We start from the raw sequence: 144,179 nt of genomic DNA, 5'->3' as shown, positions 1-144,179 counted from the left end.
TACAAAGACGGATGACAAAGATGGTTTCAGGACTGTACAAGGATAGTTATGAGGATCAGCTGAGAGAATGTGGACTGCAGAGTTTGGTGGATAGAAGAAGGAGAGGTGATATGATTGAGACTTTTAAACTGTTGAGAGGTGGTTACAGGGTTGACACTGGGGAGTTCTTTCGCTTGGTTGATCAGCGGGAAGGATTGATGACAAGAGGCCATCCCTGGAAGTTATGAAAGGAAACTGTGAGCAAGAGGGTAAGGAGTGGTTTCTTTGTGTGGAGGGTGGTTGATCCTTGGAATGCATTGCCTGATGGAGTGGTGGGAGCGAGAACGGTCAGTGACTTTAAAGAGTGGTATGATAAACTTTGTGTTTCTCAGGGGGGGACCTCCCCTCGATGAGTCTTGACAGACTTTATGTCTTAGGAAGGACCTCCCTCGATGAGTCTTTTGACTCCTTGGAGGCCTGAATAATAATAATAATAACATTTAGCTTGTAATTTTCGTTTTCTTTGCTTTCCTGATTGTACCCTGATGAAATTGACAACATAAGCCGGCGAAACTAGTTGGTGATTAAAATAGTTATTCACCTACACTTGACCAATATCTAAATAATAGTTTATTCTCATTAATCTTTGTGGTCAAAAATCAACAATTTTGAACTGGAAAATCTTCTATGTAGATTATGTATTTTGCCAAAATCATGACTTGTTTAGCTTTCTTTACATTAGTTTTACTGTCACATTTTTCTATTATTATTCTTACATGACACCTCCAGGTAGTCAGAAATAATCACAGGTAGGCACTTTATACTACTTAATCCAATGTATTCTCTAAAGTTATCTGCTGAAAACTTTCTAATGTATTTTTCTTTTCGGTTTCTTTTATAATAAATTTACAAGAGCAGTAGATGAGGGAAAGGCATATACTGCCATTTTCTTGGCTTTAGCAAAGGCATTTGACAGGGTGCCACATGATAAGCTGATATTTAAATTGCAGCACATGGGTTGGATGTCAGGTTGGTCAACTGGATTCAGGATTGGCTGTCCGATAGGTATCAGAGAGTTGGTTATGGTGGGGCAGTTTCAAGGAGGCAGAGGGTTACAAGAGGGTTATTTCCATGGGAAATGTTTATCTGAAATAGCATCAATAATTCTCCCACTTACTACTACTAAGCTCGTTGGAAGACGTGCAGCTGCTGCTCAACATCCCTTCACACTGCACCTTGAAACCCACAGAACAAGTTTCTTTTCCTCCTCCTTCATCCCTGCTGCTGCTGCTGTATTGTGGAACATTCTCCCCCCCCCCCCGACGTGTTTCCCAAGGAATACAATATACAGGCTTTTAAATCGAATGTAAACAAGTTCCTCCTTTCGCAACCCACTACCCATACAATACTAGTATACTATAGGTTGATCAACCACCCTCTTGTGTATGGGCTTAACATAAAAAATAGTAAAAAAAGTCATATGAGTGACTCAGTTAGTAAAGATAACAAAAGTGCAGTATGAGTAGAAATTATTAAATCATGCTAAGAAAAATTCTAGAGAGTTTTTTTTTATATATGTGGCAAGTAGAAGAAAAAATGATTATGCTAATGTGATGTAAATGGATAAAAATGGTAACTGCTACAGAAGACATTTTTCAGATATTCAGTGATCAATTTATAAGTGTGTTTCATGTTTATCATGGTGAAATCAAGAGAAACTGAAGTGTAGAGGACATATGAGAGATGGCTTAATTGTGAGTGAGCAGGAGTATTTGGGTAAATAAATTGATGTTATTTAGGCAGTAGGTTTGATGATATGTTACCATGCATCTTAAAGGAATGTTTCAGGACATTGGGATTAGCATTGGCATGCCTGTTTAATAAGAATCTTACAATATCACAGGTTCCAAGGGAGTGGAAGGAGGGTAAAATTGTTCCAGTGGTATATCTGATAAGCACTGATAACAATAGTATTGTCTGTGATTATATGCGATGGTTTGTTAAAGGGAGATCATGTTTTACTAACTTACGTATATAATATAACAAGGTGGCAAATGTATTTGACAAGAGAGATGTATATACAGTGTTATACTTGGATTTCAAAAGCCTTTGATAGACTACCACACGACAAGCTTGTTAACTAAATTGAAAAGGATTGGATTGGATAACAGACTTCTTAGTTGAATCAGTGACTGGCTGTCAAATAGGTATCAGTAAGTTGTATATGGGGATGCAGTTTCCTGAAAGAGAAAGGTCACTAGTAGTGTATGTACCACAGGTATCAGTTTTGGGACTATTGTTGTTCAGTTTGTATGTGAATGATATTGGGATGGGTTTAACTGGTGATATGCAGAATTAGGAAAAGCAGTGCAGTCAAGCAGGTATCATGGCCTTACAGGAGGACTTGCATATATTGCATGAATGGAGAGGTAAGTGGAACTGCCAGTTCAGTGTAAGATTTTGAAATTTGGTAAGCAACTATGGGATGCAAAGTATACTTTTGGTGGGGAAACTTTAAAGGAGGTAGAAGAGTTGAGACATCTGGAGACATCATTCCCATTAACATAAGAACCTGTTAATGGGAATGATGTGGAGGACCCAGATATACAGAAATAAAGAGGTTATGATGGTATTGTATAAGGCCTTGATCAGGCCTCATATGAATTATTTTGCACAGATTTGGTCACCAATTTATCATTGTGATGAGGATATGTCAGAAAGGGTCCAGAGAAGATTTAGAAATGTGGTTCAGTAGTATTTGGAATGTTGAGTATGAGGACAGATTGAGAGAATGTAAATTGCCAACTCTCGTGAATAGGAGGAGGAGGGGAGGGATATGATGACATATAACTTAGAGATTGTTATCAGGTAGATGTAGAAGAGATTTTTCATAGAATGGAGCAGAGAAATGAAAGGCAGATTCTTTCTGTGGAGAGTGGTTGGGTCGGTGGAATGCATTCAATGTGTTTACATTCAATGTGTTATGAATGTAAACACATTGAATCAGTTTAAGTTATATGGCTAGATGAGCTTCGTGTGTGTTAGTGTGTACCTCCCATAGCGAGTTTCTGACTCCTTGGAGGCCAGATGTTAATAGTAATAATTATAATAAACATAATAATGAATCTGTTACCACTGCATGTAAGAAGAAAGAAGAACAGAAACTTTGTTTCAGGAACCAACCATTGTAACAGCCACTTGAAACCTAAAATATGCAAGGTAGTGTTTCATTGGAGTGATGAAAGTTATCTATGACCTGGAGGAAAGGGGTGGGGCTCTAGTTGGCATTTCAGGATTTCCAATTTCCAGAAGAGACCATGTTGCATCATGAGCCAGAGTGTGTGTCCTAAAAGGTGTATGGTAATGCACAACTTTTCATTATTTATAAGATTGTATCATTATTTCATTTTATCGTTATTGAAATATTTAACTTTACTTTAACATTTACCATTATTTTTTCGTTATAACTAGAGAAGTGAGAGAGAGAGTGTGAGGGCCTGTAGAAAGTATGATATGTTAATAGATTGTGGTGATTTGAATGAAAGTTGGGAACCTGAAGTGAAGAATACCAGACTAAAGTCAAAAGACAATGATGGATATATTAAGTGAGTATGAGAATATGAGTGTGGATAATTTGATTGTGAATATGGAAATTATTAAAAAAGGAAAACTGGGCTTAATTATGGAAGAGGAAGTGTGTCTGACTGATGAAGCAATAGCAGGAGTGATTGCTGGAATGCAAGAGTTGAAACATGAAAGGATTAAGATGAGAAATGAAATAAGGCATGTACAGAATGAAATTAAATGTATGATGGATATGATGTAGATGCATATGTAGATGGTCAACATAGAAATGGAATGGTCAGGAATACATGTGGAAAAAGTGGGCTATGTGGGGCAAAAGATGAGCAGATAGAAGCAGTTGAAGAGAAGTTACAGACTGGGGACAGCCAAAATTTAAAATTGACTATACTCTCACTCACAAATATTGCAATAAGAGAGAGCTCTGATTATGAGCAATACATGCACAGTAATGAAATCCTGAAATCCTTCACACAGCTATTGCAGATGTTATTCATATTCCAGTATTTTAATAATCAAATATCATGTTCAGATGACTACAAATCTTTAACCTAGAGAACCAATAGAAAGAGGGAAGGGCATTGATTTGTATCTTTTTTTTTTTAATTTTTAATTTTTTATTTTTAATGCGTAGTGTTTCCACTGATGAAAGATTATTATAAACCCATGGTACATTTTGTACCATGGGTGGGCAAAGAATTTTTTTTTGCCAATTTTTATGAATTTTATATATATATTTTTGTAATATTTTTTATTTATTTTTATAGTCCAGAAACCCTGTTCTAGAGACCAAACATGGAACTTTTTCAAGCCACTTCAGGCCTCCAATTATTTGGAGGCGATCTTACACTGGGGAATGAAATTCATCTCCCACCTAAAGACAATTACAAAGATCCATGCCCACAGTGGGATTCGAACCTGCGACCTGTTGGTTGGAGAGCAGGTATGCTAATCACTTGGCAAACCAGGTTGGCAAGAAGAGGCATAGAAGAAGACATGGTTTAGCTCATACTTATTAAACTGAGCTTCCTGGAATTGCAACAATATGCTTACTGGAAGATGTCAATGCTGCTAATAGTTTCATATTGCACTATATGCACAGTTTTTCTGAACTGATATATAGCACTTGTTTTGGAAGAAGAGAAATCTGATGTAAGGGAACACATGGATGGTGTCAGAAATGTTCAGAATGGAGAATTGATTTTTAAAACTTACTTTTGCATCCTTTCCCCTTTATGGCACCTTTTGCGGTGCACAACTTGCACATCTGCTTGCGGTGGCCCTGGGGAACAGCATGAGTACAACTGGTTATAGACCAAGAAATGAATTATGTTTATTTATGAATGCCAGTATCAGAAATAAGGGAGAATCATCTTGAATGAGAATAGAAATGTACAGATATATATATGATGGTTTTGTGAAGATGGAAATGGGTATGTATGTGGGGGGGGGGGGGAGTGCTGATGATGATAGCAAGAGAATTATGTCCGGTCAAGGATGAGATACAAGGAGAAAAAGTTGCAGTAGTTTTGAAGTAGTATGTAGTATGGTATGAAGGTTGATAGAATGAGATATTTAGTGGGATGTTGCTACAGACCAGGGAATGTAGAAGGTGGAAAGAAAGAAATGTACAGGCAACTTGGCTTAGTGATCAAGCAGAGAGGGATCATTATGGGTGATTTCAACAATAGCAGTATTGATTGGAATGAAGAGATAGCATCAGGGAATAAGTGGAATGAATTTCTTGAGTTCTTAAGGAGAACAGTCTTAGGCAGTATATAACAGAGAACATATGAGAGTTAAGAGTCTTAGATCTGGTTATTATATCATCTGATGTTAATGTAAATGGAGTGTCTAATCTTCCCCTGGTTGATAAGAGTGACCGTGAAGTGATCATCTGGATTGCAGCCAGTCAGATGAGATCTTTGTTTTTTTAAAAAAAGGATACATATGCAAAATTACAAGGGTGGTGATTATGGAAGACTCAGGAGACAGGAGACAACTGGGAGCTACATCATGGAAAGAGCAGTTGAGTGGGAAGAATAGAGATGCTATGTTGGCATTCATCAAGAGCTATTTAATAGCAGCAATATGTGAGAGTATCTCAAAGGTGAAAATACTAAACAAGGTGGGAGTAAAATGGATAAATGAAGATATTAAGTGTGAAATTTGGAAGAAGGCACTGTGGAGGCAACACAAGTTGAATGTTATAACGATCAGTTGCATGAAGAGTACAAAGAGCAGGCCAGAAAGGTGACTTGGTTGTTAAAGGCAGCCTCCGTTAGAAGCCTCCGTAGCGCAATTGGAAGAACGACGGTACATTGCGCCCTTCGATTGGAATAGGCCTAAGTTCGATTCTCGTCGCCACGAGAGGAATCTTTATCTGGTCGATTTCAATCGAAGGTGAGTTAGCCGATCTCATACGGAGGTAGCAGGGTTTTTTCTCCCGCATACATACAAATCGGCCCTTCAGAACACACGCAATTTACAGACAAAAATTACTAGTTGTGGTGGTGTTGGAGGTGGGCGGTAGATGGCATTGATGGAGATGATTCGTAGTAGAGGTTAGGTGTAGAGACAGTTGTAGGTGTCCTCCCGTGATGAGTCTTCGGACTCCTTGGAGGTATCAGGAATAATAATAATAATAATAATAATAATAATAATAATAATAAAAAGTGCAGTATGAGAAGAAGTTACCAATCAAGCCTCAGAAAAATCCTAGTGAGTTCTTTTGATATGTGGCAAGTAGAAGGGAAAATGACTATGCGTAATCTACTTGATGACAATTGCAGATTGGTAGCCTTTACATTACCAATGTATATCCTTTACATTGGTAATGTAAAGGATATAGTTGAATTATTCAACAATCAGTTTATCAGGGTATTTCATCCTAGTGATGGAACCATCAAGAAAAACTGGAGTGTAGAAGGTATGGCAAAGGAGGGACTAATGGTGAATGATCAGGAAGTATATGAGGAGTTAAGTAAACTTGATATAAATAATGCAGCAATGGGATTTGACACTATATCGCTATGTGTCTTAAGGGAATGCTCTTATGTATTTAATGGCACCTTTGGCACAACTATTTAACATGAATCTTGCAAGAGGGAAAGTCCCAAAGGGATGGAAGGTGGGAAAAATTGTTCCACTTCTCAAAGGTTGGGGGGGGGAGGCAGGGTAAGACTAAGGCTACAAATTATTCTTAGTCTTAGGCTAATCTGTGTGTCTGGGTTGTTAAGGTATTAGAGAAGCTGTTGAGGACTAGCATTCAGAAGTGGGTTGATAATAGCAGTAACTGGTAATTAGTTTATGGAATTAACGCATATAAAGTATATTAATTTAAGATAACTTTAATAAATAACTTCTATATTTCGGCAACGTCACATTGCCATCTTCAGGAACATAAAGATATGGTATGTGCACGCAGGCACTAACAAAAGCAAATGAGGAAGAGCAATTACCAGTTATGTATGACCAACGTATAAGCCTTGCTACTAGATAATAGCAGTATTCTTTATGATGGTCCATGGGAAGGTCTTTTTTCAGCAATCTGCTTATGTATTACAACAAGGTGACAAATTCACTTGATAAAGGAGATACACATACAGTAGTGCATTTGGATTTTTCAAAGGCCTTCGGTAGGCTGTCATATAACAAGCTAGTAGCTAAGCTGAAACAGATGCCATTAGATAGCTGATTGGCTGTTCAGGTTGTTGTACAGGTATTATCAGGTTGTATGTGAAGAAGTGATATACCCAAATAAGAAAGTCACTGGTAAAGTGCCACAGGGATCGGTTTTCGGAGTGGCCTAATTGAAGATATGCAGCTATTTGCTGATGCTTCAAAGTTGGGAAGAGCTATGTGTAGTAGTGCAGCTGTTGTGGCCTTGCAAGGGGGGGGGGATCTGAATAGACTATGTGAGTAGAGTGGAGCTGTCAAATTAATGTTGCGAAGTGCAAGGTATTGAAATTTGGTAGGCAAGGTTGGGATGCAGAGAATTATTTGTGCAAGAGAATGACTGATGGCAAATGATCAGCTTGCCTTCTAGCTTGATTTATGAAGTTAAAGAAGAGAGCCAGTATACAAACAAAATATTTTGGGGGAGGCGGAGGAGATGAGAAATCTGAGATTAATGGTGGACAGAGCTTGAAGTTTAAGAGTCACATTGCTAAAATTGTAAGAGCATCTCAATGGATTATGGCAACAATGAGGAGGACATGCAAAAGCAAAGAGGCTATGGTTCCTATTTATAAGGCTTTGATCAGGCCACATATAGACTACTGTGCACAAATTTGTTACCATAAACCTGACACTAAGTTAGTGTCATTTTTATGTCAGGTTAATAAATAAAAAAAAATGATGAGTACTTTATGTGAGAGTTCTGTTATTTAAATAGTTGCAAATCAGAATCTCATAAAACTTATTTGGATATTCTAGGTTCCTATGGATCTAAAAGGAAAAGTAAAGTACATTGACTTCCTTAAACAAATTACAGGACTTGAAAGTATGTCAGTTGATGATACTGCTATTGTGGAAAGGTAAGGAAATATTTTTTATGTAGATAAGCTAAGGTGTTGGAAGTTATTCATTTGAGGTTTTCAGTGTAATTCATTCCACCAAATGGGATAGAGAGAGAAAAAAAAAAGACATATTTTTTTTTTTTTTTGGCTGCTGATCATTCACTGCTTTTCTAACCAAATCCACATTGCATGAGTGCCATTATTGTAACACAATACAAAGATACTCATAAGATATGCTAAAAATGTACTTTAAACAACAAAACCTCAAAATGTAAAGTATCCAAGCCAGTTATGATCTAATAGGCAAACCTCCTTGTAAATTTAAAACAAATATTCAAATAATTTATATCACAACTTATCTTTTTTTCTCCAACACCTCATTAATGTTTCCAACTCACTCAGCACCCTCTTGTGGACCATAAAAAAAAAAAAAAACTCTTTCTTTCAAGGCAGATAAATTTTCCCAAAACATTTCTATGTCTGGTAATCATTTCCTACTCTGCTGTTTTAATCTCCAGTAAGCACCAATTTTTCCTTTTTTCTTCATGTCAGCTGCCTTCTCTGATCTCTCAAAAAATTCTTCCAATTCTTTTTTAATAGAACTTTATGTGGGACTATTGGCACTGATAAATCTCACTGCCCAGTTTCCCATTCTGATATTTGCTCACATTACTCTGCTTGATATTGTCATTCAAGAAGATTATTATCATGTTTGGTGTTGATAATAATCTTCAATCTATTTTAGTTGCAATCTAATTTAGTGCTCATACTATCCAATCACTCAAGTTGAGAGAGTATTATCCTAGAAGACTTTAATGTACATTATGCCAAATGGCTCTCTTCTTTAACTTCATAGATCAAGCTAGAAGGCAAGCTGATCATTTGCCATCAGTCATTCTCTTGCACAAATAATTAACCTACTAAGTAGAATAATAGAAAATTCTCATCATTCTTCCAACACTCTGGTATCTTAACCAGCAATATACTGTAGATGTCTACTTTCCTCTCACTATAATCATATCCATGTCTGCTTTTATAGAGATCAATCTACTGCAAGACAATCTCAGCCTCATATCCTGTGGCACTACAACAGTACTAACCGGAATGACCTCTGGGATTTTATGCCTCTTTTGCATGGCGAGAGTATTGTTTTCACTCCCCAGATCCAAACATGACCTACTGTGAACTAATAAAGGAAATCCTTACTGAGGGCCTCCATTCTATACTCTACTGCTGATCACTGACCTCTATCCAAACCCTGATTCTCTAAAAATTGTCTCTGCAGTTCATGATAAAATACAGCATATGTTCAGTGTAAGGTGGAGACGAGAGAGCAAGATATTTAGTAGGTTATTGCTATAGGCAGGGAATACAGAGTTTCTTTGTTTGCACTTGGATAAAGGGTGAAACCAAGAATATAATTTCTTGGCATCTTTAATTTATAGGATATGTTTAGACCATAAAGTTTGGCAAGTGCAAGTGCAAAATGAATGATCATTAATTATTAATTTAAGGAATTCACAACATACAATAGAATATAATTAAATTAAATTTTAATATTGTTCATATTTGGTCTAAATATATTACAACTAATAACTTTATTTTAATGAGACCATAAGTTTTATGGCATAAGACCATAAAGATCATACAAATAGCCAACTAGTTTTGCTAGCTTCTGACTAGCTTTCTCAAGGCTGTAACTGTGCTAATACAAATGCAAAAAATTAAATGAATATAGAAATGTTAGTAACTGTCAAGCAGCTCCATTTGATATTTCATGTGGTGTAGCGTGCATGCGTTTGGATGCTTCAGTCAGTATCAAGTACATGACTACTTGTCACATGGTTATTTGCTAATTGTATTTCTGTTGAGCTGAAAGAAGAGATGAGGTTTTTCCATATATCTTTAAGGGTAATACCTTGATTTCTATTTAAATTATTGCCTGTGCATAGTACTACTGCTGCTTCTTTGAAAGTTCAGTGTCTATAGTCATGATCAGACAAATCTTAAGTTCACCTAAAGATAAGGTCCCATTTTTTAAATATCCAGGAGTGTATGAAATTCCATGCACGTGTGGCCTTTCTTATATTGGACAGACTTCTAGAAGTCTTGAAATAAGACAGAAAGAACACATGGGGGGATGTCAATCACAACAGAATCATTACATCAGGTTTAGTTCATCATTTTTCAACTTCCAACCACGTTATAGACTGGAAAAACAGCTCTATGCCTTACAATGAAGATGACTATAGACACCGAACTTTCAAAGAAGCAGCAGTAGTACTACGCACAGGCAATAATTTAAATAGAAATCAGGGTATTATCCTTAAAGATATATGGAAAAACCTCATCGCTTCTCTCAGCTCAACAGAACTACAATTAGCGAATAACCATGTGACACGTAGTCATGTACTTGATACCGACTGAAGCATCCGAATGCATGCACGCTACACCACATGAAATATCAAATGGAGCTGCTTGACAGTTACTAACGTTTCTGTATTCATTTAATTTTTTTACTTTTGTATTAGCACATTTACAGCCTTGAGAAAGCTAGTCAGAAGCTAGCAAAACTAGTTGGCTATTTGTATGATCTTTATTAAAAAACTTATGGTCTCATTAAAATAAAGTTATTAGTTGTAAACTTTAATATATATTTCCAATATTTTTGTAATAGATTTCCTGGTTTGATATGAACACAGATGATTAAAAAAATAACTATTTATTAACTTAGAAGCTAATATTTCGCTGGTATTATATCCAGCATCTTCAGAGCACACAACAAAGTTTGTTGCAAATGCAAAACAACCACAATCCGGTGTAACAATGGGGCTAGTAAAAGTAATTGCAGCGTGCAACACAAGACTAAAGTCCTAATATGGCGCCATCTAGGTTTAAAAAAAAAAAAAAATTCAAAGTTTTGAAATAGTAGTCCAAATGATAGTCTTAGAAAGTTTGAAAAAATGAAATAAAATAAAAGTAATAAATATTAATTTGGTTTTAAGATGACTGTCTCTCAAATCTTTGATAGATTTATACAGCCATACTTGTTAAGGTTTGGAGTATGTTTTAAGGCTTCTGTTGATTCCAGGAACAACCTCTCTGACTTGTAGAAGCTTCTGTGCATTACTTTTGTTTCTTTCCAATTGATCCTGTGTGCAGGGGTATCCAAAGCATGGTCTGCCAGACCTGACTTGCCATAGTGAAAGTGTCGGATATATTTTTTGTGTTCACTGAGGCGGATGTCCATAGTTCTTCCTGTCTGTCCGTATAAAGGAGTGCATTTATCCTTAGGTGAATATAATACCAATTTCACTGGATATAATACCAGCAAAATATTAGCTTTTAAGTTAATAAATAGTTATTTTCTTAATCATCTGTGTTCATATCAAACCATGAAATCTATTACAAAAATGTCTGACGAACACATAAGCCTATCCACGCGTATATTTACAATATTTCAGCAATGTCACGTTGCCATTTTCAAAGGAACTTACAATAAAGACACGTGCATGCAGGCACTACATATAGTAAACGAGGACGAAGCAGGAAGCTATTGTTTCTCCTAAAAGTCCTGATGGTGTCCCCTAGCAGGCGATGTAGGTATTCTTGGCCGTTGGACTGAAGGTCTCATGATGTATGTCTCCCAAATTTGGGGCAGTCTCATGCAACCAAATTTGTTGAGGTTTGGCATGTTTCTTAGGGCTGAGGCTGATTCCATGAAAAGTATTTCAAACTTGAACTTGCTACGGTGTATTATTGTGGCTTTCTTCCACCGTATTCTGTGGTGTGTATCTAGAGCATGGTCTGCAAGACCAGAGTGGCTATACTGGTGAAACCAGATGTAGTCCTTGTGTTCTGAAATTCTGATATTCGCTGTCCTGCCTGTTTGGCCATCCATTCATAAAAAGATATGAATGGATGGACTGTTATGGGACTTTGTGAAATTCGATAGCCCAAAACTGGAGAGCTAACAACAGATGAAGGACATTTGCTTCTTTACTCTGGATGTGACTGCAGCAGTAAAGGTTGGGTTTTTGATACATAAATCATCATGAAATTCTCTCATGGAATTCAATCCTAACAATAGCAGAATTGCTCTAGTCTGAATAAGAGGAAAACCACTCAATATCACCATCATACAGTCTATGTCCCAACCATAGGCCACGAGGACTCCGAAGTAGAAGAGTTTTATGGTCAACTTAATGCAACGATCACTGGAGCGAATAGAAAAGACCTTTTGATTGTAGAGGGCGATTGGAATGTCAAAATTGGAACAGACATTGGCAAGGATTATCTCCCATTTGTCGAACCATATGGCTATGGGGAGACAAATGAAAGAGGTTTTGAATTGATCAATTTTGCCTCACAAAATGAACTCACCATTACTCTATTTCCCCATAAACCTTCCATAGGATAGAAGACAACCAAATTGACTTTAATCTTGTAAGCACAAGATTTAAAAACTCCATCAACCTCACAAGAACCAGATCGTTTCCCGGAGCCGACATTGGCAGCGACGACAACACGGTCATCACAACTGTGAATATGAAAATGAGAGAAATATTACCTACAAAATCAACTCATAAAAGATGTAATATAGAAAAATTAAAATATCCCCAAATAAATATACTATATAAATACAAATTAAAACAAATTTTTGAGACAAGCTTCAAGAAATATAATAATATCGACTCTAAAACTTGGTTGCAAAATGTTACATAACCAAACTTTTTCTAAAGGACCCTCAACTGACTGACGATATTTTAGATGGAATTTTGCCAGGAAGTTCGGAGGAAGGAGATTACCTGATATTAAAAAAAGTCATTGCAGCAGTTATTCTCCTCAAAAATAGGAAAATCATTGGGAATTGATGGTGTTACAATGGAAGTGATACGCAAAGGAGGTGACATCATCATACATCATAGACACCTTGCTAAATTTATTCCAGGATGTATGGAACATAGAGTCTTGGCCTTTTGATTGGCAGACTTCTGTCCTTGTAACTATTCCTAAAAAGGGAAACAGCAATAATGTAGCAACTACAGAACAATAAGCCCTATTAGTCATTGAAAAGAAAATAGAAAGCAGACTATCAGATGAACAAGCGGTTTCCAGAAGTCCAGAAGTATAATCGACCATATTTTTACAATACACATACTTGGCGAAAAATACATAGAACATAACAAAATAATCTGTCACAACTTTTTAGACCTTCAAAAAGCTTTTGACTCAATATGGCATGAGGCATTATGGAAAATTTTAGAGCATTATGGTATTGACAACAAAATCATTAGGATTATTAAATCTCTTTATTCCTCATTTGATATCATCATCCTCATCATCATCATCAAATTCCTGCCGTGTACCTTCAAGGGGTGTACAGGATATGACAGTACTACATGAAAAAATTACATCATTACTAACTTCCTATCTACAATTTTCCTCCAAATCAGTCTGTTACTTGTGAAGACTCCAACATTATCAGATCTTATATTTCTGTCGTCTAAGGCACTTTGTACCGTATCAATCCACCTATATCTTGGTCTTCCTTTGGTTCGTTTTCCTGCCAACCTGGCAGAGAACACTTGTTTTGCTAATCTTTCCACTCCCATTCTATTTAAGTGACCATACCACCTGAGATTAGCTCTGCTAATGCATTCCTGGATGCTGACAATGTCAAGTTCTTTCCTAATATCCTCATTTTTAATATGATATTGCCATTGATATCTGTTCATGCCTATAATCTTTCTCAGGACTCTCATATTTGCGGCCTCTACTCTTTGGTCAAGTGTTTTACTTCTGACCCAGCTCTCAGATCCATAAGTTAAAACTGGTTTGAACATTGTCTTGTATACAGCTAATTTAGTGTTCTGACTAATTTCTCTCTTATTCCATATGAATTTATTTAATTGACTTCCCACCATACCAGCTTTGCTGATTCTGTTGTCTATTTCTATATTTAATTTACCATCTTCAGTAAAAATCGTGCCTAAGTAGCTGAAATGTTTTACTTATTCCACAGGTTCTCCATTCACAACACAGTTGACATTTTCAATGATTCTGCCTATTTTCATTGTCTATGTCTTTTTATTGCTGACCTTCATACCATATCTATTACAACAGCTATTCAATTTAGTCAGAGAATCTTGCAGACTTGTAGCAGATTTATTTAGAAGTATAACGTCATCCGCATAAAGCAAAGAGCTGACATTAACATCTCCAATTTTGATATCAGGTTTCATACCACTTTCCTTCATAATGTGATTTATATAGATAATGAATAACAGAGGGGATAATGTACATCCTTGTCTCACACCAGATTTAACATTAAACCATCTTCCTGTACTTCCTTCAATTCTATCTGCTGACTTACAACTCAAATAAAGACTAAGTATTGTTTGATATAATGCCCCATTGACACCATATAACTGCAGCGTATTGAATAGCTTCTCCTCTTGGCACCTTGTCATATGCCTTTTCCAAATTGACAAAACTTAAATACAGATCATTGTTATATTCCCATGCTTTCTCGACTATTTGTCGTAAAGTGAAGATCTGATCCTGACAGCCTCTATTTGGGCTGAATCCAGCTTGTTCTTCACCAAGCTTTTCTTCCATAATTCTTCTCAACCATTTCTCAAGTATACTTGCATAGATCTTGCCAGGAACACTCAGTAGGGAAATACCTCTGTAATTCTCACATTCAGTTTTATTTACCTTTTTATATATGGGTACTATGAAAGCTCTACTCCAATCATCAGGAATTAATCTCTATGTTTAGGCTTTCTGAACTATGCAGTGCAGCCACTGTAAGACTTTTATACCACCATACTTCAGCATTTCTGGTCGAATATCATCTATTCCTGCTGCCTTTCCACATTTCAAGCCTTTGATGGCTTTTTCTACTTCAAGTATGGATATGTATTCCTGACTGCATGCCTGGTAAAGTGTTTTTTATCACTGTGCTGTCATCACTGCTCGTTTCATTTAGCAGTTTTTCGAAGTAATTACTCCATACTTCAAGGATATCTTTTTATCCTGTTTTCATGTCACCTTTATCATCTCTAACTCCTTTTACAGCACTCTTTCCTCCATTCCTAAGCTTCTTCAACAACCTCCAGAATATTTTGCCTGCTTCTTGATATTTATTTTCTATATTCTTGCCAAAGTCCTCCCATGACTTTTGTTTAGCTTGTTTTACACACTGTTTAGCTTTCTTACATTTGTCTCTGTATTCTGTAAGAGTAAAAGCTGACTTATTTGCCAGGAACTTTTGTTATGCTTTCTTCTTTTCCTTCACTGCCTCTTTAACTTCCTGTGTCCACAAGGGAGTTCTGATTTTTTTATCCTTGCACACAACCTCACCACATGCCTCTCTGGCAGAATCAATCAATGTTTTCTTCAGAGTTTGCCACTGAATCTCCAAGGTTTGATTCCTGTTCTCAAACTCTTTCATTTTCTTTTCAATAATCTTTCTGTATTTTAATCTACAGTTAACATCTGACAGCAGCTCAACTTTTATTTGCTTTAAAACTTTCTTACATGTTATTCTTTTCAATATGAAATTCAATTTTATCCTGCTCAAGACTAAATAGTGATCACTTCCAATTTCAAATCCTCTGTACACTCTGGTGTCCTACACCAGGGAGAAAACATCATTATCAACAATAACATAGTCAATGAGACTTTTCTTATTCCTAGCCTCTTCTCTCCATGTGAATTTGTGCACATTTTTATGTTGGAACATGGTGTTAGTAATAACCAGTCCATGTCCTGAGCAGAAATCCAACAGATATTTGCCATTATTATTAGCTTTGCTCTTTTCTCCAAATTTTCCCAAAATATTTTTTTATGTCTCACAGTCATTTCCTACTCTGCTATTTAGATCTCCAACAAGGACCAACTTTTCCTTTTTCATTGTGTCAGTTGCTTTTTCTAGAGTGTCAAAAAATTCCTCCACTTCTACCTTAGTAGAAACTTCTGTGGGACCATAGGCACAAATAAGTCTCATTGTTCAGTTCCCCATTCTCATATTTGCCCACATTACTCTACTTGATACTGGCTGCCATTCAAGAAGTTAGCCTCGTATTTTGTGTTGAATACTATGGCTACTCCTTCTTTTCCTTGATTGTCATTGCCTGAATATATCATTTTGTATTTATTGCTCAGAAAGATCTCACCAGTTTTGGTCTTTTTTTGTTTCAGTCACCCCTGTTATGTCGATCTGGTACTTATCTAATTCCTCAGCTAGCTCCATTTCTTTGCCATTCAGGCTTCTTACGTTGATAGTACCGATCTTTAACTCTGGTGATGTTGAGTTGGGGTTTGTTTTCAGATTTGTTCCAGTAGCTGACTTTTTGCTGTTCGCCCTGGTTCCCTGGCGAAAACAACGTACGTTGGCCTTGTGTAACCGGGCGACGTCCCAGCCGGAATGAAATTTTGTCATGTTGTACCATCATTTTTTATTTTGGTTTAACCAATAAGAATACAATTTGGTCGGCTAAATCCCAAATTGCCAGCCCATCCTCGTTCGTTCAGCATCAAAGTAGATACCCAACAGGGTGCACCACGAAAAGGTGAGGATTGGACATTAGGTCAGAAGCCCTGGTTGATTCTTCGCATTCCTTTAAAGGCTATGTGGAGGTCTTTTCTTGGTTATACAGCTTTGACCTTTAAGCACCCCCTCATCTGATATGTGAATTGAAATTAAAAATTACAGCATTGAACCGTTCTGGGCAGAACGGGGGGGTAAGACAGAGATGCATCTTGTTGCCTCTTCTTTTTAATTGTTTTCTGGAATATGTCATTCCAGTGTCATGAATATGACACTGGAATAGTAGTTGATGGACTAAGACTAAATAACTTATGTTTTGCAGATGATATCGATCTTCTGCCGGAAAGTGAAGAAGAATTACAAGAGATAACCAGCTGTGTTTTCGGAACATTAAAAATATATGGATTATACAAAACCTACAAAAAACCAAAACAATGATGTTCACCTCAAAATCAGACATTGAATTCTTAAAGATATAAATGACACCTTGGTGAATTCTATCCTCTTGTATGGTTGTGAGGCCTGGACTTTATTGAGGGAAGATGAGAGGAGACTTCTGTCTTTTGAAATGAAAACTTACAGAAGACTTTTGAGAATTCCTTATACTGCTCACGAAACCAATGAAAATGTCCAAAAACTGATTGATTCAATAGACGGGAGAAGAAGGGAAAATATTCTGACAGTCATCAGAAGAAGACAGATGAAATGGTTCTGACATGTGACGGAGAAGGATAATGGCATTCCAAAGCAAACACTAGAAGGAATTGTTCCAGGACCAAGGGTTAGGGACCGACCTCGATTAAAATGGACTGATAACATCAAAAAATGGACAAATTCCTCCCTTTCTCAACTGACATCAAGAACAAGAGACCGTGATGATTGGAGGAGGCTAACAAAGAATATCACCTACCAGCCATGAATGACCCAACGGTCCATTTAGGATTATAGGAGAGAAGAGAGCTGTTTGGCCAAAGTAGGACAGCTTACAGCTGCAAAACGTTGGAGTTTTGCAGCTTACTTTGGTCAGACAGAGACAGGACAGCAAATATCAGAATTTCATGCCAAACCTCAGCAAATTTGGTTGAATGAGACTGCCCCAAATTTGGGAGGCATACATCATGAGACCTTCAGCCCAACGTCCAAGAATACCTACATAGCCCACTAGGGGGCACCATCAGGACTTTTAGGAGAAACGATAGCTTTGTCCTCATTTACTATATGTAGTGCCTGTGTGCATGTGTCTTTATTGTAAGTTCCTTTGAAAATGGCGTGACGTTGCCGAAATATTGGAAATATACATTAAAGTTTAATTTAATTATATTCTATTGTACATTGTGAATTCCTTAAATTAATAATTATGTATAACCAGCGTATAAGTCTTTCTACGAGAATGATCATTATGGGAGATTTTAACTATAGCAGTATAAATTGGGAAGAGTAAACAGCTTATAGTAGTAAAGGAATGGAATTTCTGGAATTCTTAGGGACAAATGCTTCAGGAAACATGTAGTAGAAAAAACAAGAGTCAAGAGTATTGGATTTGGTCCTGGCATTATAGGATCTAATTATAACCAAAATGTCGTCCTTGGCACTGGTGGGAATGCTTATACATCAGCTTAGGACAGTTCCATAAATGGAAGAATTAATTGGAAAGGAGAGATCATCAGTGTATGGTAACTAGTGAACAAATGTTTTTTAGCAGCAGGTTCCTTACCATTAGTATGGTTAAGGAAGGCAAAACTTGAATATGAGAAGAGATTAGCATCGGAGATCCAAGGAAAATCCAAAGAATTCTTTTGTTATATGGCCAGTAGGAAGAGAAATGATTCTGGAAGAATGATATTGTTAGATGAAACTGGGAGTAGACTGACTGATGCATAAGACATAATTGAGTTGTTTAATGATTACTTTATTTGGATATTTCATCCTGGAACAGTAGGTTTTAACACTAGAATGGGGAGCATTTGATAGTAGTACAAGATGAGAGTATGTTTCAAATACTGAGTACTCTGGATGTTAATAAGGCAGTAGAGATAAACGGGATCTCATATGTTTTAAGAAAATGCCATAAAAAACTGACAGCACCATTGACTTGGCTTTACAGCAAGAGTCTGGCTATGGGAAAGATGCACAAGGAGTGGAAGGAGGGCAAGATAATCCCATTGCATAAGGGTGGTAGTAGAATGGAAGTGTCAAATTAAAGGCTGGTTTGAATTTCTTCTGTAGTTGTTAAGAATTTGGAGAAATTAATGAAAGATTGCATACAACATAGGACACACAAGAGTTGCATTATCTGTGAGGGTCAGCACAGATTTGTTTAAGAACACTCTTGTTTTAGTAATGAGGGAAAGGAATATACTGCTTTTTTGGATTTACAAGGGTGTTTGATGGGATGTCACATGATAAGCTGTTAATTAAGTTGCAGCATATGGGTTTGAATATCAGTTAGGTGAATTGGATTGGAGATTGGCTGTCTGATAGATATCAGAGAGTTGTATATGAAGGAGCAGTATCAAGAGTCAGATGGTTACATTTGTAGTCCTTCACTTCTCAGTATTTGGACTTGTATTGCTTAACCTTTATATCAATGACATTGTGAGTGGATTTCAGAGAGATGTTCCATTGTTGCAGATAATCTGAAGCTGTGAAGGGTTATTAGTAACAGTGCTGATTTTGTAGTCCTTCAGGAGGATTTGAATAAGCTCAGCAGATATACAAATGAATGGGGGGGGGGGGTATTAGTTTAATTCAACTAAATGTTAGTTGAAGTTTATGGTCCATCAACAGGAATCTGCATATTCTTGAGAAACTGTACTACAGGAAGTGGAGGAGGCAAGGGACCTTAGGTGTTGATTGATAGAAACTGGAAGTTTATGGGAATATTGCAAAGATGGTGAAGATAATCCTGATGATTGCTGAATGCTAAAGAGGACAACACTGACAAACAGAGATAGAAGAGTTGTGGTTCCATTGTGGAAAGCCCTAATCAGGCCACACATAGATTATTGCACTCAGATTTGGTCATCAGGATTTGAAGGGGTTAAATTAACCTTGGTTGCAAAGGCAGATAACAAAAATGATATCAGGAATATACAATTTTAGCTGAGAGGATAAACTGTGGACATGTGGATTGCAGCGTTTGGTCTATAGAAGAAGTGATATGATTGAGAAATATAAACTGTTTAGGGATAGTTACAGGATTAACACTGGGGAGTTCTTTCATATGGTAGATCAACAGGAAGGAGTCTCAATAGCTCATTCAGTATAGACAATGCCCTTTGCTCAGAAAGACCTGGGTTCGATTCCCATCTACGATGTGAGAAACCTTTATCTGGTCTCTTTTGACTAAAGGTGAGTTAGCAAGTCTCATACAGAGGTAGAGGATATTTCGTCCCTCAGAACAGGCAAACCAGCCCTGTGTTCGAATACACACGATCTGCAGTCAAAAATACATACTTAGGAGTCCTTCATTGGAGGACACAACCTCAACCGATCCTAAGGGACGGATGAGAAAAATTGGGAGAGGGGGAACCCCATACTTCAACAACAACATCACCAGGAAGGAGTAAGGACAAGGGACCATTCCTGGAATTTATAAATGGAAATTGAGTAGGGGTGAGGAGTAGTGTTTTTGCTTAGGGGGGTGGTTGGACTGTGGAATGCCTTGCCTTCTAAGGATAGTGAGAGCATAAACAGTGAATGAGTTTAGGGAATAGTACGATAGACTTTTTGTTGTCTGAGATGGGCCTCCCACAATGAGTCTAATGACTCCTTGGAGGTATCCCTAATAATAATAATGGTAAGTACTTACTGGATTTCTGTTGAGGACATGGAATAGTCATTTACTGTTATCATATTCCAATATAAAGATGTGCACAAATTCACTTGGAGAAAAGATGTCCCTTTTTATCCCACTTTTGTACTAACTCTCACCAATGTTTTGAACACCTTAACTATGGTTCAAATATACAAATCATCCTGTAATTTGTAGAATTTGTATACTGGCGTTCTTGCCACCTTTGTGAAATGAAAGATTTTTAACTTCCTTCCACTCCTTTGTGATTTGTGCAGTTGCAGGACTTTTGTTAAACAGGTAGGGCAAGTTCGATGCTGACTCCCTGAAACATTCTCTTCAAACACGTGGTGATATATCATCAAGTTCTGTTGCCTTATTGACATCAAGCTTACTTAATTCCTCATATAATTCTTTCTTGCTCACCATTAAGTCTTCTCTCATTTCATTCTCCACACTTGAGCTTCTCTTGATTTCACACAGAGGATGAAACACCCTGATGATTGCTTGCTGAATACCTCGTCTGTGTCTTCTGCAGTAGTTACTGATTTATCACTTTCATCCATTATTATCATCTAGCCATAATCATTCTTTTTTCTACTTTCCATATACTGAAAAAATCCAAGTGGTTTTTTTGTCTCCTGATTTGCTTATTTCTGTTCGTACTGCAGTTTTGCTGGCCTTCCTTACCATTCAAGTCAGTTTTCTGGCCTGCCATTTATACTCATGCATTTTTATTATTCATCTTATGCTGCCTGCACAGTACCCTCTTCTTCCTCATTTCCTTAATCCCTTCATTCATCCATTTAATACCTACCTTTTTTCAGCATTTTGACCCTCGAGATATGTTCACACATTGATGCTGTTAAGTATCTCTTTATTATAAAATCTTTATCAAGTAGCTTTATTTTTATCCTCCTACATGTTTCGCCAATCTGTTTCTATTGGCATCCTCAGGGAATACAAATCAGTAAGCACAAAATGAAGGTTACAGACTAGGTTATAACCGATGGTTCTAAATCATACAAAAAATTGGTATTGTGCGTGACAATGTGCGTGTCTCGTTAACGTGATTTATTCGTGATGACTCATGACATAATTGTTATGAAAGTTCATTTCTTTGATATTTAATGATCTGATAAAAGTTTTCCAAATTTCTGGTAAAATTAGACCTTGATTCTTGTTTAGGTTTTCAGTTTTACGGACGACTGTAGCTGCTTCTTTAAAGGTTCTTGAATGGTAGTTATCTTCTATGTATGGCATAAGGCTCTTATCCCACTCAATGTGATGGTTAGTAGAGGCAAAGTGGCATAAAAGGCCTGAAATGTCTTGTCTGTTATTTCTGACATATCCTATGTGTTCTTTCTTTCTTGTTTCGAAGCTTCTAGATGTCTGACCTACGTAACTAATACCACACGAGCAAGGAATATTATATACTCCAGAGTATTTGTAGAATGGGTGAGGATCTTTTGGTGATCTTAAAAATTTCCGAATAGTATTGATTGGTTTGAATGCCACTCTGATCTTGTATGGTTTTAAAAAATTAGCTAATTTTTTGGAAGGGTTGTTGACAAAAGGAATTGTAATTGTACTGATGTATTGGACGTCATCACATTGTCGATGTGGTATATCAGTATATCCATGAATAAGTCAACACAAGGAGGTGAGAGGGGGGCTACCCATAGCTAATCCACTGAGTTGTTTGTAGATCGTTTCTTGCCAAATGAAATAGTTAGAAGTTAAACAGTGATTGAACAAAGTAGTGATGTTTCTTGGGAACAATTTGTCTAAGATGTTGATGACTTCAACCACTGGAATGTTGGTAAACAGAGATGTGATGTCCAGGCTTGCTAGTATATCCTCTTCAAAAATAGGGATGTTTTTTATTTTATCTATAAAATTCCATCAACTATTGGACGTAATGGTATACCTTCTTTGTGAATTAGAGCACCTGCAAAACTCTTTCCAGAGTGATTCGGCTAACGTAAATAAACAGCGTGGGAGAGTTTCCGAGATGAAGGAAAGAGTGTTGTATGGTGACTCATTATTAAGAGGAGTAATAGATGGGAGTGTAACTAAATCGTACTTACCGGGTGCGAAATTTAAGGATGTAAGTGAGAGTATTAGAGTGCAAAAACAGAGGGTGAAAGAATTAACAATTGTGGCGGGTACGAATGAATTGAAAGGTGATAAATTTTTTATGAGAGAGTACTTGAAAGTATTCTTAAAGGTAGTGAAAGAAAAGAGTGACAGAATTAGAATGGTGAGTCTGTTACCGCGGTATGACAGAGAGGAGTTTAGAAGGAGGGCCATAATCGCAAATGACATTATGAGCAGGTTATGCGGACGGTGTGGTGTGGAATTCGTGGACGTGTGGAATGAGTTTGATGGGCGAAAGGACTTATACAAGATGGATGGCCTGCATTTGAATGGACTTGGTGTGCGGAGACTGGAAAAAGTGTTGCTGAATGAAGTGAAAATGGATGTGCAGAACCAGGGAAACTAGAACTACCAAGGACGGGGGGAAGTGGATATCCAGACATCAGTGAGACAGTTGAGTGTAAAAATGTATATAATGTACCTGAGCCAGCAATAAGGACAAAAAATGGGAATGGGATATTTAGAATAACGCATCAAGATAGGGGTGGGACAAAGGGATCACTGCAATTCATGTATACTAATGCCAGGAGTATTAGGAACAGGAAGGAAGAATTTTTGGCCTTGATTGGCTCTTCCTGGCCACAGGTTATTGGCATTAGTGAAACATGGCTGACGGAAGATGATATAGTTAGTTGGATAGAATGTGTAGGTTATAGTATGTTTAGGAGGGACAGAGAGAATAAAATTGGGGGAGGGGGTGTTATTGATGATAGCTGATGAACTGCAGCCAAGGAGAATTGAAGTATTGCAGGATAGCGAAAGGAGCTCATTTGAGGCTATTTGGTGTGAGATTGACACTGGCAGAATAAAATATACAGTTGGGTGCTGCTATAGACCAAGTAATAGAATAGATGGTGGAGATGGTATGCATAAACAAATTGATGAAATGAGTGAAAGGAGGGTAATTATTATGGGGGATTTCAACTATGGTAACATTGATTGGAAGGAGGAGAGGACACATGTGAGGAAGGAAATGGATTTTATTCAATTATTAAGGAATAACTATCTGAAACAGCATGTAATTGAAAATACTAGGGGTGTGAGAGTGCTTGACCTGGTAATAGTATCTGAGAATTTGACTGTAATGAATATGACCATGTTGCCACCTATTGGTGAGAGTGATCATAAGGTCTTGACCTGGGAGGTGGCTAAAGGTGTGCAGTTTGTGATTAAGACAGAGTATATGTGGAATTACCGTGCTGGCAAGTATGACAAGCTTAGGAGATTGCTTGGATCAGTGTCATGGCATGTACAACTGCAAGGGCTGGACGTCGATAGAGCATGGGAAGTGGTCAAAGAGCATTTACAGGAGGTTATGGCTGATTGTATACCTAAGGTTCGAATAGTGAAACAAGGAGGGGTTAAATGGATGAATAACACCATTAAGCTTGAGCTGCAAAAAAAGAAACAACTATGGAGGGAATTTAAAGAAAGGGGTGACCTGCAGGCACACGCTGTTTGCTGTTTTTACGAGTGTGGTAAAAACAGCAAAAGCCGATTATGAAAGGAAACTAGCTACGCAAGCAAAAGAGAATCCCAAACAGTTCTTTCAATATGCTGCAAGCAAGGAAAAAAACTGTACATGGCAAAATGATTTTAAGGAATGACAATGGTAAAGAGTTCATTGAACCAGTCGATATAGTGTAGTTACTGAGCGCGCACTTTGCAAAAGTATATCATCCAGGTGGTGATATACTTCATCGTTGAAAAAATGAAGGAACTATTAGTTTATACGGGAATTGTGATGAATGAAGTGGATGTGACTAGTCTATTACAGAACATTAATGTGAATACATCTGTGGGATTGGATGGTATACCGGCACGGGTCTTGCATGAAGTGGCTAATGAATTATCAGTGCCCTTGACCATGTTGTTTAATCTGAGTCTCGGGTCTGGCTTAATCCCGAAGGTGTGGAAAGAGGGGAAAATAGTTTCACTGTATAAAGGAGGATCCAAGACTATGGTTGCAAATTACCGACCAATCAGCATATCAGGAGTCGTTGTCAAGGTCTTGGAGAAAGTAGTCAAGGGAAAAATACAGGAATGGATTGATGAAAATGAGATACTGTACAGAGGACAGCATGGCTTTGTGAAGGGTAGATCATGCCTCAGTAACTTGCTCAAGTTTTATAACAAGGTGACTGCTGAACTGGATAAGAGAAATGGGTTTACAGTGATACTGCTGGACCTGGCAAAGGCGTTTGACAGGATACCACATGGAATTCTAATCCGTAAACTACAACATATGGGAATGGATATAGGGTTGGTGAGATGGATAGCTGGGTGGTTGATGGAGAGATATCAAAGAGTAGTTTATTCAGGAGTAGAGTCCAAAAGACGGCCTGTGACTAGTGGTGTGGCACAGGGTTCTGTTCTTGGACCACTGCTGTTTAATCTGTTCATTAACGATATAGGGAAGGGTCTAAGTGGGACAGTTCATTTGTTCGCTGATGATGCAAAGTTGGGTAGGGCGATAGTGAACGCAGAAGATGTCAAAGTCTTGCAAGATGACTTAGATAGATTGGAGTTCTGGACTAAGGAGAATGGATGTCAATTTAATGTGACAAAATGTAAGGTTATGCATTTTGGAGTGAAAAGATTAGCAGCAGTATACCACATTGGTGGAACTGTACTCCAAGAGATTGATGAGGCCATGGACTTGGGAGTGTTGGTGGATAGGGAGATGAAGTTTAGGGGGCACATTGCAAAAGTAGCTAAATTTCCCTTTTTCATATCTACCTTATATGGACATAATTCCCCTGCTTTCTTCAGTAGTGCTCTCCCGACCTTCTTTTCCTTTCTATCTTTGCGAAAACCATTGCACCTTATTTCTATTCCCATTAGGATATCACCCTCATTCAATCATGTTTTACTTATTCCAATGATTTTTGGGGAAACAAACTGAATTAGTGACACAGTTTCATCTCCCTTATATTTTTTATTCTGGCATTTGTAAATAAACGTAGCACTTCACCTTTAGATCTACAGCGAGTCATAACCAAGCCACTTGTTAGTTATGATTTCCTCACCAAAGAAATTAATTTATTGAAATTGCTAATATTTCACCGGATTTTCATCCGACATCATCACATAATTATTAATGTGATAGACATAGCTCTTAGACACACTAGTTACACAACTACTAAATGGTTTTCATTATTCATTTCTGTTCATAGGAAACCCACATATTGAAAGGTACTTACAAAAGCAGTCACACCATCATCTATCCCAAATTAGATGGATCTCAAATATGTCATCACTTCCAGGACAGCTTCTTTAACTTCTTGTGTCCACCATGGGCTTCTTATTTTTCTATCATTGTAGACAACTTCACCACATACCTCCCTAACTGAATAAACCAATGTTGTCTTCAAGTTTGCCACTGAGACTCAAGGTTTGGTTCTTGTTTTCAAAATGCTTCTAATATTCTTCAATAGTATTTGTATAGTCGAGCCTACAGTTTACCTCTAAAAACTGCTCAACTTTAATTCTTTTTAAAATTTTACATACCAATTTTTTCAATGTGCTATTCATTTTTTATCTGCTTAGCACTGAGTAATGGTTACTTCCAATTTCTCTGTACACGGTGGTTGGTCTTGAACCAGCATGAAGATATCACTATCAACAATGATGTTGTCAGTGAGCTTTTCTTATTTCTTGTGTTTTCTCTCCACGTGAACTTGTGCACACCTTCATGTTTGAACATGGTGTTAGTAATGACTAGTCCATCTCCCGAGTAGAAATCCAGCAAATACTTATCATTATTGTTAGTTTTGCCCTCTTCTTCAGAATTTGCAAAAACATTCATATATGGCAAGATTCATTTTCTTTTCTTTTATTATTATTATTATTATTACATTTAGGGAGTCCAAAGACCCATTGAGGGAAGGCACCTACTCTATAATTCTCTGTCTCCACTACTCATTCCACCAACTACTACAAACAGCAACTACCATCATCATCTACACCAACACCATCTACCACACACTACCGCCATTAGTATTTTCTCAAGCAATCACAAACATCCATGCCCGTGGTGGGATTCAAACCCATAGCCTTTTGGCTGGAGAGCAGATACGCTAACCACTCAGCCAACCAGGCCTGCTTTTCTGCTGTTTAGATCTCCAATAAGGACACCTTTTTCCATTTTCTTTATGTTATTTGCCTGTTCTAATGACTCAAAAAAAGTCTTCCATTTCTTCCTATATATAACTTGAATACATTACAAAGCATTATATTCATATAAGAGTGTGTGCTTAATTTGACTATCTTCTAAAGGAAACAAAAGAAACAGTTTCTGATTTTTTTATGCAAATAAATATTATACAATTAAATGTTACGTTACTTATGGAATTGTCTGAAAATTTGCATCCTCTTAAGACCTGTTGTATTTTCATTTAGTGTTAAATTTTGGAAGAAATCACTTTTATAACAAAAAATAATAATCATTATTGTGATATAGAAATTGTATGAATATTTTCACTTATTATAAAGTATACTATAATTGACAAGAAATTCTTCTTTGATCATTTACCAGATTTAAGCTAACAAAGTTTGCATATGAAATATCTTCATGACTAGTCTCCTTTTATACCAGGACTGTTGGACTTCACATCATTTGCCTTAGGATCCATTAATGCAAAGCACTTCTAGTGATACACCATTTTACTACTTTGCTATATGAAAAATATATGACCTCTGCATTAATTCAGCCTTGGTATGTGGGCCTCTCTCCCACTTATGATACCTTGGTAAAAGTTACAACCAATTTTGGTAGTGACCCTTCCCATAATACATGGTATTATACATGTCTGAAAAGAAGCATGTTTTGTTATGAAATACTAAGGCAATTAATGTGAAGTCAACAGCTTCTATATACAAATAGAGTAGTTATGAAGATAATTCACATGCAAACCTCTACACCTCTCTGTCTCCACCACTCAATCCACCACCTACAATGAACTGCAACTACACCAGCACCATCTACCACCCTCCACCACCAAGTATTTTCACAGACAATCACAAACATCCATGCCTGGTGGGATTCGAACTGTAGCCTTTTGGTCGGAAAGCGGATATGCTAACCATTCAGCCAACCAGGCCGGCATTTATTTGGGAGTAATCTCAATTTTAGCTTAATTTATCTCTTAGTGATTTCTAACAAATAACAGGACTCTGGCTCTGATGTAGTAAGTTTTTTTTAACCACCAGAGGTCAGGCCATTGACATTAACTGTTGGCCAAATTAGTATGACTTTAGCATAATATATAGATTGGAATGTAGTTTGTTTCTTTGTATAGATGTGTATACTTCAGATGAAGACCTTGATATGAAGGTAGAAATGTCAGGTGATTATTTTGGTTTATATTAAACTGAAGTTTTACTATAACACAGTACTTGTTTCCATAATTTTAAAAAAATGAAATCTCATGATATAGAGATCACTGCAGACATAATTAAAGTAAATCTCTTTGCACGTATTACTGATTAAGGTGTTCCAGAGTTTTCATGGAACCTTAATACAAACAATTTATTTTTTTAAAAAATTTTTTTTTGCTAAACAATCCATTTGTGCTGAATTAAGAGTTCAGTGCGAGGTACAAACTATTCCAGGCAGTAATTTAGTATATAAGCGTTTACTTAATCCTTAATTAGTCACGCCTTTTTTTTTTTTTTTTTTACATAATTAGTCGCATGGGGCCTATTTGATCCCAAGATTAAAGTTACTATATTTCTTTAATTTCTCAATATTTCTCATGAAACGCTTTTATTTATTATAAGGTTAATTATGGTGAGTAAAATGAAATAAACAAATCATTAATATTGCTTTATTTTTATATTATTCTTATTATTAGTCACACCCAGGGAGTCCAAAGACTCATTGAGGGAGGACATCTACTCTACAACTCTGTCTCCACCACTGACAATCCCCTAACTGACCTCAACTACACCAAGGCCATCTATCGCCTACAATCACCACTAGTATTTCCACAGACAATCACAAACATCCATGCCCATGGCAGGATTCGAACCCACAACCTTTTGGCTGTAATTATTAATTTTTTTTTCAGTCTTAATTTTTCCACACAATAATTGCATTTTATTACTGAAGAATGCTCATTGCAACAAAAGCCCAGACATTTTTCACACTTTGATCTTATTTTATGATCCTTTGATCTTGGACAGATTACATAGTGGCCCTGGGAATATCCAGAACTGCTTGTTTCTGGTTGTGGAGCTTCTGGAATAACCAAGTTTTCTTGTAGCTTTTACCAGACATCCCTTGGTACTTGTGGAATATCTAAATGTTTGTCTTGATATGACTTAGTCAATTCTATAAATAATTTCTATAGAAAGCCCCATCTGCTGATTTTAGAACTCTTAGGAAGTCCAAAATTATACAGACCATATTCATTTAGTGCAGATGCATTCAAGAAATGATGGTACAACATGACAAAATTTCATGCTAGCTGGAGCAGCGCCACGGTTAAACAAGGTGCTTGTTGTTTTCTCCAAGGAACCAGGGTGAACAGCGAAAAGTCAGCTACTGGAACAAATCTGAAAACACACTTCAACTCAACGTCACTAGAGTTAAAGATAGGTACTATCAACATAAGAAACCTGAATGGCAAAGAAATGGAGCTAGCTGAGGAATTAGATAAGTACCAGATCGACATAATAGGGTGACTGAAACAAAAAAGACAAAAACTGGTGAGATCTTTCTGAGCAATAAATACAAAATGTTATATTCAGACAATGACAATCAAGGAAAAGGAGTAGCCATAGTATTCAACAATAAATACGAGGCTGATCTTCTTGAATGGCAGGCAGTCTCAAATAGAGTGATATGGGCAGATATTAGAATGGGGAACTGAACAATGTGACTCATTTGTGCCTATGGTCCCACAGAAAGTTCTACTAAGGTAGAAGTGGAGGAATTTTTTGAGGCTTTAGAGAAAGCAGCTGACACGATGAAAAAGGAAATGTTGTTCCTTGTTGGGGATCTAAATCACAGAGTAGGAAATGATTGTCAGACATACAAAAATATTTTGGGAAAATTTGGAGAAAAGAGCAAAGCTAATAATAATGGCAAATACCTGTTGGATTTCTGCTCAGGACATGGGCTAGTTATTACTAATACGATGTTCCAACATAAAAATGTCACAAATTCACATGGAGAGAAGAGGCAAGGAAGAAGAAAAGTCTCATACTATGTTATTATTGATAGTGATGTTTTCTCCTTGGTGCAGGACACCAGCTTGTACAGAGGATTTGAAATTGGAAGTGATCACTATTTAGTCTTGAGCAGGATAAAATTGAATTTCATATTGAAAAGAATGACATGTAAGAAAGTTTTAAAGCGAATGAAGTTGAGCAACTCTCAGATGTGAACTGTAGACTAAAATACACAAATATTATTGAAGAAAAAATGAAAGAGTTTGAGAACAGGAACCAAACCTTGGAGATTCAGTGGCAGGCCTTGAAGAAAACCCTGATTGATTCAGCCAGAGAGGCATGTGGTGAGGTTGTCTGCAAGGATAGAAAAATTAGAACTCCATAGTGGACACAGGAAGTTAAGGAGGCAGTGAAGGAAAAGAAGAAAGCATATCAAAAGTTCCTGGCATATAAATCAGATTATGCTCTTAGAGAATATAGAGATAAATGTAAGAAAGCCAAACACTTTGTAAGACTAGCTAAACAAAAGTCATGGGATGACTTTGGCAAGAACATAGAAAATAAATATCAAGAAGGTGGCAAAATATTCTGGAGGTTGTTGAAAAAGCTTAGGAATGGAGGAAAGAGTGCTGTAAAAGGAGTTAAAGATTATAAAGGTGACATGAAAACTGGAGAAAAAGATGTCCTTGAAGTATGGAGTAATTAATTCGAAAAATTGCTAAATGTAACAAGCAGTGATAGTACAGTGGTAAAAAACACTGACCAGGCATGCAGGCAGGAATACATATCCATACTTGAAGTAGAAAAAGCCATTAAAAGCTTGAAATGTGGTAAGGCAGCAGGAGTAGATGATATTCGACCAGAAATGCTGAAGTATGGTGGTATAAAAGTCTTACAGTGGCTGCACTGCATAGTTCAGAAGGCCTGGACAGAGGGGCAAATTCTTGATGATTGGAGTAGAGCTCTCATAGTACCCATATATAAAAAGGGAAATAAAACTGCATGTGAGAATTACAGAGGTATTTCCCTACTGAATGTTCCTGGTAAGATTTATGCTTGGGTATACCTGAGAAACGGTTGAGAAGAATTGTGGAAGAAAAGCTTGGTGAAGAACAAGCTGGATTCAGGCCAAATAGAGGCTGTCAGGATATTAAAGGGGACTGAAATGGGGAGAAGAGAGGAATCTAGGCTGGCTTTTAGTTCCCTTTTTGGCTGAACAGGAGGAAAAGAGACGATGATTCTGGGCACATGGCTGGAGGTTTGGTAGTTTGTACCTCATGATCCTGATGGTCTATCATCAAAGTTTTGTCGATGGTTTTCGACTTATCCAGAAGTTTCCCTGGTCTTCTGGATAGTCTCCGAGGCAAGTCTGCCATGGTATCCTATGGATAAACATCGAAAGCAAAATCAGAGGTTCTCTATATGCCTACTAGCATAGTCAACAGGCAGCCACCAGCTGAGGAAGAAAGAAGGATGGATGTTGTTTGCTACTCAGTCCAAAAGCAACTGCTATGGTATCCAGAGTACAGAAATGTCCAAGTTATGAAAGTATCCAGAGTCAAGGTAAAAATTTTGAGATGTCCCAATAGAAACTTTTTCTTGGAAAAGGATTGTTCATATAGAGAAAGAACTGTGAGTAAGCACATCATATTGATGTTTCCTGGATTGTAGATATGTAAGTATTGTATTAATTACTATAGGAAAGTGTCTATGTTAAAATATTGTGAAATTCTGAGTATGTTAAATGTGTATGTTATATTTGTGTAAGGTATAATTCTGAAATTAGCTCTGCTGGGAGAAGCAGTTGTTCCCCACTATTTATTTAGAATGTATTGTTGTAGTACTAAATAGTGTGTTAAGTTTGCGTGAATGCAGAATGTTCTTGTTTTAATTGCGTAATGATGTTGCTGGAGTTAGCTATGCTGGGAGTTATTCCCCATTATATGTCTAGTTTGTAACCTCAATTTTTTTAGTTAGAATAAAATGCTTTATTTGAACAACAGTTTAATCTGATCATTGCCAATAACAGATCTTATAACAGATAATAATAACAGATCTTATTCTAAACCTTCTTAGTTAAGAAGGTTTTGGATAAGATCTTGCTTATGTTCCATTTCTTTAATTTCTTAGTCTCTAATGATCTGCCTGGCTGGTGCAGTAATAAATTACATAAATTTGTCAGGCAGAAGAGCTTGAGAAATTGAATATACCACAATGGTATAGCAGGCAATAGCTAGAATCAGAGTCTGCTTTACATGTAGTAGGAACAAAAGACAAGGGCAGGAATAAAAGGGGGAACAAAATTTAAGATAGAGGAACAAAATTTAAGAGAGAAGCTTAGACAACAAAACAATTAGAGAACATATAAATGGCACAGTTCAATGAGTGACTTATATTTTTACTAATGGTGCAGTCAATAGAACTTTAATAATTTTAATAAAACACACTTATTTAAAATATTTACAGTAGAACAAGAGGCCACCTTTGGAAGTAGTGAAATAGGAGGGTTAGAAGTGGCTCTTTTTTTTTTTTTTTTTTACATGGAGGATGGTTGGACCATGGAATTCATGTTGGAGGTTTAATGAAATATTATCAGCACTGAGAAAGGATTAAAACAAATTTTAATGCTTCCGATATTTTGTCTCAGTCACAGAGACATCTTCAGGGATTACAAAAAACATTTTTGTAACAACACGCACAAATACAATACAACAGTGAGTGAAACTAAAGTCCTGTCTAGGTGGTGCGCCCTCTATGGGCATTTGCAGGTGGCCTAAGATGTAAAGAAGTGTTGTTAATAATCACTGCTTATCAAACAATCCTACAACACATGAAGTTAATGTGGTTGCTTCTAAGTAATTTCTGATATCTCTTTTAATTTTAGTGTACCAGAACATATTCCTCTTGATGAACTCGAACTTCGTATAAGATGTAAGGTAAGCAAATTCATTTCATTTCCTTAGAGAGATAAATGACATGCAAAGATATGCATTTCCTGGATATATCACCATGGTTTTGTATGTTAAATATTGTTTATTTTTTATGATTTTTTAATGGTAATTTTCAGATTACCCAGCATTTCTATTTCGTTTTGATTTTGTTCATCATCATCATCATCATCATCATCAAATTCCTGCCATGTACCCTCAAGGGGTGTACAGGATATGACAGTACTACATGAAAAAATTACATCATTACTAACTTCCTATCTACAATTTTCCTCCAAATCAGTCTGTTGCTTGTCAAGACTCCAACATTATCAGATCTTATATTTCTATTGTCTAAGGCACTTTGTACCGTATCAATCCACCTATATCTTGGTCTTCCTCTGGGTCGTTTTCCTGCCAACCTGGCAGAGAACACTTGTTTTGCTAATCTTTCCTCTCCCATTCTATTTAAGTGACCATACCATCTGAGATTAGCTCTGCTAACGCATTCCTGGATGCTGACAATGTCAAGTTCTTTCCTAATATCCTCATTTTTAATATGATATTGCCATTGATGCCATCTGTTCACGCCTCTAATCTTTCTCAGGACTCTCATATCTGCGGTCTCTAGTCTTTGGTCAAGTGTTTTACTTCTGATCCAGCTCTCAGATCCATAAGTTAAAATTGGTTTGAACACAGTCTTGTATACAGCTAATTTAGTGTTCCGACTAATTTCTTTCTTATTCCATATGAATTTATTCAATTGACTTCCCACGATACCAGCTTTGCTGATTCTGTTGTCTATTTCTATATTTAGTTTACCATCTTCAGTAAAAATTGTGCCTAAGTAGCTGAAATGTTTTACTTGTTCCACAGGTTCTCCATTCACAACACAGTTGACATTTTCAATGATTCTGCCTATTTTCATTGTCTTTGTCTTTTTATTGCTGACCTTCATACCATATCTATTACAACAGCTATTCAATTTAGTCAGAGAATCTTGCAGACTTGTAGCGGATTTATTTAGAAGTATAACATCATCCGCATAAAGCAAAGAGCTGACATTAACATCTCCAATTTTGATATCATTGATTTTGTTTAATTTTTGAATTTGCTTAAATATTTACTGCTGTGGCATGTTCAGGGCATGCTCTCTTTAGTATAAGACATGTTGGTATCATTATGTTAAACAGAGTGCCATTTTATTTTTGTAGAGTTTGTTTACAAAATCTCATTTGGTTTGATCAGAATTTGTTAGTTAAGGACTAAAGATAGCTCCGTAACAGGCCATTATGCCTAATACCTGAAGGGAAGAAGAAGAAAATCTATCCAATATTAAATTACAGCCCAAACTTGGTCATCATCTCTGCAGTTATGTCAGCAAATGCAGCTATTTGTTGGTTAGCATTTCCATATCATTCATCTAACCAGTTTCTATATATATAGTGTCTTGATGTACTTCTTTCCCACCCACAAAAATGTCACTGGAGTCAAATTGATCTAGGAAACAAAAGTATTCTACATACTCTTCTTGTCACAGCTGCAAAATCTTTGGAAGAAACTATATGTATTTGCATGTAAGTATGGTTGCCATTCATCAGATAGTGCTCCAATGTTGATGTAAACTCTTAGGGGTGCTACTTTCCTTTTTTTTATTGTTTCAAATATTTCCTTTTATATATATGGGTATATATATATATATATAAAAGGAAATATTTACTAAAATATTTAGTAAATATTTAGATATTATCTAAATATTTACTAAATATTTAAAAAATATGTTACAGTTTCCCTTAGACACCACTCTTCAGCACTCTGCTAGAGGAAACTCCATCAATGGGCCCACTACCTGTCTGGGGAGGTGTTTAGGAGCAGCGCAAAGAAATGGTTCTGCAAAAGGAGGGAAATGGCAACGACAACGGCACCAGACAATGACTTTAGGCAACTGGAACATCTTCTCTGTGACAGGAAAGGAGAAGGAACTGGTCAAGGAAACCAAGTGCTACCAACTAGATTTAGTCGGGCTTTCTTCGACCAAGAGGACAGGCTCTGGAACTGTCGACCTGGATGATGGGTGGAAGCTCTACTACTCTGGTGTGAGCCCAGCAATGCTTGCTCAGGCAGGTGTGGGAATACTCACAAGCCCCCGGCTGTCAGACTGTGTTGCTGAGTGGATCCCATTGGGGGGGAGTATGTGTGTGTTAAGGCTCCAGATGAAAAACCACGACTTGGTTTTTCATCTGGTGAAAAGCTTTTCACTGTGGTGCAAACCTATGCATCTAATCTGGAGTCAGAATACTCTGCCTTCCTAGAGGAAGTGGATGCTGCTTTTGACAGGATGGCAGACATGGAATCAGTCCTGCTAATGGGCGACTTCAATGCACATGTTGGAACAGATGACCAGACGTGGAGGGATGTGGTTGGGAGGAATGGAGACCCTGACCTTAATGCTAATGGGTTGAAATTATTGGGCTTCAGCTGTACTAACATCTTGTCCATAATAAATACCTTGTTTCAGCACCAAGAAGTCCATAAGTATACCTGATACAGGGATACACTTCGACAAAGGTCTCTGATTGACTTCTTTAGTCTCAGCAGACCCATTTTCCTCAGTGCTGGATGTTCGTGTGAGGAGAGGGGCAGAACTGTCAACTGACCACTACCTTGTTGTCTGCACTCTATGGCTTCAGAAACCAGATGCTACCTGCTAGGCCTAAGCAGCTAATCTGCGTGAAATGGGAGGCACTGGAAAATGAGGCCGTGAGGAAGAATTTTGCAGATGACATTTCCTCCAGGTTCAAAGAGATTCCCAAGCATACTGCAGATGTTGAGGAGGACTGGGAGCTATTCAGAACTGCTGTCACTGCGTCTGCATTCTCAAGCTGTGGCAGAAAGTGGCTCGGCATGGCAATGGGCAGTGAGAAAAGGACACCTTGGTGGAACCAAGTGGTCCAAAAAGCTGTCCGGGCAAAAAAGGAGTCCTACCTATCATGGCTTAGGATCAGGTCACCTGAGATGCGTTTCCGGTATGCTGAGGCACGAAAAGATGCTGCTGAGGCAGTAAAGACAGCAAAGCAGAAGGCTTGGGAATCCTTTGGAGAAAGATTAGACTCATCCTATGCAAATGCAAACAAAGTATTCTGGCAGACCATTCGCTGTCTTTGAGGGAGGAAATCGTGCACAGCAAGGGCAATTAAGGCTTCTGATGGTGCACTTTTAGCAACTGAGAAGGATATCCTCCACAGATGGAGGGAAAACTTTGAGAACCTTCTTAACCCAGGTGGCCCAGCAGTTGTGGACATCCAAGAGGTGTAGATCATGGTGAAGACTAGTCCCACAGCAGAAGAGGTCCATTTAGCAATAAAATTGCTAAAATCGGTCAAGGCTGCTGGTGATGATGAAATTCGACCCGAAATACTAAAAGCCTTAAATCGAGATGGTGTTCTCTGGCTGACTCTAGTGTGACAGGCTGCTTGGATATCTGGGCGAGCACCAAAGCAATGGCAGACAGGCATAATAATACCAATCTTCAAGAAGGGAGACCAGAGAGATTGCAGCAACTATCGTGGCATCCCTCTGCTCAGCCTGCCTGGGAAAGTATATGCTAGGTGATTGGAAAGAAGGTGCAGGAGCATAGTTGAGTCAAAGTTGCAGGAAAAACAATGTGGTTTTTGTCCTGGTAAAAGCACAACTGACCAAATCTTCACTTTAAGGCAAGTATTTGAGAAATCTTGGGAATATGCTACGACTGTCTACAAATGTTTTGTGTACTTGGAGAAGGCATATGACTGGGTTCCTCGGGATAAGCTTTGGCAAGTAGTACAGGAGTATGGAGTGGATGGCCAACTATTAGCTGCCATCAAGTCCCAGTATGAATGCCCTGAGTTTTGTTTCAGGATAAACAGCACAAAGTCTGAACCTTTCACAGTTTCTGTTGGTCTCTGCCAAGGGTGTGTTCTGTCACCCCTCCTTTTCATAATATTTATGGACTGGATTGATAGGCACAGCCGAGGCAGTGAGTGTGTCAGAATTGGAAGATGTAGCATTGGACATCTGCTTTTTGCAGATAACCTAGTTCTGTTTAGCTCTTCCACAGATGACCTCCAGCTGACCCTGGATAGGTTTGTAGTTGTTTGTGCAGAAGCTGGAATGAAGATCAGTGTGGCCAAAACTGAAACATTTCTGGTCTCAAGACAACCATCCCAGTGCACTCTCCACGTGAGTGGAGTCCCACTGAGGCAGGTGGAGAAGTTTAAATATCTTGGATCCATATTCACAAGTGATGCAAAGTGGGACGCAGAGCTAGATACTCGGATTGGCTCAGCAAGTGCAATATTGCAGGAGCTTGGCCGTTCAGTAGTATTGAAGCGGGAGTTAAGCTAAAAGGCAAAGCTGGCTGTCTTCAATACAGTCTATGTCCCCACCCTCACCTATGGTCACGAGAGTTGGGTAATGACTGAAAAAATGTGAACATGAATCCAAGCGGCTGAAATGAAGTTCCTTTGCATGGTTGTGGAGCTGACAAGACTGGACAGAGTCAGAACCTCTGCAATTCGGGAAACTCTCAATACTCAACTGTTTCTTCTCTGTATTGAGAGATTACAGTTACGTTGATACGGGCACCTGGTCAGAATGCCACAAGAGAGGCTCCCCCAGCAGGTCCTCTTTGCCAAGCCAGAAGGTGGGAGACCACGTGGAAGGCCAAGGACTCTCCGTATAGATTATATCCAAAACCTTGGGTGGACACGTTTGGGAGTCCCACCAGAACACCTGAGCTTGGTGGTGGAGGATCGTGACCATTGGAAGTTCCTCTTGCAGCTGCTGCCCCCACAACCCAGTTAGGAAAGGTGGGCCTTGAAGATGAATGAATGAATTTCCCTTAAGACTAACACATTTATTCCAGCGATGCTCTAGCACCATTATCCTGTTCATGTAGTGGTTCTCAGTAAGATCTGCAAAATACCGCTCTACAGCCTGCAATAACTCTTGATTCAAAGAAAAATGCTGACCAGCAAGGAAGAGTTTTAGTTTTGGGAAAAGATAGAAGTCAGAGGGAGCCAAATCAGTTGAATAGGGTGGATGTTGTAACAATTCATAGTGCAGATCCCTTAATTTTCCCGTTGCCAAAACAACTTTGTGGGCAGATGCATTGTCCTGATGAAAGATAATTTTTTTTCCTTCTGGAAACCGATTCTTTTCTCATGAATTTTATTGTTTAGTCTAGTTAAAAAATCAGAATAATATTCCCCTGTTATTGCTTTACCCTTTTCAAGATAATTAATAAAAAAAAATTCCTTTAGCATCTCAAAACACCGATGCCATGACCTTTCCTGCTGATGAAACTGACTTTGTCTTATTTGGTGCTGAACAACTGGCTTCTGTTCACTGGTTTGACTGCTGTTTGGATTCTGGTGTGTAATGGTGAATCCAGGTCTCATCCATACTAATAAATTGACACACACAAAATCAGTTTTATTTTTGTTAAAACGCCCCAAGCACTGTTCAGAGATTTTCATTTGAGTGCGTCTTTGATCTGCTGTGAGCAAGAGTGGCATCATCTTGCACAAAGCTTTTTCATTTGTAATTCTTCATGCAAAATATATCTCCTACACGTTATTTTGAAATGCCTATAGGGTCAGCACTTTGACTTGCTGGACATCTAATACCATATTGTGCACTTGATCAATAATTTCTGTTGTTGTTATTACACTTTTTGACATCCTTCACATGGATCACCTTCAAGGCTGCAGTGGCCACATTTAAACTTGGCAGCCCATTTCTTAATTGTCAAAAACGAAGGAGAAGACTGCCCATAAACTTTTATGAACTTTGAATGAATTTCTTTTGGTGTTAAACCTTCTTTTACAAAGAATTTTATAACCACATGATACTCAATTTTATCCATTTCAAGGGATAGAGACCACATTTTTGCTTCAGACAGCTGTATAAAACAAACTACTTGATAGAATGACTTGCAATTTCCCCACAGATGCTTATGACAGATGTACCAACTTAGAAAAAAAATCTTGCCGATATTGTGACCTTCTATGGTCAAGGCCGAGAACTTGCAGACCACCCTCTTATAATATGTAGCTATAAAGATATTGAAAGTTTATTTTTCACTTGGTTAGACTATAATAAATTTAGTTTAATCCTTTATCCAAGTGTGAGCAAACAAAGTTTGCACCTGAAAGTATCTTCAGGTCTGGGGTAAGGTGGTACAACACCGGACAACTCGTTGCAAAGGTGGAGCAAGCTAACATCACTCCTATCTCATAATCTCCTATAATGCAAAACGCACCTCCTTGTGGATATGTATAATATTATGCATTAAGGGAAGGGCCACTACCCAGACTAGTTTCGACCTTTATTGAGGTCTCTTCAGTGGGAGCCAGGCCCAAGTGGAGATACCAGGCAGAAGCATTAGCAAGGTCATCTTTACCTATAGGAGTTGCCAAATGATGTGCCAACTTTTTATTAAATTATTCTGGATTTAGAGAAAGATGTTGAAAGTTTATTTTTCACTTGGTTAGACTATAATAAATTTAGTTTAATCCTTTATCCAAGTTGCTCCACCTTTGCAACGAGTTTCCTGGTGTTGTACCACCTTACCGCAGTCCTGAAGATACTTTCAGGTGCAAACTTTGTTTGCTCACACTTATATAAAGGAGTAAACTAAATTTATTATTGCTATAAAGATATTGTCTGTAATTGCAAAATATTAAGAATGGCAAACAAATCTTAAGTAGTTGAATATGCAAACAAATCAGTAATCACTTGAGCTCTAATTATTCTATTTTGTATTCGTATCAAAGGAAGCAGTAACTAATCTCCACCCTAACAGATGATGCCATATCGCACCTAAGAATAGGATAATTATCTTAAAAATGTTGCATTTACAAATTTTTTAATATAATATATTCTGTTAATTATGAACCTCAATTTATTTATTAAAAACGAGATGTCGGAGCATCTATGGGCGAGGCCAAGAACTTTTCAGACCACCCTCGTATTTCATGAGAGGAATATTCTTCTGTATTCAAAGCTTGAATCACACTTTTTCTGCGAGGTGTTAACTACATGTAACTAGCCATAGCTATTTCACCATGAAAATGAGAAAACTGACTTTTGCTATTTATAGCATAAAAAATTGTGATGCAATTAGCAACTATCACGTTATACAGAAACTGGTGGAAATGATGGATGATGCAATACAATGAAATATCTAATGATAAACCTGTGATAATGATAATTTAACTATTAAAAACTATATTTATGTAAGGTGATGCAGTTTCTATGCACATGAATGTGAAGAGTAGGTAGTCATAGTAAAAATAAATGATTTGGTTGGGAACAAGGAGAATATGAGAATGGATATTATTATTTATTATTATTGTGCACTTCATGGAGTTGGCAGACTTATCATAGGAACTTCATTCAACTGACAACATCTTTATCAACCAAATCTTAAAATCCTTAACACTCCTTGCATTAACAACATATTCCAGTAATGCATTCCATTTACTGACAATTCTCATTTCTGTTTTTTACTTTCTTGTCTTCTACTATTTTTATAATCTCACCTGGATTAATCTGATAAAATCCTCCACTAACTTAAATGTCTTTATCATATCACCTCTTTTCCTCATAACTACTAAACTCTACATTCACAGTTTTTCAACCTCTCTCCATAACCAGCAGTCCAAAGTCCTGATATTGTCTTAGTCACTCATCTCTGAACCCTCTCCAATGTTGCCACTTCATACTGAAAAGTAGGTGACTAAATTTTGAGCAAAGTAGTCCAAGTGTGGTGTGACCAGTGCTTTCTACAGTGGCACAAATACTTCCTTATCCCTACAAGTTAGAGTACATCTTATCATAGCAACACTACGATGTGCAGCCTTTGCAACACTAGCAATATACCCTCTAAACTTCAGTCTACTGTCAACCATCACTCCCAAATCTTGAATCTCATCAACTTCCTGCAGTATGATACCATCGATATAGCACACAGCTTTATATTTCTGCACTCCAAAATGCAACACCTTGCACTTATTGATTATAAAACTACAAGCCTACTCTTCTGTCCAAGTAAAAAGTCTATTCATATCTTCCTGAAGGGAATTAACATTAAGTTAAGGGTATAATAAATTGCTCATTATTTTAAAGCCAGATACAAAATTCGGAGATCGAAATCTAAGAGTTTCATGCCGAAGAACTGTCAGCGAGTCCAAGCGTAAGTCAACACCTGGGTAGAATGACACTAGGGCAATTCGGAGCAAAGGTGGAGCAAGATCCATCGCTATCCTTAATATTTTTTCATAATGTAAAACGCACCTCCTAGGAGATGTATTACTGTTTTAAATTATGAGGAGAGGTCACTACCCAGACCAGTTTCGACTTTTATTGAGGTCTCATCAGTGAGTAGATAGACCTGGATAATACCAAGGTTTAAGTGAACTGAACTTACATACCCTTACTATATGAATTGCCAGACCGGTGTACCCATATATTATTACTATGATAAAGAGCCAAGAGGCTATTTTTTCCGGCGGCATAAATTATGTTAAGGGGATAATAAATCCCTCTTTTTAAAATAACGAGGGATTTATTATCCTCTTAACTTAATTTATGGTATAATGTATGGCGACTCAATGATCTGGTGTTCAAGATAGGATGCGTGAGGAGTGTTTGCCAGAAAGAACAATAGAAAGGATGGCTATGGCAATTAAGGGAGGTGAAAGGGTGGATGAGATGATTGTGATGATAGGAACGAATGACTTGCGTGGTAATGTAAGTCGGGCAGCGAGAGATATGAGATTTTTGCTTGAGACTGTACAGAAGAAGACAGAGAGAGGAAAAATAGTGTGCGTGTTGCCTAGGTATGATAATGATGAGCTGAGCAGAAGAGCGGTGATATTGAATGGCATAATAGCGAGAATGTGTGACAAGAGAGGACTGGTATATGTGGATGCTTGGAGTGCATTTGAGGAAAGAGAGGAATTGTATGTGAGAGACCGTTTGCATTCGAATGAGGAAGGACATAGGCATCTGGAGAGATTGCTGTTCTGAACGAGTCAGTGTGTCCCTGGGAGGATGATAGCAGGGGTGGCCTCTTGTTGGAATGGATACTTGGGAGAAGGGAGACAATGTCAGGTAACACTGAGCCCAGTGGAGTCTAGAAGGGATAATGCTGGGTATAGAAACAATGGCATTTATATGCTTTATACTAATGCCAGGAGTATCCGGAATAAGGGAGAGGAATTGATGGCGCAGATAGCATCAGCCTGGCCAAAAATTATTGCGATCACTGAGACGTGGTTGACAGAAGGGGATATAACAACAGGAATAGAAGTCGCTGGGGTATAGCATTTTTCGTCAGGATAGGAGGGGAAAGCGTGGTGGTGGTGGGGTACTGCTTATGATAAGTGATGACCTATGTCCTCTAAGAGTGGAGAATTTGGAAGAAAGTGAGACAAATGATTTTCAGAGCGTATGGTGTGAGGTAGAGGTAGGCAAGACAGGATATTTAGTGGGGTGTTGCTACAGACCCAGGAGCACAGAGGATGGCGACCACGAGATGTTTAGACAGCTAAGTTTGGCAAGTGCAAGAAGAATGATTGTTATGCGAGATTTTAACTTCAGTAGTAATAAATTGGAGAGAGGAAGATGCATGTAGCAATAGGGGAATGGAATTTCTAGAATTCTTGAGGGACAAATGTCTTAGGCAACATGTAACAGAGGGAACAAGAGGTTCAAAAGTTTTGGATTTGGTTATAGCATCAGAAGAGTTGATAATAACTGAGTTGACGTCTCTCCCACCAGTTGGAGAGAGTGACCATATGGTGTTGACTTGGAAAATGAATAGACATGCAGGAGTATCAAAGAGACAGGAACTTATATGGAATTATAAGGCAGGTGATTATAATAGTCTTAGACATCAACTTCGGGAAGTTTCATGGAGGAAGGAATTGGAAGGCCGAGATATCACTAGGGAAATTGTGAAAGAATATTTGTTATCAGCAATGGTAAGTTGTATACCACGAGTGAAGAAGAGGATGCAATTTGGAGTAAAGTGGATGACAAACAATATTAAACAGGAATTGCATGCGAAAAAGAGGCTGTGGAAGAGATATAAGGAGACATGTGAAGAGATGCATGAGGAATATAAGATAGGCCAAAAGAGTGACTAGTGTTGTGGTAAGGAAAGCGAAACTGGAATATGAGAGGAGATTTGCCCTAAGATCCAAAGAAAATCCTAGGGAATTTTTTAGCTATGTGGCCAGTAGGAGGAGAAATGACTGTGGAAGAATGATATTGTGGGATAAAAATGGGAATAGAGTTACTGATGCAAGGGACATAGTGGAATTGTTCAATGAACACTTTATTGGAGTATTTCAACCTAGAGGAGTCAGTTTTAATGCTAGAGGGATAGGACTGGTTCGAGGTCTGTAGGTACAGGAGGAGAGTGTGTTTCAGATACTGAGTACTCTGGATGTCAGTAAAGCTGTGGGGCTGGATGGTATTTCACCACGAGTTTTGAGAGAATGTTCTAGGGAATTGGCAATGCCTTTAACCTGGCTTTTCAATGAAAGTCTGGCTTCGGCAAAGGTGCTCAGGGAATGGAAGGAAGGTAAGATAGTGCCATTGCATAAGGGTGGTAACAGGCTGGAAGTGTCTAATTATAGGCCAGTCTGTGTGTCATCAGTAGTTGTTAAGATCTTGGAGAAAGTAGTGAGGGACCGTGTACAGCATTGGGCAGATGAGGGTAATGTTATCTGTGAGAATCAACATGGATTTGTGAAAGGACGCTCTTGTTTTAGCAATATGCTAACCTTTTATAATAAAGTTACAAGAACATTAGATGAGGGAAAGGCATATACTGCAATTTTCTTAGACTTGGCGAAGGCATTTGACAGGGTGCCACATGATAAGTTGATATTTAAGTTTCAGCATATGGGTCTGGATGTCAGATAGGTCAACTGGATTCAGGATTGGCTGTCTGATAGGTATCAGAGAGTTGTGTATGGTGGAGCAGTTTCCAGGAGGTAGAGGGTTACAAGTGGGGTCCCACAGGGCTCAGTACTAGGACCTATATTGTTTAACCTTTATATCAATGACATAGCCAGTGGATTGCAGGAGGATATTCAGTTGTTTGCGGATGATGCGAAGCTGGGTAGGATTATTAGTAATAGTGCAGATGTGGTAGCCCTGCAAGAGGATTTAAATAAGCTAGATAGATGGGCAAATGAATGGGGGCATCAGTTTAATGCAGCAAAATGTAAGGTCTTCAGGTTTGGGAAACATCAATGGGATGCATCATACTCTATGGGAGGAGTTATACTGGAGGAAGTAGGGGAAACAAGAGATCTGAGGTTGATCATTGATAGAAACCTGAAATTTAGGGGACATATCGCAAAGGTGGTGAAGGTAACACAGAGGATTGCTGCTATTATGAGAAGGACACTGACCTGAAGAGATAAGAATGTTATCATTCCGTTGTATAAGTCTCTGATCAGACCACACTTGGACTATTGTTCTCAGATTTGGTCTCCAGGATTTGAAGGGAATAAATTAACTGTGGAAAGGATACAAAGATGGTTTCAGGACTGTACAAGGATAGTTATGAGGATCGGCTGAGAGAATGTGGACTGCAGAGTTTGGTGGATAGAAGAAGGAGAGGTGATAAGATTGAGACTTTTAAACTGTTGAGAGGTGGTTACAGGGTTGACACTGGGGAGTTCTTTTGCTTGGTTGAACAGCGAGAAGGAGTGATGACAAGAGGCCATCCCTGGAAGTTATGAAAGGAAACTGTGAGCAAGAGGGTAAGGAGTGGTTTCTTTGTGTGGAGGGTGGTTGAGCCGTGGAATGCATTGCCTGATGGAGTGGTGGGAGTGAGAACGGTCAGTGAGTTTAAAGAGTGGTATGATAGACTTTGTGTTTCTCAGGGGGGAACTCCCCTCGATGAGTCTTGACAGACTTTATGTCTTAGGAAGGACCTCCCTCGATGAGTGTTTTGACTCCTTGGATGCCTGAATAATAATAATAATTTATACCACCGGAAAAAAATAGCCTCTTGGCTCTTTATCTTGGGAATTAACATTATCAGTGCTACTTATAATTCTTCCCAACTTTCCATCATCATCAGCAAACAACTGAAGATTCACAGTCGGTCCACATGATATCATTTAAAAAACAAGTTAAACAGCAAGGTCCAAGAACAGACCCCTTGGGCATGCTACTGGTTACCCTCCTTTTTTGAGACACTTTGTTGTGTAATACTATCTACAAACCAATCAACCAGATCTACAAGGAAAAGACCTTCTCCTAAAGTCAAACTATCACCTCCGATTGTGTCTGGCATGTATGAGATCCCATGTTTCTGTAAATTGTCATACTATGGACAGACAGGAAGATCCATTAACAAATGCATTTCGGAACATCAATACCAAATCCACCTTATAAAACCACAGAAACCTGGCCTCACACAACATGGAATTGAAAACCCAAACCATAGGATCCATTGGAAAAAAACCAAACTACTACATAGATCTTTATATAAACATGACTGTTTATATAAATAAAGTTCTGTAGCCCTATGTCACAGACCCAGTTTGAACTGTAATGATGTTCTTACTATCCCTAAAGTCTGGGAAATTGTCGTCCTAAATTGTGTAAAATAATTTATATATGTTATCTCATTTTAATGTAATCGTTTTTTTTCTCCAGATGTATTTTAACTTAATTCTATAACATGCTACTGCAAGCATAGAGGGATTCCATTGTAACCATGTGCCCTAACTGTATGTGATTCCTGGTATTGTTTGAATTGACTGTTCTGCGTTACTTAGGATGAAATATTTACTTATTAAAAATCTTATTACTGTGGTTACATGTGTACGTTTAGTCTTTTTAGAGACACTGCTCCATCATACACAGCCTGCTGGTATCCATTTCACCAATATACTATCTATTACCATCCTCTGCACCTTGTACACCAACTTATCATGTGGTAATCTGTTAAACACTTTTGCAAAGTCCAAGAATATCACTGTATATGATTCTCCCTTATCTAACACGCTTGTCACCTTATCATAAAATGCAAGTAAATTACTAAAACAGGACCTACCTTTTACAGATCCATGCTAACCTTCATAAAGAATGCTATGTCCATCAACCCAATCCTGTCTTCTATTCCTAACCAATCTCTCAAACACCTTGACCACAACCACAGTTGTACAGACCGGTCTATAATTGGAAACTTCTCTCCTATAACTATGCTTGTGGAGTGATACTATTTTGCCCTCTTTTCACTCCTTAGGAATTCTACCTACTGCAAGACTTTAGTTAAATAACCAAGTCAAGGGCATATCCAACTGTGGTGCACATTTCTTAAGCGTATGTGGTGTTATATCATCCATTCCCACAGCCTTATTAACATCTAACTCAATCAACATCTCTAATTCTTTCACGTCCAATTCTCCTAATACTTGCCACCCTTCTGTATATTGCACTTCATCATTTATGCCACTATGATATACACTGATAAAGTGCTCATTCAATAATTCCACTATAACCTTGCAACTGTTATTCTGCTGCCATGACTATCCACCAGTGTCAACCTGCCATAATTATTCTTTCTCTGCCTTTCTTTTAGTGTTACATGGTGATCAGCATTCATTTTTAAAATTATGGATTCTACAACCGTGTTAAAATAACTCTTTTTATTATCCCAGCGTTTCGATCTTCATATCAAGATCATCATCTGGAGCATACATAAATATACAAGACAAGCTGCGTTACATTTCAAACCGTAAGCTAGAGAAACAATGATTTGATCACATGCTGCTCACTGGCATGACCTCTAGTGAGAAAAAAAGAAAAAAATTACATCAAGCTAGATTTAATTTATGATTACATGAATAAACATTCTTGCTTACAGGTGGTTTTCCTTCCAGTAACAGTGATGTCCTATTTCTATTATTACAATTGTTATTTTTGATTTAAAAAAAAAAAATAATAATAATAAAAAATAAAAAAAAAATATTTATATATATATATATAAAATAAAATAAAAAGTCCTGTTTATAGTTGTTCTTAGAGAGGAAGGATTCGTGGGACGAATATATGCCTTCCATATGTATGGGATTTTTAGACCATCATTATTGTTTAGATTGGGGTGGTTGATAACAATCCTGCAAAATTAAAAAGCTTACTCAACTCATCCAAAGACCCACTCCCTCTGCTGGCCCACCCTGGAGTATACTGTATTTACTGCACCTGGAACATACTATACATAGGAGAAAGATGATGCACAATTCCGATCAGACAAAAAGAACATAAACGACACACGAAATATATTAATTATGGTGAAGCTGGCCTTTCTGATCATGCCCTGTTAGTTACACCTAACCTAACCTTACATAGAATTGACTGGAAAAGCACTAGTTGTCTACATCACACCAAAACATGGTATGAACGCAAATTTAAGGAAGCTTGTGAGATCGTTATCAACCACCCCAATCTAAACAATAATGATGGTCTAAAAATCCCATACATATGGAAGGCATATATTCATCCCACGAATGCTTTCTCTCTTAGAACAACTATAAACAGGACTGTAGAAAATCCAGAATCCTAAATCTGAAATAACAACTTTAATAATAAAAAATAGGACATCTGTTAAAGAAAAAATCTATAAGAAAGAATGTTTATTCATGTTGTAATTTATAAATAATTTATTTATTTTATTTTATTTTATATATAATATTTTTACTTTATTTTATTTTATTTATTTATTTTTAAATCAAAAATAACAATTGTAATAATAGTAATAGGACATCACTGTTACTGGAAGGAAAACCATTTTTTTTTTCACTAGAGGTCATGCTAGTGAGTAGCATGTGATCAAATCATTGTTTCTCTAGCTTACGGTTTGAAATGTAACGCAGCTTGTCTTGTATATTTATGTATACTCCAGATGGTGATCTTGATATGAATATTAAAAGATTGGGATAATAAAAAGAGTTATTTTAACACGATTGTAGAATCCATAATTTCCAAAATGTATTCTTTCTCTTGCTTGCCATATAGCAGAAAAATTCCCTTGAGTTAACCTTGGCATGACCAGTCAATCTCCTCTCATACTGTACCCTTTCTTTCTTTACCATGCTTATTACCTTTCTAGCCTGCACTTTATATATTCTTCATGGATCTAATCACCACTAAGTGTCTGGTATTTCCTCCATTGCATTTTCTTTCCCAGAACAGCATGTTTGATTTCACTGTTCATCCATTTCACGTCTAGTCTATTTACTCACTAGAACGTATGCAATTAATGTATGTAGTTACACAACTTATGCAGTTATACATTGCTTTTGTCAGATATTGCCTTGTGAGTTACCATTCAATGTCAGTATCTTTTCCACTCGACTCGTCTAACCAACATACTGATGCTAACTTACTACAGAGCTTCCTCTAATCATCTGCTTTATACTTCCTCATATATCCACTTTTGGCAGTAACCTTTTCTTTTTCATCACTTCCCAAAGAAGTACTAAGTGCCTCTGCAGGGCAATTGGAAGAACGACAGTAGTTGCGCCCTTCAATTGGAAAAGGCCCAAATTCAATTCCCGTCATGACTGGAGGAATCTTTATATGGACTTTTTCAATTGAAGGTGAGTTAGCCGATCTCCTACAGAGGTAGCGGGGTTTTTTCTCCCAGAAACTCGGGGTTTTCATCCCACATACAGACAAATCGGCTCTTTAGAACACGTGCAATTTACAGACAAAAAATACTAGTTGTGTGGTGGTAGTGGGTGGTGGATGACACTGATGTAGTTGATTGGTAATAGAGGTTTGGTAGTGGTGGAGATGGAGAGTTGTACATTGGGTGTCCTCCCGCGATGAGTCTTCGGACTCCTTGGAGGTGTCACGAATAATAATAATAATAATAATAATAATAATAAAGTACTTCATGATCACTCTCTCTCCAACCAACAGTAGTGTCAACAACCTCATTAACAACTACATTTTGTGAGGTTATTATTATTATTATTATCATTAAAAAGACCTCCAGGGAGTCAGAGGGTCATCGAGAGAGGGCACACCAGCTATCATACTTATTCTTGAATTCATTCACACTGCTTGCACTCACAACATCCAATGGCAATCCATTTCATCATGCACCACCTGACGTCTGCTAAGAAGAGGGCTAGACAAATCTAGCCTTCTTCTTAGCAGACGTCATTCTCAGCTTCCAAGGATGCCCTCTTGTCCTTTCCTCACCCTCCATAAATTGAAAAATTCATCAATTGAAATCCTGTATGACCCTTTCAGATAGGTTTCAATCATATCACCCCTTTTTCTCGTCTTTGCTAGTGTTTGCAGCAACAAATTCTCAGTCTATCTTCATAATCAGTATTCCACAAACCTGATATCATTTTTAACACTATCCTTTGTACTCTCTCCAATATATCAGAATCACAATGGAGACCAAGCCTGTGCACAATAGTTCAAGTGAGGTCTTATCAAGGCATTGTAAAGAGACAAAATGACATCCTTATCTTTACATATGAATGTTCTTTTCAGCATTGTAATTATCTGTTAAGTTGTATTTGCAATCTTTGCCACATGACGCCTGAACTTCAACTTACTATCTACCAACACTCCAAGATCCTTAGCCTGATCAGTTTCTTCTAGCATGATCCCACCAATATAATACGCTATTGGATATTTAGTCATGCCAAAGTGAATGATTTTACATTTACTGGCATTGAACTGATAACCATTTTCCCCTGCTCATAATTCCAGCCTATTCAAACCATTCTACAAGTACTGCATATCAGTAGCATTCCTGAGTGTCCTACCTCCCTTTGCATCATCAATAAATAGCTGTATGTCACTTGTCAAATCCTTCCCAATATCATTAATGTACAGAATGAATAACAGTGGACCAAGCACTGGTTCTTGTGGTGCACCACTTGTTTCCTTAAATCTTGCAGACTCACATCCCCCATTTACCACTTTTTGAATTCTGTATTCTGTCAAATGCTTTAACAAAATCCAAAAGTATCGTGGTGTATTCATTCCCCCTGTCTGGTTCAGTGGTAACATTGTTATAGAATGTGAGCAAGTTGCTAGAACATGACCTTCTCTTGGTAAACCCATGTTGTTCATTGCAAAGTAGAGATTCATTATTATTATTATTATTACGGGTACCTCCATGGAGTAAGTAGACTCATCGCGGGAGACCCAAACTAGCAAAACATCGTCTATCATATCTCTTCTTGAATTCATATACAGACGAAGAACTCACAACTGAGGCAGGCAATGAATTCCACTCATTCACCACCCTTCAGGCAAAAAACCTTGTTCTCACACCCTTGTTAACCACACTTTTGCTTAATTTTCAGGAATCACTTCTTGTTCTTCCATCACTATCACACAGCTGAAACATTTTCCCCTACATCAATCATATAAAAACCTTTTAGTAATTTAAACGTTTCTATCATATCCCCTCTTCTTGGCCTATCAACCAACCTCTGCAATTCACAAGCTCTCAACTATCAATGTAGGGAGCATTTTTTACAGCACTCACCAACCCTAGTCACTTTCCTCTGAACCCTCTCCACAACCTCCTCATCTCCAAGGAATCCAGGTGACCAGACTTGAGCACAGTAATCCAAATGTGAAAGTATCAATGCTTTATAAAGGGGGATAATAACCTCTTTATCTCTGGCTGTTAGTGTGTTCTTCAATAACCATATAATCCTATGTATAATCTTGGACACCTTAGCAATGTGTCCTCTGAACTTCATCTCCCTATCCACCAACACCCCTAAGTTTTCCTAGCCTCATCAATTTCTTGGAGTACTGTTCCATCAATGTAGTACACAGCCAGTAATCTTTTAATCCAAAATGCATAACCTTACACTTTTCCACGTTGAACTGACATCCATTACCCTTTGCCAATTTTGCTAGCTTATTTAAATCATCCTGCAAACTCTCAACATCAGTTTGATTTTTTATTGCACTACCCAACTTTGCATCATCAGCAAACAACTGAATATGTCCCCTCAAGCCATTTCCTATATCATTTATGTACAAATTAAACAACAATCGCCCAAGCACAGAGCCTGAGGCACACCACTGGTCACCTGCCTCATTCTGGACTCTGCTCCTTCATACACTACCTTCTGTTATCTCTCCCTGAGCCATTCTCCTATCCATGTCACCAGTTTAGTATCCATTCCCATCTGCTCCAGTTTGCATAACAGTGGTCCATGAGGTATCCTGTCAAAAGTCTTAGCAAAATCCAGAAATACCACTGTTGTAGCCATTTCCTTTGTCCAACTCAGATGTCATTCTATTATAAAAAGTTAATAGATTGCTAAGGCAGGATCTACCTTTAACAAAACCATGTTGACCCCTATAGAGTATCATATCCTGATCCACCTATTCTTGAATTTTGTCTTTAACCAACTTTTCCAATACTTTTACCACCACTCCCGAGATGGTGATTGGTCTGTAATTAACTACCACAGTTTTAGAGCCACCTTTATGCAAAGGAACTACATTGTCAAACCATTTCTGAATGATAGCCTTAACCAATTTTCCTAAAATCCTCACCTAAAACCATTAAGAAACCATTTCCTAAAACCACCACTCTTGAGATACTAATTGGTCGATAGTTGGATACATCAGTCTTTGCACCACCCTTGTGCAATACAATTACCATATATTCCTTCCATTCCCGTGGAATCTTTCCTGTGCTGAGACTTATATTAAACAGCCTGGTCAAAGGAATTTTCATTTCAGCTGAACACTCTTTTAGCACATGTGCTGATATCCCAACAGTCGCTATTGCTGAATTCTTATTCAATTTGTGCAACAGCTCTAATATCTCATCCTCATACACCTGCATTTCTTCATCCAGTGAAGAGGTAACAGTACACTCAATGTTGCGTACACCAGGTTGATAGCTTTTAACAAAATGGGCATTCATTAGCTGAACAACCTCTTCGGCATCTGTAACCCTCATGCCATCTGGATTTATAAGAGTTATTCTTTCATTCATTCTTTCTTTTACTTGCAGCATATCAATAGAATTCTTGTGGGTTATCTTTAGCATGCAGAGCCAGTTTCTTTTCATACTCAGACTTTGCTTTCCATACAGCAGTTGTTCCACTGAACTCAGTATACTCCTGAGTTGGTCATAATTTTCAGCTTTGTAGTTCAGCATGTTACCTTTCCTGAATGGAACATAACATTCATAAATTTACTCACTTCCCAAGTGAGTACCACATGATCACTCTCACCAACCAGAGGCAGAATAGTTATGTCTTTAACTGAAATGCTCTCTGACGCTGTAATCAAATCTAATACTCTTTGACCTCAAGTTCCTTTTGTCACATGCTGCTTGAGGAAGTTGTCCTGCAACAGCTCAATAAGTGCATTTTCATTCATCTCATGACATTCTACTGCTTCCCAATTAATATTTGGATAATTAAAATCTCACATTATGATTACTCTTTTTGCTCTCATCTTTTCTATTTGGTGATGCATTTCTTCAGCACTAGCAACTGATCCACCAGGTATAACAACACCCAACTATGTAATTGATCATGCTAAATTCCACCTCACACCAAATGGCTTCAAACTCACTACCACATGCCTACTACCGCTACAATCATAGGTCTCAACTCTGGATTCAAGTCATCCAATATCATTAGCAGCATGCCCCCTCCTCTCCTATCCTCTCTATCCTTCCTGAAAATACTGTACCGTTGACACTTAATACCAGTTAGTAGGTCATTCATGATAGTCAGGTCCCACTAATATCTACAATCTGAGGTCGCAATATATTGACTAAAGCAACAAACTCTACTCTTTTTCTGATACTCCTGGCATTCCTACAGACATAATAATCTACCTGTTTGTTCTTTTGTATAGCAGTCTGCCTGACACAGACAACTTGCAGATCTCTATTCTTCTCAAATGCCTTATACATAGACATCTTTGCACACGTTTGATGGGTCCGAACTGGATGAACACAAAGCCGAAATTGTTCTCTTCTCATCAATATTTCCATGACAAAGCTCATTCCTGTCATTAACTCAGTTATATAGCATTGTCGCTCTTACACTCATATTCTCACCATTCTTCACTTAATAATTTAGTTTCCCTGACTCTCTGTGTTAGGTCTCATACCAGTTATTAGTTTCTCTAGATTCCTGATACCAAATCCATTCAGATATAGGTCGTCCCTCTTATACAAATCCAGTCTTCTCTCAAACTCACTCCACACACCCAAAAACTCGCATCCATCCCTTCTACACAGCCTGTGCATCGAATCGTTTGCCATCATAGCCCTTCTTCTTAATTCATTTTTATCATAGCAAGGTAAAATGCTGATGATTTTCACTTTCTCACTCTTCACTCTCACCTCTTCTAACAACCCTTTCATGTCCTCTCTCATACTGAACTTATCGCCAGTTAAGTTGTTAGCACTTACTACAGTTACCATTCGTTTACTTTTTCTTTTCTGTTTTTGAATTGCTTCCTTTATATTCTTAATTTTTGCTTCAGGAAAACTCGAAATTATAACCCGCTCATCAATAGTATGCTTTATTAAAGAGTCACCATACCAAATAATTTCTTTCTTTTTACAGGCAACATCACTTACCTGATTATCACCAAATCCAAAACATTAAAGCCTCTAATTGCTTCATTCACATTCTGCTTAAGATATATTTCTGTCAGAAACTCAACAAACTCTCTTTCTTTTTGTTCTCATACACTGTCTCCTCCTTCCATTCTATATTGCTGTAATTATAGTCTCTCATCAGGATCACCTTCTTTTTACATGCCCAACTAAACATTTCATAATCTGTATTCTTTGTATTCCATGGCATATAACAGCATCCTATCAGATAAGCTTGCCTGTTTATTCCATCTTCACACCACACATATTCAAAATCTATGGATGCACTATTAACTTCCACACTTGGTGGACACAATTCCTCTGTAATCATTAACAGCATTCCTCCCCTCCTCTTTTCACATTTCTGTCTTGGAAAATTTCAGAGGTCATTAAGGAGAGTAAAACAAAACAATGTCATAGAAAGGGTAGATTGTATGTTGCTTAGGTATGACTGATAAGTTGATTAAGTGAGCAAATATTATAATAGTATACCAGTGGAATTGTGTGAGGAGAAAGAAATGCAGTTTGTGAGTATGTAGAATGATTTTGAAGGATGGATGGAACTGTATAAAAGAGATAACATTGTTTAAATTGTTTTGGTGTGAGACAACTGCAGAAGCTATTGTTGGAAAGGAGCATAATACTGGAGTGAATAGAAATGCTGATGAAGTAAGACATGATGTAGATGAACAGGAAAGTGGGTCAGAAGAGATTGAAAGAGCTCTTGTAAATGGAGAGGTGAATAATGTAAGTGAAGGGATTGAGAGAGATCAGAAATACAATACAGACCAGAAAATGGGGGTATGGGATTAACAGGATGACACTGCATGAGAACTGTGGATGCAGAAGTGAAATGTGTGAATGGATTAGAGAGGATTGAGATGTGTGGGGAAGTAGTGTATAGGTTTTGGAGGATTGTGAGTTCAGTGATGATTGGGAGGAATGGCAATCGATGGAGGAGTCACACTTGAGAATTAGTGTTTGTTAGGACTTATTATAGAACCAAAAATTAGCTGTTATGTTTGTTTATCAATTCGAGAAGTATCCAAATGGATTGAAATTGTTGCATTGGTCAGTTTCATTCACCCCCAAAATTGTCAGAATAATTGAGGATTACTTCTTGACTTGAACAGAGATGAAAGGCTGTGATGTTTTTCATTTAGGCATTCATAACAGAAAGGGGATGGGGTGCTGTTAATGATAGCAAGGCAGTGATGCTCATCCAAGCATTGATTAGAGGCAAATAGTAGCAGTGGTTTTGAGGTAGCATTGTGAGAGGGTAATGTGTGTGTGTGTTAGGTAGAGCTGGATAGGATGAAAGTTGTATATTGTTATTGGCCTGGTAATGTGGAGAATAGGGAGAAGGAAAAATGTAAGCAAGTTAACCTGGCAAATAGGAAAAACTGATGATTATGTGATTTTACTGACGGTAATATAGACGTAAGATGATAAGAAGATGGTAAGATGGAATTGAAAAAAATGACATCTGGAGGCAAAGAAAAATTAATTCCTTTCTTTGAAACAGCGCCCTTCCTTCCTCACTAGGTCTTACCTAAATATCATGGCTGTCAGCTTGTCAAGAAACATGTCAACAGATTCCTTTATTTTTAACCTCTTGTTCTATCTCTCTCTCACACACATTTGCTAGGTTTTGCAATTCTTCATGAGTGGATTTTGTATATTATATTATATTATATTATCATCATCATCAAATTCCTGCCATGTACCCTCAATGGTTGTACAGGATATGATAGTACTACATGAAAAATTTACATCCTTACTAACTTCCTATGTGCAATTTTCCTCCAAATCGGTCTGTTAAGACTCCAACATTATCAGATTTTATATTTATATCTTCTAAGGCACTTTTTACTGTATCAATCCACCTATATCTTGGTCGTCCTCTGGATCTTTTTTCCTGCCAACCTGGCATAGAACATTTGTTTTGCTAATCTTTGGTCACCCATTCTGTTTAAGTGACCATACAGCCTGAAATTAGCTCTGCTGACACATTCCCGGATGCTAACAGTGTCAAGTTTTTCCTAATATCCTTGTTTTTATTATGATATTACCATTGATGCCATCTGTTCATGCTCCTAATCTTTCTCAGGATTCTCATATCTGAGGTCTCTAGTCTTTGGTCAAGTGTTTTGCTTCTGACCTAGCTCTCAGATCTATAAATTAAAATTGGTTTGGACACTATCTTGTATACAGCTAATTTTGTGTTTTGACTAATTTCTCTATTATTCCACATAAATTTATTCAGTTGACTTACTACCATACCGGCTTTGTTGATTCTGTTATCTCTTTCCATACTTATTTTACCATCTTCACTAAAAATCATGCCTAAGTAGCTGAAATGTTTTACTGTTCTATAGGTTCTCCTTTCACAATGCAGTTGATATTTTCAATGCTTCTACCTATTTTCATTGTCTTTGTCTTGTTATTGCTAACCTTCATACCATATCTGTTACAACAGTTGTTCAATTTAGTCAGGGAATCTTGCAGACTTGTAGCAGATTTATTTAGAAGTATAACGTCATCAGCATAAAGCAAAGAGCTGACATTAACATCTTCAATTTTGATATCATGTTTAATACCACTTTCCTTCATAATGTGATCCATATAGAAAATGAATAACAGAGGGGATAATGTACATCCTTGTCTCACACTAGATTTAAAATTAAACCATCCTCCTGTACTTCTTTCAATTCTAACTGCTGACTTACAACTCAAATAAAGACTAAGTATTGCTTGATATAATGATCCACTGACATCATATAACTGTGGCATTTTGAATTGCTTCTCTCTTGGCACCTTGTCATATGCCTTTTCCAGATCTACAAAACTTAAATACAGATCTTTGTTATATTCCCATGATTTCTCAACTATTTGTCACAAAGTGAAAATCTGAACCTGACAACGTTTATATGGCCTGAATCCAGCTTGTTCTTCACCAACTTTCTCTTCCACAATTCTTCTCAACCATTTTTTGAGTATACTTGCATAAATCTCATAGGACCACTCAGTAGAGAAATACCTCTGTAATTCTAACATTCCGTTTTATTTCCTTTTTTATATATGGGTACTATGAGAGCTCTACTCCAATCATCTGGAATTTGTCCTTCTGTCCAAGCCCTCTGAATTATGCAGTGCTACCACAGTGAAACTTTTATACCTCCATATTTGAGCCTTTCTTGCCGAATATCATCTACTCCAGCTATCTTTCCACATTTTCAAGCTTTTGATGGCTTTTTCTACTTCAAGTATGGATATATATATTCCTGATTGCATGCCTGGTCAGTGTTTTTCTATCACTCTGCTGTCATCATGGCTAGTTTTATTTACTAATTTTTTGAAGTAATTATTCCGTACTTCAAGGATATCTTTTTCTCCAATTTTCATGTCACCTTTATCATCTCTAATTCCTTTTACAGCACTCTTTCCTTCTTCAACAGCCTCCAGAATATCTTGCCAACTTCTTGATATTTATTTTCTATGTTCTTACCAAGAAATGACTTTTGTTTAGCTAGTTTTACACAGTGTTTAGCTTTACATTTGTCTCTGTATTATCTAAGAGCACCAGCTGACTTATTTGCCAGGAACTTTTAATATGCTTTCTTCTTTTCCTTGAATGCCTCTTTAACTTCCTGTGTCCCATGGAGTTCTGATTTTTCTATCCTTGCAGAACCTCACCACATGCCTCACTGGCTGAATCAGTCAGTTTTTTTCAGGGCTTACCACTGAACCTTCAAGGTTTGGTTCCTGTTTTCAAACTCTTGCATTTTTTCTTGAATAATGTTTGTTATTTTAATCTACAGTTCACATATGAGAGCTACTCAACTTTTATTCACTTCAAAACTTCCTTACATGTTGTTCTTTTCAATCTTCTTCTTTATGTAGCTTCCGCAGTGAGAGAGTGCAGCACCATGTCCTTCCAGTTCTCTCTGTTGGTGGCTTTCCTTTTTGTTTCTCCATAACCATGTGATCCTGTGCATGATCTTATATCTTCAAGCCATGTCCTTCATTTTTTTGCATCTTGATCCTTTTCCCATAATTTTTCCTTCTAAAACTGTTAGTATCCTATGTCCTGCTGAACCTCTTAGTACAAGTCCTGCCAATCATATCTTTCTCTGGATCATTTCCTGTAATAAAGATCTGTGTTCTCATTCTCTGTAGGACATTTGTATTTGTCACATGTTCTGTCCATGAGATTTTCACAGCTCTCCTCTAGCACCACATTTCAAAGCTTATTATCTGTTGCCTTACTCTCTTTTTGAAATGGATATGAATGGGGGGAAGTGAGTGGTATGAGTATAGAAAATGAGAGAATGGGTGTGCAAGAGGAGCAGGGAAACGGGGAGGCTCAGGGTGGACAGGGGTACACAGTGTGAGAAAGGTGGATGCTCCAAGAGGAGGTGAGAGCCTGTGTAGGCAGAAAAGAAATGGGATGACCAGGGATCAAGAGGAAACAGATGGAATTGAAAAGGGTTCTAAAATGAAGAAGCAGAAAGGGAAATGGCCCCAGTTGAGCATGGAGAGATCACATCGAGTGAGTGGTATCAGTGGAACTAGCTGTAGATCCAGAAACGAGCTGTTGTGTTTGTATACCAGTGCTAGTAGTATAAGAAACAAGGCAGATGAAATGGTTTCACTAATTGCGTCTGTTCACCCAAAGATTGTCGGAATAAGTGAGACATGGTTAAATGAGGATGACATCCTGATAGGAATAGAGATAGAAGGGGTAAAAAGGGAGGGGGGGGGGGAGTGCTATTGATGATAGAGAAAGAGTTATGTCTATACAAGGTAGAGATGCAAGAGGGAAATAGGTCCAGTGGTTTTGAGTCAGTATGGTGTGAGATAGAGGTGAATCGAATCAAATACTTGGTGGGATGTTGTTATAGACCTGGTAATGTGGATGGTGGTGATAGTGAAATGTATAGTCAAATTAGCCAAGCAAATAAGAAAAGGGTGATCATTATGGGTGATTTTAATTATGGCAATATAGACTGGAATGAAGAGATAGCAACTGGAAGTAAAGAAAATGAGTTTCTTGAGTTTTTGAGGGATAACTACCTCAGACAGTATGTAACAGAGGGCACACGGGGATTAAGGGTCTTGGATTTGGTCATCTCATTAGAGGATGTCATTATAAATGAGGTGTCAAATCATCCACCAATTGGTGAAAGTGACCATGACGTGATTACCTGGTTGGTTTCCAGCAGTGCAAGAATCCCTGTGAGAAGAGGGTATATATGGAACTACAAGGGGGTTGGGGGGTGATTATGAAGAGCTCAGGAGAAGACAGCTTGTGGGTGTAGCATGGAATGAGGAGTTAGCTGGAAAAGAGATCAATGCAGCTTGGGAGATTTTCAAAAACTATTTAGTAGATGCAATGTCTAAATGTGTTTCAAGGGTGAGAAGGTTAAATGAGGTAGGTGTGAGATGGATGAATAAAGAGATTAAGCATGTGATACAGAGAAAAAGGGCATTGTGGAGGCAGCATAAGAGAAGTGGAAGTAACCAATTTCATGAGGTCTACAAAGACCAGGCAAGAAGGTTGACTTGATTGGTGAGAGTAGCTAAAGAGAGGTATGAACAGCAGTTAGCTAATGAAGCCAAAAAGAATCCTAGGGAGTTCTTTCGATATGTAGCCAGCAAAAGAAAGAATGATTATGGAAGGATGACATTGATTGGAGCTAATGGTATGAAGACAGCTGTTGCAGAATGTGTGGTGGAGATACTTAATGAGCAGTTCATAAAGATCTTTCAATCTTGTGAATGTGACTTCATGGAGGGATTGAGAGCAGTTGATGATAGGGAGGAGAGACTGACTGTAGGTGAGCAAGTAGTGTATGGGGGAGTTGAGTAAACTAGATGTAAATATAGCTGTGGGACTTGATAATATATCACTGCATATTCTGAAGGAATGTGCCAGAGAGTTGACACCTGGGTTGACATATTTTTTTAATACGAGTCTTGCACTTGGTCAAGTTCCTAAAGAGTGGAAGGAGGGCAAGATTGTGCCACTTCATAAAGGAGGTGATCAAACACAAGCATCAAACCTATCTCTGTGTCAGGTGTTGTAGTTAAGTTGTTGGAGAAGCTTGTGAGAACTAGGATCCAGAGTTGGGTTGACAACAATGTTATAATCTTTGATGGACAGCATGGATTAGCTAAAGGGAGGACATGTTTTAGTAATCTACTTACTTATTACAATAAAGTGACTGCTTCCTTGGACAGAGGAGAAGGATATACAGTAATATACTTGGATTTTACAAAAGCTTTTGATAGAGTACCTCATGATAAGTTGACAGTCAAACTAGAGCAGATCGGGTTTGATATTAGATTAGTGTATTGGATTGGAGACTGGCTATCTGATAGGTATCAACAAGTTGTGTATGGACTGGCAATATCCAGGAAAAGGAAAGTCACTAGTGGAGCGCCTCAGGGGTCTGTTTAGGGCCATTACTGTTTAACTTGTATATTAATGATATTGGTGAAGATTTGGATGGAGATATTCAGTTGTTTGCAGATGATGCAAAGTTGGGACGAACCATAAAGAGTAGTTAAACTGTGTCCTTGCAAGAAGACTTGAATAAATTGAGTGATTGGGCAAGCAAATGGGGATGTGAGTTCAATGTTGCAAAATGTAAAGTTTTAAAATTTGGAAAACAAAGATGGGATGCAGAATTTATGCATTTATATTTATATTTGGATTAATAATTATCCAAATTTAATTAATTAATCCAAATTTAATTAATAACAAATTAATAATTTGTTATTAATTAAATCATCAATTTGTTTGTTAACAAAGGTTAAAATAATTTTAGATGCATGGGATATTTGGCTCACAGTTCTGTAATCCTCACAATTTTGTGCATTATGTTTCTTTGGAATTGGTATGCAGATAGATGTTGTAAAAACTTCAGGTAATTGTATTATTTTATAGATGTTCTGAATGTATTCCACTAAATAGTTGTTATTATTCCCAGTCAAAGCTTTCAGCAACTCAGCTGGAATATTATCACACCCAGGGATTTATTATTAGGAAGATTCTTAATTACATGTTCTACCTCCTTTCTTGTGGGTAGAGTGGTATCTGTTGTTGCGTTTAGCTTAAGGTGTCGTGAATCATCTAACATGTTACCATTATCATCATCATAGAGATATGATAAGTACATCACCCATCTTCCATTTATCATTTCCTTATGAATGAGTATGTTTCTCTTTTGTCCTTGATGTTATTAGACTGTGTACGTTTTGTTTTTCCATTAAGTTCTTTCACTTTCAGGAATGCTTCTCTGGTTTTGTTCCTATTTTGTAATTATTCTATCTCAGTGCACTGCTTATTTATCCAGTTTTCTTTCAATCTTTTACATAACTGTTTGATTCTTTTATCCAAAGTTTTATATCTTAACCTTTCTTCTTCATTTGCTCCTCTTTTCCATGTTCTTCTTTCATCAATAAGGTTGATTACCTCTTATCCATGGTTTTTTCTTTCTTCTTGTTTATTGATGTGGTTTTTAGCAGATGTTATGATAGCTGTGTTGGTTTCTGATAATATAGAGATTGGAGTAATTATTATTTGCTTCAGAATCCAACATGATCTTCCATCACATAGGCTAGACTTGTAAATATTAATTAATCTAAATCACTTATTTATAAATTAATATTCTTATAACTACCTTTAACTTTATTTGATATTTAATTATTTAATCAAGGATATATGTATTAATAGTAATAAAACTCTGTATTTAAATATTATTGGATTTATTTTATTTATTGCTATATTAATATAAGAATTTGTATTCAACATTTTAACTGCATATTAATTGAAATGTAAATATTCTTATTTTATTCCTGTTTGTAGAAGTTTAACGTTATGCAATAGCTCAATTTTATTATATTTTGTTTTGTTGTCATGGAGACGTATGTAAGTGAGCGAGCGCGAGTTTGGAACAATGTATGAGGAGAATGTTGAAAGCATTTTGAAAAGAGTTTTAGTTAAAGAGATCACGAGAACAATTTAGGCTGGAAGAACGGATATATAAGCGAGGAAAGCTGAAAATATTAAGAGAAGGTAAGAGGGAAGGAAGGTGAGAGAGAAGGAGATAGATAGGAAATATATATAGAGAGAGAATTGGCATTCGGTTGGAACATGAGTATTCAGCATTTGGGGAATCAGAGTGCGACATTAGAGAGTCGGCAAGTCACTCAAGCAGCTAATTTAAGTCTACTAGTCGAGAAGCAGTTAGCTAATAAGTTGTAGAATAACAATTATAGCTACGGAAAACAGCTGAGAGACTATTAAATAGACTAGCGATACTTGAGTGAGATTTAGTTTCAGCGCCGACCTTTCAAGGACATACGGAACCTTGAAGCAAAGCAAGAAGTTACTAGACAATAGTAGAAGTGTAAAGTTGAAGTTTACCATTAGCTGTGTTTAGAATTATAGTGCCTAAAGGATTAATTGAATTCCAGAGGAATGAACAACTGTGCATATAAAACCTCAAGTTAAGGAATTATTGTGTTACCTTAATTCATGAGTGATCAGTAGTGTTTCATGCAAGAACGTTTGTTTATGTGTATTGTGAATAATTAATTCAGTTATTGCTTAGAAGATTTATTTTAATGAGTGCTGTATACTGTTTAAAATGTTTACAGTTATAAAAAGTGTTTGTGTGTAAGTTGATGAAGAAAGAAGATTATCGGTAAGATTATTCCAACCATTAATATTCTTATACAGAGAAGTGTGTGAGTTTCATCCTAGAATTTCCCTATACTAACACTAACTCTTGCGGAGAATTAGCTGAAGTGTAGAATTAAAGATGTTTGTTTGTGAAGAGGTGTTACTGCAATTTTTATTGTATTTTGGAACTTAAGGAACTGTGAGAAGACTGTATTATAGAGTTAGCAGATTTACCTTTGTCTTAGGCTGTATGATTGATCTTATCAGAGAAGCTAAAATGTTTGTGATATCTTAATTACTGATTTGAACTTAAGTGTAAAATTTGTGATTCTAAAATTAAATGTTTGTTTTTGTTAATCAAGGTTGTATTTTGCCTGAATCTCTTTTACTGCACCGTTCATAAAATATATAAACTAAAGCGGGTAAATTAAGTAAATTAAATATACTCGGCCAGTATATATAATAACAACATATAAAGGAAGGGTAGTTGGAGTTGGTTTATCTTCAATTCTTGAACTAATTCAGATATAAAGTGGCGCAGTCATTAAATATAAATTTTCTTTATATTTGAATTAGAAATCAACTTACAACTTATCAATTAGTTAAGAACATCGTAATAGTAATCATGTTGGATCCAAAGTATAGATTAAGAAGAAGAAGTAGGATCCAACAGCTGCTTTTAGTCTATTCCAATGAGAGGATTCATTTTCGTTTTGCAATTGTGTAGACAGCAGTTATGAAATATTTTCATTAAATTTTGATTTATTATCGGATTTTGTATAATTTGCAAATCCCATTGACTTCGTTTAAATTTTATTGTTTTCAGGTGAATATTCATCTTCATTAAGACCATGATCTGGTGGTCTATGATCAGATCCACAGTCAGCACTCGGCATCACCTTTGAGTTCTGTATTCCATAGTAACGTTTACTGACTACAATATGGTCTAATTGATTTTTGTATCTTCCATCCAGACTTTCCCATGTGTATCTTGCTGTTGGTCTTTGCTCAAAATAACTGTTAGTTATGATGTGATTGTGCTTGTTACAGAAATCAATCAGCATTTGTCCCCTCTCATTCCGAATTCCTAGTCCAAATGGACCCACGTCTGTAGATGTTCTCTCTGATCCTACTTTTGCATTCTAGTCACCCATAGCACAAATTACTCGATCTTTCTTGCCTCTGACTTCCTTTATTACACCATTTTATTTCATCATACATGATATCTGTTTCTGCTTACTCATTCTGTTCTGTAGGAGCATATATTTGAATGATCAGCATATCTCTAGGTTTAGATTTCACTAGGATTGCCATTACTCTATCTGATTTTTTGATTATATGGATAATGTTTTTATTAGATTTCTTCTCTACAATAAACGCTACACCTCTTCTTGATATTTCACCACCTAACGTATATATTTTATATCTTGCCATTTGGAAGTTTCAACTCAAAATCTGATGATTCTTTCCAAAAAGTTTCACTTATTCCTAGTATACTAATATTCAATCTCTCCATCTCTCTCATCACATTAGCCAATTTCCTGCATTTATTCAATCCTCTTACATTCCAAGTAGCAACATTCAAGCAATTTCTGCGTTGAGTTTCTTTATAGTAGTCACGGACTGACGATACCACAGGGCCTGCTATATCCTCTGACACCACCATTCCGGGCATATTGAGACTACCCGGGCTTTAATTCTTTTCTGTGTAGTGCTTTACACAGCAGCATTTTTTACGGAATGGGCCGCCAGAACCATCCGACCCCAATATGAATGGAGGACTGCAGCTGTCATTGGTTAGCGGGTCCCATGGACCTAGCCGGAAGGCCTACAAAGTAGTGCCACCGACCATCCCCGTCATCCACCACCGAGAGGACTCCCTGATGTGCCGTGACAGCCCAGCGACCAGCTTCTTTTCAATATGAAATTCAATTTTATCCAGCTCGAGACTAAATGGTGGTCACTTCCAATTTCAAATCCTCTGTACACTCTGGTGTCCTGCACTGGGAAGAAAACATCACTATCAACAATAACATAGTCAATGAGACTTTTTTTATTCCTTTCTGCCATTCTGTTATTTGCTCACATCACTCTACTTGAGACTGCCTGCCATTCAAGAAGATTAGCCTCATATTTAATGTTGAATACTCTGGATACTCCTTCTTTTCCTTGATTGTCATTGCTTGAATATAACATTTTGCATTTATTGCTCAGAAAGATCTCATCCGTTTTTGTCTTTTTTATTTCAGTCACCACTGTTCTGTTGAACTGGTATATATATCTTTCATTTTCCTTTAGCCCTCTTTTACTTTGCGGTGTCGAGGGTTTTTAAATCAACGGACCTCAACCGTTACGGGGGATAAGGTGGTCAGCCCTACGCCCCAGTGTATCTTTTTGTCTGTGATGGTGTTGAGTTCAAGGCCAGTTTGCCTGTTTTGCAGGAGGAAAATCCCCAGGATAAACTGGGGAAAAACCCTTCTGTCCACGCCCAAGACCGACTAACTCTTGGCTATGGCTGAGGAAGATCCTTCAGCTCCTCACGACTCCAACGGGAATCAAACCTAATACACTTATTCTCCAGGTATATGGTTGCGAAGCGCATAGCCACGAGGCTAACTGTGCAGGGTATATATATATATATATATATACACAGGGGAGTCCGACCTACATCATTCTCGTCATCCGGTTTTGACTTTACGGCGGTAATCCCAAATTTATAAAATAAATTTCAACTTGCAGCAACGCGATGTAAAATTCAAACGTTGCAGGGGAACTTGTTTGTGAGTGCGACGGAAGAATATGCTGTTACGCGGCGTTTGTTTGGGAGAGGCGGCGTCGCTTGGGTCCCAGCATACATTCTTTGGGTACTGCATGATTTGTTAACATTCGCTCTCTCACTTTTGTGTTTGTTTTTTTGTGATTTGGGAGCCATATTGAAGGGTAAAAAGTAGAAAAGGAAAGCCATTACATTAGAAGTGAAACTAGACATTATTAAAAGGGCAAAAAAAAAATAGAGAAACTCCAATGAACATCGGCCGCACGTTGAACTTGAGTCGTACCACAGTCGGGACTATTATCAAGGATAAAGTTCACATCCTTGAATATGTGAAAGGATTGGCACCCATGAAATCGACTGTGATTATGAAAAAACATAGTAGACTCATGATTGAGATGGAAAGGATTCTTGTTCTTTGGCTGGAAGACCAGCATCAATGCTGTATCCCAATTAGCCTCATGTTAATTCAAGAAAAGGCAAAAAAAGATTGTTTGAAGCATTGAAAAGTGAAAGGGAGGAAACAAGTGCAGGTGAAGAGTTTAATGCTAGTAAAGGTTGGTTTATGTGGTTTAAGGCTTGGGGCAATTTACATAACCTTAAGGTGAAGCTGCTAGTGGTGGTGATGATAAAGCAGCTGGTGAGTTTCCTGAGGGGTTGGCTGAGATAATAAGGGAGGGAGGGCTACAGTGCTCAAAGAGTTTCTCCCTTTCATTTTTCTATGGCCTAGTTCTGTTTCCTGATATATACGTATGACTTTAGGGTGTTTTAGGTTAGGTAAGTAATTTCGACTTGCATCAAAAATTGCCTTACGTCGGAGATCCGTTCCGACGTAACTCGAGGACCCCCTGTATATATATAAGTGGGTGGTCTGAAAAGTTCTCAGCCTAATAATGAAAACGAATTTATAATTTCAGAATTATTTTTCAACATAATCTGCCTTAATACTAATACATTTATTCCAGCGATGCTCCAGCACCATTATCCCATCCCTGTAGTGATTTTCAGTAAGATTTGCAAAATACCCCTCTACTGCTGCAATCACCTCTTGATTCAAAGAAAAATGCTGACCAGCGATGACGAGTTTTAGTTTTGGGAAGAGATAGAAGTCAGAGGGAGCCAGATATGGGGAATAGGGTGGATGCAACAATTCATAGTGCAGATCCCTTAATTTTCCCATTGCCAAAACACCTTTGTGGGCAGTTGCATTGTCCTGATTGAAAGATGAGCAAACCGGGTCGTTTCTCATGAATTTTTTCGTCTAGTCTGGTAAAAGATTGGAATAATATTCCCCTGTTGTTGTTTTACCCTTTTCAAGATAATTAATAAACAAAATGCCTTTGGCATCCCTAAACACCAATGCCATGACCTTTCCTGCTGATGGAACCGATGTAGTCTTCTTTATCACTGAACAACCGGCTTCTGTCCATGTTTTGACTGCTGTTTGGATTCTGGTGTGTACTGGTGAATCCAAGTCTCATCCATTGTAATAAATCGATGCACAAAATCAGTTTTATTCTTGTTAAAATGCACCAAGCACTGCGAGCGTGTTTTTGATCAGCATGGCACCCATCTTGCACAAAGCTTTTTCATTTGCAATTCTTCATGCAAAATATATCCTACACGTTCTTATGAAATGTCAAAAGTCTCAGCAATTTCATGCACTTTGATTCGCCGGTCATCCAATACTATATCGTGCACTGATCTATGATTTCTAGTGTTGTTTCACTTTTTGGACGTCCTTCACGTGGATCATGTTCAAGACTGGTACAGCCACTTTTAAACTTGGCAGCCCATTTCTTAATTGTTGGAAATGAAGGAGGAGAGTCCCCATAAACGTTTATGAACACTTTTAAACTCGGCAGCCCATTTCTTAATTGTTGGAAATGAAGGAGGAGAGTCCCCATAAACGTTTATGAACTTTGAATATTTTTTGCTGATATTCATTGATAGAACTGATATTCTTGATAGAATGACTTGCGGTTCTAAAATTCTTTGTAAAAGAATTTTAGAACCACATGATACTCAGGTATACTCTTTGTAAAAGAAGGTATACTCTTTGTATATCTTCTTTTACAAAGAATTTTAGAACCACATGATACTCAATTTTATCCATTTCAAGGGATACAGACAACACTTTGGCTTCCGATAGCCGTATTAAAAAAATTACTTGATAGAATGACTTGCAATTCACGTTGATGCTTATAAGAGATGTACCAACTTAAAAAAAAAATGTCTTGCCAATAGTGTTGCAATTTATGGTCAAGGCCGAGAGCTTTTCAGACCACCCACATATATTTATTTATTTATTCAATCTCGGAAGAAAGCAAAGGAATGATGATGACCAAATCATTTCAACAAAAAAAAAAACATTGTTCTACTAATCTGGTAATTCTATAGGAAAATACTTAAGGAGAAACCAAATATTTCAGTTCATGTGATTAAGTGAGACAGATAGACAGAGAAGTGTGCCTCAGAGGCTAAGCAGATTACTCGCTTCTGGATAGCATCACACATTTTTAGGGAGGATTTAATCTCACAGGACTAAATGTGTAAACAATATTCCAAGATTTTTTTATGGACGGGGAGGATTTTGCAAAAGTTTTTTATAGACTGTCACATGAAAACTGGTAAATAAATTGAAACAGATGGGATTGGATAACAGACTTCTGAGTTGTGCCGCAGGCGCCAGTTTTTGGGATAATTTGTGTTCAATTTGTATGTTAATGATACTGGGAAGGGTTTATTGATATGCACCTTTTTGCAGATGATGCAAAACTGGGGAAAGCAACGCAGAGTGAAGCGGATGTTATGGCCTTACAAGGCAACTTGAATAGATTGCATGAATGGGCAGTTAAGTGGAACTCACAAATCAATGTTGAAAAGTGTAAGGTTTTGAGATTTGGTAAGCAATGATGGGATGAAAATATACACTTGGTGGGGAAACTTTATGAGTTTCCCCACGATGAGTCTTTTGACTCCATGGAGGCCTGAATAATAATAATAATAATAATTATTTGATACTGAAAGTAACAGAACATCATCAGTGTAGAACAAACAGTTAAAGGAATGGAATACAAAGTAGAGAACAGTGGGTTGATTACCAATTAAAATTTTTGTCATCTATCAAAAAATTTATATTAATAAAATATTATTAAATAATTCTTAAAAACTATTTCATTGATGGTTGTATAAGATAAGAATCTCCCAATCTTTTTTTTTTTTGGGGGGGGGGGGGGGGGGGAGAGTCATTTTGATTCAAATTCGGCCAATGCAAAAGAGCTTCGCAACTTTCTTTGAAATGGCGTTCATATTTAAACTTGCATCTGAGAAGACAAGCTTTATCCCACTGGATATCATGTTTAGTGCGAATGCTGTGTTGTTCTAGACCAGGCTTATGAGGTGTCGTATTCGATATAATACTGATGTGCCTTCATTCTTTTTTCCACAGAATGGCCTATTTGTCCAAAGCATGATATATTACATTCACACTGTATCTGGTAAACATTAGCTAATGATAGAGGTGCCAGTTTGTCTTTTGTAGATGGCAACGAGTGAGAAAATTTGTTGATAGGAAAATATATGTGAATAAGATGACACTTCTTCAAAATTCTGCCAATAGGTTCTGAGATGCCAGAAATATAATGGATTGGAACTCTGTGGTCTGTTGAAGAATCATGAGGTGTTGGAACATAGGAGTCAATTATCCTCTGGATTTGATTAGGGTTGTAACCATTAGATTCTATTATTTTTTTTTATAGTGAAAAGTTCTTGTTGCAAGCTTAAGGGGGAGAAGCACACTTTATGTGCTCTATTAATTAAAAATTTGATAACACCGATTTCTTGAGATGTGTGATGAACAGACTTTTGTTGAATATATCTTTGGGTAGAAGTAGGTTTTCAGTAGACACTTGTAGACAAAGTACCAGAGGATGTGCGTGTAAGGAGGATGTCCAAGAATGGTAAACTACCAGACTTTTTTTTTTTTCATGGTGAACTGAATGTGTGGGTGAAGGCTATTTATCTGTTGTAGAAATGTGGTAAGTTCCTCTTCAGCATGCGGAAAAATATCAAAAACATCATTGACATAACGAAACCAAAGAGAGGGTTGAGGATGAATGGATGAGAACAAGGTGTCTTCTAGATGTTTCAAAAACTAGTTTTCCAAAGGTGGAGACAGAGGGCTACCCATGGCAGTACCGTCAACTTGTTTGTAGATCTTGTTTTTTCCAGCTGAAATATCCTCAATGTATAACAAATTCAAAAATCTTTGAAATTCAAATATCCAGAGGATAATTGCAAAGATTTTTGAATTTGTTATACTACATATATTAAGTTGACAGTGTCAGCTAATGGAATATTGGTAAAAAGGGAAACAATATCAAAACTGACCAACATGTCAGACTCTTTGATTTGAACATCCTTGATTTGTTCAAGAAATTGTGTCGAATTTTTGATGAATGATCTAGAATGTCCAGTATGGACAGTTAATTTGCTTAAATATCAGCTTATCATGTGGCACCCTGTCAAATGCCTTTGCTAAATTCAAGAAAATGGCAATATATGCCTTTCCCTCATCTACTGCTGTTGTAACTTTATTTTAAAAGTCTAGCATATTACTAAAAGAAGAGCACCCCTTCACAAATCCATGTTGACTCTCACAGATAACATTATCCTCATCTGCCCAATGCTGTATACGGTCCCTCACTAATTTCTCCAAGATCTTAACAACTATTGATGACACACAAACTGACCTATAATTAGACACTTCCAGTCTGCTTCTTCCATTATGCAATGGCACTATCTTACCTTCCTTCCAATTCCCTGGGCTCCTTTCCTGTAGTCAGACTTTCTGGCTATGGGAAAGGTGCACTGCACTGCTTTCTTTAGCACATTCTCTCAAAACTCGTGGTGAAATACCATCTGGTCCCACAGCTTTACTGACTTCCAGAGTACTTAGTATTTGGAACACACACTCCTTCACCTCTAAACCTCGAACTTGCCCTATCCCGTTAAAGATACCAAGCTATTTTAAACCTGGTTTTACTCCATTTCCCAAGTAAGCAAACAGACAAACAAGTCAAGTTTGCTGATCCTGCACACAGTGCAAGACCAAGGCAACTCATGGTAAAAGTAGAATAAGCTCTGATCACTAATCTTAATATTTACCATTAATGCAGAGCACAGCTCCTGGAGGAGATGTATGATGCTTTGTATTAAAGGCAAGAGGCCACAACCCAGACCGGTTTTGATCTTATGAATAAGTAAAGCCATCTCTAAAAATTCAGACGATCCCTAGGCCACTCAATTGTGGGCGAAAGACCATCCATCTGAGCGTTGGCTCCACTCAGTGATGGCCTTCCACCCACCACTACCACCAAGCAGAACTGCTCATATTCCGAAGAAAAGCATTCACCGACAAAGCCCCCTCACCGGGCCGTGCCGGAAAACACTTTCCCTGGAGACTCAAATTGCTCCCTTAAGGCAAAAACCTTAAGAGAGTGAACTCATAATATCCCTACACCGGTTTCGACCTTTATTGAGGTCTCATTGGGAGTCAGGGTAGAAATACTATCCTGGCTCCCACTGATGAGACCTCAAAAAAGGTCAAAACCAGTCTGGATAGCGGCCTCTTGCCTTTAATACAAAGCATCATACATCTCCTAGAGGAGATGTGCTCTGCATTAAAGGTAAATATTAAGATTAGTGATCAGAGCTTATTCTACTTTTACCATGAGTTGCCTTGGTCTTGCAGTACGTGCAGGATCAACTAGACTTGCAACACTCTCAGGCGCAAACTTGACTTGTTTGTCTGTTTGCTTACTTGGGAAATGGAGTAAAACCAGGTTTAAAATAGCTTGGTATCTTTAACATTTATCCCAAGGTAAAATACTTTCTACTGCCCTATCCCTCTAGTATTAAAATTTACTCCTCCAGGATGAAATACTCCAATAAAGTGTTTATTGAACAATTCCACTATGTCCTTTGCATCAGTCACTCCATTCCCATTTTTATCCCACAATGTCATTCTTCCACAATCATTTTTCTTCCTACTGGCCACATAGCTAAAAAATTCCCTAGTATTTTCTTTGGATCTTGGGCCAGTCTCTTCTCATATTCCAGTTTCGCCTTCCTTACAATACTAGTCACTTTCCTGGCCTGTATCTTATATTCTTCATGCATCTTCTCTTCACCTGTCTCCTTATATCTCTTCTATAGCCTCTTTTTTGCATGCAGTTCCTGTTTAATATTGTTTGTCACCACTTTATCCAAATTGTGTCCTCTTCTTCACTTGTGGAATACGGCTTACTATTGCTGCTAACAAATATTCACAATTTTTCAAGCACTAATGATATCCTGGCCTTCCAATTCCTCCCTCCATGAAACTTCCTCAAGTTGACGTCTAAGACTATTATAATCACCTGCCTTATAATTCCACATATGTTCCTGTCTCTTTCATACTCCTGCATGTCTATTCATCTTCCAAGTCAAAACCACATGGTGACTCTCTCCAACTGGTGGGAGTGATGTCTTCTCAGTTATTATCACCTCTTCTGATGCTAGGACCAAATCCAAAACTCTTGACCCTATCGTTCCCTTAGATTACTAAAAAATGACCTTCCTTTAGCATGTTCATGCTGTTTATCAAAGAAAATGCCACTGCCTCAACCTAATTCTCCTAAGTCTCCTGTTTCCCTGTCTGTCTTGTATTTTTTCAACCTCTAAAGTCATTCTCTTCACTCCTCCATTCATAAGCATGTCTTTAATTCCTCCTTCCTTACTCTTCTGCACTTGCATATCACTTCTTATTTGTTATGATCCATTCTTTTCACTCATTATTCTCCCTTTGAGTAGCACCCTATCAAAATGGCTTACACCAAAACCATTCAAATGCTGTCTAATGCTTTTATACAATTTTCAATTATCCTTCAACTCATCTCATACATTCCCATACTACACTCCTTTCTCTTCACAGATTTCTGCTAATATGCCATTCAGAATATTTTTTTAAGCTCAGGGATGAGTTTTTATAAACTCATCCCTGTCATACCTGGATAACTCACTGACTGACCATCATCAGGAATACAATCTTAAAATTGTAAAAGCACACAAAAAACACATGCAAAACAATATGTTGAAAAAGTAGACTAGAACCTAAAGTCCTTAGAGGGCTCTTTGGGTGCTGTTGGGCAGAAGGCCTATGAATTAAAGTTTCCCAAATTTTGGAAAAGTTTAACAAAACCATATCTATTGAGATTAGGTTGGCTTTTTTTTTCAAATCTGCTGCTATTTCTATTTTGTGTTGCATAGTATTTTTTTTCTGTGCATGGTATCCAGGGCATGGTCAGCTAGACCTGACTGACCATTACGTTGGCAGATGAATTTCTTATGTTCTTCTAAGCACATCTCCCAGTTTAACCATAATTATGTTATGTTTATTACAATATGTTGAATTATCAAGGCAAACTTTGTAAACACCTGGAACTGAGAGGGAACTGAGTGGATAATGGCAGCGAGCTTCTGATGATAAAAACAGTGCAGAGATTATATTTATTTAAAGTTATTTGTTCTGAAGTGCTCTTGACATAGGGAATTGAAGATGGGAAGAACATCTAACGTGTTGATCTTTTTGGCATTGCAACTGTTGGAAAGGTGGTTAAAGGAAAGTTTACCTGCAAGAGAAGCCAGGGTGGAATAGGGGTTGGAGGCTCTATTCATAAGGACTTTGATAAACATTTTAAATGATGATGATATCATGGTGAACTTTGACATCACCTGTTTTTTTTTTTTTTTTGTCAATATCCTGCTTTGTGACTCTTTACCTTAATTGGCATCCCCCCCCCCCCAATTCATTGATCTTTTCAATTTTCCACCCATACTGGCTACTTCAATAGGAAGGACACCATATATAAACAGATGGACAGTTTAGCCACAGACTCTCCTCCTTTAGGCCATTTCTATCTGTAACATTTTGAAAAACATTCTTGATAATGCCATTCTCAAACTCTTCTATCAAGCTAAGGTACAGACGTTTCTTCTTTGGCCACATGGCTCAGATGCATTAGATTCCTTGCACCTCAACAGCCAGCACACCAGATTCCAGTTCACTACAGGAAAATAAAATAATAATAACAACCTGCATTATTTGGATACTTTACACATGCATCTTCCCAATGGCATGCTTTCTTTCTCAGTTTACAGAAAAGCCACCAACACATGTAGATACATACACAAACATTACCATCCCCCCTCCCTCAATAATATGGTGTTATCCAAACCCTTGTCAATACAGTCTCCATCCTCTATACCACTCAGACTTCCCATGTAGCTGAACTCTCCTTTATTCACCAGACTTTTCACTGCAATGGTTACAATGCCAAAAATATCAACAAATTAGTTATTCTTTCAATTTCCCTCACATCCCTCTCAACATACAGACTGCAGTAATGCTTTCTATTCCTTGTATCTTGGGTGTGTGTGGGGGGTACTTCAGAATAAAAATAGCCATAATGCTAAAGAAATATAATCTCTGCACTGCTTTCAAACCTAATCTGAAGCTGCTACCCTTATCTGCTCTCCTAAGGAAACTACTCCCTTCCCTCTCTGTTCCAGGTGTTTACAAGGTTCATTGTTTTGCATCTTATTGTATTATGATAAATCTGGTAGGTCTGCCACTATAACTAGGGTCAGTAAGGTCTGGCTCACCTAATTCCTTGCTTAGGATTCCTTGAAATCAAATGAAAAAAATTACTGTTTCATTGCATCAAATACAAATTTGAAGTACTTTATTTAGAATCAGCAGATTGAAAAACCAACCTAATCTTAATAAATATGGTTGTGTTAAACTTTACCAAGATTTGGGAAACTTTAATTCTTTGACCTGCCACCCAACAGCTAAAGATAGCCATCGGTACCCATAGAGGGTACTCCCCACGTAGGACTTTAGGCTTCTTCTTCCACTTACTGTTTTGTGTGCTTTTACAAATTTAAGATTGCATTTCTAATGATGTCTGTGACTGAGACACTTTTTCTGTGTTTATTCATTCCATTAAGCATAATAATGACTATTGTCATTTATTCTTCTCAGCAGTCTCCTAATATCCATTTTTATGTTCTCCTTGTTTGCACCTAAGCTATTCTTTCCTTCTACCACCACAAACTCCTTTGGTTGGGAGTTTACTCTACACACAATGGATATTTCTCATATCCACTGTTTGTCAACCACTCTGTTCATTTTATCTCCAGGAAAACGATGTGTATACTGTCATTAACCACACTTCTAATAATGGAATTTCTACACAATGCCACTTCAAGTCATTCATTATCTCTTCACACTGCAAATAAATGAAAGATACAAAGAAATTATATTCTTAGTGTAATCCTTTATCCAAGAGTAAGTAAACAAAGTTTGCAGATGAAGTAACTTCACGACTGGGCAACTTGTATATAGAGGCTGATGACTTTTCATCACTTGCCTTAGTATCCCATAATGCAAAGCACATATCCTTACAGACTTGTGTAATGCTATGCATTAATTAATTAAAAGAAACACATGTATTAACCACAGTGAAAATGATTTAATTGTAAATATTTCATCCTAAGTATCTTAGGACATCATCAGTACAGTAGTTTTAAACAATAATAGGAGTAACATACAGTTAGGGCACATGATTACAATAGAATCTCATTAAACGTGCATAATGTGCTACAGTAGTACAAAAAAAAAAAAATAAATAAATAATAATAATAATTATTTAACACAATTTTGTATGACAATTTCCCATACTTTAGGAGTAGTAAGAACGTCGTTGCGGTTTAAGTTTGGTCTTTGTAGTAGGGCTTCAGAACTCTCCTTGTATAAACGTTCATGTTTATATCTTCATATAAACATGAACGTTTATACAAGGAGAGTTCTGAAGCCCTACTACACAGACCAAACTTAAACCGCAACGACGTTCTTACTATTCCTAAAGTATGGGAAATTGTCATACAAAATTGTGTTAAATAATAATAATTATTAATAATATTATTATTATTATTATTATTATTTTTGTACTACTGTAGCACGTTATGCACGTTTAATGAGATTCTATTGTAATCATGCGCCCTAACTGTATGTTATTCCTATTATTGTTTAAAACTATTGTACTGATGATGTCCTAAGATACTTAGGATGAAATATTTACAATTAAATAATTTTCACTGTGGTTAATACGTGTGTTTCTTTTAATTATGATCGCACCGCGGGTTTTGTTATTTAAAAAAAAAAATGCTATGCATTATTGGAAGGGCGACTATCCAGACCAGTTTCTACCTTTATTAAGCTTCCATCAGTGGGAGCTAGACCCCAGAAGTGATACCAATGTTGAAGTAATGCAGATGTCATGTTTCCATATACAGCCAAAAGATGGCACACCTTATTACTAAAATACTCTGGATTAGAGATAGATTTTGAAAGTTTATCCACTTGGTTATACTATAAATTAAAGATGCTAGACCCAGAAGTGATACCAAGGTTGAAGTAATGCAGAAGTCGTATTTCCATCTATTTCTAATTTCTGTCTATTTCAATGTCTATCTCTAATCTTGAGTACTTTAGTAATAAGAGTGTGACAACTTTTGGCTACTTGTATATGAAAATATGACCTCTGCATTACTTTAACTTTGGTATCATTTCTGGGTCTGCCTCCCACTGATGAGACCTCAAGAAAGGTCGAAACCAGTGCAGATAGTGACCCTTCCCATAATGTATAGCATTATACATGTCTGTACATGTATAATGTGGTGTAATATAGGCAGTGGTGTAACTAGAGCTTTTGCTGCCCGGGATGGTCCCTGAGTTTGCTGCCCCTCTCAATATACACCAAAAATACTATAAAAAGTTGAAACTACATATAGGGAATTAAATTAAAACACTATGTTTATTTTTGAAGTAAATCTTTAATTTCAACATTTTAAAATGTTATTTTTCTTGCTTTTCTGTTAGCAAAATTGTCAATGACGTTGGCAAAGTCTATTTCATAGTAATGTAGGTAATTCTTAATCAATTTTATTTAGAAAAACTCCTCTCACAACTAGCAACACTTACAGCAGTTGTGAGAAAAATTCGCAGTAGTATTACAATATTTGGAAATGAGTTCTCGAGACTGTATTTTAGAATTAACTGCAAAAGTTCAAAGTGCTGTCTGGGATGGACCCCCCCCCCCCACTAGCTATGCCTCTGCTGTAAGGAAATGTGCTTTGAATTCTGGGACACTAAGGCAAGTGGTGTGAAGTCATTAGCCTCTATATACGAGTTTCCAGTCATGAAATTACTGCATGCACAAACTTTGTTTGCTTACACTTGGATAAAAGATTAAACCAAAAATATAATTTCTTCACACTGCAGTTGTTCATTTTGGTTTTCTTCACTTTGCCATACAGTTCTCTTCATTTTGCACTGCATACATTGCATTCATCTCTTGCCTCACCTTCAGAAACTTTACTTTCAAATCACATCACCTTTTTGATATCTTTCAATCTTGCTATCTTACCATCATTCACATATGTTTTTTTTTTTTTTGCGAAGAGTCCTTCTTGTTACCTTACCATTAATTGCACGGTTTTGCACTGTCATTCTTATAGGCTTTCTTATCATCAGTCACACTGTTTTTCATTGTTAGTGATCTCCCTCTTACTGCTGTTCAGCACCTTAGCACTCAGGGACTTTTTGTCCCTGAGTGCTAAAGATACAAGAAATATTATTCTGGAATCAAAACCAATGAATATTTCCAATGTAATAAATAATATATTTATTTTGCTCCTCTGGTGGTCATCTGTAATGTGAAGCATTATTATAAATTATTATATACATTATTATTATTATTATTACTTATATATATATATATATATATATAATTATAAATCTATATTATTATTATTATTATTATTATTAAACAAGACCTCATGGAGTCAAAGACTCATCTAGGAGGTCCTTTTATCTCACACACATCTCATCATACCGTGTCTTAAACACATTCAAACTCCTTGCAGACACCACACTCTTGGGCAAGGCATTCCAATCACTCACAACTCTGCACGAAAAAACCTGCCTCTCACTCCCCTACTCACACCCTCTTTATACAGTTTCCAGGGATGACCTCTGGTTCTCCCCTGATCTTCCACTATTCTCTGTAGAACTTCTCCACCATTGATCCTATAACAACCACTTACCAACTTGTAGGTCTCTATCATATCTCCCCTCTTCCTTCTCTCCACTAGACTCTGCAAATTACATCTTTTCAATCTTTCCTCATACTCGTCATTCCAGAGGTCAGAAACTACCTTAGTCAGTCGTCTTTGGACCCTTTCCAACATCTCTTCATCCTTCTGAAAACCCAGTGACCAAATCTGGGCACAATAGTCCATGTGTGGCCTAATCAAAGCCTTATACAATGGAACAAGAATCTCCCTACTTCTACATGTCAGTGTCCTCCGCATCATTCCCAGAAGTCTTTGTGTTGTCTTCATAATTTTGGCGATGTGTCCCCTAAATTTTAGATCTTTATCCACTATCATCCCCAGATCTCTTATTTCCTCTACTTCCAACAATATATTCTCACCAAGCATAAATTCTGCATCCCATTTTTGTTTTCCAAATTTTAAAAGCTTACATTTTGCAACATTGAACTCACATCCCCATTTGCTTGCCCAATCACTCAATTTATTCAAGTCTTCTTGCAAGGACACAGTTTAACTACTCTTTATGGTTCGTCCCAACTTTGCATCATCTGCAAACAACTGAATATCTCCATCCAAATCTTCGCCAATATCATTAATATACAAGTTAAATAGTAATGGCCCCAAAACAGACCCCTGAGGCACTCCACTAGTGACTTTCCTTTTCCTGGATATTACACCCCCATACACAACTTGTTGATACCTATCAGATAGCCATTCTCCAATCGAATGCACTAATCTAATATCCAACCCGATCTGCTCTAGTTTGACTGTCAACTTATCATGAGGTACTCTATCAAAAGCTTTTGTGAAATCCAAGTATATTACTGTGTATCCTTCTCCTCTGTCCAAGGAAGCAGTCACTTTATTGTAATAAGTAAGTAGATTACTAAAACATGACCTCCCTTTAGCAAATCCATGCTGTCCATCAAAGATTATACCATTGTTGTCAACCCAACTCTGGATCCTAGTTCTCACAAGCTTCTCCAACAACTTAACCACAACACCTGACACACAGATAGGCCTATAGTTTGATGCTTGAGTTCAATATAAAATTATTATTATCATCACTCCCCAATCGAGTCAAGAGACTTGTGAGATATCCCACTATCACATACATGCAAAACTCATAATACTGTGGCAGAAGTGTATTCACTGTTTCTGTACTTCCTACACTCTCTCAGGCAATGCATTTTAACCACCTGCTCATCCTCTCCATGCTAAAAATCTACTTTTTCCCCTATACACACCACACACATACAGTGCCGCACTTAGGATTTAATCTTGGAGGTGTATTCTCAAATCGTCTACTCAAATCGAGTTGATTAGACGATTTGAGAATACACATTGCATATGAGCTATGACTGAGCATCTGCAGCGATCGTCAATACATGATACCTGTGATCTCCTCTGGCCTTGCTCGGGCAAATGAAGTAGCGCCCGAGCACTACTTCGTTTGCCTTGTGTTCACAGCAGTCAGGATTCCCGAGAGCTATAGGGTATTCCCACTTTATGTGACCACTAATTCATTAGTAGCATAAAAATAGAAGACATGAAACAACATAAAAAAATGAATTTTAATTAGGAAAAGATTTTTGGAAATTTTTCTAGCGTTTTTTCCTTTTTTTGGGGGGGGCAAGCCCCTCCTTGGGTGCGCCAATACATACATACCTACAGACTTACACTCTTTTTATACAGCTTATAGGGATGGCCTGTTTCTCCCCCGTATCTCCCCTTTTCTGTGAAAAACATCATTCACGTTAATTTGGTGATACCCCTTACCAACTTGTAGTCTATCATATCCTATTATGTCCAAATAGATTGCAAATTGCATTTTTTTTTCAATATTTCTTAATATTCACCATTACAGAGACCAGAAATCACCTTAGTGAATTGTCTTGGCTCTTTCCCACATCTCTTCTTTTTGGATCAAATATGTGCACAGTAATCCAAATGCAGCTTCATCAAAGCCTTATGAGTGGAACTGTCTTCTCCTCTACTCCTCTTACTTATCCTCTCTTCTACCTCTACGTGTCAGTTCCCTCTATATCATTGCCATAATCTATTATGCTGTCTTCAAAATGTAATCAATGTGTATCCTAAATTTTAGATCTTTATCCATCATCATGGCCATGTGATACTCTCTTCCTTCCAATCTATATCTCCATATTTGAAGTAGCCCCTCCCTCCCATAATAATCAATCGACCTGCACTAATTGTACTAATTTACTGATGCATGTTTTTCAGATGATCCCTGAAACCTCAGGCCTATAGCAACAAGCAACTGTATATTTTGTCTTGCTTGTTTTCACCCCCCCCAACACCTATTTCATTTTCATTTTGGCTGTAATTCCTCTGTTATCATCAGCAGTACCCCTCCCTCCCATCCTGTCTTCTTTATCTTCATTGAAAATACTAAAGCCTTCACTTTCTATCTGTATAAATAATAACTACATCATCTGCTGTTAGCCAAGTCTAGCTAATGCCTCTAACTGTTGACGAAGTTGCTGACCAATGCGAAAAACTCCTCTCTCTTGTTACTGATACTTCTGGCATTACTATATAGAAACTGCAACATCCCTTTAGAATCCAGTGACCCTTACTTCCTGAATTGACTATCCTATTCAGTAATTTGCTTATAGATTAGATTCTGCACTTGGTCATTCTCACTCATTCGCCTCAAGGGTGCCTTCACACACACTCAAATGCTTCCACCCTAATTGCTTAACCCATCTCTATTTTTAATATATTTTTCAGCATAATAATTCTTTGAGCTGTTTTACCATCTTTTGCAATATGCCCTCTGAAGTCCAACTCTCCCTTACGTCTAGCCACATCAATTTCCTGTAATCCAATATTATTAGTGATACATTTTCAACCTGTATTGCATAACCTTCCATTTTGCATCATTAAATTGCCAATCATTACCTTCATCCACAATTCTAGTTTATTTAAATCATTCTGTAGGATCTTTCAACCATTGCACTACCCAGTTTTGCATCATCTGCAAACAACTGAATATCCTCCTTTAAACCTTTCCCCTGTCATTAGTATACAAATTAAGAGAGGTGGCCCTAGTACAGAACCTTCAGACACTATGCTACTCATCCTCGTTCTCCTACATTCACTCCTCCATATATTACTCTCTGGTGTCTGCCCATTAGCCATTCCAATTTGCTCCATGGTTTGTACTAGTTTTCATACAGTAGTCTCTCAAATGCCTTTGCGAAGTTCAGCAGTATCATGGTGTAGCTATATTCCATACCTAATTCTGTTGTCACTTTATTATAGAATGTGAGTAAATTACTAAGGAAGATCCTCCCTTTTACAATTTCAAGCTGCATTCTACTTTTAATGAACTTTTCCAATACTTCAACTACCTCCCCTGAGATATTCCTGAGAATTTGTCTGTAATTTTCTACATTTGTCTTAGAGCCATCTTTATGTAATGGAAATATCTTACCCTCTTTCCACTCCCTTCAAACCTTCCACAGCTGAGACTTAGATTGAACAACTTTGAGAAGGCACTCTCACTTCTCTTACAGATTAGTATAACACACAGGCTGATATACCATCCTGCCCCACTGCTGTATTCATGTTGATATTTTTCAATATACTGAAAATCTACAGTTCTTGCTTTGCTTCTCATCTACTTACTCTCCATTCTGATATCAGTTTTCTGTCACTTAACCCTCGCAAATTGATCACTTTATAACTCAACTGTTTCTTCTGCACATATCACTGTCCTACATTCAGAATTAATTGAAGTCATTCTTCGTACTTGTTTGATAATGAAAAATCTCTTTTCAATTTACTTAACAATGCTTAGTTAATTTTCTCTCATAATCTGATTTGGCCTTTCTTACTATACTAGTTACCTTTCTGCACTTTGTACTGTTAACAAGTATGCTGATCATTTTTTTAAATTTATTTATATTTATTCTCTCCACAATGTTTTCTGGTGTTTGCAGCGCTTGCTGTGTCTACTCATCTACTTAATCTCCATTGGTTTATCCTTCTGACTATAGGACTGCAATCTGATACTTCTCTCAAACAGTTCCTAACCACTCCCCATGCACTACTGACATTTCTTCCTTATATTTTCTTAAGCCATGGTGTTGCTTAAAGTTGCCTACTGTCATAATTACTAGCTTAGTAATTCAACACAAACATGTTCTTCACTGAGAATTCCATATGTTTCCCTAGATCAAAATTGCATGTAATCCTTCCATGAAATGTTCAGAATGTTCACCATGGTTATGTATACATCTTGTGATGGTAGTACCAGATCAAATACTCTCAGATCACTGGTCCTCATGACATGCTCTTTCAGGTAATTATTCCTCCTTATAAATTCCATTTCCATCTTGCTCTTCTACCTTGCTTGCCTTTTCATCCAATCTATGTTCCCATAGTTGAAGTTGCCGATAATATTTGCTCAGCTGCACTCATTGCACTAACTTTCAATGCATATCATCTGCATCTTTCTGTTGACTCTCATGTCTATAACATCAACCAACAATATATTTTGTCCTGTTGGTCTCTATCTCACACCAGATTGTCTTAGGTATTTATGATCCATCTTCTTCAGACCTGAAATATTCCCTAACTTCTATTTTTGTTGTTTGAAGTTCTGCTATCTTCAGCAGTACTCATCTTCCTGTCTTTATCCCCTATCTTTTCTGAATATTCAGTACTCTTTATATTCTCTTCTTGTGTGTATATCATTTTCTGTCAACCAGGTCTCACCAATGTTGATAATTTTTAGTTTGGTTGGGGTGATCAATGCCACAACTCTTCCTTTATTTCTGATACTTTTGGCATTTGTCACTGCATCCCCTTTAGTACTTATGGCTTCCTGATTTTGCATTTCTATCTTCTCACTGAACAATACTCTCTCCAAACATCATCATCAAATTCCTACATGTACCCTCATGGGAGTACAGTATATTATAATGGTAGAAACAGTTACTTTATTACTAACTTTCTATTGACAATTTTCTTCCAAATTAGTCTATTATCTGTGTAGACTCTAATATTATCAGATCTTATGTTTCTGTCTTCTAATGCTCTTCTTACCGTATCAGTCCACTAGGATCTTGGTGATACTCTCGATCTACTTCCTGTCATTCTAGCAGAGAAGGCTTGTTTTGCTAACCTTTTCTCTTCTGTTCTGCTTAAGTGAGCTATACCACTTATGATTTGTTATGATAGCACATTCCTGAATGCTGACAATGTCAAGTTCTTTCCCAATATCCTCATTTTTAATATGATACTGCCATTAATGTCACCCATTCACTCCTGGAATCATTCTGAGAACTCTTATATCTGGACTCCAGTCTTTGGCCAAGCGTTTTACTTCTAACCCAGCTTGCACATCCTAAGTTAAAATTGGTTTGAACACTGTCTTGTATATAGCCAGTTTGGTATTTTTGACTAATTCTCTCTTATTCCATTTATATGGAATAAGAGAGATTAATTTATTCAGTTGACTTTCTACCATACTAGCTTTGCTAATTCTGTTGTCTGTTTCCATATGTAATTTGCCATCTTCACTGAAAATTGTGCATAAATAGCTGAAATGTTTTACTTGTTCATTACAAACATTACACTCCAAAAATTCTCATGGACTCAATTGGGCATATAAAAGGCCTTTCATCTATCAAAGTCACTCCATAATAAACTTCACTCCATTCCTTCTGTGCAATCTCCTCATTTACTCCTTAAAAATTATAGCTCTTCTTCTCAATTCAGTCCCAGTAGATTCATAATTTTTACTTTCTCATGTTCCCCCCCCCCATCAGCAATGCTTTCATATCTTCTCTCATTGCACATTTCACACCTTTCAAATCATTTGTGCCTGTCAAAACAGTCAAATCTTTCACTTTTCCCATCTGAGAAATAACATTTTCACTGAGAAATTTGTGCCTAGAAACATGGTTTCATCACTGTCATGGTTTCATCTAACTGTTAGTTTCTTACTCTTTCATACTTTTCCCATTCACTTTTATTATTATTATTTTTTTTCATTCTTACTCCTGCTTTGCTACCACACACTAATCATTTCTCTAGTCACTCTAGCTCATGGGAAGGACTCCTCATCAGCTACTGTTTCTTCCCTCTGTTACTGTGTTATCCACATTATCTTCAGTTATACCCTTATTCACATTTTGCCCAGTATCACTCACTCCTTCCACTGCATTCTCTTCAACAATTTTGCTGTCCTGGTTTACATTGTTAATATTAGTTTCTTCATTCTTCTGCTTTCAACATTATCCACATTTCATGAAGTTGTAGATGAAACACTTTTGACATATCCTCTCTCCACTCTTGCTTTCATGCCATAAGCAATGCACTCTTAGCATTAAATGCATTGAGCTGATACTGCTTTGCTTGAAATCCCTCATATTAAACTCAGTGAATAAGGAAGCCTCTGCTGATTTATTCCTGAGTAATTCTTTAAATTCTTTTCCCCAAGATGCTTTTTCCTTCCTTCCTTCAGTCTGTATCTATATAGCTGAAATTCTCCATAATGATAATTCTGTTTGTATCTGTTTTTTTTTCTTTTTCTGTACAGTTAACAGTACTCTTTAAGTTATCCTGTTCTGTAACCTCACTCAGTTATATATTTTGCATTGTTAATTTCTATCTTGCACTAGTCTCAAGCCAATTGTCTGTATTATTCACACTTCCATTACCATTCAAGATTTCTATTTGGGTTAGATTTCAGTCTTCAGCAATCATTAACACCTCCCCTCCACCTTTCATATCTATCTCATCATCCTTTCATATCGTCTAGGTGTCATTAATGCCAATAATTTCGGACCCCCCCCCCCACTACATCTACCAGTGCTAATAATTCACATAACATGTCTCACTTTTGTTACTGATGTTTCTGGCAGCGATACTCCTGATGCTTCTGGAGATAAGAATCTATTATATAGTGAAACCTGTGGAATATTGATAACTAAAAATTCACATGTGTGCCACAGTAATTAAATTTTAATAATATGTAGATATTTCATCTTATGTATCTTAAGACATCATCAGTACAGTTATTACAAACGATGCTAGGAATTACAATCAAAGGAACAGTTAGTGTGCATGCTTATATTGGAATCCCTCTATGTGTACAGTAGTGTGTTTGAGGATTAGACCATCAGCTGTAAATTAAAATTAAATTAAAATATATCTGATAAATTTATTTTATTCATTATTATTATTACTATTACTACCCAAGATCCCATGGAGTCAAAGACAAATTTAGGAGGTCCATTTATCAAACACACAGCTCATCATACTATGCTTTAACCACACTCTCAGGCAAGTCATTCCAATCATTCACAACTCTGCATGAAAAAAAACTGCTTCTCACTCCCCTACTCACACCTCTTTATACAGTTTCCAGGGATGACCTCTGGTTCTCCTGTGGTCTCTCACTATTTTCTGTAGAACGTCTCCAGCATTGATTCTATAACAACCCCTTACCAACTGGTAGGTCTCTATCATATCTCTCCTGTCCTCCAGACTCTGCAAGTTGCATCTTCTCAATCTTTCCTCATACTCAGCAGTCCAGAGGTTAGAAACTACCTTAGCCAGTCGCCTCTGGACCCTTTCCAACATCTCTTCATCCTTCTGAAAACCAGGTGACCAAATCTGGGCACAATAGTCCATGTATAGTCTAATCCAAGCCTATACAATGGAACAAGAATATTCCTACTTCTACAAGTCAGTTTCCTCTGCATCATTCCCAGAAGCCTTTGTGTTGTCTTCACAATTTTGGATATGTGTCCCCTAAATTTCAGATCCTTATCCACTATCACCCCCAGATCTCTTATTTCCTCTACTTCCAACAATATATCTTCACCAAACATAAATTCTGCATCCCATTTTTGTTTTCCAAATTTTAAAACCTTACATTTTGCAACATTGAACTCAAATCCCCATTACCGTGCCCAATCACTCAATTTATGCAAGACTTCTAGTAAGGCCACAACATCTTCTCTACTCTTCATGGTTCGTCCCAACTTTGCATCATCTCCAAACAACTGAATATCTCCATCCAAATCTTCACCAATATCATTAATATACAAGTTAAATAGCAATGGCCCTAAAACAGACCCCTGAGGCATACCACTAGAACCTTTCTAGTGGTATGCCTCAGTGGTCTGTTTTCATTCCACACATCAACAATGCTCACCCTGAGCTTCCCCGTTTCCCTGTTCATCTTTCACACCCATTCACTCATTTTCCATACTCATGCCACTTCCTCATTCAGAATCACCTCTTCAATCTCTCCTGTCATACTCTCTTGCTCTTTCACATCACTTCCAAGTTGATCTGATGCATTCTCTCTACTGACTTCTCTACCTTCCAACAGTCTCTCCAAGTGACTCACACCATAACCACTCATATGCAGTCCATCTCTCCCATACAGTTCACTTCTTCCTTCAAACTCATTCCACACATTAACAAATTGTACGCCCCTCTCCTCACACATTTCAGCCAAGATACCATTCATAATGTTTATTATTTAACAATATGTTTCATAGATTTGAATATGGCGGCAATGCGACATAAGATAATGGACGTCCAAAAATACGACGCCATTGTTCAAAAACTATAATGGAGAGAGTTTGTCCAATGTGATGTGTGTGTGTGTGTGGAATGTATGCATTCCCAAATGAGGCTGGAGTTTGGATTGAAAGTGATAGTGGAAGAATGTGTGCAGAAAGTGTAAGCAAAGTGAGGAGTTGAAGTATGTGTCAGGTTGTGAGACAGTTATGGTTGAAGAAAGCCAGAATGTGAGTGAAGATAGTGGCTTGATAGGGAATTGCAATGTACAAGATGGCAGTGAGAGTGGTGATCAAAGAAAGAGCGAAAGCAACTATACAGGGAGAGAAAATGGTTTGAATGATAAAAAAAATGAGGAAATATTTGTAAGAAGTGAGATCGCTAGGTTGCGTGCAGTAATACAAAATGCGCAGCGGCAATTAGAGCACTTGCAAAACTCTTTCCAGAGTGATTCAGCTAACGTAAATAAACAGTGTAAGAGTGGGAAAGTTTCTGAAAAGAAGGAAAGAGTGTTGTATGGTGGCTCGTTATTAAGAGGAATGATAGATGGGAGTTTAACTAAATCGTACATATCGGGTGCAAAATTTAAGGATGTAAGTGAGAGTATTAGAGCACAAAAACAGAGGGTGAATGAATTGATAGTTGTGGTGGGTACGAATGAATTGAAAGGAGATAAATTTTTTATGAGTGAGGACTTGAAAGTATTGTTAAAGGTAGCGAAAGAAAAGAGTGACAGAGTTAGGATGGTTAATCTGTTGCCGTGGTATGACGGAGAGTAGTTTAGAACGAGGGCCATAATCGCAAATGACATTATACGCAGGTTATGCAGACGGTGTGGTGTGGAATTTGTGGATGTGTGGAAATGAGTTTGATGGGCGAAAGGATTTATACAAGATGGATGACTTACATTTAAATGGACTTGGTGTGCGGAGACTGGAAAAAGTGTTGCTGAATGAAGTGAAACTGGATGTGCAGAACTAGGGAAACTAGAACTACCAAGGAGGGGAGGGGAGGGGTGGATTTGCAGACATCAGTGAGACAGTTGAGTGTAAGAATGTATATAATGTACCCGAGCCAGCACTAAGGACAAAAAATGGGAATGGCACATTTAGAATAACGCATCAAGATAGGGGTGGGACAAAGGGATCACTGCATTTCATGTATACTAATGCCAGGAGTATTAGCAACAAGAAGGAAGAATTTTTGGCCTTGATTGGCTCTTCCTGGCCACAGGTTATTGGCATTAGCGAAACATGGCTGACGGAAGATGATATAGTTAGTGGGATAGAATGTGTAGGTTATAGTGTGTTTAGGAGGAACAGAGAGAATAAAATGGGGGAAGTGTGTTATTGAATGATATCTGATGAACTGCAGCCAAGGAGAATTGAAGTTGTATCACAGGATAGTGAAAGGAGCTCATTTTAGGCTATTTGGTGTGAGATTGTGACTGGCAGAATAAAATATACAGTTTGGTGCTGCTATAGACCAGGTGATGGAATAGATGGTGGAGAGAGAGATAGTATGCATAAACAAATTGATGAAATGAGTGCAAGGAGGGTAATTATTACAGGGGATTTCAACTATGGTAACATTGATTGGAAGGAGGAGAGGACACATATGAGGAAGGAAATGGCTAAGGATTTATCAGTGCCCTTGATCATGTTGTTTAATCTGAGTCTCGGGTCTGGTTTAGTCCCAAAGGTGTGGAAAGAGAGTGAAATAATTTCACTGCATAAAGGAGGATCCAAGACTACTGTTGCAAATTACCGACCGATCAGCATATCTGGAGTCGTTGTCAAGGTGGGTTGCAGAAACTAGTTGATAGGCGGAAAAGGGGAGATATGATTAAGACATTCAAATTGCTAAAGGGATTCTATAGGATTAATTCAGAGGATATTTTTGAGATCAGGACTGGTGATGGGAGAACTAGGGGACACCTATGGAAGCTGGGCAAGAGTGTGGTTAGCAGGGGTGTTAGAGCTGGGTTCTTTACTTTAGAGTGCGTGTATAGAGGCTTAAGTGCTGTTAGGACATCATGTTGGAGCCTTAATGGATTTTTTTACAACACTCAAAAATAATTAAAATAGAATTTAATACTTCCTATATTTCGTCCTAGTCACTAGGACATCTACGGGGATTACAAAAACAATTAATGTAACATATACACAAATTACAAACAATACTAAGCCCAACCACGTGGGTGACACTAAAGTCCTATCTAGGTAGAGCGCCCTCTAAGGGCAGTAGATTTGGGAAACACTCATCACCAGAGTTCCCCAAATCTTCAGAAGCTTAATGCAACCGCATTTATTGAGATTTGTTGGTTTTTGAGAGCTGCTGCTGCTTCTAAGAAAAGTCTCTCTTTCTTGAATTTGCTGTGGTGGAGCATGGTGGTTTTCTTCCATGATACCCTGTGGGTGGTGTCCAAAACATGGTCAGCCAAGCCTGAATGGCCATAGTTGTGTTTGAAGATGTAAGACTTGTGTTCCTCTAGACGGATGGATGCTGATCTGCCTGTCTGTCCAAAGTATGCCAGCTTACGGGAACAGGGTACTTTGTAAACTCCAGGCAGAGAGAGAGGAGGGAGCTGATCTTTCGTAGAACGGATAAGGGTAGCAAGTTTGCGGTGGGACTTATATGCTGTGTGTAGGTTGTACTGTTTTAGTATCTTGGCTATTTTTTCGGATGTGCCACGGATGTAGGGTTTGGTGATGGCATTTTTAAAATCTTGTTGACGAGAAGGACGGGGAATGGGGGAGGAGTTGATTATTTTTTTGATACTGTGATCGCTGTAGCCATTGGAGAGGAAAGTGCTGTGTATGTGGTTAAGCTCAGTAGTGAGCTTAATGTTGTATAGTTGTGTGGACATGAATGTGAGAATGTCGTATAGTTGTGTGGACATGATGTTTAGGGCCTCCATCGATGCGTCTAAGGACTCCCTGGAGTCGCCTGAAATAATAATAATAATAATAATAATAACCCTTGCTCTCCGCCTCATCTCACCACAGTCATACCTGGGCAACATGTTTACTACCCTTCCTGTCACACTATTCTCTTTTATTCTTCTAAGCATCCTCCTGATATCTATTCTGACATGCTCTTTGTCCTCTGTCATTCGTACATATTAAACCATCAACTCCTTCACTCGCTTCCTCCTCATATCCAATGCCCCCAATCACTCTACTTTATAAGTAAATGCATCTCTGACACATCCGTGTGATCAAACCGCACAAATCTGGCCTCCCTCAATATGAAGTTCAAAACCCTAACCATAGGATCCAATGGAAAAACACCAAGCTGCTGCTACATAGATCCTTATATAAACATGAGCGTTTATATAAAGAAAGTGCTGAAGCCTTATGTCACAGACCCAATCTTAACCATAATGACTGTCTCACTATCCCAAACATCTGGGAAATTATTATCCTCAATTATATAAAATAAATTTATCAGATATATTTTAATTTAATTTTAATTTACAGCCAAATATTTCAGTTCTCAAACATGCTACTGTATGCATAGAGGGGTTTCAATGTAAGCATGCACACTAACTGTTTCTTTGAATGTAATTCCTGGTATTGTTTGTAATAACTGTACTGATGATGTCATGAGATACTTAAGATGAAATATCTACATATTATTAAAATTTAATTGCTGTGGTACATGTGTGAATTTTTAGTTTTGGAGATAAGAGTTAGTGCTTCTACATCCTGAGACCAAAAAATCATGCAGAGTCATGATATCAATTCTCTCCCACCACAAAAGGTTTGTTTACAGACATTGCTTATCAGAATTATGCCAATCACATTCTTCAGTCACAAAAGTTTCATCCTTCAGGAATTCATTCCAGAAGGGACTGTTACCAGCAGTTACTACTTTGCAGTGTTGAATTTGAAGTGCAGCCAGATTTGGAACAGTATGTGGCTATTGCATAGCAGTGAATCTGTACACATACCACTTGCTGCATCTACATCTTTCTGGCTCATGATCAGATGGTCCTTAACCATTACTATCATGACTTGGCTTCAGTCGACTTTTTTTTCTGTTTTCCAGGTTGAAATTGAGATTGAAAGGATACAGATTACAAATTTCATGCATGCAGAATAATGTAACAACATTATAAATACCTTCATAGCAGATAAGGTTGTTGTCTTTCCAAAACTTATATAACGACAAGTAAATTCAGCCTGCTTTGGATAAGAAATTATTATTATTATTTCCCTGGAAGAACAAAAAACAAGGCTCGCCACGACCCGCACCAGTCATAGTTCGTCTAACAAGCAAGGCTTCAGGAGACAATCTCATAAAAGGAAGCAGACTGAAAAAACCAGTAGTCAAGGATTTAAATACATTGCAAGACAATACGCCAATCTTTCTATCTGAGTATTTAACACCTTTCAATCAGAATCTTTTGAACCAAGCAAGAAAAGAAGAAACAGAAAAAAAGTATCAATTTTTATGGATCAAAGACAGCAAAATATTCTTGAGAAAGTCACAGACTTCAAAGTCTATACAAATAAAAAGCTTGGAAGATATAGATAGCTTGCCAGAGTGAAAGAAAAAACGACTCCAACTTAGTTCAATAAGAAGATCTCAACACAACAAAAATGAATGTGAACCATCAGATAGATGTAATTACACCAGAATACATCAGTAATTGTACTTTCAAATCGCTTGATGCATGGAAACAACACACAGTACAAGCGAGATGTCTCTCAATCTTGCATATTAACATCAGAAGCATCCGAAAACATTGGTTATTGTTACAGGCTTATCTGAGGAATTACACTAATATTATTGATATATTGATTCTAACAGAAGTATCCATAACTAATGACGAAGCGACTGCTTTCCAAATTCCAGGCTTCCAACAACATAGATCATTCCGCCAAATAAAAAGAGTTGGTGGAATATTAATATTTATCAAACAAAAATTAATAGCAAAAGAAACGGCCTATCAGTTTTGAGCATGCTGAAACCCTTTGTCTCGAAATCAATAATACCACCAATAGACAGCATCCCATAATACCAAATGCTATTTACAGGCCACCAAACCTAAACATGATAAAATTCTTGCATGAACTGAATTGCTGGTGTTACGTCTCATTATTTCCCTGTTTCACTATTGTTTCTCTCTCTTTCTTCTTATTATTATATTCTATATTTCATCCTATGTTCCTGCGTATCAGAGATTTTGTTTCCGACAAATTTATTTTTTTTGAACGATTGCGCCAGCCGGTGACTAGGTTGTGATACTTAATTGATTATCTCGGTAACATTTGTTAACATAGGGATCACATGGTGAGCAGTCGTGGTTTCCCCCCTATCTTGCATGAAATGTTTCCCCTCACTCACACAAGTCCAAAAGTTTTTTTTAAGTGGTTGGTCAGTCTCAGAACAACAGAACTTATAAACTTTGGTTTACAAGAATACATTTATTATAACACTAGAACAGATACACATTTGATTAGACATTCTAAATATACTTGAAATAATAACTTCATTGCTAAATTACCCTCTTGTTCAGAATCGAAAGTCTGACCCCCCCCCCTTTTTTAGATTAAGTGATCCAAAAGTTTCATTCTCTAAGCCTAAGTATTTCAACTAGATATCTCTGCATTACAATCAAGCTCAAAGTCGATTCATCTTTACAGAATTAATCAATACTCATTTTCTATGTACAATTGTAAGGTTTACACATGGCATATCAAATTCACACTATTTTAAACTCCAACATGGAGGACAAAATTCAACTCTGTAAAGTTTCTATGCCCAACACTTTAAGTGTAAGTCAGGCTAACATTCAATACTACAGCTATTAGTTAGCTTCTTCCTAACAAACTGTTCAAGAGTTATGTTCCCTTTTTGGCACAAATTTAGAATAGCACAAGTCTTCTTGACACAGACAATCAGTCCAACACAGTCACTAAGCACTATGAGCAAACAAATGCATGGAGCCCTTCAAATCCTAGCCCCCTTTTCTTCTTTATGTTTACAATTATATAAGATAGATAAAAGGTTGTACTTTACCATCTTGTCTTTACTAACGGGGTTTCCGTAACTCCCCCCATGCTCTCATTTTGGATGTGGCAGGACTTATGTATTCATTAGCCACTTGCTTCCATGGCTACTGCGACCTACTTATTCCTTCTTCGAAGGTTGTCCTTTGCTGACTTTACATTGGTGTGGTTCACCAATGGCTCCTTATTGAAAATCTGACTTCATTCCACAGGTAGCTTTGTTCGACTCGGTTATAACAGCAACCGGGAGATTGTTGCTGGTCTCTGGCAACAAGCTTCCTCAGCTATCCGGGCTCGAACGGGAACATAGGAACAGAAAAACAAGAGAGTGTTTGAACCGTGTGCCTTTCCTTATATCTTCATTGTGGGTGCCCTCTCTCGTTGTCTATGTCATGCACTTAGCTATAGCTGATTGGATACTTTAACTCTGAACATGGTTCTAAAACACAGATTTCCTTAGCTTATTGTACAACAATAATTTTAGTCGAGTTGACATACCTTTGGATCATAATATGTACCGTACTCGCTCAGCCTTGTTCTTGGAAGTATAAGCATGTCCTTTCCTTAAGTTTCTTTTCTCTCTATGTTGGGTCGGAAACAAATGGCCTACGGTTAGTGGGTCAGCTATTCCCGACACAAAAAAGCCCCCCCCCCCTTTAATTAAAATTTTTCCTTAATGGAGTTACTGAAAATTTTCCTGTTTCTTACATTTCATCCCCCCCCCCTCTATAACAAGAATTTCTCCCCAAGAAAATTTTCGTCGTCAGTTTTCCTCGGTGATGTGATCTTTCCAATGCACATTGACCTTTGGCAGTAACATGATATATGTGGGTAATTTTGATCTGCACATGCTGCTCACTCAGATGTGTGCTCTTACTTTCACCCAAATCATCTTCTACTATCTCCTTGCTTTGCCCTTCACCTGTGACCAAATTGTCATCTGCTTTCTCGACTGCAATGATATTAATTTTAGACTGAATGTCAATTATGGGGTCTTCTCTTCCTTTCGTCAGTTCTACTTCCTTTCTGCATTGAGGTTCGCTGAGCAAGGGTTTGACCTCCTTTCCTTGATCTTTGAATTTCTGATTCTCTGTTCTATTATCCCTTCTTCCTCTGAACTGAATGCTCTCTTTGGGATTGTCACATGAGAATCCGTGCTTCTTTGAGAAGTCCTCTCCTAAAATCAGCCCCACGCAAGAGAGCGAGTTCTTGGGTAGAACTAGGAAGTTATGCCATTCATATAAATCTAATCCTATCAATTCTACTCTTAATCTCGCATGCTTTTGGGCATGAGTCATGGAGGGGGTATATCCCTAAGAGTCTGATGGATTTCCTCAATCTCTTAGTTCTTCTATTCGCACAGGTCCTCAGTTCCCTGAGGCAGTTCTCAGAGATTATAGAAACCTGAGAGCCGGTGTCTATGAGTGCATAATATCCCTTCTGCATATCCTTGTTTTTATGGTCATCCCAGGGAATTTTCTCCCTCCCTTTTTATTAGTTGGTTTGGCACAAATGTGTGATGTAGTTTCAGGTTGATACCTGGTTCTTGAGGTTCCTGGTGCAGTAAAGCAGTCGCAGGCAATGTGCCCTAATTTGTTACAGCTGTAGCACCTAGGAATCTCTTTGCAGTAACCTCGTCTAGCCTCTCCGTCCGAAGACAAAGGAGAGTTCGATCCACTTTTGGCAGACATTTCCGTTAGCCTTTCCATCAGAGACTGTATTCTATCGAGCACTGGCTGTTGCAATTTTTCTACTTCTCGATGAATGAGATAAGTTACTTTTTCTTCTTGAAACATTTGAGAATTCTGACCATTGGGAGGATTTAGTGTTAACTGACTGATTACTGAGGCAAAGTAGCAGACCATTACTTCACCGCTCTAAACCTGCACACCAAGACAATATTCATGCAATGTCCCACAGAAGAAAAGCAACAGAAAACAATAATAGATGAAGAAATAGTCAACCACTAAATAAGAAAAACAGACTGGGAACACTTGGCATCAGATTCAGCAGATATCTTATACAACAACATTAAACTCACACTGGAGGAAATATATAAGAAAGCTACAAAGAAAATCAGACTTCATTCAAAAACAACACAAAATCCTTGGATAACACAAAACTTAATCCTAGAAATACACAGAAAGGACGCTTTATTGAAAGAATTAAAGCGATATCCAAATAACACAGCTTTAAAAACTCAATATAAGATAACAAGGAATCGCCTTACAACACAAATCAGAAAAGCAAAAAGAAGCTGCTACAGAGACAAACTAACCTCTGCACAACACAGCATGAAACAAATCTGGCATCTGATCTATGAGATGCTAAATTGTGTTCCCAACACCACCACCACCTCCAAAACCATAAAACACAGCTTCATGAAAGACGCAAAACCTATCCAACAACTAGCAAATGACTTTAACCAATACTTTGCACAGAAATATTCCCCCAATCACAAAACGTGATCCTCCACTTGGACCACAATCAAAACAGACATTATGGTTCCTAACCATAAAAGAAGCAGAACTTCTCTCTGCAATACATCAAACCAAACCAATGCCCAGGAATTGATGGTATAAGATCTAAAGATATAAAGCAACATGCAACTAGTTTAGGTCCTATCCTACTAAAATTAATAAATATTTGAAACAAGACAGATACCAAGTATGCTAAAGACTGCCATAATCACACCCATATATAAACATGGAAAAAGATATTTAATCAGCAATTACAGACCCATAGCAACATTACCAATTATCAATCAAATTATGGAGCGGATTATACTGAAGAAACTCACAGCATACACAGAGACCTTTCATATTATCCCCAAAACACAATATGGTTTTCAGAAAAATAAGGGAACAACATCTGTCTTGGAAGACTTTACAGACGTAATTAACACCGCCTTAGACAAAAAGAAAATTGCCATGATAGTCTTTATTGATCTAACTAAAGCATTCGATACACTCACACATCAAACCTTGTTAGAAAAGCTGAGGCATGTTGGAATAGACGGGCTTCTTCACAGGTGGTTTACAAACTACCTTCAAAATAGAAAGCATATCACACGTATCGGGTCAAACCGAAGCAGAGAGCTACCAGTAACCTGTGGAGTACCACAGGGAGCTGTACTCTCCCCAACACTATTCAACATTTACACACACAATATTAATCAGCTACCACTCAAAGGTAAGATATTCCAATATGCAGACGATACAGCAATAATATTCATCCATAATAACGCAAGCATAGCCCACACAAATATGCAACATGACATAAATCTGATCATAGGCTGGCTCACGAAAAACTCCATACACCTAAACTCAGAAAAGACAAAATTAATGATATTCAGAAATCCACTGACTCAACCATTTGAAACAAATATATAACCATCCAACATCCACTTTCCAACATAAAAAACACACAGAACAGCAAAACCACTACAATCACTCAGGTTGAAACAATATGATACCTTGGAATTTACTTCGATGCAGATATGTACTGGAATAGCCACATAAACCATCTACACAACAAACTCCGAACAATAAGTGGCAAACTACAGGTTAAAAGACGTTGTTCCCATACGCCTAAAAACACTTATATACAAAGCACTATGCCAAAATATACTAAGATACGCTATAACAACGTATGCTTTCTGTGTACCCTACAAATTAAATAGATTAATGTCGCTACAGTACAAAATGATAAAACTGATCTTTTGGAAACAAAGAGAAAGTAATGATCTTATATACATTGCAATGTCAGAACACAAAATACTGACAGCAAAACATTTATGTCACTATGCAGCTTTGCTGAAACATTATTTTGATGCCAACTACAGGACAGTCAGAAATACATACCATATAACAAGACCTCAGACTGCTAATTATATTCACATATAAATACAATAATCACTACGGAAAGGCCACGTAAAACTTCTACATCCCAGACATGATAAACAAATTACCTTTTGAACACAGAAACCTTACAAACTACAATAGCCTGAAAAGACCTCTAAGGACATACTATGAACAAGATACACTCACCCAAAATACCATACAAATTTAATGAAACAGTATATTTGTTCAGGCTTCCAGCTCAGCGACACATCAATACATTCCAAGTTATTGCGTTTGTGTGAATGCGTGTGTGCATGCACGCATTCACACAAACGCACATGCTCGAATTTCTCAATCATAGATTTCGTAGCTTCCCAACACACCAAAATAACCAATAAATAATAACCAACTGGTGTCATCCTCAGATAAGCTTACATATAAGCTTTGAGGATGAAAGCAGAGAAATTAGTTCTCATCCAAGATGTATCACATGTAACCAAATGCATGTAATGTGTGTATCACATGTAAACCAATGTACGAGGGGTGTTCAGTAAGTAATAAGACTAATTTTACTGTTGCGAAACCACTCATCACAATATTAATTTCTGTGGAATAAAGAAATGTTGCTATCTGTTAACAAAAGAGGTCGATAGATGGCATATATGGGCTGATGTGCCAGAGTGTCATGTGACTAAATGCAAGCTTATTTTGCCGTGCTTACGAGCCGCGACCAGTTATCGAAATGGAAGTGTCCTTGGAACAGCGTTATGCGATTAAGTTTTGTGCGCATTTGCAAAAATTGGCATTGGACACTTTTAACATGATACACGAAGCTTTCCACGATGAAGCAATGTTGAGGGCAAGTGTTTTTCGCTGGCATAAAACTTTTAAGGTAGGAAGGCAAAATGTGGAAGATCTTGAATGTGAGGGAAGACCTTCAACGTCCATCACAGAGACAATGATCAACACAGCAGCGATTATCATCAAGGAGCATTGCAGAATTACAGTATGCCAGCTGCATGTTGTCCTGAATATTTCTGTGGGAAGTGTTCCCTCAATCATGGCTGAACATTTGGGACTGAAATGTATTTGCGCCCAATGGATTCTCAAACTCTTGACACTGGAGCAAATGCAGTATTGAGTGGATGTGCGCACAGAATGGAAAGAAATACTGGAACAAGAAGGCGACAACTTCTTAAAACACATCATTACAGCAGATGAAGCTTGGTTGTATCACTATGACCCTAATGAAACAACAAAGCAGTGAATAGAAGCATCCATCTTCACCTACCCCCCCCAAGAAAGCAAAACTGTAAAATTGGCTGGTAAAGTTATGACCATAATGTTTTTTGACTATGAAGGCATTGTTTACCAACATGCTGTAGAACCCGTGAATACTGTAAATGGCTCATACTATGCGGATGTTTTACGGACAATGGTACAACACGTCAAAAGGAAGCATCCATTGCTGAAGAATGGCTTCTTATTGTACCACGATAATGCAAGGCCACATATTGCTGGTTGTGTAGTGGACGATTTGCAGAATAACATACCACACCCTCCATACAGTCCTGATCTCGCACTGTGTGATTTCTGGCTGTTTCCTCAGCTCAAGAAACCACTAAGAGGCCGCATTTCGAAAACAACAAAGCTTGTGTAAAAGCTGCGGAGGCAGTTTTGAAAGATCTCTCAAAAAACGGACTTTCACATGTATTTAAGAAGTGGACGCAACATTGGGACAAATGCATCGCGTCTCACGGTAGTTACTTCGAAAAAGACCATGTAAATGATGACGATTAAAGGTAATCTGTTTTCTGTATAAATGTAGTCTTATAACTTATTGAACAGCCTCAGTATCTAATGTATTTATTATATGTAAACAAATGTATGTAATGTATCATATGTAATCAAATGTATGTAATAACTGTATCATTATATCCATTGATATTGTATATATAGAATGTAAAATTGCAAAGAAACATCTGTAATAATCATCATTATGAATATTATAATAATATACGTTGTAAACAGTTATTCTTCTTCTTCTTATTATTATTTAAAAAAAAACTTTATGTACGAGAAAATATTTGTTATGCATAATTGTGTTCATATAATGTATGTAATTTATCTGAGAAAAAAAAAAGAAATTGACACCTCCAGGGAGTCCAAAGACTCATCTAGGGAGAGTGTGCCAACAACATTCGAACGATTGCACCCGTTCCAACTACTAACCGCGCTCAAACTTGCTTAACTGAACCATTAGTAGCAGAGGCTCTACCAATCGACCAACCTTTGCTGGCACTCATGTTTATATAAGGATCTATGTAGCAGATTGGTGTTTTTCCATTGGATCAAATGGATAAGAAAAATATTTTTTCTTTTCCATTTTTTGATTTAATTTTGATTTGATTTTAAACTTTCTCCTACAGTAAACTTAAACACTCTCCTCTTTGCCGACGACCAAATAATAATTACAAATTCTGAAGATAACTTACAGAAAGCTATTTTAGATCTAAATGAGATAGCCAAAGATTATGGTATGATAATATCAACAGAAAAATCAAAAACTATGGCCTTTAAAGGACAAGATTCAGCAAGAACTAAAATAGTAATAGATAACAAGATCTTAGAACAGGCGAATTCATTTAACTACTTAGGATGTATGATCACATATGAAAATGAAGAAGATATAAACATAAAAATTGCAAAATATTTAAAAATAACAGGTGTAATTAACTCTATATTTAAACCAAACCTAGTTCAAAAACAAACCAGACTAAAAGTATACAATACATTAGCCCTACTGGTCTTAATGTATGGAAGCGAAATCTGGACAATAAAACAAAAAGACAAACAAAGATTAACAACAGCAGAAATGCAGTTTATGAGAACAACTGCAAAGCATACCCTATTTGATCACAAAAGAAATGAAGAAATTATGAAAGAATTAAACAAAGAACCAGTAATAGAATAAATTAAAAAATATAAATATAAATGGATGGAACATGTTCAAAGAATGAAAACAGAAAGATTACCTAAACAAGCCATTAGGAAAAAGAACACCAGGACTTCCTCTTAAACAATTCAGTGGCCGGAACATTCAGGCCATGCTAGGCCTAAATCCTTGAAATGCATGATGATGATGATTTTTTGATTTATCTGAATTCAGTTTCATTACTTTTTTTTTTTTTGCTATATGTATAATACTATATGTACTGTATAATATTGTATGCGCAATATTTATTTAGCATGTCTTTCTCCTAATATAGAACCTATTAACTTTGTGGTTTAAAGAATTTGTTTCATATTAATTACATATTAACTGGTTTTATGTATGTGCTTATGTACACTTCTAGATTACCCCTGAACTAAGAAATGTAGTCAGAGCTATGTGGTTACATGATTTTAATAAAGATGGGATGATTCAGAAGAAAGAATTGAGAAAGGTACTGGAAACCTATGCCTTCACGTTGACTGATTCCCAGTATAATGAGTAGGTGTTTTTTGTTTATTAAATCATCTGTTTCAGAATTATTTTTTTTTGTATATCATGTCAATCTATTGTCTGTAAAGAACATCAAAATATTGATCTTTACAGAGCTTTAGAAGTACAATTATTAATAAATTGGTAGCGAAGCTTGTTGTCTCTCTTTTTAACATGATTTAACATGGTTAGGGGTGGGGAAGGAGATGGGAGTCTAGTGATTGTTTGATTGGCACAGAAAAAGGAAACCATAACTTCAAAATTTAATAAACAGATAATAAATTATCTGTTTTATTAAATATTATTTTAGACTATTCATTAAATAATTTCCTATATTTGCTCCTCTTGACATTAATATTCAATACAAAATGTGAAGGTAAACTTATTGAATAAGATTTAATTTCAGTAGGATGTTGTTACCAAATGTGAAAATGAGAAATTGGATAGTGAGACAGATTTATGCCTCTAATCTCATAGAGGACTCCATCTAGTAAGGAAGGAGAAAAGTTTTTTGTGATTTTGGAGGTTAGCTGACAAAAAGAACATGCTGTTCTCTTTGGAGTTCTATACACCAGAATAGAAAATTAGTGAATCTTAGACATATAGAAATTATTATTATTATTATTATCCAGGCCTCCATGGAGTCAAAAGACTCATTGTGGGAGGTCCTTCCTAAGAAACACGAAGCCTATCAAGACTCATCGAGAGGAGGTCCCCCCCCCCTAAGAAACACAAAGTCTATCATACCACTCCTTAAACTCATTGACCGTTCTCGCTCTCACCACTCCATCAGGCATTGCATTCCATAGTTCAACCAACCTCCATGCAAAGAAACCACTCCTCACCCTCTTGCTCATGGTTTCCTTTCGTATCTTCCAGGGATGGCCTCTTGTCATCACTCCTTCCCGCTGTTCAACCAAGTGAAAGAACTCCCTAGTGTCAACCCTGTAACCACCTTTCAACAGTTTAAAAGTCTCAGTCATATCACCTCTCCTTCTTCTATCCACCAAACTCTACATTCCCTCGGCCGATTCTCATAACTAACATTGTACAGTCCTGAAACCATTTTTGTTATCTGCCTTTGTACCCTTTCCACAGTTAAATTATCCCCTTCAAATCCTGGTGACCAAATCTGAGAACAATAGTCTAAGTGTGGTCTGATCAGAGTAATATACAATGGAATGATAACCCTTTTATCTCTGCAGGTCAGTGTCCTCATTATTGCAGCAATCCTCTGTGTTACCTTCATAACCTTTGCAATATGTCCTCTAAATTTCAGATTACTATCAACCATCAACCCCAGATCTCTTGTCTCCCCTACTTCCTCCAGTATAACACCTCCCATAGAGTATGCAGTGTCCAATCGATGCTTCTCCAACCTCAAAACCTTACATTTTGCTGCATTAAACCGATACCGCCATTCATTTGCCCATCTATCTAGCTTATTCAAATCCTCTTGCAGGGCTACCACATCTGCACCATTACTAATAATCTTTCCCAGATTTGCATCACTGCAAATAAATTCTTGAAAATGCTTGGAGAAAAAAGGCATGGCTGATAAGAATGTTAAGTACCCTGCTAGATTTCTATTCAGGACATGACCTGTTCATCTTCCACCACAAAGATATGCACAAATTCACAGGTTGAGCAAATGCATGAAGAAAAACCACATCAGTTACAATGCTATTGTTAATTATTATCATCATCTTCATCAGACCTCCTTGGAGTTAAACACTCATTGTGGAAAGTCCCTCTGCCATGCAGACAGCTCATTATGTCATGCTTTTAATGTATTCTGTCTCTGCACTCATCACACTCAGGCAATGCATTCAAATCACTCATCACTCTCCATGCAGAAAATCTGCTCTCACGTCACTGTTCTTGTTCTCCTTATTCAGCTTCTAGGAGTGACCTGTTCTGCCCATCTTCCCATTCTATGAAAAACTTCTGTATAAATCTGTAATTAACCCTTTCAATCTTACATAACCCCTCAATCATATCCTCCCCTACTCTTCGTATCTGATAGGCTCTGTAATTTGCATTTTCCCAAACCTTTCTTCATGTTCAACATTTCAGAGATCAGAAACTACCTTAGTCAATTGTCTCTGGACCATCTGAGGTATCTCTTCAACTTTTTGAAACCAGGTGACAAAATCTGTGTACAGTCTTCCATATAAAAGTCATCTAAAAGAGGGAAAAGTCTTCCCTCTTAAATTTTAAGAGGTAGTCACATGGTTGACACTGGGGGGGGGGGTTCTTTCGCTTGGTGGAACAGCAGGAAGGAGCAATGACATGGGATCATCCTTGGGAGTTATGAAAGGAAGCTGTGAGCAAGAGGGTGAGGAGTGGTTTCTTTGCATGGAGATGGAGAGTGGTTGAATCGTGGAATGCATTGCCTGATAGAGTGGTGAGAGCATGAACGGTCAGTGAGTTCAAGGAGTAGTATGATAGACTGTGTTTCCTAGGAAGGACCTCCCCATGATGAGTCTTTTGACTCCTTCAAGGCCTGAATAATAATAATAATAAAAACCTAATTAAGGTCTTGGGCAATTAACCATATCACATGTCAGCATCTTCCTCAGCATTGCCTGAATCCATTATGCTGTTCTCACCATATCTCTCCTTTCCTCCACATTTTCCACTATATTCATATTCCCTCCAGTTGTATACACTGTATTCCATCTATGTTTCTGAAAGTTTAAAGCTACTCAATATTGAAATGGCAGATCACTCACATGACCATTCATATAGTCTATTCAAGCCCTCACGTAAAACCTTAGCATCTGCTCTACTCCTTATAATTCTTCTCAACTTTGCTTGATCTGCAAAAAACTGCATATCCCCATTCAAACTTTTCCCAATATCATTAACGTACAAGTTAAGCAGGAACATCCCCAAAACAGATCCTTGGGGGCACACCACTAGTGAATTTCCTCTTCTGGGATATTTCTTTGCATATGCAGTTGAATGATACAAATCAGATAGCCATTCTCCAGTCTAGTGTGCTAATATGTTATCCAATCCTATCTGTTCCAGTTCCATTTACAGTTTGCCATGCGGCAGACTCAAAGGCTTTTTTCATAATCGAAGCAAACTACTATGTATGAATTTATCTCCCTGACACAATTAACACCATTCTTTGGTGATATTCACATGATATTTCATCTTTTGGATTTTATCCATCATATGTGTCTGAAAGTTTAAACTATAATGCAATATATTTTATAAGTTGAATTACAGCTCTTTTTTTTGTCCTAGTTGACTTCTGTTATATCTGACCTACAAACAAAAGGTTATGAGGCCTATAGCAACTTCATTACTGAGTTGGGCTAATATGGAAAGAAGAAATTTGTTAACGTGTTTTTTGAATAATTGAGGGAGTAGCCTTTGGGAAAGCAGCATGAATGGGGCTGTTCCAGAGTACAGAGGTAGACAGAATAAAAGAAGAGGAGAAAGTGAAGTTGGTTTGATAAGCTTGCAGGTGAATAGTAAAAGGATGTTGACAGAGAGGAACTGGAAGGATGGATTCTCTAAGAGAGGGATGATCATCTCATCTAATTGCCCTCTTGTGAATAGCATTGAGCAATGCTGGTATGACTTCAGTGTCTTACCGTAAATGTGTGAGGAGTATTTCATGTTTGGGTGAATTTGTCTAATTCTTAATAGTTGTATAAATGAAGGCCTTTTGAAGGCAAAGTACACCAAGTTTTTGGTGGGTGTGAAAGCTGTGGCTATGATGCATTTGTACCAGGAATGGCTGGAGGTGCAGGTCAATCAAAGACGAGAAATCTGATCATGTCATGATATCTGAGTGTTATTGAAAATAAGGGAACTGTAGGAAATTATCCAGGATTGTGTTTTTTAGTAACATTGAAATTCACGAAGTTATCCTTACTATTCTCTTCAATAATAGTAAAGAGATCAGACTTTATGTCCTTTTGCTTCTAATGGACACTACAAGTTTTTTTTTTTTCTTGAATGAGAGGAAAGAGTATATATTTCAGAGAAATATTAATTTTTAATTAAAAAAAAGTCTATGAGTCAAACTAGGCTAAGTATTAAAGTTGACATAAATGACTGGACAGTTCGGCTGTTGATCATAAAAATAATGTCTTCTGCGTGAAGTATAACTGGCTAATTTAAGATAACTTGAATGTGCATTATGTACATGAATTGGAACTCTGAGTGGAAAAGAAGTTGAGCATGGAGATTTATAAACATTAATAAGTAAACAATGAAGTTTTCACTTTGGACTAAAGTAGAGAGCAACAGCTATCTTTAAGAAAGAAAACATTATCACACTATGAAATAACAATGCCAATAAGCACTTTTTTTAGTTTTCTTTTCATATCCTTTTAAGTATTCAATTTTTCCTGCAGCACAAACAGTGAGACAATGATTATCAACTAGCTTCATTACTTATGTTGACTTTATACCATATACTCCTTTTCAAAGCATATCTTCTCAGAAGTGAAGCAGGTTATAGAACAGGAGGAGGATAAAAGAAGTGCATCAAGGATACAAAGCAAATGTGAACAGATATAGCATTGATGATACAAATAATTGGGAAGCTTTGACTCAATATGCAGAACTAAAGTAGGCAAGAGTTGATATGGCAATAATAACTAAAAGAAAAAATAAATAAAGAGGACCAAAATAATCTGAACATTGTATCAGATATATTGTGAGGATTGGAAGAGAAGAAAGAGCTAAGCAGGATAAATGATTTAGGTAAAGAAAGATTGGAAAGAAAATATGCCAAGTTACAACTATTCATTCACATCCAAGATTATCAGAAACAAAGAAATAAAAAAAAATGCCACCATAAGAGGAACATAGAAGCACATGTTCCTCCTCCATGTGCTCCATTAGAAGGTGAAGATGAAGATGGTGAGCAATTTTATAAGCTGTTAAAATTACATTAGATAAAAATTTTTTTTAAATTTAATAGCATGATTTTATATTAATAGCATATAAGTGAAATACAAAAATAGGTAAAGGGATATGCAGTGGGAAATTATGAAAAAATTGCCTTAATGAAAACTGAAAAAGATTAATTGATTTTAAAACTTAAAAATAATGAATAGATTTCTTCTTCTTCTTCTTCTTCTTATTATTATTATTATGGGCAACTCCAGGGAGTCCTTAGACTCATCGAGGGAGGCCCCAAATCATATTCATCACAACTATTCAACATTCATACAGTATCTATCATACCTCGCCTTAAACTCATTCACTGTCACAGCATCCACCACAGACTCTGGCAACCCATTCCACTCATTCACCACTCTAAAAGTAAAGAACCCAGCTCTAACACCCTTACTAACCACACTTTTGCCCAGTTTCCATGGATGTCCCCTAGTCCTCCCACAACCAGCCCTGTTCTCAAAAATATCCTCTGAATTAATTTTATAGAAACCCTTCAGTAATTTGAATGTCTCAATCATATCTCCCCTCCTCTGCCTATCAACCAATTTTTGCAACCCACAAATCCTCAACCTGTTCTCATAAGGTTCATTCCACAGATCTGCTATCATCTTGGTCACTTGCCTTTGGCTCCTCTCAACCTCCTCCCCATCAAGAAGAAACCTAGGTGGCCAAATCTGGGCACAGTAGGCGAGATGGGGTCTTATCAAGGCTCGATACAGAGGAACAATAACCTGCTTGTCTCTGCATTCTTCAGCAACCAAGTGATTTGATGAGCTGATTTGGCCACTTTTGCAATGTGCCCCCTAAATTTCAACTCCTTATCCACCAACACTCCTAAATCTCGTGCCTCATCAATTTCCTGGAGTACAGTTCCACCAATGTAGTAAACTGCTGCTAATCTTTTCACCCAAAAATGTATAACCTTACATTTTGCCACATTAAATTGACATCCATTCTCCTTAGCCAAGACCTCCAAATCCTCAACCTGTTTTTTTTGACATCATTTGCAGCATCATTTTGACAAAATTTTGACATCATTTGCATTCACTATTGCCTTACCCAACTTTGCATTATCTGAAAACAAATGAACTGCTCCTCTCAGATCCTTTCCTATATCATTAATGAACAAATTAAACAGCAGTGGTCCAAGAACAGATCCTTGTGGCACATCTCTAGTCACAGGCCATCTTGTGGACTCTACTCCTGAATAAACCACTCTCTGATATCTCTCCGTCAACCACCCTCCTATCCATCTCACCAACCCTATGTCCATCCCCATATGCTGCAATTTACTGATTAGAATTCCATGTGGTATCCTGTCAAAGACCTTAGCAAGGTCCAGTAGAATCACTGTAAACCTATTACCCTTATCCAGTTCAGCCATCACTGTGTTATATACGTGAGCAAGTTACTCAGGCATGACCTACCTTTCACAAAACCATGCTGTCCCTGATACAGTATCCCATTTTCATCTATCCAATATTGTATTTTCCTCTTGACTATTTTCTCCAAGAATTTGATAATGATTCCTGATATGCTAATCGGTCGGTAATTTACAACAGTAGTCTTGGAACCTCCTTTATGCAGTGGAACTATTTTCCCCTCTTTTCACCCCCTTGGGACTGACCCAGACCCGATACTCAAATTAATCAAAATGGTCAAGGGTACTGACAATTCTTTAGCCACTTCACGTACGACACGAGCTGGCATACCATCCAATCCTACAGATGTATTGACACTGAGGTTCTATAATAGACTAGTTACCTCTACTGCATTCATCACAATTCCAGTATAAGCTGTTGGTTCTTCCATTCCTGCAATGTCACCACCTGGATGATATACTCTTGCAAAGTGCTCTCTCAGTAATTCCACTATATCAACTGATTCGGTTACCTCCCTACCCTCAGCATTTTTTAAAATCATTCTGCCATGAGCATTTTTCCTTTCTTTCAACATATTGAAAAAACTGTTTGAGATTCTCTTTGGCCTGCATGGCCAATTTTCTTTTGTAATCTGCTTTTGCTTTTCTTACCATCCTGGCCTTAGCTTTATACTGTTCCTGCACCTGTTCCTGCTGGTTACATTTCTCTTTAAATTCCCTCCACAATTGTTTCTTTCTTTGCAGCTCAAGCTTAAATAGTGTTATTCATCCATTTAACCCCTACTTGATTTATTATTCGGACTCTTGGTGTACAGTCAACCATTGCCTCCTGCAAACCCTTCTTAACCACCTCCCATGCACTATCAACATCCAGCCCTTGCAGTTTTACATGCCATGGCACTGAGCCAAGCACACTCCTAAGCTTGTCATACTTACCAGCCCAGTAATTCCACATGTACCCTGTCTTAATTGTAAATTCCACTCCTTTAGCCACCTCCCAGGTCATGACCTTATGATCACTCTCACCAATTGGTGGCAACATGGCCATGTTCGTTACAGCCACATTCTCAGTTGCAATTACTAGGTCAAGCACTCTCTTCCCCCTGGTATTTTCCACTACATGCTGTCGCAGATAGTTGTCCCTTAATAACTGCATAAAATCCAATTCCTTCCTCCCATGTGCCCTCTCCTCTTTCCAGTCAATGTTACCATAATTGAAATCACCCATAATAGTTACCCTCCTTCCACTCATTTCTTTTATTTGCCTATGCATACTATCCCCCACCATCTATTCAATCACCTGGTCTATAGCGCACCCAATTGTATATTTTGTTCTGCTAGATTCTCTCTCACACCAAACAGCCTGAAATGCCTCTTTTCTCTATCATGCAGTTCAACTTCTATACTCCTTGGCTGCAACTCATCAGCTATCATCAATAACACTCCTCCCTCCATTTTATTCTCCCTGTCACTCCTGAACACGCTATCCTGTCACATTCAATCCCACTAGCTTTATCATCTTCTGTCAGCCATGTTTCACTAATACCAACAACCTGTGGTCTGGAAGTGCCAACCAAGGCCAAAAACTCTCCCTTCTTGCTGCTAATACTCCTGGCATTAGTGTACGTGAATTGCAGAAGCCCATTAGTCCCATCCCTACTTTGATGCCTTATACTAACTATTCCATTCTGATTTGTTGTCCTTCGTATTCGTTCGGGCATATTATATTCATTCATGCACTCAACTGCCTCCCTAAAGGCTGCATATCTACTCCCCCCCCACCCTTAATAAATCTAGTTTCCCTGAGTCTGTACATCCACTTCCACATCATTCATCAACACTTTTTCAAGCCTCCGTACACCAACTCCATTCAAATGTAACCCATCCATCTTATATAAATCTTTTCGCCCATCAAACTCACTCCACACATCCACAAATTCCATACCACTCTCCATGCATAACCTATGCACAAAGTCATTGGCAATTATGGCCCTCCTTCTAAATGCTTCACTGTCATACCGTGGTAAAATACTCACCATCCTAACTCTCTCACTCTTCTCTTTTGCTACCCTCAAGTAAAACCCTCACATCCTCTATCATTTCCATTTTGTCTTCTTTCAAATCATTTGTTCCTACTACGATTATCATCTCTTTCTCCATCTGTTTTCGCACTTGAATAGATTCGCTGACGTTCTTTATGTTCGCACCTGGCTGGTACGATTTCGTCAAACTTTCAACTGTTACACCTTTTAATAGCGAATCCCCATACAGCACTCGTTCCTTCATTTTATTGATGTTTACAAACATTCTATTATTTTTCGTAACCGACTTTTGCCGTTTATTAGTCGATATGTTCAGCACATATTTTTCCATACGCTCCAGTTTCCTTTTTGCTCTGTGTATCGCTCCGTTCAAACATGCGCTTTCACTACTCGCATTTATCTCACCATTTTCATTATCCATCACATCATTCATTCGTTCTATATTTCTACCTTCATTTATACTTTCAACGACGCTCTCACACCTATCTGGCACTACCTCGCAATTCTCTATCACACAGCCATTTTCTACATTCTGACTATCGTTAACGATATCACTCTTGCCACCAGAAACACGCTTGAGATCCTCATTCTCCTTACACTTTCTGCACATATTAACTGCACTATCACGATCTAACCAGACTCCTGCTGCTCTTCGCAAAGCATACATCTCACAGAGAGCACATTGCATAAACTCTTAAACAAACATGGCATCCTGGCCGCCGTTTTTTTTTTATATCAGTGCCATATGTACACTATCTTATCTTAAAAATAATAATTAAAATAAAACAGAAAACACACAAAAATCACACAGACACACCAAGAAACAAAAAGCAAACAATACTACGTAAAATTCTAATAAAATTGTGAATGAAACACAAAATACTACTAATCTTTTCAGGAGCTCTCGATAAGCCAACGATCATATCAGTGCTATATACATAGAAATGCTCATAAATTTACTTGTGCAGTCAGGAATCGATAATCACTAATTGACAACATGATAGCTGATTACCAACAACAATAATAAATGATGCAAGAGTTCAAAGAGATTAAAATATTAATTCAAGTCATTATTTAGTAATAGTAAATAGCAATAGTAATAGCCTTGCAGAAGTCCATTCCCATGTCTGAGGCATTTGCCCACATGCAAGGCAAAAGTGGCAAAAAGTAGGAGTTTGAAGCGGCAATGCGGTAGGATGAATGTTTTTTTTTTTTTTTTTTTGAGAGTTGGATGGTTATATCAAACTCAGAAAACTTTCTAGTATCTTACCAAAGTTTTCTTTTGTCTAATCCTGCTACCACTTTTTTTTTTTTTTTCACTTGGATTGTTACATCAAACCCTGCAGAGAACACTGAAAATTGCTGGCTAACGGAGCTCCGACAAACCCAATTCCATGAAGACCGTCTGTTCTAATCACAAACTTACTACCGCGTGTATGAGGACTCTCAACATACTTCAGCTGAACATCAATGGCACTCAAAAAAGATGGAAGAACTTAAGAATATTTTATACAAAAATAACATCCACATTGCATTCTTACAAGAAATGAAACTAAATCAAAATATGAAGCTGCAAATCAAGGGCTATTCAACATTAAAGAAAGACAGATCGGATTGTTCTGGTAAAGGTCTAGCTATACTCCTATGGACCAAACACATCAAATATAAAGAAATTGTATCAACTACAAACAGTAGTATAAATAGTAACACAGAGGCTCAATCAGTCAAGATATTTCTACCAAAACGCATTATTACAATAGTCAGTGCATATCACCCAGATAACACAGATATAAATACAGAATTATTTCAACAATTTAGTCAAACAATGTCGGACACAAAGATCCTTTTAGGAGATCTAAATGCCAAAAGCCCAACTTGGGGCTCGAACAACTGGATTGGAAAGAGCACAAATAGTAGACATAATTGATGATCTAAACCTCATCATCATCATCATCAAATTCCTGCCATGTACCCACAAGGGGTGTACAGGATATGATATACTACATGAAAAAATTATATCATTACTAACTTCCTATCTACAATTTTCCTCCAAATCAGTCTGTTACTTGTCAAGACTCCAACATTATCAGATCTTATATTTCTATCGTCTAAGGCACTTTGTACCGTATCAATCCACCTATATCTTGGTCTTCCACTGGGTCGTTTTGCTGCCAACCTGGCAGAGAACACTTGTTTTTGCTAATCTTTCCTTGCCCATTGTGTTTAGGTGACCATACCACCTGAGATTAGCTATGCTAATGCATTCCTGGATGCTGACAATGTCAAGTTCTTTATTAATATCCTCTTTTTTAATATGATATTGCCATTGATGCCATCTGTTCACGCCTCTAATCTTTCTCAGGACTCTCATATCTGCGATCTCTAGTCTTTGGTGAAGTGTTTTACTTCTGACCCAGCTCTCAGATCCATAAGTTAAAACTGGTTTGAACACTGTCTTGTATACAGCTAATTTAGTGTTCTGACTAATTTCTCTCTTATTCCATATGAATTTATTTAATTGACTTCCCACCATACCAGCTTTGCTGATTCTGTTGTCTATTTCTATATTTAATTTACCATCTTCAGTATAAATCATGCCTAAGTAGCTGAAATGTTTTACTTGTTCCACAGGTTCTCCATTCACAACACAGTTGACATTTTCAATGATTCTGCCTGTTTTCATTGTCTTTGTCTTTTTATTGCTGTCCTTCATACCATATTTATTACAACAGCTATTCAATATAGTCAGAGAATCTTGCAGACTTGTAGCGGATTTATTTAGAAGTATAACATCATCCGCATAAAGCAAAGAGCTGACATTAAGATCTCCAATTTTGATATCATGTTTAATACCACTTTATTTCATAATGAGATCCATATAGATAATGAATAACAGAGGGGATAATGTACATCCTTGTCTCACACCAGATTTAACATTAAACCATCTTCTTGTACATCCTTCAATTCTAACTGCTGACTTACAACTCAAATAAAGACTAAGTATTGCTTGATATATTCCCCCATTGACACCATATAACTGTAGCGTATTGAATAGCTTCTCTCTTGGCACCTTGTCATATGCCTTTTCCAAATCGACAAAACTTAAATTCAGATCTTTGTTATATTCCCATGCTTTCTCGACTATTTGTCGTAAAGTGAAGATCTGATCCGGACAGCCACTATTTGGCCTGAATCCAGCTTGTTGTTCACCAAGCTTTTATTCCACAATTCTTCTCAACCATTTCTCAAGTATACTTGCATAGATCTTGCCAGGAACACTCAGTAGGGAAATACCTCTGTAATTCTCACATTCAGTTTTATTTCCCTTTTTATATATGGGTACTATGAAAGCTCTACTCCAGTCATCAGGAATTCGTCCCTCTGTCCAGGCTTTCTGAACTATGCAGTGCAGCCACTGTAAGACTCTTATACCACCATACTTCAGCATTTCTGTTCGAATATCATCTATTCCTGCTTCCTTTCCACATTTCAAGCCTTTGATGGCTTTTTCTACTTCACATATGGATATGTATTCCTGAATGCATGCCTGGTCAGTATTTTTTACCACTGTGCTGTCATCACTGCTTGTTTCATTTAGCAGTTTTTCAAAGTAATTACTCCATACTTCAAGGATATCTTTTTCTCCAGTTTTCATGTCACCTTTATCATCTCTAACTTCTTTTACAGCACTCTTTCCTCCATTCCTAAGCTTCTTCAACAACCTCCAGAATATTTTGCCACCTTCTTGATATTTATTTTCTATATTCTTGCCAAAGTCCTCCCATGACTTTTGTTTAGCTAGTTTTACACACTGTTTAGCTTTCTTACATTTGTCTCTATATTCTCTAAGAGCACAAGCTGACTTATTTGACAGGGACTTTTGATATGCTTTTTTATTTTCCTTCACTGCCTCTTTAACTTTCTGTGTCCACCAGGGAGTTCTGATTTTTTTATCCTTGCAGACAACCTCACCACATGCCTCTCTGGCAGAATCAATCAATGTTTTCTTCAGAGTTTGCCGCTGAATCTACAAGGTTTCTTGTTCTCAAATGCTCTAATTTTTTCTTCAATAATCTTTAAGTATGTTAGTCTACAGTTCACATCTGAGAGCTGCTCAACTTTTATTCGCTTTAAAACTTTCTTACATATTATTCTTTTCAATATGAAATTCAATTTTATCCTGCTCAAGACTAAATAGTGATCACTTCCAATTTCAAATCCTCTGTACACTCTGGTGTCCTGCACCAGGGAGAAAACATCACTATCAACAATAACATAGTCAATGAGACTTTCTTATTCCTTGTCTCTTCTCTCCATGTGAATTTGTGCACATTTTTATGTTGGAACATGGTGTTAGTAACAACCAGTCCATGTCTTGAGCAGAAATCCAACAGATATTTGTCATTGTTATTAGCTTTGCTCTTTTCTCCAAATTTTCCCAAAATATTTTTGTATGTCTCACAATTATTTCCTACTCTGCTATTTAGATCCCCAACAAGGACCAACTTTTCCTTTTTCATTGTGTCAGTTGCTTTTTCTAGAGCGTCAAAAAATTCCTCCACTTCTACCTTAGTAGAAAACTTTCTGTGGGACCATAGGCACAAATGAGTCTCATTGTCCAGTTCCCCATTCTCATATTTGCCCACATTACTCTTCTTGAGACTGACAGCCATTCAAGAAGATTAGCCTTATATTTTGTGTTGAATACTATGGCTACTCCTTCTTTTCCTTGATTATCATTGTCTGAATATAACATTTTGTATTTATTGCTTAGAAAGATCTCACCAGTTTTTGTCTTTTTTTTGTTTCAGTCACCCCTATTATATCGATCTGGTACATATCTAATTCCTCAGCTAGCTCCATTTCTTTGCCATTCAGGCTTCTTACGTTGATAGTACCGATCTTAGGTGATGTTGAGTTGGGGTTTGTTTTCAGATTTGTTCCAGTAGCTGACTTTCCACTGTTTGCCCTGGTTCTCTGGCGAAAACAATGGGGCCTTGTTTTACTGGGCGACGCCCCAGCCGGCATGAAATTTTGTCATGCTGTATCATCATTTTTTATTTTGGTTTAACCAATAAGAATACAGTTTGGTCGGCTAAATCTCAAATTGCCAGCCCATCCTCGTTCGTTCAGTATCCAAGTAGATACCCAACAGGGTGCACCACGAGAAGGTGAGGATTGGACATTAGGTCAGAAACCCTGTCGGTTCTTCGCATTCCTTTTAAAATCTGTGTGGAGGTCTCCTCTCAGTTATACAGCTTTGACCCTTAAGCACCCCTAATTATAGATCATATTGTTTATGATCTGAACCTTGAGATCATAAACAATAGGCAAAATATATATCTGTGAAAAACAAAAGTCACAGAATCAGCATTAGACATCACAGCAGTAGATCATGAAACTGCAAATTTTATCCAGTGGAAAATACTAAAGTATGCCATCAGTGATCATAGAGCTATTATCACAACCATTAATTTGCAGCTAGACCAAAAACCACAGAAAAAGAGATCTTGGAACTTCAGAAAAAGCAAATTGGCCTAAAATACATACAGCTATTAGAAACAATATGTTTCTAATAGCTGTGTGTATTTTAGCTGGCACACCCACTAGCAAAGAACTTGATCAGCAACTACTAGAACTAACTAACAACATACAGAAAGCTGCAAAAAATTCAATTTCCAGAGGTCTCAGGAAAAACAATTGGGTTCCATTTTGGAAAATTCACAATATCAGTGCTATGATCACTGAAAGAGATATTATCAACATACAGTTAAAACAAAATAATACAAAGACAAAAGCAAGAAGTTAATAGAATTAACTTAAAGCATAGAAGATGAAATTTCTAACTGCAAACAAAAAAAGGGGGAAAATTCTGCAATAGACTAGACTCAAGAAAAAACTCACAACACTGGAGCATCATCAGATTATTAAACAACGCAACACTTCCGGATACTGATCACTCTTCAAACACAATCTCCTCAGCAACCAATACAGCAACAAACAAACAGATGGCAAATTTACTAGCCAAACGTTACAATGCATGCAAGCTGCAATACAACAAAGAAGACAAAAAGTGAAGGAAAATTGCAAAACAACTGCTAATACAATCCAGAACCTAATCCTCTGAAGACATCTTTACTAAGGACCTCACAATGACAGAATTAGAAACAGCAATTAGTCAAATTGACCCTGACAAATTATTATTATTATTAACATTTGACTTCCATGGAGTCAAGAGCCTCATCATGTGTACACACTATTGCACACAATGCTCATCCAACTGTGCTTTAAACCGATTCAATGTGTCTACACCTACAAAACACTCAGGCAATGCATTCCATTCTCCAACCACTCTCCATGCAAAGAGCCTTCTCCTTACTCCTCTGCTCACACCCTCCTTATACAGTTTCCAGTCGTGGTCTCTGGTTCTACCCTCTGATCACATGAAAAATCTCTTCCATGTCAACCTGATAACAACCCTTGACTAGCTTATATAACAAAGAAACTAATTATTTGTCTCAATCATATCCCCCCCCCCTCTTCCTCTTATTCACGAGGCTTGGCAACTTACATTCTCTTAATCTGTCCTCATATATTCTCTGGATCCTTCCCAACATATCCTTCTTACCATGAAAACCTGGCAACCAAATCTGTGCACAATAATCCATATGAGGCCTAATCAAGGCCTTATACAGTGGTATCATAACCTCTCTATTTCTGCATGTCAGGGTCCTTCACATCATTACCATTATCCATGTGACGTCTTCACAACTTGTGCAATGTGGCCCATGAATTATTATTATTATTATCCAGACCTCTATGGAGTCAAAAGACTCATCGTGGGAGGTCATTTTTAGGAAATACAAAGTCTATCATACTACTCCTTGAACCCATTAACTGTTCTCATTCCAACCACTCTCTCAGGTAATGCATTCCAAGGTTCAACCATCCTCCACGCAAAGATACCATTCCTCACCCTCTTGTGCACAGCCTCTTTTCGTAACTTCCAGGGATGGACCCTTGTCATCGCTTCTTCCTGCTGTTCCACCAAGTGAAAGAAATTTCCAATGTCTACCTTGTAACTGCCTCTCAACAGTTTAAAAGTCTCGATCACATCACCTCTCCTTTATGTATCCACCAAATTCTGCAGTCCACATTCCCTCAGTTGATCCTCATAACTCATATTGTTATGAGGATCAACTGATTGTCATCCTGAAACCACCTCTTTACCCTTCCCACAGTCAATTTATCCCCTTGAAATCCCGGGGAACAAATATGAGAACAATAGTCTCGAGTGTGATTCGATCAGGGCCTTATACAATGGAATGATAACTCTTTTATCTCTGCAGGTCAATGTCCTTCTCAGTATTGCAGCAATCCTCTGAGTTACCCTCACCAGCTTTGCAATATGCTCCTTGAATTTCAGTTTTCTATCAATCATCACCCCCAGATATCTTGTCTCCCCCTACTTCCTCCAGTACAGCTCCTCCAATCGAGTATGCATCCTCCCGTCTGTGGATCCCAAACCTCAAGCCTTTACATTTTGCTGCATTGAACCGATAACCCCATTTATTTGTCCATATGTCTAGTTTATTCAAATCCTCTTGCAGGGCTGCCACATCTGCTCTATTACTGATAACCCTTCCCAACTTCACATCATTCGCAAACAACTGAATGTCCCCTTGCAAACCATTGACAGTATATTGATATAAAGATTGAACAATACAGATCCCAGTACTGAGCCCTGTGGAACCCACTTGTAACTTTCTACTTCCTTGTTATTGCCCCATCATACACAACTCTCTGATACTTATCAGTCGGCCAATCCTAATCCATTTGACTAACCTGACATTTAAACCTATGTGCTGCAACTTAAATATCAGTTTATCATATGGCACCTTGTCAAACGTCTTTGCAAAATTCAAAAAAATGGCAGTATATGCCTTTCCTTTATCAACTGCTCTTGTCACTTTATTATAAAAGACAATCATATTACTAAAGCAAGAGCACCCCTTAACAAATCCATGTTGATTCTCACAGATAACATTGCCCTCATCTACCCAATGCTCTATATAGTCCCTCACTAATTTCTCCAATATCTTAACAGCTACTGATGACACACAAACAGGCCTATAATTAGACACTTCCAGTCTGCTACCTCCCTTATGCAGCGGCACTATCTTACTTTCCTTCCATTCCCTGGGTACCTTTCCTTCAGCCAGACTTTTATTGAAAAGCCAGGTCAACGGAGCTGTCAGTTCTTTAGCACATTCTCTCAAAACCCGTGGTGAAATACCATCCAGTCCAACAGCTTTATTGGTAATCAGAGTACTCAGTATTTGGAATACACTCTCCTCTAAACCCTGATCCTGCCCTATCCCTCTGGCATTAAAACCTCTTCCAGGATGAAATACTCCAATAAAGTTCTCATTGAACAACTCCACTATGTCCTCTGCATCAGTTACTCTATTCTCATTTTTATCCCACAATGGCATTCTTCCACAATCGTTTCTCTGCCTACTGGCCACATAGCTAAAAAATTCCCTAAGACTTTCTTTATATCTTAGTGCCAATCTCTTCTCATATTCCAGTTTTGCCTTCCTCACCATTCTGGTCACTCTCCTGACCTTCGTCTTATATTCTTCGTGTATCTGTCCTCCACCCCCCCTCCTTGTATATCTTCCATAATCTCTTTTTCAACTGCAGCTCCTGTTTAATATTGTTTGTCATCCACTTTACACTAAATTGTGTCTGCTTTTTCACCCGTGGAATACAGCTCCAGATCCTTGTTCACCATCACTCCTAGATTTCTCATCTCCTCTACTTCCATTAAACTTTCCCCACAAAGTGTATACTTTGCATCCCATTGTTGCTTGCAAAATCTCAAAACCTTACACTTTGCAACACTGAACTGACAGTTCCACTTACCTGCCTATTCATGCAATCTATTCCAAATCCTTTTGTAAGGCCATAACATCCACTTGACTTTGAATTGCTCTCCCCCGTGTTACCTCATTGCATAAACACTGCATAAACCCATCCGAATATCATTAACATACAAATTGAACAACAATGGCCCCAAAACTAAGCCGTCCGGCACACCATTAGTGACCTTTCTCTTTCAGGATACTACACCCCCATGTACAACTTTCTGATACCTATCCGACAGCCATCACTGATCCAACTCAGAAGTCTGTTACCTAATCCCATCTGTTTCAATTTATTTAAGAGCTTGTCATGTGGCAGTCTATCAAAGGCCTTTGCAAAATCGAAGTACACCACTGTTTATGTATCTACCCTATCCAAGGTATCTTGTTATAATACATAAGTTAGTGAACTATGATCTCCATGATAGCCCCTTAACAAACCCATGGTGATAACCACAGAGAATACTGCTGTTATCAATTCATTTCTGTATCTAAATACAGCACTGTATATGCATCTCCCCCTATCTAAGTATTTGTCATCTTGTTATAGTACATAAGTTAATGAACCATGATCTCCAAGATCTCCCCTTAACAAACCCATGCTGATAACCACAGAGAATACTACCTTTATCAACCCATTTCTCACTAATCTCTCCAGTACTTTCACCACAACTCCAGATATACAGGCAAGCCTACAATTTGAAGCTACAGCCTTATCACCACCTTTATGCAATGGAACAATTTTACCTTCTTTCCACTCCCTTGGAACCTATGCTGTTGTAAGACTTTTATTAAACAGGCATGCCAGTGCTACTGCCAATTCCCTGGAACATTCCCTTAGGATGCATTGCGATATATCATCATATCCTATCAACTTATTGACATCAAAGTTATTTATTTCCTCAAAATCTCCTGCTCACCTACAATTAAGCCATCTCCCCTCCTTTGTCCTCTACACTTAATTACCTCATGATTCACCCTGATCAGGATGAGATATCTTTATAAATTGATCACTGAATACTATACTCAACATGTCTTCTGCAGAAGTTACCATTCTACCACTTTCATCCTTTAACTTCATCTTACCATGATCATTCTTCCTTCTACTTGCCACATATCTAAAAAAACTCTCTAGGGTATTTCTTTGCCTAATTTGCCAATTTCTGCTCATACTCTACTTTTGTTTTCCTTACTAAGTCACTCTCCTGGCGTGTTCTTTATACTCTTCATGTGATTGATTATTACCATTATTCATCTTGTGCATCCTCCAAAATATTTTCTTTTCCCAGATTTCATGCTTAAGCTCCACATTCATCCATTTAACAATCAAATTATTCAATCTTTTGGTCTTCAGAATACATTGACACCCTTTATGTATTTTTTTGTCAGTTCCCATGCAGCATTTATTTCCTTACTACTCAACTCCTCGTCCATGTTATTGCTCCAAGTTGTCACCAGGAATTGATCTTATCTTTTGACACATGATTAAAAACATGGGAAAAATAGCCAAAAACTGCCTTCTGAAGATATTTAACACCTCTTGGAATGCAGGCAAACTACCAAAAATCTGGAAAACATCAGTCATTATACCCTTACTAAAACTTTACAAAAACCCTAGTGACTGTAAAAGCTACAGACCAATAGCTACGACTAGCACTCTCTGTAAATTAAACGAAAGAATAATACATACCAGACTTATGAATTGGCTCTTCAAAAATAACAAGATCAACTTCTACCAAACAGCATACAGGTCTCAACACAGTACAGAAGATCAATTATTTTATCTTTGCCAATCGGTGATAGATGGCTTTCAAGAAAAACCACCAAAGAAGACAACAGCAATGTTCTTGGATCTCACAGTTGTCTTCGATCGCGTTTGGAGGCAAAAGCTGAGATAAAAATTGCATATAATACTGGAATATGGGGGAACACATTAATTTGAATTTCAGATATCATGAAAGGAAGAAAATTGAAAGTAAAAGTTAATGGAATTTATTCAAACATGCATTTTAAGCCCACTTCTGTTTCTCATCTATGTGAACAATATATATCCTTACATAATAAATGACAAAAATAGCATACTATGCAGATGATATAGCATGCTATTTTTGTCATGATCTGGCACACAAGCAGTAATCCTCAACAATCTGAAAAAAGTCCTAAATAATGCAATTGGGTATCACTCTTGTATCCCGACATCTTTTTAAAAATGCAAGCCTATTTAGTTGCCTAGATAGTCGTAGTCATAGTGATACCCAACTGCGTTAAGCTAAAGGTCAACTTTTATTCCAAAAAAACCCTCCGCATATATAACCGTACCAGCTTTGCACTACTGCGAGACCAAATCGCTGCTTCTCGTGCCACCCTCTCGGTGACGAACGCCGCCATTGGCTCCTTACAATCAGAGCTCTCCGCTGATTGTAAGGAGCCAATGGTGGCGTTCCCTTGCTAACTTGAACTTTGGTCTATTCTCTTTGGCATCTCAGAAGCTTCCACAGAGAAATAATACATATATACATCTTCAAGGCCCATCTTTCCTAATTGGGTTGTGGGGGGCAACAGCTGCAAGAGGAACTTCCAATGGTCACGATCCTCTGCCACCAAGCTCAGGTGTTCTGGTGGGATTCCCAAACGTCTCCACCCAAGGTTTTTGATATAATCTATCCAGTGAGTCATTGGCCTTCCACGTGGCCTCCCACCCTCTAGCTTGGCAAAGAGGACCTGCTGAGGTAGCCTCTCTTGTAGAATTCTCACCAGGTGCCCGTACCAACGTAACTGTGATCTCTCAACATGGAGAAGCAGCGGTTGGGTATTGAGGGTTTCCGGAATTGCAGAGCTTCTGACTCTGTCGAGTCTTGTCAGCCCTGCAACCCCTCGAAGAAACCTCATTTCAGCTGCTTGGATTCGTGTCTGCATTCTTTCGGTCATTACCCAACTCTCATGACCATAGGTAAGGATGGGGACGTAGACTGTATTGAAGACAGCTAGCTTTGCCTTTTGGCTTAACTCCCGCTTAAGTACTACCGAATGGCCAAGCTCCTGCAATGTTGAGCTTGCTAAGCCAATTTGAGTATCTAGCTCTACGTCACATTTTTTATTATTCGTGAATATGAACCCAAGGAATTTAAACTTCTCCACCTGATTAATTGGGACTCCACTTACATGTAGAGTGCACTGGGATGGTTGTCTTGAGACCAGAAATGTTTCAGTTTTGGCCACACTGATCTTCATTCCGGCGTCTCTGCACAAACAGCTACAAACCTATTGAGGGTCCGCTGGATAGGTCATCTGTGGAAGAGCTAAGCAGAACTAGGTCATCTGTAAAAAGCAGATGTCCAATTCTGACATATTCACTGCCTCGGCTGTGCCTATGAATCCAGTCCATAAATATTATGAAAAGGAGGGGGTTACAGAACACACCCTTGGCGGAAGCCAACGGAGACTGTGAAAGGTTAAGACTTTGTGCTGTTTACCCTGAGACAAAATTCTGGGCATTCATACAGGGACTTGATGTCAGCTAATAGTTAGCCATGCATGCCATACTCCTGTACTACTTGCCAAAGCTTATCCCGAGGAACCCGGTGATATGCCTTCTCCAAGTCTACAAAACATGTATAGACATTCTTGGCATATTCCCAAGATTTCTTAAAGCTTGCCTTAAAGTGAAGATTTGGTCAGTTGTGCTTCTACCAGGACAAAAGCCACATTGTTCTTCCTGGAACTTTGACTCAACTATGCTCCTGCACCGTCTTTCCAAGCACCTAGCTTACACTTTCCCAGGCAGGCTGAGCAGAGAGAGATGCCACAATAGTTACTGCAGTCCTTCTGGTCTCCCTTCTTGAAGACTGGTATTATTATGCCTGTCTGCCATTTCTTTGGTGCTCGCCCAGATATCCAAGCAGCCTGTCACACCCGAGTCAGCCAGAGAACACCGTCTGGATTTAAGGCTTTTAGCATTTTGGGCCGAATTTCATCATCGCCAGTTGCCTTGCCCGATTTTAGCGATTTTGTTGCTAAATGGACCTCTTCTGCTGTGAGACTAGTCATTGCCCTGATCTGCACCTCTTGGATGTCCACAACTGTTGGGCCACCCGGGTAAAGAAGGCTCTCAGAGTTTCCCTCCATCTGTGGAGGATATCCTTCTCGGTTGTTAAAAGTGCACCATCAGAAGCCTTAATTGCCTTTGCTGTGCACGATTTCCTCCCTTGAAGGTAGCGGATGGTCTGCCAGAATACTTTGTTTGCATTTGCATAGGATGAGTCTGCCAAAGGATTCTCTGCTTTGCTGTCTTTATTGCTTCAGCAGCAGATTTTCATGCTTCAGCATACCGGAAACGCATCTCAGGTGACCTGACCCTAAGCCATGTTAGGTAGGACTCCTTTTTTGCCCGGACAGTTTTTTGGACTTCTTGGTTCCACCAAAGTGTCCTTCACTGCCCGTTGCCACACTGAGCCACTTTCTGCCACAGCATGAGAGTGCATAGGCAGTGACAGCTGTTCTGAACGGCTTCCACTCCTCCTCATCATCGCATTATGCTTGGGAATCTCTTTGAACCTGGAGGAAATGTCATCTACAAAATTCTTCCTCACAGCCTCATTTTGAAATGCCTCCCATTTTACGCGATATAGCTGCTTAGGCCTACCAGCATTGATGGTAGCATCTGGTTTCTGAAGCCATACAGTGCACACAACAAGGTGGTGGTCAGTTGACAGTTCTGCTCCTCTTCTCACATTAACATCCAACACTGAGGAAAATAGGTCTGCTGAGACTCTAAAGAAGTCAATCAGAGACCTTTGTTCTAGTGTATCCCAGTACCAGATATACTTATGGACTTCTCGGTACAAGAAGATATTCATTTTCTTGCAGTACTGAGAGAGTATCGGTACTGCAAGAAGATGGACAATCTGTTAGTACAGCAGAAGTCCAATAATTTCAACCCATTCGTGTTAAGGTCCTGGGCATCGTTCTTCCCAACCACATCCCTCCGTGTCTGGTTATCTGTTCCAACATGTGCATTGAAGTCACCCATTAGCAGGACTGATTCCATGTCTGCCATCCTGTCAAAAGCAGTATCCACTTCCTCTAGGAAGGCAGAGTATTCTGACTCCAGATTAGGTGCATAGGCTTGCACCACAGCCAAATCCTGGTTTTTCATCTGAAGCCTGAACACACATACCTGTCCACCAATGGGATCCACTCAGCAACACAGTCTGACAGCTGGGGCTTTTGAGTATCCCCACACCTGCCTGAGCAGACATTGTCATGCTCACACCAGAGTAGTAGAGCTTCCACCCCTTAAGGAGGGCGACAGTTCTAGAGCCTGTCCTCTTGGTCGAAGAAAGCCTGACAAAATCTAGCCGGTAGCGCTTGGCTTCCTCGACCAGTTCCAACTCCTTCCCTGTCAGAGAGAAGATGTTTCAATTGCCTAAAGCCATAGTCTGGTGCCATTGTCATTGCCATTTCTGTCCTTTTGCAGAACTATTTCTTTGCACTGCCCGTAAACACCTCCCCAAACAGATAGCAGGCCCATTCTGTAAGACTTGTAGTAAATGCCACTAATGCACCTTGCTACAAACTGTCAAAACAATTGGCCAAACCTCACCCCCCCCCCTCACTGGACTTTCCACATCCTATATAAAAAACTACCCAATTTAAAACCCTCATAGAAAATTTAATCTTAAATAACACAGACATATTGGTAAGCTTTGACATCTCCTCATTGTATACAAACCCCTTAATTGATACCTTAACACTCTTAGAAAACGTTTTTCCTTCTGACCTCTTATATCTCTTTTCCTTTGATATCAATTCTGGTTATTTTTCTTCGAAGAACAAAATCTACAAGCAGATAGAGGGAACCGCCATGGGTTCCTTCCTCTCACCCCCCCCCCCTCTTGCCAATTATATATGGAAGATTTTGAAAAACAAGCCATAGACTTTGCCCCTCTCAAACCTTCTATCTGGCTAAGATATGTTGATGATGTGGTTTCTCTTTGGCCTCATGGCCCAGACATGTTAGACTCCTTCCTCAGTCATCTGAACAGCCTACTTCCAAGAATCCAGTTTACAGTGGCAGAGAAAAGAACAATTGTTTACTCTTCCTAGACACCTTAATTACACGCCTTCCTAATGGTACACTTTCCTTCACTGTATATAGAAAACTCACGAACACAGGCAGATACATTCACAAACTCTCCCACCACCACCCTGCTTAACAATATGTCATTGTTGAAAGTTTATTTTTCACTTGGTATGACTATAATAAATTTAGTTTAATCCTTTATCCAACTGTGTGCAAACAAAGTTTGCGCCTGAAAGTATCTTCAGGACTGGGGTAAAGTTGTACAACACCGGGCAACTCCTTGCATAGGTGGAGAAAGCAACCCACACTCCTATCTAAGTATCCCCCTAATGCAAAACACATCTCCTTGCAGATATGTATAATGTTATGCATTAAGGGCCACTACCCAGACTAGTTTCGACCTTTATTGAGGTCTCTTCAGTGGGAGCCAGGCCCAAGTGGAGATACCAGGCAGAAGCCCTTCCCTTAATGCATAATATTATACATATCTGCAAGGAGATGTGTTTTGCATTATGGGAGATACTTAGATAGGAGTGTTGGTTGCTTTCTCCACCTATGCAAGGAGTTGCCTGGTGTTGTACCACTTTACCCCAGTCCTGAAGATACTTTCAGGCGCAAACTTTGTTTGCACACACTTGGATAAAGGATTAAGCTAAATTTATTATAGTCATACCAAGTGAAAAATAAACTTTCAACATCTTTCTCTAAATCCAGAGTAATTTAATAAAAAGGTGGCACACCGTTTGGCAGTTCCTATAGGAGGAGATGACCCCTGCTAATGCTTCTGCCTGGTATCTCAACTTGGGCCTAGCTCCCACTGAAGAGACCTCAGTAAAGGTCGAAACTAATATGGCATTATTAAAACTCTTACCAAGAGAGCATAAAATCTTTGTTCCAGTGGAACTGCCCTTACAACTGAACTTGACCACATACACAACTAACACTTTCCTCTCCAATGGCTACAGTGATCACAGTATAAAAGAAAATAATCAGTTCCTCCCCCAAAATCACTGGTCTTCTTGTCAGAAAGAGTTTAGAAATGCCATCACCATACCCTACATCCATGGCACATCCAAACAAATAGCCAAGATTTTAAACAAGTACAACCTACACACAGCATTTAAGCCTCACTGCAAACTTGCTACCCTTATCCGTTCTACAAAAGATCATCTCCCTCCCCTCTCAGTGCCTGAAGTTTATAAAGTACCCTGTTCCTGTAAGCTGGCATACTTTGGACAGACAGGCAGATCAGCAACCATCCGCCTGGAGGAACACGTCACATCTGCAACCACTACTATGGTCAGTCAGGCCTTGCTGACTATTTCTTGGATACAACCCATAGGATCTCATGGGAAAAAACCACCATGCTCCATCACAGCAAATTCAAAAAGGAGAGACTATTCTTAGAATCAGCAGCAGCTCTCAGAAATCAACCAAATCTTAATAAATACGGTTGCATTAAGCTTCCTAAGATTTGGGAAACACTTATCACCAGAGATCCCACCTTACATTCCAGGCACCTACAACTGCCCTTAGAGGGCGCTCCACCTAATTAGGACTTTAGTGTCACCCAATTGGTTGGGCTTAGTATTGTTTGTTCTTTGTGTTTATGTTACATTAGTTTTTTGTAATCCCTGAAGATGTCTCAGTGACTGAGATGAAATATAGGAAGTATTAAATTCTGTTTTAATTCTTTCTGAGTGTTTTAAAAAATCCATTAATCCTCCAACATGATGTCCTCACAGCACTTAAGCCTCTACACATGGAAAACTACATATACGACACACTATGGAATATGCCTGATCAATCTGGGCTCCAGCTTCTACTAGCTCAAAAGAAAAACTTGACAGAGTACAATCAAGAGCAGCAAAAATTATCTTAGGTGCAATTTCATCCACAAATAATTTAAAGCTCGACAAGAATGTGGACTTCACATACTAGAAGACAGAAGAACACTCTCCACAGTTAAATTCGCTAACAGAATCAGTGGCCAACAATAGGATCACATCTCCCTCAGGACTTTCGATGCCTGGACAAGAAAATCTATACTGAAGAGATCATCTACGTTACATTATGATCAAGAAATTAGAAAACAGATTGACTTAGAGCACCTATCCATTGAAATAAGCAAAGAGCCATTCTTTTCCACTATTCTACCAAAAAACACAATAATAAACTTAAATCTCCTCGAACCTTGTTCAAAAAAAGGATTCACAGCAAGAAAATAAAAGAAAAGGACTTGACGCTATACATCACTTAAATAATCCAAATCATGCCTACACTGATGGATCATCTGATGAAGTACTCAACCAAGAGGTTCAGGGGTTTTTCGAACTCTATCTGAAAGCAAGGAAATGCAAATCAAAACCACAGCTAGTAAAATAGCTTCAAACTAACTTCACTTGTGAATTAACAACCATACAAACAGCTCTCAAATCCAGTAATAAACATTACAGAAGATATAACCATCTACAGCAACTCAAAATCTGCACTCGAGGCATTAGAAAATGGAAAAACAAAACTCCCACAGGAAACAACCTTAAATTTGAAAAATAGAATACACTTCAGTGGATACCAGCCCGTGTAAATACTGAAGGCAATGAATGAAAGAGCAGATAGACTAGCCAAAGAAGCAAGATACTTACTTCAAAAATTTCACCTATTATCACTAACTGATGTTAACTTTGTCGCTAAAATAAGATTGGTAACAATCTTATTTTGGTGACAAAATAAAATTGTTTTATTAAGGATGGAACATTTTAAAGACATTTAAATTCAACCAGACGGTAGTAGGAGCTATGAAACATGGAAACACTGTCCAGGAGTTGAACCCATGGGTTCAACTCCTGGACAGTGTTTCCACCTGTCTAATTTAACACCTGTCTAAATTTATTCTTGTCCAGCAATTGTTGCTGCACTATAGAAAATTGACAATAACCCTAGAGAAAAGCTCTACTCCACCAAAGTTCAACAGATTGATAAAGCAGTTCTAGAGATCCACGGTCATATTGAGAAGCTCTTTAGTGGACTTGACAACAACAACAGTAAATATAACAATACCTCCATATTATATAAAGAAAAGAAAATCAAATGAACATGTATATAAAATAACTCTTGTACTATAGATCAGGGCTATCCAAAACATGGCACGTGTGCCACATTTGACCCATGGTGCGATTTTGTACGGCCCACCCAGGTTTTGATTTTCATGAGTGAAAAAAAATAAAATAACAATTTGAATCGAATGCTTATTAGATATATTAATTCTATCACTAATCGATAATCTCGATGTTGGTAATTTTATTTGGTGTTTTTACCTCGCTATATATCCACGTATTTTTCAAATATTAGATGTGTCAAAGAAGCATTCATGCACTGTTTTGTTCCAATGTATATAACATATGTACTGTATTTATCATTCTGGATGTGGCCCTCAGATAAATCTTTTTTTTTTTTTTTGTAATATGGCCTTAGGATTACCTAAGGTTGGACAGCCCTGCTACAAATCAACAGAAAGAATGAATATCAAGAAACCATAAATATAATCAGCAGAAAAAAAAACTTTTTTTTCTGCTGATTATGATCTGACACTTGTTTTTTACTAATTTGGGTGCGCTGATTTCAAATATCAAACCCATTTTTGTCTATCACGTCAGGTTTTTCCTCTATTACATTTTCTTTTTGCTAATTTGTAAGTTTTTGATAGTTTTAAGGAGGCAGTACTATTTAGAGGATCAAAAAAAATCGATTTTTTAATATTATTTTCTGAAAGTATGTACTTTTAAAAATCTGTTCCTAACTTTTTATCAAGAAATTCGAAAAATTTCTGAAGATATAGCCTATTATTCAAAGTGGTGCGCAGATCAGAATCGGAGTGCTCACCGCTCTTGCTTGTTAGTAAACGAATAAATGCGTAAGAACCTGCAATGGCACGTACTGGCGCTTTGAATGCGAGAGAGGCCAATAACCGACCTAATACATTTAGGTGATGAAAAGTAGGCGATGACAACTGCCTAAAACAAATGAATGCTATATGCATCATAGCAGACAAAGAACGATCAAAATCAGTCGATCGTTAATCGATCATGAAAGTATGATGAGCGCTTATAACATTTCAATAAAGTCTCTGTTTTTTTTTTTGTCTTGTTAATTGCATGTTAGTCAGCAGTGAAGAAAATACATCATGTCTACTACTCAAAATTGTGTCAATAGTGTAGATTCCTTCTGCTACATTTGTGGCAGCTTTACTGTTCCCAGTCAAAGGACAGATATCACTGATTTCATTAAGAAAGTGTACTTTGCATACTTTGACGTAAAAATTGCAGATCAGGACAAGTCATGGGCTCCAAATAAAGTAAGTCGTGTAGAAAATTTACGACAGTGGAGCAAGGGAAAATGCCAAAAATTAGCTTTTGCTATTCCAATGATTTGGTGAACTGAAAAATCATGTAGATGATTGCTATTTTTGTTTAGTTTAGACTTATCAGCCTCTCTCATGTTAAAAGCGCTAGTACGTGCCGTTGCAGGTTCTTACGCATTTATTCGTTTACTAACAAGCGAGAGCGATGAGCGCTCCGATTCTGATCTGCGCATCGCTTTCAATAATAGGCTATATCTTTGGGAATTTTTCGAATTTCTTGATAAAAAGTTAGGAACAGATTTTTAAAAGTACATCCTTTCAGAAAATAATATTAAAAAATCGATTTTTTTTGATCCTCTAAATAGTACTGCCTCCTTAAAACGATCAAAAACTTACAAATTAGCAAAAAGAAAATGAAGTAGAGGAAAAACCTGACATGATAGAGAAAAATGGGTTTGATATTTGAAATCAGCGCACCCAAATTAGTAAAACACAAGTCTCATATGAAAGTCAGCAAAAATTGTGTTGGACTGTGTAATATTTAAAGAAACTGAAGAGGAAGAAAAAGAATGAAGAAGTCAGATACTAATTATACATGAAGAAGCAGAAAAATGTATAGAAAAAAAAAAAGAAAATGTAGAAAAGAAAACAAGGACTATGAATATGTAATGATAAAATTCAAAGATATAATTAAAAAAAAAGTGACTTGCATTTAAATAGCTTACTTCAAGAAAACCAAAAGACAAAATTGAATATAAGAAGAAAAAATTTTTATTGGTAAATGAAAAAAAAAAGAAATATAAAAACTGTAACCCAAAAATATATAAAGCAGTAAATTAAAAATGCTGAGAAATTATATTCTTGCTTTAATCCATTGTCCAAGTGTAAACATACAAAAGTTTACACATGAAGTAACTTCGTGACAATGCGACTCATATATAGATGCTAACGACCTCATATCAATTTCCTTGCTATCCCGTAATGACTTTTGCCAGCCTGGTTGGTTGAATGGTTACCATATACATTCTCCAGCCAAAAGACTGTGGGTACAAATGCTGCCATGGATGTTTGTGATTGTCTTGAAAATATTAGTGGATGGTAGATGGTGTAGTTGTAGTTGGTGGAGACAAAGAGCTGTAGAGTAGGTGCCCTCCCTCGATGAGTATTTGAACTCATTGAGGTATTACATAATAATAATATTGATGCAATAATATTATTGCATAATACTTGGAGGTATAATAATAATAATAATGATGATGATAATGCAAAGCACATATCCTTATTTCGACCTTATTTGAGGTCTCATCAGTGGGAGCCTGACCCAGAAGTGATACCAAGGTTGAAATAATACAGAAATCATATTTCCATGTACAAGTAACCAAAAGATGCCACACCTTATTATTAAAATACTCTAGATTAGAGATAGATGTTGAAATTTTTTTTCACTTGGTTGTATTATAAATTAAAGATGCCAAGAAATTATATTCTTGGTTTAATCCTTTATGCGCATGAAGTAACTTCACAACTGGGCAGCTCGTATATATAGAGGCTAATGACTTCACATTAATTCACTTGGTATCTTATAATGCAAAGTACATATCTGTATGGACGAGTATAATGCTATGCCTTATGGAAGGGCCACTATCCAGACAGGTGAGTACTTTTAATGAGGTGTCATGAGCGAGAGCCAGATCCAGAAATGATACCAAGGTTGAAGTAATGCAGAAGTCATATTTTCATATACATATATTTTCACACCTTATTATTAAAATATGGAAATATTTTCATATTTGTGTATTTTAATACTAAGATGTGACATGTTTTGGCTGTTTTTTTATGATAAGACCTCTATGAAAACACCTCCATAAAGGTTGAAAACTGTGTGGGTAGTGGCCATTCCCATAATGCATAGCATTATACATGTCTGTAATGATATATGCTTTGCATTATGGGATACCAAGGCAATTGATGTGAAGTCATTGGCCTCTGTGTACCAGCTGCCCAGCTGTGAAGTTACTTCATGTTCAAACTTTGCTTACACTTGGATAATGGATTAAACCAAGAATATAATTTCTTGGCATCTTTAATTTATAATACAACCAAGTGAAAAAGCTTTCAACATCTATCTCTAATCCAGAGTATTTTAATAATAAGGTGCGACACCTTTTGGCTGCTTGTCTCAGAAGCAATACCAAGGTTGAAGAAATATAGGGTCATATTTTCATATTTCCATATTTTAATAATAAGGTGTGAATGAATATCAAATTGGTTGTATATAGATGAATGTGATTGTATATAGAAATATGACTGCTGCATTACACTAGATTCACACTATTTTCCCCAAAATTAAAGTTAAAAAGTCATGGTGCGAGATATATGCGAGGATTTTCTGAAACTAAAGTTTTTCAGGAAAAAATTAAATCGACATTTATAATTAAATTCTCAGTATTCATTATAATTTATAATTGCTCACATTTGACTGCGTGGATAGCTTATGTGTGATGAACACATAAGCCTAAAATCCACTTTACATTGGAACTAGAAACCAATGACTGCCTGCCCTTCCTGGACACACTGATCACACATCTTCCAGAAGGTTCCTTATCATTTTCGGTTTATAGAAAACCCACACATACAGGGAGATATTTACACAAACAATCACACAATCACCCTTCTCAACAATATGGTATCTTAAAAACACTAACCCATAGAGCTAGAGCAATATGTTCCGATGACATTGCTCTCACTGCTGAACTTTCTCACCTGGGTCACACCTTCCTAACCAATGGCTATAATCCCCATAAGATAGATAAAATACTAAATGCTACCCAGAAATCTCCCAGAGCTATCACCATCCCATACATTAAAAGCACATTCTTGAAAGTTTATTTTTCACTTTAGAGTATAATAAATTTAGTTTAATCCTTTATTCAAGTGTGAGCAAATAAAGTTTGCGCCTGAAAGTATCTTCAGGACTGGGGCAAGGTGGTACAACACCTGGGCACTCCTTGCAAAGTTGGAGCAAGCTACCAACACTCCTATCTCAGTATCTCCCATAATGCAAAACACATCTCCTTGCAGATATGTCAAATGTTATGCATTAAGGGAAGGGCCACAACCCAGACTAGTTTCGACCTTTATTGAGGTCTCTTCAGTGGGAGCCAGGCCCAAGTGGAGATACCAGGCAGAAGCATTAGCAGGTCATCTCTACCTAAAGGAGTTGGCAAATGGTGTGCCACCCTTTTTTAATAAATTACTCTGGATTTAGAAAAAGATGTTGAAAGTTTATTTTTCACTTGGTTAGAGTGCACTTGGATAAAAGATTAAACTAAATTTATTATATATTAAAGGCACATGATATCTTAGATAGATATCTTATCTAGGGTGCTTAACAAACACCAACTGTGCACCATGTTTAAACCTTATGTGAAATTGGCAACTCTCATCCATTCACCTAAGGGCAGATTCACTTCTTTATCACATCCAGGAGTCTATGAAGTGCCCTGTTCTTGTCATCGAGCCTACTATGGACAGACAGGAAGAACTGTGGACATCCACCTCAGTGAACACAAAAAATATATCCAGCACTTTCACTATGGCAAGTCAGGTCTGGCAGACCTTGCTTTGGATACCCCGGCACACAGGATCGATTGGAAAAAAATAAAAGTACTGCACAGCAGCTGCTGCAAGTCAGAGAGGTTGTTCCTGGAATCAATAGAAGCCTTAAAACATACTCCAAACCTTAACAAGTATGGTTGTATAAATCTACCAAAAATTTGGCAGACAGTCATCCTAAGACCAAATTAATATTTATTAATTTTTAATTTATTTTTTTCAAAACTTTGGATTCCTATTTTTCAAAACTTTGGATTCCTATTTTTCAAAACTTTCAAAGACTACTATTTGGAACTATATTTTTTTCAAAACTTTGGACTACTGTTTTTTTTTTTTAACTTAGATGGTGGCATATTAGGACTTTAGTCTTGTGTTGCATGTTGCAAGTACTTATACCAGCCCCACTGTTACACCGGATTGTGGTTGTCTTGCATTTGTAGCAAACTTTTTGTGTGTGTGTTCTGAAGATGCTGGATGTAATACCAGTGAAATATTAGCTTTTAAATTAATAAATAGTTATTTTCTTATCAATCTGTGTTTGCATCAATACTGTTTAAATCCAATTTAACAATTGCTCACATTATTATAAAATAAATACATTTAAATTTTAATTATGAACGTTATTTACGTGATCAGTCACTCACCTTCATCACACAGTACGTTTGAATCTTTAGCTTCTGTAAATAAATTAAAACAAACAGTTTCAATATTGCTTGTTCTTTTATCATTTCGGAATCATAGGATTGCCATGATTTAAAAAAAGCTAAAAATGAGCATGACTTACCAAGAACCTACTGTTCGATATCGCTAATTCAAGTCTTGCATGTGATTGTTGTGTTGAAATTCTGATTCTCTTCAACCGAATTCCAAAATATCTGAGACTACCATAACAGCATTCACTATCTATTTCTTAAAGCTTTAAACTTTGTTTGTGGTGAGATATATTCGAAAGTTTTTAATTTCTTTTTTCGTAAAAATATAAAAATAGTGGTGTGAGATATACATGAAGGTGAGTTATATTCGAGTAAATATGGTACTTCAACCTTGGTATTACTTCTGGGTCTGGCTCCCATTGATATGACCTCAATACAGGTCGAAACAGGTCTGGGTAGTGCCCCTTCCCATAATGTATGAAGTTACTTCTTGTGCAAACTTTATTTACTTACACTTGGATAATGGATTAAACCAACAGTATAATTTCTTGGCATATTAATTTATAATACAACCAAATGAAAAACTTTCAACAAATATAAAGTAAACAAGAGGATTTGAATACCCCGTGTGGTGACCAGGGTTAAAGAATAGTCCCAATGTAGCCCATGCATGTCGTAAAAGGCGACTAAAATGGGTACCCAGTACCCGGGGGTATAGCCGGGTTCCTTCTTGTAAGGTTGGGCGCAGGGCTAACAACCCTGTCCTGTAAAAACTCATTTGTTAAGAAAGTCAAAAGGAAAATTAGCCAGACGTACTTCGCGGAACAACTTGGACAACAGAAAAAGGATTATGAATATTGGTTTGGAAGCTGGAATGTCTTGAGCCTGAACAGACCAGGAACATTGAAGAGAGTGTGTGAGGAACTACAGAGATATAGAGTGCAGATAACAGCATTGCAGGAGGTGAGATGGAAAGGAAGTGGCATATTTGATACCAGAACACATACTATTTTTTACAGTGGAGGAGATCAAAAAGCCTTTGGCACCGCATTTTTGGTTAATAAAAAATGGAAACACTTGGTTCTTGATTTTAGACCAGTTAATGAACGACTTTGTGTACTGAGAATAAAGTTTAAGATATTCAATATTTCACTTATATGTGCACACGCACCAACTGAGGACTCTTGTGAAGAAGACAAGATGAATTTCTATGAATTATTGGAGAAGATACATGATCAGGCACCGAAACATGATGTAAAAATGGTTCTAGGAGACATGAATGCCAAAATAGGAAAGGAAGAGACCTTCCGACCAACAATTGGAAGAGATAGCGCACACGAAGAAAGTAATGAAAATGGCATGAGACTAATTGATTTTGCAAGTAGCAAAAATATGATCATATGTACAACCTGTTTTCCACATAAAAAAGTACATAAAGTTACCTGGAGATCGGCAGATGGAAAAACGGAAAATCAGATAGATCATGTGATGATTGATAGACGACATGCGACAGATATCATTGATGTAAGAAGTTTTAGAGGAGCGGATTGTGATACGGATCATTACTTGTTAAGAATTAAATATAAACAACGGATAAAAATTAATAAAGTAGGTAGAGGAAAGAGAACACCAAGATATGACATCCAAAAATTAAAAGATGGAAAAATCAGACAAAAATATATTGACAGATTGGGAGAAGAAATAAATGAGGATGAACATATAAATAATATGACTATAGATAAAAAATGGGAATGGACCAAGAATAAAATTTCTAAAGTGGCTGAAGAAGTCCTGGGATTCAGAAACAAAGATAAAAGAAATGAATGGTATGATTTGGAATGTAGAAAATGTGTTGAAGACAGAAATACAGCTCGTCTAAAGATACTTGGACGAAAAACTCGAGCAAATGAGAATGAATATAGAGAAAAATGAAAACAAGCCAAAAAGATTTGTAGAAGAAAGAAACGTGAGTGGGAAAAGTCAAGGCTAAATGAAATTGAGATTTTGAAGAATACAGGACAAATTAAGAAAATGTATAATAAGATAAAGGAAATTAAAGGCGGATTTCAACCCAGAACAACTTTCTGCAGAGACCATGAGGGAAACTTGCTCAGTGGAAAGGAGGACATTTTGAGAAGGTGGGCAGAATATTTTGAAGATCTCCTTCAGGACAAAACAAGCTTGGAAAATGACGTTCCAGAAGAAGACGAGTTTAACGAACCCCTGGCAAGTATGGGAAAAGCTGAGACAGAGGAAGCACAAGAATTAAACGAGGTGGAATTAGCCCTAAAGAGAATGAAAAATAATAAAGCACCTGGTGAAGATGGAATACCAGTTGAGCTATTAAAATATGGTGGGCAGTCACTATTAATCAAAATACATAAGTGCTTGTCAGAGGTATGGGAAACTGAATCTATGCCTACTGAATGGTACACTGCTATTATCGTTCCTATACATAAGAAAAATGACAAGTCTCTGTGCCAAAATTATAGAGGAATATCACTGTTAGCAGTAATTTACAAAATATTTGCAAGGGTACTGGCAACTAGATTGGAACCCTTTATAGAAAAAATGCTGGGCGACTACCAATGTGGTTTTAGGTATGATAGATCAACAACAGACCAGATTTTTACAGTACGAACTATAATGGAGAAATGCTACGAGTTCAATATCAATCTGTACCATTTGTTTGTGGACTTTAAACAAGCCTATGATAACATCAATAGAGATAAGCTATTTAAAGTCATGAAGGAATTCCAAATTCCACCTAAACTGATAAGATTAGTTAAAATGACACTCAGAAATACCATGGGTAGAGTGCAAATACAGGGCGAACTCACACCTGAGTTCAGGATTACCAAAGGATTACGACAAGGAGATCAACTATCAACAATGCTTTTCAACCTATGTCTTGAAAGGGTAATACGAAATGTAATTATAAACAGAGGTGGAACTATTATGAATAGAAGTCTACAGCTTTTGGCTTTTGCGGATGATGTAGACTGTATTGCAAGGACTGAGAGAAGCCTTAGAGAAGGTTATAGACAAATGAGAGAGGAGGCAAGGAAAATGGGACTACAAACAAACGAAACTAAAACAAAATACTTAATTGTTGCCAGAGATAAACAAAAATTGGGAAACAGCCAAAGTTTCACAGTAGATGAAGAAACCTTTGAACGAGTCCAGCATTTCAAATATTTGGGTTCAGTAATAACAGAAAGTAATGATATGTCAGTTGAAATTACCTATAGAATAGCTGCTGCAAATAGAACTTATTATAGTATTCAACCACTATTAAAATCGAATTTGATTTCGATAAAAAGTAAAATCCAGCTATATAAAGTAATCCTCAAACCTGTGCTTTTGTACGGCTGCGAAACATGGACAATGATCCAGAGAGATCAAAACCAATTACAAATATGGGAACGAAAAGTATTAAGAAAGATCTTTGGCCCAATTAATGAGAATGGACTTTGGAGAGTGAGGAATAACAAAGAAATAATGGAGAAATTCAATGAAGTGGATATTATTACTGAAATAAAGGTGAGAAGACTGAGATGGCTAGGACATGTTCAGCGAATGGGAGATAATAGAGCCGTAAAAAAGGTCTTCATGTCTGGACCAGGTGGATCTAGGTCCAGAGGACGACCGAAAAGGAGATGGCTTGACGATGTGGAGGATGATTTAAAGAAAATGAGAGTAAAGAACTGGAGGAGCAAGACGCAGAATCGTGAAGAATGGAAAGCTATCCTGAGACAGGCCCAGGTCCTAAATGGACTGTAATGCCAAGGAGTAGTAGTAAGAGGATTTGAATAAGCTAGACAGATGGGCAAATGAATGGAGGTTTGGTTTAATGCAGCAAAATGTAAGTTCTTGAGGTTTCGGACGCATCAATGGGATGCTGCATACTCTATTGGAGGAGCTATACTGGAGGAAGTAGGGGAGACAAGAGATCTGGCGTTAATGATTGATAGAAACCTGAAATTTAAGGGACATATTGCAAAGGCGGTGAAGGTAACACAGAGGATTGCTGCAATAATGAGGACACTGACATGCAGAGATAAAAGAGTTATCATTCCGTTGTATAAGATTCTAATCAGATCCCACTTAGACTATTGTTCTCAGATTTGGTCCCGAGGATTAGAAAGGGATAAATTAACTGTGGAAAGGGTACAAAGGCAGATAACAAAGACAGTTTCAGGACTGCACAATGATAGTTATGAGGATCGGCCGAGGGAATGTGAACTGGAGAATTTGGTGGATAGAAGAAGGAGAGGTGATATGATTGAGACTTTTAAACTGTTGAGAGGTGGTTACATGGTTGACACTGGGGAGTTCTTTCGGTTGGTTGAACAGCGGGAAGGAGTGATGACAAGAGGCCATCCCTGCAAGTTACGAAAGGAAACTGTGAGCAAGTGGGTGAGGAGTTGTTTCTTTGCATGGAGGGTGATTGAAACCATGGAATGCATTGCCTGATAGAGTGGTGAAAGCGAAAACGGTCAATGAGTTTAAGGAGTGGTATGATAGACATTGTGTTTCCTAGGAAGGATCTCCTGTGATGCTTCTTTTGACTCCATGGAAGCCTGAATAATAATAATAATCAAGTTCCTACAAAAAAACAACAACAGATATTGGAGAAATACATGACCAACAATGTTTTTTTTTTATTATTATACACTATGGCATGGAAATAAATCCCAATTATTATTATTATTGTTATAAAGAGAAACCTCCAGGGAGTCAGGGACTCATTGAGGGAGGCCACTTACTACACACACACACCTGCTATCATACTTATTCTTGAATTCATTCACACTGCTGCACTCACAGCATCCAATGGCAGTCCATTCCAATCACACACTACCCTATGAGAGAAATATCTAGCCCTCATCCTTTTTCTTATCGGCATCTATTCTCAGCTTTCAAGGAAGCTGAGAATGAATTTCTCCTGTCCTTTCCCCAACATCCATAAATTGAAAAATTCCATCATTTGAAATCATATATGATCCTTTTAGAAGTTTGAAAGTCTTAATCATATCACCCTTCTTCTGTTTGCTAGTGTCTGCAGTCTACAAATTCTCATTCTGTCTTCATAATCAGTATTCCACAATCTTGATATCATTTTTAACACTCTCCTTTGTACTTTTTCTCTCTCTCTCCAATATATGTATAATATATTTGCAAAATGACATTTCTATCTTTACATGTGAACATTTGTTTCAGCATTACAATTATCTTTTGAGTTGTAATAAATTTAGTTTAATCCTTTATCCAGGTGTAAGCAAACAAAGTTTGCGCCTGAAAATATCTTCAGGACTGAGGTAAGGTGGTACATCCCTTGGCAACTCGCAGTAAAGGTGGACCAAGCTATCATCACTCCTTATCTCAATATCTCCCATAATGCAAAGCACATCTCCTTGTGGACATATATATATATATATATATATATATACTGATATGCATTAAGGGAAGGGTCACTACCCAGACCGGTTTCGACCTTTATTGAGGTCTCGTCAGTGGCAGGCAGACCCAGAGCGGTGATACTAAGGCAGAAGCAATGGAGAGGTCATATTTACTTATACTAGTTGCCAAAATGAGTTCCACATTATTATTAAATTACTCTGGATTTAGAGGAAGATGTTGGAAGTTTATTTTCCACTCGGTTAGACTATAATAAATTTAGTTTAATCCTTTGCCCAAGTGTAGGCAAACACAGTTTGCGCCTGAAGTAGTTCAGGACTGAGGCAACTCATAGTAAAGGTGGAACAAGCTCTCATCACCCCTTGTCTCAGTATCTCCCATAATGCAAAGCACATCTCCTTGTGGGGACATGTATAAAGCTATGCATTAAGCAAAGGTCCATTACCCAGACCGGTTTCGACCTTTATTGAGGTCTCATCAGGGGGAGGCAGACCCAGAGTGGTTATACTAAGACAGAAGCAATGGAGAGGTCATATTTACTTATACAAGTTGCCAACCGGTGTATCACCTTATTATTAAATTACTCTGGATTTAGAGAAAGATGTGGGAAGTTTATTTTGCACTTGGTTACACTATAATAAATTTACTTTAATCCTTTATCCAAGTGTAAGCAATGGGAGATACTGAGACAAGGAGTAATGAGAGCTTGTTTCACCTTTGCTGCGAGTTGCCGAGGGATGTACCACCTTGCCTCAGTCCTGAAGATATTTTCAGGCACAAACTTTGTTTGCTTACACTTGGATAAGCGATTAAACTAAATTTATTATAGTCCAACGAAGTGCAAAATAAACTTCCAACATCTTTCTCTAAATCCAGAGTAATTTAATAATAAGGTGGTACATCTGTTGTTAACTCGTATAGGTAAATATGACCTCTCCATTGCTTCTACCTTAGTATCACCACTCTGGATCTGCCTCCCACTGATGAGACCTCAATAAAGGTCGAAACCGGTCTGGGTAGAGGCTCATCCCTTAATGCATAGCAGTATATATGTCCGCAAGGAGATGTTCTTTGCATTATGGGAGATACTGAGACAAGGAGTGATGAGAGCTTGGTCCACCTTTGCTGCGAGTCACAAAGGGATGTACCACCTTACCTCAGTCCTGAAGATATTTTCAGGTGCAAACTTTGTTTGCTTACATTTGGATAAAGGATTAAACTAAATTTATTATAGTCTAACCAAGTGCAAATTAAACTTCCATCATCTTTTGAGTTGTATTTGCAATCTTTGCTACATAGCCCCTGAACTTCAACTTGCTGTCTACTAACACTCCAAGATCCCTAGCCTCATCAGTTTCTTCAAGAATAATCGCACCAATCTAATATAACATCATCATCATCATCAAATTCTTGACATGTACCTTCAAGGGGTGTACAGGATATGATAGTACTGCATGAAAAATTTACATCATTACTAACTTCTTAACTACAATTTTCATCCAAATCAAACTGTTACCTGGTAAGTCTCAAATAGTATCAGATCTTATGATTCTGTGTTCTAAGGCACTTTTTACTTTATTACTCCACCTATACTTGGCCTTCCTCTGGGTCTTTTTCCTGCCAACCTGGCAGAGAACTCTTGTTTTGCTAATCTTTCCTCTCCCATTCTGTTTAGGTGGCCATACTGAATGAAATTAGCTCTGCTAACACATTCCTGGATGCTAACAAAGCCAAGTTCTTTTCTAATATCTTCCTTTTTAATATGATATTGCCATTGATGCATCTGTTCATGCCCCTAATCTTTCTCAGGACTCTTATATCTGTGGAACCTCTAGTCTTTGATCAAGTGATAGGAAATGTAGTAAGTGTGTTGCCTGGGTATGACAGTGGTGAGATGAGGTGGAGAGCAAGGATTATGAATGATACGTTATCTAAAATGTGTGAGGAGAAAGGATTGCAGTTATTTAATGTGTAGAATGAGTTTGAAGGATGAATGAACTATATAAGTAATGGTGTGCATTTCAGTGGTTTTGGTGTGAGTCGCTCGGAGAGACTGTTGGAAGGTAGATAAGTGGAGTACAGAGAATGAATCTGATCCAGTGGGAAGCGATATGCAGGAGCAGGAGAGTAAGACAGGAGAGATAGAAGAGGTGGTTATGAATGAGGAAATGAGTGGCATGAGTATAGAAAAATGAAACAATGGATGTGCAAGACAGACAGGTAAATATGGAGGCTCAGGGCGGACGTAGCATGAGAAAGATCGATGCTCCAAGAGGATTTGAATGCACGTGCAGGCAGGAAAGGAATAGGATGACCTGGGATCAAGACGAAACAGTTGGATTTGAAGCGGGTTCAAAAATGAATAAGCAGAAAGAAAAAACGGCTTCAGTTAAGCAAGGAGAAATAGTGGAACTAGCTATAGATCTAGGAATGAACTGCTGTGTTTGTATTCAAATGCTAGAAGTGAAAGAAACATGTGTTGGAACATACTTCCTAGTTTTGAATCTGCCATCTTATTGTAAAGTTGTTCTTAATAAAATCAATTAATTGCTGGTTGATTACTGTTCAAAATATGGGGAAATTTATATATATACTGTGCCACGCTATATTTAGATTAGTCTGTGTAAAATAGTAGAATCAATCTTCAATTAATTTAGCAATCTCATTAATCATATAGGCCGAATTTAATATTTTACACTTAAGGCTCCCGCAAGATCCGAACTTTTTATGAACGGCGCAATGAAAAAGAATCAGGCACACACAATATTGAAATCAATAAAACAAAACATTTAATACATGGTTAAATGACAAGTACATAAAATTATAATTCCGAAAATAAGATGATACAAATAACTTAGTTCTTCAGGTCAAAACATTCACATAGAATCAAACATCATATCTTCAGACACTAAATTCATAGTTCTCCTAATAATAAAAATTGTTCGTACAGTTCAAAACTTCAGAATTTCTTAGCAAATAAATTTACTAGTATCACCTAGTTGCACTCTATGATTTAACGTTTAGTCAGCAAGCACTTATTAAATTAATTATGGCAGCAGTTATTACTTCAAGGGGGAATCACTTTCAAGTTTCAAACTTGGCTAAACTCAGCAAAATGCCACAGTAAATGTTAGGATATTCGAGACGGAGCTATCACTTAAATCTTCACACTGAAATAAAATAAAGTAGGACTGTTCTTACTGGGATTAATCCTTAGCACATCAGATTCAATGTGAGCACATTTCAAAACTATATTCACTTAATACTCCGAAGCAACACTATTCAAAAGAATTCTTCATGGAGATAACTGAATTATTATTTATCGCGCTGCACAAATCTTGACGGACTAGCTATAAGGCAGAATAATTATTCCATGTTTACTACTGCATAACAAATTGAGCTTTGCATAATCCTTCTTCAAAGCGATATAGGAATATGTAGTACTTCTAGAAATAAGTGAAATTATTCTGAATTTCCTATTAATCTTCCGGTCTTTAGTTAATCCTATTACGGCACTAAATTCCTATTACTGCCACCGCTGACTTTACTCTCAGCTGCCTATAAGTTTTTTCCTCGTCTCCGTACTCCACTCAGTGCTTCTCGATTTTCCTGTCCCTGAATGTTCTGCCCTTCAGTCTCCTTGCTTACTTTCACCTTCCGTTCATATACATTCCTTCTTCCCGCCTAAACTTGTTCACTCCTCCAATTCATATTAATTCCTTACTTCCAATTACTGCAGCTCACTCCCTAAGCTTGCGCATTCTATTTTATTTCTATCTCCATGGCAATGATCAAAACAAAACGAAAACATAAGCATTACATAAGATTATACCTTTATACTCAGTAATGAAAAATAATAACAAAAATTATCACATTTACTTATTTTCTCCTTCACTTTCATTTACAAATATAATAAATAAAACAAATGTTACAGTTTAAATAAGGCACATAAAAGTTACATACATAAAATATCTTATAATATTACTGAAGGATAGAGGAAACTTACATATCATTTACATGATAGTTCCAAAATCAAATGGGTTATATCAAAACAATTCTAAAACTACAGAGTCCTTTCATTAATATCTGCCTCGACGGAAGCATTTTTGCTGGCAAAGGTTGGTCGATTGGTAGAGCCTCTGCTACTAATGGCTCATTTAAGTAAGTTTGAGCGCGCTTAGTAGTTAGAAGGGGACCAATTGTTCGATGCTGTTGGCACACTCTCCCTCGATGAGTCTTTGGACTCCCTGGAGGTGTCAAATAATAATAATATGACATATATTAAAATTATATAATTTAATAATAACTGATAAAATTCAAGGGAAATACATGAATAATAAATCTTAAGCAAAAGACTAACAAATAATATATAAGCATGTCTTGCTTAGGATATGGCAGATTATGTTAAATGTGAATGAAGAATAAAAACATACAAAATAATTTCATTCATAGTTTAACAAAGGCTTACCCTTTCACTGAAAAATTTTTCTTGTAAGAAAAATTTTTCAATTAGGGTCTATTGGTGGAGGAATCAGACTTCTACTACCCTTTTTCTTCTGGGCCTTAGGTTATATCTTGATTGGATGAAACTCCTCCCTGTATTTTCTATAATGCATGTATTATCTTCCCTGTCCTTACTTAGATTCTTACTGTTATCACGTCCGAGTGTATCATATCTGCTATATTGGTAATCTGGGGGGTGTTCCTCAGTATACGAATCCTTCCTTAAACTTTCGGTGATGCGCCTAGGTTGTTTCATTTCTTTTTTTTCTGTTACCAAGTTATTTCTTCCAAATTCACTTACTCTTTGATAATTTCTCTTTCTACCCCATACCTTTACAATGGGATCTCCTAGGCACGATCTGATCTGGCCTATTCTTAATTAATTTCAATCTGCCTGAATGGACAACTATGGTTCTTTTTTGTCCTGATATTTCCTTTATTCTATAGTTCACAGGGGATGTTTTATTATTATTATTATTATTATCATCATCTTGGGCTACTCCAGGGAGTCCCTAGACTCATCGAGGGAGGCCCTAAACTCCATGTCCACACAACTATTTGACATTCTCACAGTATCTATCATACCTTGCCTTGAACTCACTCACTGTCATAGCATCCACAACAGACTCTGGCAGCTTATTCCACTCATTCACCACTCTAATAGTAAAGAACCCAGCTCTAACACCCCTGCTAACCACACTCTTGCCCAGCTTCCGTAGGTATCCCCCCTAGTTCTCCCACCACCAGTCCTGATCTCAAAAATATCCCCTGAATTAATCTTATAGAATCCTTTTAGCAATTTGAATGTCTGAATCATATATTCCCTTTTCCACCTATCAACTAGTTTCTGCAACCCACAAATCTTCAACCTGTTCTCATATGGTTCATTCCATAGACCTGCTATCATCTTAGTCACTCGCCTCTGGATCCTTTCCTCCTCCTCCATCAAGAAGGAACTGAGATGACCAAATCTGGGCACAGTAGTCGAGATGAGGTCTTATCAGGGCTTGGTACAGAGGTACAATAACTTACTTGTCTCTGCTCGTCAAGGTATTTTATCAACTATCTCATAAGGGCCTGCAGCACCTTTACCAAATATTCCCCCTCTCTTATTACTGGGTTGCTGTTCTAGAAACACGAGGTTCCTAGGCTTTAACTCTTTATACTTCCTTATCTTATTTGCATAAGCTCTGGCTTTTTTCGAACTATTCTGACTGGCTTCTGCTACAAGGTCATATGCAAGTCTATTCTCATAAATCAGGTTGTTAAGATACTCGTCAATATCAAGGAAACTAGAACTAGCTTTCAAGTCTTTGAAGTCATGAGAGAAAGGGAGTTCAAATCTGTACAGGACCACAGCTGGAACCTCCTTTATAGCAGAATGCATTGCAGTTCTACAGACGAAGAGGGTGTTTGAGAGAAAGTTATCCCAATCAGTTAATTGACCATCTGCAAGTTTAGATAGGGTTTACTTGAGAGTTTGATTCATTCTTTCACACATCCCATTTCCTTGAGGATGGTAGGGAGTGGTGAACAATTTCTGTATTTTCAGTAATTTACATAACTGAAGCATGAACTTCAGCTGTGAAATTTGTTCCCTTATCAGTGAGGAGGGTTTGAGGGGTTCCGTTTCTTGAAATTATCATCTCAAAGAATTTGTTTGCCAGTCTGGGCAGTTTGGTCTTTCACAGCAGTGTCTTCAGGAAATCTAGACAAGGTGTCAATTACCACTAGTATATATCGGTTTCCTTTCATTGTGGTTGGGAGGGGCCCTATGATGTCCATTGCCACAGCTTGAAATGGACGACTTGGAATGGGAAAAGGCTGGAGAGGAGCCTTCTTTCCGTTACCTGACTTACGTTGACCAAACATACACGAGAATATATAGGCTTCGACATCTCTTCTCATTCCTCTCCATATATTCCTATCTTTTATTCTGCTCAAAGTTTTGAAAAAACCTTGGTGACCTGCTAAACCTGCATCATGAAAGGAATGTAATATCCATGGGATCATTATCGTGGGAGCTACTATCTTATTTTTCCAACGTCCAGTGAAGTTCTCTTTTGCCAACAGAAGACCATCGCCATCTATAAATAGGGATTGCAGGAAAGAATGTTCTTCCAAAACTCTATTTCCTTTTTGGATCTGTAAATAAATTTGTCCCCATATTGGGTCTTGCTTTTGAGCCTCTCTTATGGAATGATTTGTCCCAATTCTGAAGATGAGGTGGTTTTCTGTGGTCTTGTTGTTCTGCTCCTGTCTTTACTAATTTGATGTTTCCTTCCTCATAATCTGAGTTCTCTCTTGTTTCTTCATCAAGCGCTCTGGAAAGGTAGTCAGTGACTACATTATGCTTTCCAGGAACGTAGCTTATCTCGGCCTGGAACTCTTGTATCTCCAATGCCCAGTGGATTATTCTCTGATTCTTGTCTTTCGTGGAAGATAAGAAAGTCAGAAGTTTGTGGTCTGACCTTAAAAATATCTTCTATCCTAACAGCATATATCTGAACTTTCTTAGGGCATGTACAGTGGCTAATGTTTCTTTCTCAATCACAGAATAATTCCTTTCAGATGTGGAGAGCTTCCTACTTAAGAACGCTAATGCTCTAAGATTTCCCACATCTTCTTGTTCCACTACTGATGCAATGGTGTCATTAGAAGCATCTGCAGCTAGATAAAAGGGCTTCTCCAGTTTTGGGTAGGCTAAGTCTGGAGCTCTGGTTAGTGCAAGGTTGAGGGAGTTGTGGGCAAGCTGTTGTTTTTTCCCCCCAATGAAACTTTTCCCCTTTCTTTGTCAGTTCGACTATGGGTTGCATTATTCTGGAGCAATTAGGAATAAATTTTCTATAAAAATTCACCATTCCCAAATACCTTCGAACCTGCCTCACAGAAGTAGGGATTCTCGCTCTCAGAATGGCTGAGACATTTTCTTGAGTGGGAATAATGCCTCTATTGCTCATTACATGACCTAAATATTCAACTTTCCTCATGAAGAGCTTACATTTTGAGCACTTCAGTGATAGTCTCGATTTCTCTAATCTTTCCAGCACACCATTCAAGATATTCATGTGAGGCTTCAGGTCCTGGGTGTAGATTAACAGGTCATCCTGAAATCATATGACTCCCTTTCCCAACATGTCTGAGAGACCAGTGTTCATTAGACATTGAAAGCTCATGGCTGAGTTTCTTGCGCCCTGTGGAAGTCGACAGAGCTGATATTTCTGCCAATGAGTTGTGAAGGCGAAAAACTGTCTGTCTTCCTTC

The sequence above is a fragment of the Typopeltis vanoorti genome, chromosome 14, assembly GCF_054136105.1.
Source record: "Typopeltis vanoorti isolate ZY-2024b chromosome 14, IOZ_Tvanoo_1.0, whole genome shotgun sequence".
In the NCBI taxonomy this organism is placed as follows: domain Eukaryota; kingdom Metazoa; phylum Arthropoda; class Arachnida; order Uropygi; family Thelyphonidae; genus Typopeltis; species Typopeltis vanoorti.
The sequence above is the reverse complement of the archived record's forward strand: the minus strand, read 5'-3'. Positions refer to the sequence as shown.